Source organism: Puma concolor, chromosome A1, assembly GCF_028749965.1.
Source record: "Puma concolor isolate L17-30 chromosome A1, mPumCon1.1.hap2, whole genome shotgun sequence".
Taxonomy (NCBI): Eukaryota; Metazoa; Chordata; class Mammalia; order Carnivora; family Felidae; genus Puma; species Puma concolor.
In genome coordinates this window covers 13,188,803-13,332,981 of record NC_141667.1, presented here as the reverse complement: position 1 = coordinate 13,332,981, position 144,179 = coordinate 13,188,803, and the positions used below count along the sequence as shown (strand labels likewise).

Genomic DNA, 144,179 nt, shown 5'->3' with positions numbered 1-144,179 from the left:
TGCGTGCGGAAAACGTATTTCTCTCTGGCTTTTTTTCTCAGCAAAATCCGTCTCCTGCAAATTTGTCTTCAGAACTAGGTTTCATCAAATCTTTTGAATCCGGTCCCCGAGTAAAATTCCTTCCCTAGGAGGAGAAGGCCTGAGACGTGGCTCAGGGACGAAGAGAAACGAGACAGAAAGTCAGCGATTCCTCATCCGCGAAGCCCGCCTTCCTTCCAGACGCTTCTTTCTGGTTTCTTATTTGCTCCTTGTCCTGATTTGCCCTTCAACCGCAGGCCCAGTGGACAAAATCTGTCCCCGCCTTCGTGTTCTCAAAAGCACTCTATAAATTACAAAGGCACCTGTTTTGTTGTAGTTTCCCTATGTTATCTGAATTGCTTCCCTTACGCAGACTTTTCCACAATGATAAATACCCATGCTGTCCTGATTCAACATCCAGTTTCAGTGAGGGACACAGAGTTGATGATAATGCAGGGGTTCGGAGCACAGAGCACAAAGCCGAAGATATGGATCAAAATGTAGTAGTTATGCATCCCCACTCTGCACTTGAAATTGAAATTTAGGCCATATTTTATCAGGGTACCTCCATTTTATATGTAAAGAAAGGGGGGAAAAGGCAAGGTGAGAGTTGTGTTGGGCTCTAAAATAAAAATAGATGTTAGCAGAATCAGGTAAGATAAGGCACACAGATTCACTCTGTAAAACATATGTGTATACAAGTATAAAGTCATAATGTATTATACAGACAGTTGGGTTTTTTTTTTTTTTTCACTTTCAGACTATGTGAGTGTTTTAAGCTTTCAGAAATTTTTTGAATTGCTTACCAGATGGAAGAGGGCAGAAGGTATAAAGAGTAACTTAGTTTTCTCCTCTTTCTGATTCTGCTCAAAGGTTTTTGTAGGTTGCTAAAGAAAATGGGTGGAGAATTTACTTATTTTCATATGTTCTTTAAAAAAAATTTTTTTTTTCTAAGTAGGCTTCATGCCCAGCATGGAGCCCAACGTGGGGCTTGAACTCATAACCCTGAGATCAAGACCTGAGTGGAGATCAAGAGTCAGACGCTTAGCCCACTGAACCACCCAGGCACCCCTTTCATATGTTCTGAATATTATTTTATTATCTTGATTTCCTCAAGTTATGAAGGAGCCAGTCACGATGATATAGGTCCAGTCTATGTCCTGTTCCCAGAAAAGAAAGGAAATGTGTTATTAATAATCACTGTTATTGGGGCGCCTGGGTGGCGCAGTCGGTTAAGCGTCCGACTTCAGCCAGGTCACGATCTCGCGGTCCGTGAGTTCGAGCCCCGCGTCAGGCTCTGGGCTGATGGCTCAGAGCCTGGAGCCTGTTTCCGATTCTGTGTCTCCCTCTCTCTCTGCCCCTCCCCCGTTCTGTCTCTCTCTGTCCCAAAAATAAATAAACGTTGAAAAAAAAAATTAAAAAAAAATAATCACTGTTATTAACTGAAATGATTAGAACTGATTTACATCATCAGAGGGTACTTAATATTTGAGTAGTTTAGCATCTTTGTGGTCTTTATCCTGGTTAAAGCTCGACATCTCTGAGAAGAGAGAAAAGCAGAAGTGTTATACCCACTTTAGGGATGGGCAGACTGAGGGCCAGAGAAATTTACACCTAGGATTATAATCAGTTGTGTGCTGTCAATCGACTGTCCTGGGGAGGGAACCCCCAAACCCTGATTTGTAGCATTTGCTGGTTCTTGGGGTGTAAATACTCCCACGTGGCTGGCTTCAGGCTGCCTATGTGAAGCCAGTCAACACGTAGTTGGAAGAGATCCAAATGGTGGCTGATGTGTGATGCCGAGAAGATTGAGGTGCGAGACGCACGGGCAAAGCCAGGTCACATAAGTCCAGAAACGAAAGGTTTTGGAAATGGAAAGCACAATATACCTCTGAAAGCAGGGTTTGCCTGGGGCTGAGGACAGAGATTGTCCACAAGTGTTGACAAGTTACCCCCCCCGGGTCCCCTTGCTTTTTCCATTTTAATCCTGATTCCAGCTCTCCTTACCTGGCAGGAGATGAGAGAATTATCCTATAGGGAAGCTGAAGCAGCCAAAATCCAGGTTCCTGCTTCTCCAGACAGGTTGCCCCGAGCCCTTGTGCTGCACCCGGCCTCCCGCTCTGCTCCCACCCCCAGAACTGCTGCACGGGGGGGGCTGAATTCTGTGGCGTCCCCAGAGGTTGCCCGCCCCCCAGCAGGGTCTGGTGCAGGTGTGGGGCGGGCCAGGGTCAGCGGGGGGCCCCGGGCTACCAGTGCCAAGGCTATTTGGTGGGGGACTCTGCACAATCTCTCCCCTGGTCCCTATTCAGGAACCAGCACAAAAGTGCAGTCACCTGGGGGGGCAGGGGGGAAGGTGAGGGTGCAGACCGTGCCTTATTTTCTTATTCGTTTGGTTATTCCTGTCTATGATTTTATCTTTCTTCGAGAACTGTGAAAAACATCTGAAATCTGAGATAAAGGTGGGTTTCTCCAGGCAAATTTAGCTGTGCTTTTTCAAGGCACTGTGGGTACCGCCCATCTAACTACTTTAAATCGGTCTTTCTCTTAACAGAAGACCATGGGGGAGGGGGAGGAAAAATAAAAGTTAGAGACAGAGGGAGCCAAGCCATAAGAGACTCTTCAAAAACTGAGAATAAACCGAGGGTTGATGGGGGGTGGGGGAGAGGGGAAAGTGGGTGATGGGCATTGAGGAGGGCACCTGTTGGGGTGAGCCCTGGGTGTTGCCTTTGCCAAGAAATTTCATATTAAAAATAAATAAATAGTGTAAATCGGTGTTTCTCAAGGAGTGTGTTATTAGCATCTGGGGTGGGGCATTTCTTGATGATGGAAGTTCCGTGCCTCTGCTTCTACCTGAAAAAAAAATGCCCAGGGTGCTCCCAGGAATAATGAGAACTCAAGAAAATCCCCAGCCTCTCCCAAATGTCTCTTCTGTCAAGTGCTATCCTCACTGGATGAAAACCCAGGTTCTCAGTGATATTTTCGGCTTGAGGCTTTTGGGATCTCGCAGGTAGTTTGAAATACGGTTTCCATTCTCCCAGGGACCAACTGGTAGCTCCAAATTCTCACGGCTTTTTTCTACTATAATCTGTTCTGAGACAAGGGTTGAGACATTTGCTGTTCCCTGTAGTAGCTTGAATCAGAAGGTACGGTCTTGCTTTCTCCTTTTCTCCCATGCTCACGTGTAACCCTTTGGAATCTCATCTTCATCTAGACCATCACTTATTGGGACCCCCACCTGGGGCCCACCTTGGACTTCATATTCTGCCCCGTAACTGCTGAGGTCATAAAAACTAAAACTCTAGGGCATCGGTTTAGGCAAAGGACCTGAGCACCAAAGTTGGATTGAGTGCTCTTCTGGCCTCCCCTCCTGGTCTGATAATTGATATCTTGTTTTTCTGTTTGTCTTCTTTTCTTTTTGTTTTTGTTTTTTTAAATTTTACCCAAGATTTCTAGTCCTTTTCAGAAGCTGGAGTGGTTTAGCTATCATAACGGAAATCTTGGCAAGGCATCAGTAGTTACAAATTTCATAGCTTGATTAGGAAAAAAAAAAAGTATTATAAAAATGAGCACTTTTATGAGAAAGGCAAAACCACGGGATTCAGGAATAACACGAATCACGTGATATAAGGAGAATCCAGAGTGTGGGAACCAGAGAGTTTTGGGTCTGAATCCCTGCTGTACCACATCCTATCTGTGTGGCTTGGGGTAAGTTCTTAAATATCTTTAAAGCTCAGTTTCCTCCTCTGTACATTGAGGGAAAAAAAAAATCACACCTCTCAGGGCAGTTGAGATGATTGAGGAGATCGTATATTTTTGGCCCTGTCCCTTCCCCTTTATTTCAGCTCTGGGGACTTTCAAATCTTATTCACGTTCCTTTACTTTAAAACAAAACAAAACAGGGGTGCCTGGGTGGCTCAGTTGGTTAAGCGTCTGACTTCAGCTCAGGTCATGATCTCACAGTCTGTGAGTTCGAGCCCCGCATCGGGCTCTGGGCTGACAGCTCAGAGCCTGGAGCCTGCTTCGGATTCTGTGTCTCCCTCTCTCTCTGCCCCTCCCCTGCTCATGCTCTGTCTCTCTCTGTCTCAAAAATAAATTAAAAAAAAAATCAAAATAATTAAAAAAATTATAAAAAATAAAAAATAAAAAAAATAAAACAAAACAAAACAAAACTCTTGCCATTCTCTTGTCTTTGCAGTGGGCCTCGCAAAGGGAACTGGACACACCTGGGTGCCAGATGAAGTTTTAATTAAATCTCTAGAAGCTCAGGGAGCAAATTCAAGTATATCCTCAGATATAGAACTTAGAATCTCTCTCTCTTTTTTTTAAAGTTTATTTATTTATTTATTTATTTATTTATTTATTTATTTATCTCTTTTGAGAGAGAGAGAGAGAGCATGCCTGTGAGCAGGGGAGGGGCAGAGAGGGAGAGAGAGAATCCCAAGCAGGCTGTGCACTGTCGACACAGGGCCAGATGTGGCACTTGATCTCACGGACTGTGAGATCATGACCTGAGCTGAAATCAAGAGTCGGATGCTTAACCGACCGGGTCACCCAGGCACACCAAACTTAGAATCCCTTAAAAGAGGCCCAGTTGTAAATGAACAGACCACTTCCCATCCCCAAATACCTGACATATTCCTCAGATGTGTACTACAGTGGATGCCATTAGCTGTTTGAGAAAATGGACAGTGTCATGAAAATACAACCCCAGGTAATGCCACTGAGACTGTCTTTTATGTTCATTAAACACTGGAAGAAATAGGGGCGCCTGGGTGGCGCAGTCGGTTGAGCGTCTGACTTCAGCCAGGTCACGATCTCGCTGTCCGTGAGTTCGAGCCCCGCGTCGGGCTCTGGGCTGATGGCTCAGAGCCTGGAGCCTGTTTCCGATTCTGTGTCTCCCTCTCTCTCTGCCCCTCCCCCGTTCATGCTCTGTCTCTCTCTGTCCCAAAAATAAATAAACGTTGAAAAAAAAATTAAAAAAAAAAAAAAAAAACTGGAAGAAATAGACAAATCCAGTTTGTTCTTATGTGACCAGAGTACAGGGAGCTCAGAACTCTAGGTCAGAAATCACACTTGTGATGATCAGAAATGGGAAACCATTGGAAGAGGGAGTGAGTAGACAGGTAAGCTCTTGGTTACAGTTGAGTTTTTAATAAGCTACTGAGAACAGTTATGAAAACTTCCAACGTAGACACAGAATACGTGCATATAACTTCTATGAATTATCTCAGAGAGAGAGAGAGAGAGAGAAGGAGACAGAGAGGAGGGGGGAAGGAAGAAGAAAGAGGAGGAGGAGGGAGGGGGGAGGGAAAGAGAAGGAGGAAGAGCGGGGGAGAGGGAGCGGGGGAGAGAGAGAGAAACATTGCGATGATTCTGCTCGCTATTTCATCAAAGACCATGTACCTTCAATGAGAATGAAATGGAAGCCAAATCTGTTGTTGGTCCTGGGGGACCTGGTTGCAGAATATCTCATACCACTGAAAATGATTCTCATTTTGCATATATATTTTATCCACAGAAAATGGCTTTTACATGTATGCAAGCCAGTAACTTCATCTGATATGGAACTGATGAAAAAGCCATCTGTGGTAATGTGAGATTACATTATGTGTAAATGTGAGAGAGATTTGGCGGCCTTGGATTTGAGAGAAAAGGAATGTCTACCTTCGTTTGGGTGATTGTCAGGGGTAATTTTTTTACACGTGATTTTTGCCAAATAGGCCGACTTTAGAATCTAACCCAGTACGGTGTAACTCTACCGTGATTGGAATTTATATTCTCTACACGATAATCAATAAGCTATATTAGCACTTGGATTGGTGAGAGCGAATCTGTTTTTATATACCTTCAAAAGTGTAAAAAAATTCAACCTAATTCGGATGAAATCAACCACCAGTGGAAGCAATCTACCCTCAAAAGCATACAAAAACCCTCTTTTCTTTCCAAACCTTGATCTAAGTGCAAGGGTGTTTATCAAATACGTAAGAACTGAAGTTATAGCCACCCCGAGATAAATGTTGACGCATTTAATTCTGGTAGATTAGGGGTAACGTTCTAAAAGATGTGAAATCTCGCAGAAAGAGATTCAGAGTCAGAATTTTTCAGGAATAAGTAAACGCTGTCCAGGAGGCGGGCCAGGAAATTTTCTACTTTCTGTATGCCAACAAATAAATAATGCATACGCTTGGTGAGCATACACTGGCAGCGAACGGAGTTTAATCATTCTGCAGCCTATTTTATCCAGGTTGTGGTAGATTGGACGCTCCAGCTATAGAAAATTATCCTTCTAGGAGGTCCTGATTGAAGATAATGGGTACCTCAGCACAAAATCCCAACAGACACACGGCAGACTATTAAGTATGGACTAGATGCCAAAAGTTCCACAGCAACTTGGTGTTTGAAAGAATGCGTTTCATATAATTATCAAAGTTGCAACTAACCATCTGTTTCAATATCATGGCATCGTGCTGTTGGTCAGCATTGTAAAAATGAGCATCTTGTTGTTTTTGATGAGCACCATTTAGGTTTATCTGAGCATATGAAACACTAATGGTAATTTAATTCAACATTCATTGTGTGTAGACATGGTTTGCACACCTACTCCATGCCTGGTACTGTGCCTAAACCTGCGGACACAGACTCACGAGACACAGTCTTTGCTCTCAAGGAGGTGACAGTAAGGTTGCAGAGGGCAGCAGGAAGAGACACGGCCATGGAAAGTCACGTATACTGTTCTTCGTGCTATGATAGAGAAAACCGGAGGGTATGTTGAGTCACAAGGGAAGAAGGTCCTATACCGTCCTCCTTTGGGGGCATCGGGGAAGGCTACTCAAAGACCCCTAGGCTGAATGTTTAAGATCGAGCACTTATTGGCTGTTTCACCCAGCACATGCGCACTGACCCCCACCCTCTTCTGCACGCTGCGCGAGACAGAGGGGCCCTACAGCAGCAACACGATGAGGCTCCCTGGGTGCACGGAGCATATTTTTCTAGTGGGAGGAAAGAGGGAATAGTGAGTAGATGATGAAACTAGTATCAGCTGCTAAACTCGCTCTGAAACCTTAGGTTATGTGGGGACAAAAATAATAACTATATGTTAACGCTGAATCTTCTTAATCAGAAAACACGGTACTTAAATTCTATTTTCATTGCTTCGCTGGATTGGAAACACATCTCCTAAAGACAGCAATCATCTGTTAATAGTTAAGCAATCTCACTAATTTAATTATAGCCAACCGAGGAAGGGGTAAGATGGGAGAAGAACATACCAGAAAGGAAAACAATGGTAGGGAAAAATACCGCGTTGGCAAGTCATAGACACAAGAGAGGATGATGTCCTCGTACACCTGTAAACGTATTTAGTGTGGCCAAGGCGTACGGGATGTTGCAGCAAGAGGGAAAAGTAAGCAGTAAGTAGATCATAAAGCCCTGTCTGCCCGACTGAGGAACTTGGACGTTATTAACAAGGGAGATTTTCATCCTGTCATCCAGATGATCAAATGTTTATATTAGAAAGATGAATCTGGCAGCAGAGTGGGGAATGGTTAGGAGGGGGGGCAAAGTTGGAGATGGGGGTTAATCACAAGGCTGCTGCAATTGTCCAGAGGAGAAGTGATGCGGGTCTGAGCTAAGGCAGAGTCAGTGTTGACGGGACGTGAGCTAAATTAAGGAAGGCAGAATCCTTGGGGGTCTAGTAATTAACAGGGTATGGAGCCTCTGTCAGATGCTCCAGTGAGAGGGGCGCTCGTTTTCAAGATGGAGACCCTAAGGAGGAACATATTTAAAAAGCCAAATTAACCAAGACCAAATTAGGGTGTTTTAGATATGTGAGGGACAAATAAATGGGTGTCTTCAGGAGGCAGCTGCATCTATGAGTTTAGAGCTCAGCAGAGTTGGGGACTGGGAATCACTGAATCCAGGGCCATCTGGGTGACTGAGGAAGCTATGGGAGTATCTGAGGAGAGAACTGAGGAGAGAAGCAGGAACCGATGAGAAGAGAAGAGAATATTCACACTGAGGTGCAGCCAGAGAAGAGCCCCCTCAAAAAAAAAAAGACCAAGAAGGAGTTGCAGGGATAAAGGGAGAGCAGGGTTCTGGAAAGCTAGGGGATTTGTAAGCAGAAGGAAGTGGGCAACTGTCATTCACAACAAGAGTTTGTGATATGGAGCCTGAAAATTGTCTGCTGTTCAGCAACGGCAAAGCCTGTGGCCACCTTCCGCAGAGAACTTTTAGAATGTGTGTGGCACGGGGCTGAGGATGGGGGCTGTATACAGGGATGAGGAGACAGGACATTATAAAAGGTTAAAGAAAAGGTGAGGGATTAAAGAGTGGAGACAACGTTTGGAGAGAACATTCAAGAACGTTGACTCTGAAAATAAGGAAAGTGAATAGAATTCGGGATGGAATCAAGAAAGCACCCTCTCCTTTGCCAGTGGGAGAGGCTTCAGGTGATTATTTTAAGCTGACGCTAATGGCGAGGGTGGAGGAGGGGGGGTGGGGAATATTTCAGAGAAAAAGGGACTCTGGCTCCCAGAGGCAGGGGGAGATACAGGTCCAGAGCAGAGAGGGAGTGGCTTTCAACTGAAGGCAAACGACTTTTTCGATTAAAATGGAGCGAAGAAGGTGTGATGTTTAATATTATGTGTCAGCTTCAGTGGGCTAAAGGGTGTCCAGGTAACTGGCCAAACATTGCTTTGGGGTGTGCCCATGGGAATGTCTCTAGGAGAGATTAGCATTTGAGTCAGTAGGCTGAGTAAATGAGACTGCCTTCACTAATGTGGGGTGGCAGGTGGCTGTGGGGGGGGGGGATACATCATCCAGCCCATTGAGGGCCTGCCTACAACAAAAAGGCAGAGGAAGTTTGAATCACTCTCTTTTTTGCTGGAACCGAGACACCTATCCTTTGCCCTTGGACATTGGTACCTCTGGTTCTCAGGTTTTAGGACATACACTGGGACTTACACCATCAGCCTGATTCTCAGGCCGTCAGACTCGGAATTTACCACTGGCTTCGCTGGTTCTTCTCGCAGAGGGCAAACTGTAGAACTTCTCAGCCTCCATAACTATGTGAGCCAACCCCTCTAATAAATCTCCTCCTCTCTCTAATGTAGATATACAGATCTATAGCTATAGCTGTATCTGTCTCCTGTTGGTTCTGTTTCTCTGGAGAACCCCCACCGATACAGGAGGTGTGGCTGTGTTTGTGGGCTGGGAAAGCTAGAAGCCAGGGGAACTCAATGCTCGTGGGTTCTGTTTTCACTCTGAAGTAGGAGGAAGGGTCAAATGCCAAGTAAGGATGATAGTATGTGTTATTTGGGATGGGAGGAGAGGAGGAAAATGTGAAGGGCCAAAAAAGAGATGGATATAATTTTGACTAATGTGTAGGACAAGGTTTTGTGGAGGAGGTAGATTTGGCCCCACTGTGGACAAGATGGAGGAAGATGGTGAAGGAAGAGGAAGTTCTGGGAAGGCGACTACAATGAGAAGAAGAAAGAAACTGAAGAGTGAAGGTCATTTCAAGATCACCCATTCACAGAACTGAGAATGTTGGTTAGATAGCAGGATGCATGAAGGCAATTATACAGATATAATAATGACAAATGTTATGTTTATTTATGCATCTATAGAATCCAACCTGGCTCCTGGCACAAACATGGGTCCTCAATACGTGTGTGTTAAGTGAATGAGAGCAACTTCATTTGCTGTACCATAAACTAGAAAAATTAAAAGGAGTGTCCAAGGGCAGCCAATGGATGCTAATTTCCTTTTTCTTAATAGCAAAATATTGGGGCACCTGGGTAGCTCAGTTGGTTAAGCGTCTAACTCTTGAGCTCAGGTCAGGATCTCAGGATTCCTGAGGTCAAGCCCCACATCAGGCTCCACACTGTCAGCATGGACTCTCTCTCTCCCCCCCCCCCTCTCTCTCTGCCCCTCCCCATTTGCATGCACTCTGTCTCTCTCAAAATAAATAAATAAACTTAAAAATAAATAAAATAGAAAAATATCATTACATTTCGTTTTCCATCTATGGAGATATTCTAGTCACTATTGCTATACAACAAACTATCCCAAAACTTAGTGGGTTAAAACAGCAACCTTTCAAAAGGTGAAGGTCACTGATTCTGTAGGCAAGGAATTCGCACATGGCTCAGCTGGGTAATCCTTCTGCTTCTGGTGACTTTGAGATTACTTAGTGGTACTCAGTTAGCAGATGGGCTAGTCTGAGGGTCCACAATGCTAAACATCCTATGATGCATGGGACACCCCCCACCCACTCTTCCTCACAAATGATTTTTCAGCCCAAAATGTCAACAGTGCAAATGTTGAGAAATTCTGCCGTAGATCCTGGGACCCAAGAGAAACAGACAGCGGCTGCAAAACCTTCTGAAGTCATGCAGAGGGTCACTTCTCCTCCACTGTATTAGTTACAGGATGTTCACAAAGCCAGTCTAGGGAAAGGGACCAGACTCTACCTCTTGATGGGGGGGTGGGGGGGGTGGGGATTAGCAAGGCTTCGTTGTGCTACAGCATGTGGACAGCACAATTTTGGTAAATGCAGTTTACTAGGACAGAGATGGAAGCACAAAACAGATAAGGAGGCAGTATTTAATGCCAGAGAAGTTGGAGTCCAGAATATATGTAGAATGCGGACGGGAAATGGAATGGACCCAATGTGCTTCACAGAAAAAGTGTGCTTCCAATAGGAAAGCTGAGAGAGAAAACTGCCTCTCCCCCATCTGGAATTGTCCAGTTGACAAGCGACAAATCAGTGGTGGGTGGGCCTATCAGGAAAAATTGGGCTTCCCCTTCTGCTAGTCCCTTGGGACATCACAGTCTAGGGTCTTTACTAATGCTGAGGTCACTGAGGTTAAGCCATGAATACTTTCACCAGGGATACTCACTCTCTGAGCTCTTGGTACCCGTGGAGATTATTGAGAACAGTTCTTTGGTTTGTGTTCATTCTTGTTACCCTCCCCTTAGGGCCAGATCACCCGTGAGGCCGAACGTCTGAACCTCTACTCTGCCTTCCGTCAACATGAATTCTTTTGTAAAAGGCTCCTTGGGCCTTTATGTAAAGTCACCAACCTGTCAAATTGGATTTTCAGTTGTATTTTGCTTATTAAAAACATTTTTTTTTGTACTGAATCTTTAAAACACTTAAACAAGTTGTCAGTATCTCAAAATTAGAAATTTTGCATAGAATAGAAGAACTGTTTTTGCTACTTTTGCAAGCCTGGAAGATCCAGATACATTGGACCCACAATTTTGACAGCAACAATTGCTGGAATCAGGTAGCAACTGCCTTGGAGATACTTTGTGGTGGAAAAAGTCTGTGAAGTACAAGCGAGAGTCCTCATCTTAGGGATTCCCAATGCATGGTGGCATATTAACCCCTCTGGTGAGCCCCGAATCATGCCGATAGTAATGATAATGATAATAATCACTGTGTAATTTTGTTTAATGGAGCATTTTCCAATGGGCAAGAAAAATTTTCTTTTAAAAAAAATGACTTTGAGACAGGTAGAAGCAAAATGTAAGCAGGCCCTCGTGAAAGCCTATGCTTTGGACTTCATGAAAATATCTGAATCTGGGATCTTTGGTACATGGTATATATATATATATATATATGTACACGCCCTAGTGACTTGTTTGGCTAATAGGGGAATAACAAATATGACACATGCATAGACTTAAAATTCCTATGTATTAGGTCTTGCCCTTACTTCCTTAGAATTCTGAGACCACCATTTGAATAACCTGAGCTAGCCTGCCAGAGAGGCCAGGGGGTGGAGAACTGAGGTGTCCCAGCCTACAAACCAAGCCAACTGGTAGGCTCATGTACGAGCTCTCTGGGACCAGCCACTCTACAGACACTTTTCCAAATAACCACAAATACATACACAAACCCAGCTGACACCACCTGGAACAGCTAAATCTTCCCAGCTGAGCCCTGCCCGAATTGCCAACACGCAGCATCATGAGCAATTAAGTGGTCGCCATTTCAGGTTGCAACTTTTGGGTTTGAACAGCAATGGAAGACAGACACGTCTCACCATCTGAAATTATGTAGGATGATTGGCTTAGTCACTGCCCTCCCTCCTAGGATTTAGCCTAGCGAAGGCAGGAACGTAGCCTCATTTACACTGTGGTTGGCAAGCTTAGAGCACAGTCCAGAAGCCACCTATGGAAACCCTCAGGAAATATTAGTTGAATGAATGAAAATCGCCTGAGAATCTCTCATGAAGCAGCCTCATGTGTGCTCCTCCTCCTGGAGAAAGGGAAGAGAAGGAGGTGCCCTCAGGAGAAGTGAGGGGATTAAAGTCTGGGTGATTTGGAGTAAACAGTGCTTGACATTTTTTTTTTTAAGAGTGGAAAATTTCAATCTGCACAAGAGTAGAGAGACTGGTTTTAATACACTCCTCCTGAACTTAAACTCCTTCTTCAACAATCATACATTTATGACCAATATTATTTCATTTATTCTCAGTGAAAACATTTCTGGAATATCTGAATATGGCCACCCCATCTGATACAAGGTGTGTGTGTCTGTTTTTTTTAATTCAGTTGATTCTTAAGTCTATTAGAAAGAAAAATGACTTGAAGTCCTTTTAATTTTTTCCTGAATACAATATTACAAATGAGGCAGCCAGGCTTACTCATTAAACTCCAATCCTCTCAAAAATCTTGGCATACTATTTTAAAGACTGCTATATATTAGCTGCACATTATGAACTCAGTCCAGCAGTCTGAATAAAGACAAAACTCCTATTTGGATGAGAAAAAAAAAGCAATTAAATGTAACTGGTAAAGAGGAAGAAATGGGAAAAAAATGTGAGATTAAGACCAAGATTATTTTTTTTAATGTGAAATCATCAACACAGGTGAAATTATTTCAAAGATCAAAGGACTGACATTTTGTAAGGAAGCCAAAGAATGTACTATATTTGCTCTGTGGGTCTACACATATGGAGTCCTGGGCTTTTCTCCCCTCGACTGGACAGGCTGTTTTAATGTAATCAGTTCAAGTTCTGAATCAAGTTTAATTTCAAAGGACGAGCAGTAGAGCACCAGTCCTTTATTATGCAAAACTATTTTACTATCTAATGAATTTACTGTCAAGATATCTCTGCAGACAATGTTGCTTCCCCCTTTTTTTTTAAAGTCTTTTTTTCAGTTTATAAAATTGCATGAGAATCTCAGGAACAGAACCTCTGAGATCGTAAAAGCCATATTATTCCTGCCTCAATTTTTACTATTAAAATAGACAAACAAAAGAGTTGAGACAAAACTTGGGCATAAAATATAGGTAATTGTATCATGCACCCTCATTAAGACTTTAATTATTGTAATTTTTTTTTTAATTTTTTTTTTCAACGTTTATTTATTTTTGGGACAGAGAGAGACAGAGCATGAACGGGGGAGGGGCAGAGAGAGAGGGAGACACAGAATCGGAAACAGGCTCCAGGCTCTGAGCCATCAGCCCAGAGCCTGATGCGGGGCTCGAACTCACGGACCGCGAGATCGTGACCTGGCTGAAGTCGGACGCTTAACCGACTGCGCCACCCAGGCGCCCCAAATTATTGTAATTTTGAAATTATGCATATGATCAAATACCAAATGTTACGAAGAACGTATAGTAAAAAGTAGCCCTATATGCCACCTTTGCCCACCTGTCCCAGAGTGCCTTTTCCAAGAGTCAACGATCCAAGTTGTTTCTTGCACCTTTGTAGAGATATTCAGTGCACACACAACCATTGAGTAAGTGCCTCTGTTTTACCTTCCTCACTCAGATAATAACACAGTATAAACACTCTCCAACACTGTTTTCTATTCCCACCGTATCCAGCACATCTTGGCAATCATCCCATGTTAGAATGACTGGTGCTTCCTCACGGTTTTCAACGTTGCATAGGATTCCATTATATGATGTATTATAATTTATATTATCATTCCTCTATTGATGGATATTTAAGCCGTTTTACTCTTTAGCTGCTGTAGAAAGTGCCACAATTAATAGTCTACTACTCTGTCTTTAAGTTTCTGTGTAAGTATATCTGTAGGATAAAAGCCCTCAGGGGCACCTGGGTGGCTCAGTCGGTTGAGCGTCCCACCTCAGCTCAGGTCATGATCTCACGGTTTGTGAGTTCGAGCCCCGCATCGGGCTCTGTACTGACAGCTCAGAGCTTGGAGCCTGCTTCAGATTCTGTGTCTCCCTCTCTCTCTCCCCCTCACCTACTCATGCTCTGTCTCTCTCTGTCTCAAAAATAAATAAAAACATTAAAAAAATTTTTTTAAAAAGCCCTCCAATGGAACTGCTGAGACAAAAGGTATACATGTTTTAAATTTTCATACATATTGACAACTTTTAGGGTTATATAAAAATTATACCACCAATAGTAACATACCATGTGCCTATTTCTCCAAAATCTTGCCCACTCAGGGTGCCACATAATTTTGACAATATAAGTAAGAAATGGTATCTTTTAAAAATTTTTTTTGATGTTTACTTATTTTTGAGACAGAAAGAGACAGAGTATGAGTGGGGGAGGGGCAGAGAGAGATGGAGACACAGAATCCGAAACAGGCTCCAGGCTGCGAGCCGTCAGCACAGAGCCCGATGCAGGGCTCGAACTCACGGACTGTGAGATCGCGACCAGAGCCAAAGTCTGACGCTTAACCGAGTGAGCCACCCAGGCGCCCCAGAACTGGTATCTTATTATAGTTTTCATTTGCAATCTCTTATTTTGAGGTGACTTTCTTTTCATAAGCATGAAAAAGTTTATATCTCCTTTCTGAGAATTACCTACTCATGACCTTTGCCTGTGTGCATAAGATTATTGATTTCTTACTTCTTAATAATTTGTAATAAATCAGTAGTATTTATAGTAACCATTAAATATATTTATATAATTAGAGACATTATCTTCTATGTGAATATTGCCAATATTTTTTGCAGTTTGCTATTTGTTGCTTGACTTTGATCATGTTGTGGTGGAATTTTTTTATATGATTATTTTATAAGCAACCTATTCTATCTTTGAAGGTCTCTGTCTGGGAGTCAACACTATAAAGAATATATCATATTTGTTCTGAGAATTCAGATTTAACCTAAATTTTTAAAAACTGTTTGCTAGGGGCCATGCATGCCAACATGCTTTCTAGGTGAAACGGGAGAAGATTCTAGCAGCAACCAGTGGACAGTGAGCACACTCAAGTAGAATCTGACCACAAGAGAGTTGATCTTTGAAAAGGTTCTACATCTTAAATGACAGGGAACGTAGCATTTAAGATACAGGATAAGAGTCTCCATTTAAAAATATTTACTCTGAGGGGCTCCTGGGTGGCTCAGTCAGTTGAGCACCCAACTCTTGATTTTGGCTGATGATCCCAGGATCATGGGATTGAGCCCCGTGTCTGCCTCTGTGCTGAGCATAGAGCCTGTTTAAGATTCTCTCTCTCCCTCTGCCTCTCTCTCCCACTCACACATGCTCTCTCTCTCTCTCTCTCTCTCTCTCTCTCTCTAAAATAAAAACAAATAAATAGATAAACATTTAAAAATATTTACTATGAAAAACAGAGGTTAATTTGGAGACATATTTGCTTCCATGATCAATGAAATGTAAGGATAGATGAATTCCGGGAAATAAGAGACCGATGACAAGATGAAAACCCCTGTCTTGCATGAGTTGGGATATACCTGAGAGGTGGGTGGAGATAAAAGATAACTGGGTGAGACAGAGAGGGTTGAAAACAATGTCAAGACAAAATTATGGAGGTAAACTTGTCATTTGGAAGACTAATTGGTACTGTAGAAAAACAAATCATGAGGTGAAAGAGAACGTAAATATTTCAGAATACACAGGGAAAGGACAAAAAGAGAATAAAAATGAGCCAAAAGAAAATGAAAATAGAGGAGGAAACACAGAAATGGAAAGCCGCTGATGTTGATGAAGACGCTAGAAGAGATGAGATTAACAAGAATGAGGACAGTGTCGCGTTCTGATTTCTTCACTGCAAGCTGAAGAAAACAATTCTGGGTCACTTCACCAGAGAGAGGAATTTACTTACAAGTAGTGGCTAGCTCACGATATCTCTAAGAAGCTTCCAGAAGCAGGCTTGGCGACTGGGTAACCAGGAAGCAGGCACATCGTTAGGCAAAGATGTTGCTGCCTGGACCTCAGAAGTACTGAACGCGGGATCCAGAATGCCCCCACTTCCTGCCGCACCGTGTGCTTGGGTGTAGCTGCTCCCACTGCTTTTTCCCATGAGTGGCTTTTGTTTCAAAGTCTGCAGTGGTACATCTAAGTGGGTAAGTGTAGATCATGTCCCTGTATCCCCGACGCTAGGAAGGCAGTGAATGTGTGGTGACTGCCATTGTCACTTTCTGTGGAGGTGCACAGGCTTTTCCAAACAACGAGAGAAACTTCAAACATGAAAAAAAAAAAAAAAAAGAGCATGCGACCCTTGATCTCAGGGTCCTGAATTTGAGAACCACATTGGGTATGGAGCCTACTTTAAAAGAAGAAGAAGAAGAAGAAGAAGAAGAAGAAGAAGAAGAAGAAGAAGAGGAAGAGGCAGCCGCCGCCGCCTAGATGGATTGGGTTGGATTTAGAGACATGTTTCTAATGAAGAGAATACAATGAAAGTGATGGGATATCCCTTCCAAGATTAGGTTACAAGAGACTGCCTGCCTCCTTGCTGGACTCTCTCTCCCTGGCTCCTGTCACTTATTTGATGACACAAGCTGTGACGTTGAGCTGTTGAACATCCAGTGGAAAAATGGAATCCTGCCAACAGTTACAGGAGTGGGCTTGGAGGCAGATACTTTCCCAGTTGAACCTTGAGATGAGTCCCATCCAAGCTGACACCATGACTGCATCCTGGAAGAGATTCTGAGTCAGAGCCACCCAGCTGAGCCACAGAAATGATGAGATAGGATATGTTGTAGTGTTTTTTTAAAAATATTTGTTCATTTTTGAGAGAGAGACAGAGACAGAGAACGAGTGAGGAGGGGCAGAGAGAGAGAGAGAGGAAGACACAGAAACCGAAGCAGGCTCCAGGCTCTGAGCTACCAGCACGGAGGCTGATGTGGGGCTTGAACTCAAGATCTGTGAGATCATGACCTGAGCTGAAGTCAGATGCTTGACCAACTGAGCCACCCAGGCGCCCCAGTGTAGGTTGTTTTAATCTGCTAGGTTTTATAGAGTTTGTTATCAAGCAATAAAAAACCGGTAAAAACAAAACAAAACCCTAACTACTTCTTAATGATTCTTAGATCAAGAGTTAACCAAAACTAAAACTATTGATTCCTCAGGAAAAAAAAGCAGCGATGAAATAAATCACGTATCAAAATAAATAGGTGAGCTTTGACTTCTGACCTCAACGGTAGAGTCTGTGGCTGACCAGTACCTCAGTGAGAACAACCAAAGCTGGTTGCATTAAAAAAAAAAAAAAAGATTCTATCTGAAGGTTCCAGAGACTGCAGACGCAGCCTGGAAGTAAGGGGCCAAGCTCCCAGAGAGAGGCCAACTTATTGGCTTGGATTTCTGCCAAGGCTGGGAACTGAGGGGCTAATATCCTGGACAGAAAGAAGAAGATGGAAGCCGGTAGGTGAAGTATTTCCCTTTCCTTGCCCTCCCCTCCCCCATAAAGACCTTCCAGAGGTGCGGTTGGCCTGAAGCAAGCCCACCTGCAGGGCGCCATTTCTGCAGCCAGGCTCCCAGGGACCCTCCTGACAACGGTGCCTCACCCGCCTTGTGCCTCATTCCTGCTCCTGGGAATGCTAATTCCTAATAAAGTAATAGCTCATAAGCCCCTCCGCCTGAGGCTTTGCTCGGTATTGAAACCAGACTCCAAACAAATGAACAGAAACTAAAACATTTTTAAGACACCAACAACAGCTAATTAGGAAACATAATGGGAAAAGCACCCCGTACGTTTTATTGGGTTGTGTTTTCATTATCAGTTAAACATATTTTCTAATTGCCATCGTGATTGCTCCTTCAGAACCATAAATTGATACACGTGAAGTGCTAAAAGGTACATAGTACACCCTGTATAAGTGCTGGCTTTTATTCTTGAAAAGCATAAAGATAACATATCCATAACGGTACATTTACATACATATTAACATACAGTATTACAAGTAAAAGGAAACTTACAGTGTATATGACAAACAAAATAATAAAACAGATATTAATGTAGTGCCCTCTATGTCTTATAGGACAATACCATGTACTTTTATCCACACTTTATAAATGAGGAAACGGAGGCACAGTCATTTGTCCAGGTCATACAACTGGTAAGTGACAGAGCCTAAATTTGAACATAGGCAAATCTGACCATTGATAAGGGTCCAGTTTAGATAATGAGAGGCATAATAAAGACTTTTTTTTTTCAAACCCTATTAAAATATAATAAGAAATCTCTAAGTAAATCCGTAAGAGACTGGAAAGCCAGTGGGGGTGCTAATGGCATAATAAAACAGGAAATTCTGGAACATAGAAAGCAACTGGTAATTGAGTGATAGATATGCTAACAGAGCTGAGAACCTACAACCTGAGGACGCTGTAACTTGAGCTCAAAAAAAAAAAAAAAAAAAAAAGCGGGAATGGGAGAAAGCATGGGCTGAGGAGGTGAGCCTTCTAAGCAAGGTTCCTCAGGAACCCAAGTTTCCAAGAACCCCCAAGGGATGTGGAGATCTCACATCACAAGTACGGACAGTACGTCTAGCTCTGTGTCTGTGGGTCTGTCTGTCCTCGTGCCTCCCTTCTCCATGTTCTCCTGTCTCCCTTCCTCCTGCCCTCACCCATCCCCACACCCCACTCAGCACCAAATGCTGTGTCGAACAGAAAACATAAACGAAACAAAGGTCATTCCAGGGGTGCCTGGCCGGCTCAGTTGGAAGAGTATGTGACTCTTGATCTTGGGGTCATGGGTTTGAGCCTCACTTTGGGTGTAGAGATTACTTGAATAAATAAAGATTAAGGAAGAAGAAAAAGGTCATTCCAAATTACTATAGGCTAAATAATTATTTTAATTACATTATATATTATGTAGAATATATAGTTCTTATATAAACACTACACATATATTAAAAGATACAAACTTTACACATAAAAGTGTATATTATATAAATATAATAGTAAATAAGCTTAATAATAATAATAAGAATGTTTAAAGAGTTTCAATATAAAGCTAAATGAACACAAATCCAACAGACTCATTGAGTGATTTTCACACTCTTAAAAATCGGCACATCAAGGAGAGAAAAGCCCATTTCCAATGTACATATGACTTTGCCCGAAACAAAATAAGAATATGAAGTCTTTTCAAGCGCTTATGAAAAAAAAATGACAAATGTTCACCACAAGCACTAGGTTGCAAAGGAAATCTTACATATTCCAAAGCAGAGAAATCATGCTGGCCCCATCCTCAGTCCACAATGATGTAAAAGCAAAAATCAGTGATAAAAAGCATGCCCTTCTCTTAAATATATTGTCCTTGAAAGTTTTTAAGTCATTAAAGAACACCATTTGAGAGAAAAAAAATTAAAATAGAAATGACATTCTATTTAGAATTGAATGAAAACGCTCAATGGGTTGCTGCCAAGACACTGCTTCCAACAATTGTTTCTAGTTTTCGAAATAGAGCAATGACAGCAAAAAGAAAGCACAATTAAATTAATTAAATCAAGGGGCGCCTGGGTGGCGCAGTCGGTTAAGCGTCCGACTTCAGCCAGGTCACGATCTCGCGGTCCGTGAGTTCGAGCCCCGCATCAGGCTCTGGGCTGATGGCTCAGAGCCTGGAGCCTGTTTCCGATTCTGTGTCTCCCTCTCTCTCTGCCCCTCCCCCGTTCATGCTCTGTCTCTCTCTGTCCCAAAAATAAATAAACGTTGAAAAAAAAAATTAATTAATTAAATCAAAACTTTAATTTTTGGAAAGTAGCAAATGAGATAGTACAAATAAAACATTAGGTTGGAGGACATAATTATAAACATTTTTTTAAATAAAATATGAATCGTTGTCTTTGAAAGTCTACATGAGGGGCGCCTGGGTGGCGCAGTCAGTTAAGCGTCTGACTTCAGCCAGGTCACGATCTCGCGGTCCGTGAGTTCGAGCCCCGCGTCGGGCTCTGGGCTGACAGCTCAGAGCCTGGAGCCTGTTTCCGATTCTGTGTCTCCCTCTCTCTCTGCCCCTCCCCTGTTCATGCTCTGTCTCTCTGTGTCTCAAAAATAAATAAACGTTAAAAAAATTAAAAAAAAAAAGAAAGTCTACATGAAAAGGGTAATTTTCTAAGGAAATACAAGACAGGGGAAGAAACCTCAAATAAGAGGGGTTAACAATGTAAGGACAAAAACCTCACAAAGAGAGAGAGCAAAAAAGTATTTGCTATGCATGTAGCATTAGGGATTAATACCCAACCTATATAAAGTATTCTTATAAGACACTTAAAAGAAAACTCAAAATTAAAACACACACACACACACACACACACACACACACACATTCAAGAGATGGGGTGGGGGACACCTCAGTCACTTAAGCATCTGACTTCAGCTGAGGCCACGATCTCTTGGTTCCTGAGTTCAAGCCGCCCCACATCCAGCTCTGTGCTGACAGCTCGGAGCTTGGAGCCTGTTTCAGACTTTGTGTCTCCCCTTCTTTTTGCCCCTCCCCTGCTCATGCTCTGCCTCTCTCTCACTCCCCAAAATAAATAAACATTAAAAAAAATTTTGAAAGTAAACAAAAAAAAGATAGGGGCGCCCAGCTGGCTCAGTCGGTAGAGCATGTGATTTTTGATCTTGGGGTTATGAGGTTGAACCCCACGTTAGGTGTAGAGATTACTAAAAAAATGAATAAAAACTAAAAAAAATCTTAAAAAATAAAAATAAATATAAATTTAAAAATATTCACAAGATATAAATATGCTATTCACAGAAAAGGAGATAATGAACGATAAACTGATAGAAAATAACACAACCTCACTGGTCATCAGGAATATGCAGATTAAAACCAGAAGACTACTTATGTGCTCTTTCTCACCACATTATAATTTAAAATGTTCAAATGATGGCTCATATCCTGTTCTTTTGGATGTGAAGGGAAACATATAGGTGGAAGATAAATTGATAAACCAGTTTGCAATGTATGTGGGCAGCATCTATCAAAATTCAAACTCTGCCATCTATCTTTTATTGTAGATTTCTACTTCTAGAGACTTCCTGTTTGGAAATATTCAAACAAAATGTATTAGTAGAAACATCCTATAAGAAACAATGGACAACTTACGTTGTTACACAGAGTAAAGCACATTCAAAAATATGAGCAGCCCTACAGCTTTAAAAAGAATGATATCCAAAGTATTATGGAAAGAGACATTTAACGTCATTCTATTTATTTACATATTATTTTATGAAAAAAACATTTACTGCAATTTTAAATCTCTTTTTAAAGCTCCATTTGGCAATGGTATCAAAAGTCTGTAAAACTTTCATCTTCTTCCTGCTGTCATCGTGGATCTCCCAACGTGCCCTGTTAAGCCACAGACACCGTTCCTGCCACGCAGCCGCAGTTGCACGGTCCTAGGCTGGGACAGGGTCGGAACAGAACCTGATAGATTCGAATCCATATAGGAGCTGCAGGAACAGGATTCCACACAGGCAAGCCCCACTGGCAACAATGCCTGAAAGAGATGGTCCAGTCAGTAAAAGCAAAGCAAAGGAAGTCTTGGGAGGCCATGTCCACACCAAGTCCTCAACAGGCTACAGAAGTTACTGGAGTAGCCTCCCAAATTCTTAGAATTCTTAGAATGTGCCCTTTGTCATCACAAGGCCACATGTCTATACGAGCCCAGCCTCAGACACCTACATAATTTTAGGGGAAGAAGCCAAGGTCAAGGGTCTGTCTCAGCAAGCATAGCTAGCAGCTGCTGAGAAATACAAAATTCAAGTGAGGCTGTTTAGAACCTTCCAGAAAAAGAGAGACTCCAAGTGCCTAAGAGGAGAGTGAATGGAAGGAAGTTAATGAAACAGATGTGAACATTCAGGCCCTGGAACTGATCATGTCATAAGCAAATGTGTCGAGCGCAAAGGCAGTTGGCGCCCTGCAGAACAGCAGTAATGACACTGTGAGTGTTATTATGGAATTAACAATGAGGCCATCCAAATAGAAGGGCTCTTCCTTCTTTCGGTGTTTCAAAAGAGCGACTTAGCTTGGTTTTACATCTGTGCCGTTTCCACCATTTATACAAGTACAGTTTCTGTTCCAAACTGTTTGGCCTGTTCCTTCTAATGCTGTGATTCTTCTTTAGGAAATGATCATAAAACACAAAGAAAAAAAATTCTATACTTAACGCGTATACACATATTATTAAAATATAAAAAAAAAACCAAACAGTGACAAACACAGAGAAAAAGAAAAGCGAGCAATACTCTAACTGTCCCAGGAGAAAATAAACAGGATCTCCATAGAATGCGGTGTGATCTCGATGTGAGGTCTTCGAGTGCAATGGTCAAGAAAGAATTCTTCAGACGGTTGACAGTGCAAAAAAGTGCTTTTGTTATAGCGTGGGGACAGGACCCCTGGGCAGAAATGGCTGCACTGGGGTTGTGGGGAGTGACTGCTCATATAGGGTTTTTTATCCTGTGGAGGAGAAAATGATGTTAGGGCTCCAGGGCATTGACTGTACAGGTTCCTGGAGGTCTGTTACTCAGATTGTGCTTTTCTTGTAAAGCGTTAAGACCATGACAAACTCTGATCGAGTTTCTGTCCTGCATGACTGCAAATCTTTATCAGTTGACCATTTGTTGCTCCCCTGCCTTTGTTCTTGGGCAGACCTGAGGGACGTCACAGGTAGCCCACCTTTGGTGTGTGTGTGTGGGGGGTGGTATGTGGGTGTCAGTTTGCCTTTTGCCCTTTCTTCAATCTCACCATTAAAAAGTCTATTTTAGGAGCAGCTGGGTGGCTCAGTTGGTTGAGCATTCGACTTCGGCTCAGGTCATGATCTCACGGTTTGTGAGTTTGAGCCCCGCGTCGGGCTCCGTGCTGCCAGCTCAGAGGCTGGAGCCTGCTTCAGATTCTGTGTCTCCTTCTGTCTCTACCCCTCCCCTGTTTGTGCTCTGTCTCTCTCTGTCTCTCAAAAATAAAATGTCAAAAAAAATTTTTTTAAAGTCTATTTTAGAAGGATATGAGAAAATGATCAAAATATACTGTCTGTAGAGTAGACTTCCATTAGCTGAGCCATATCTTTGGGAGGACTACAGGGCTTAGTTAATTCACTAAATTAGGAAAACTTTCTGATAAGTCTGAATTCGTAAAGACTAGCCTGTGGAGATTTCTTATTACGTTAAGGGTGTTCTTATTATGATAAAGGTGTTCTTAGTCCTTGTGTCCCCTCCTCTAGGCTTCAGTCAGTCTCTGGTTCACTCCCCAACTCTGTACTCTCACCTAAACCCCTCTTCTTTGTCTTTCTGAAGAGGATTGGGGGAAGGGCTCAGATGCTTCTGGCCCTTCAGGGAGAAGCATTTATAACAGAAAGAGAAAGCATTTATTTGTCTACCCTAACTTCTGGCTCAGTAGCAGAGACACCCCTTTGACTCCTTGTCTGTCACATTGTTATCCCAATGGAGACTGTGGCTCTTTTCCTGCTCTTTCCAAAGATCCCTCCTAGGTAGGCATTTCTGGAGTGGAGACAAAAGCTCCTATACTATGTACTTATGTTTGGGTAATAGAATCAGTAGTCATTGTTTTATTCTTTTCACTTGTTTTCTGTATTTTTCAACATTTCAACAGATAACATATGTAGGGAAGGAAAGGTAATTTTTTCCTCTACTCTTCTAGGTTCTTGGTGGAGAAGGCCCCGGGATAGAAGATTAACAAGAGAAAAACAAACAGAAGTTTACTCTGGTATACATGGAGGGACCCAGGAAAACATCATCTTAAGGCTTAAGACAGAAGGATGCTGGGGGGAGGTGACCAGGAAAAGCTCAGGAAACAAGGTGAGGCTTGTTACATAGGTCTAAACTGAAGCGTTCCCCATGGCCAAGATTCTTAGGATTTAGAGTTGGCCTTGTGTTACCAGAGGGAAACATCCTTACACATGCAGATTTCCCTTGTAAATGGAAATGCCCCTTAAGAGAGGGTAGCCTCTTGGTTTTCAGAGCTTTTGCTGTGGCTGCAGTTTCTTCAAAAATAAAAGTTGAGGGGCGCCTGGGTGGCGCAGTCCGTTAAGCACCCGACTTCAGCCAGGTCACGATCTCGCGGTCCGTGAGTTCGAGCCCCACGTCGGGCTCTGGGCTGATGGCTCGGCGGAGCCTGGAGCCTGTTTCCGATTCTGTGTCTCCCTCTCTCTCTGTCCCTCCCCCGTTCATGCTCTGTCTCTCTCTGTCCCAAAAATAAAATAAACGTTGGAAAAAAAAATTAAAAAAAAATAAATAAAAGTTAAGGGGCGCCTGGGTGAGCATCCGACTTGGGCTCACGTCATGATCTCACAGCTCCTGAGTTGGAGCCCTGTGTTGGGCTCTGTGCTGACAACTCAGAGCCTGGAGCCTGCTTCAGATTCTGTCTCCCTCTCTCTCTGCCCCTAACCCACTCGCATTCCGTCTCTGTCTCTCTCAAAAATAAATAAACAAAAAAAAATTTTTTTTTGAATAAGAAAAGTTAAAAAATCAGTTCCAGATCATCTTTATGCCAAAGAGGCATATTTTGGGGTGGAACGTTTGGCTCCCCTTCTTATAAAAAAATCTGCAAAAAAAAAAATCAGTCATTACAATTTTTTTCTTTTTGTCTTAAGAGTTACTAACATGATATTGGATGATAAGGGATTTCTTCTGAGCGTTTGTATTTATGTATTTATGTACTTATTTATTTATTTTTGAGACACCCCAACATATCTCTGTGATATCTCTCCTGATAGGATGAGAGCCCCCAAACGTGGGGTGGCCCGACTGGGTGGAAGCTGGTGGGATGGGAGGTGAAAGGATTCACCCAGGGCAGAGCAAAGGAAAGAGAAGTTTATTGAATGCATCACTATGGAGCTGCAGGCCAGACAGCAAAGCAGAGAGGATCTGCCACAAGGCAGTGAGTGAGGGTTGTATTTAAAGGGAGAAGGTGAGGCTGTATGGGGACTTATGGGATACTCCTTTTCTGGGCCTGTGCCTGGTTGTAAGTAGCCCATTGGTAATTGGCCTGTGGATATTTTGGGTGGGTCACCTGATGGGCCTGTCTGTATTCAGCTGGAGAGGAGCTGGTTACTGTGGGCCCTTTCGCCATTGCTCAAGCCTCTTCCCGAAAAGTGGCTTCTACCATCTCCAGACATGGACAAGTAATCCTAGGGTTGGAAGATACAAGTGGGCAAAGTCGCTCCCTATTGAGAACCGCAGGATTAGGGCCAATTTTAGGTGCGTGTTACCATTTTTTCCATTATGATTTATAAAGGAATTATTCTCTGAAATATGAAAGTGAATATGCCTTTTACACCTGGATTTTTTTTTAAGACTACACAGATAAGAGCATAGGAAGTACCATACTCACTCGACTCGATGACCCTTCATTTCTGTTATTTTCTTTCCTCTAGTGACATCCAAACACGATTTTGAAAGAGTGTGACCATAATACTTGAAGCTATCAATCTCAAACGGTCAGGCACGTCTCAGCCCCACCTCCCCAGTGCCCCATCCTAACACTCCCTGCTACTCAGGAGCAGAAGTGAAAATGCAGATGAAAGTCACGTTTACCTCTGTTGAAAACAAGACATCAGGCCCCAAGTGGAGTCTCTTATGCTAAACCTCACATTGCCAATCCAAAACTTAATTATGGTTCCTGTCTTCCCAGAAATGGAATCTTAAGCCTGTCAGTCAGGAATCTCCTGGTCAGCACCAGACGGGTCACCTGCCTGATGGACCCCTGCTAGCCCCTAACAGAAAGTGACTTTGCAATAACCAGCCCACTTTTTGTTGCCCCGGATAACTTTCTTGCTCCTACCCCTTCTGCCTGTCAGTCTTTCATTTTGCATAGCTTCTCAGAGCTCCTTTCTATCTGCTGGATTGGGTGCTACCAGATTGATTTTTGCTCACACTCAATATTTTTTACACGCCTCTGTTTATTTCCCATGCTCACTGCCTCATTATTAACAATAGCCAAGATATATAAATGGATGCAGAAAGTGTATTCTATATATGCAACAGAATATCATTTGGCCTTAAAAAAGAAAAAAATGCTACCATTTGCAACAACATGGATAGACCTTGAGGATATTATGCTAAGTGAAATAAGTTAGGGAAAGACAAACCCTGTATGATCTCACTTGTATATGGAATCCAAAAATGTCCAGCTCACTTGTATATGGAATCCAAAAATGTCCACTCGTAGAAGAGTGGTTACAAACTGAAGACTTTTGTTTTTTAAGTGGTGAAACTACACTGATGATCTTAGCTGTCTCAAGCCACACAGGTTTCTTTTTGGTCTGCTATGAGTTAGATGACACGGGAGGCGTGTAGCAGTGTGGGTAAGGGGATGGACTTGGGCATCACATTTCCCGGGGTGAAGAAGGCAGCCTCTGCTGCTTACTAGCTGCCCGCATGGGCACAAGTCCTTTTCTCCGGTCCTACTTTCCCATCAGTAGAATGAGCATACTTGCACCTGCTTCATGGCACTGTGACAAAGATTAAATAAATTAACGCATGTTCAGCGCTTGGAATGGTGCCTGACCCAGGAAACGGTCAATCCATTTCAGTTATCATTGGTTAAGTGCAAGAGAATTGTTCATGTAGTTAAAGGTTCATTCATTTTTAACATCAATCTTCTTTCAAAGTGTTACAGTCACGTCATTTCTCTGGTTCATGAGCTCAAACATTTTTGGCTCCCCATGACATACCAATGCATTTGTACTTAGCACTGGGAGCAAACCATAAATTTCGTATGTATATAAATGATCTGGCTTCAACCCCTTGTGATCTGCTGGCCGAGAAAGAAGCAACGAGAGTAAGAGGGGGGAGCTTGTGTGATCCCCGCCCCACTTGGAGTTGGGGGAGGGGGAACTAAGGGGGCCTCCATGCCCAGCCCGGAGCCTGATACAAGTCTCCATCTTAGGACCCTGGGATCGTGAGCTGAGCGGAAATCAAGAGTCTATGCTCTCAACCAACTGAGCCACCCAGGCACTCCTCTGAGAAAAAATTTTTAATCTGGTTACATTAAGTGGTAAAAAGTTGTAATTTACCATATTGGAAGGGAGTCTTCTGAACGTGTGCCTCATCAGTCTTTACAGATTGCCCAGGCCATTAACTTTTCTTGGGGACTCAAGCTCTTCATGGTGATTAACAGTGATTGTGCAAGACTATAAGACAAACACCCCCCCACCCGTGGCTTCATAAACTGTGTGCAGAGCTGTTTGCTCTTAAATGAACGCTTACTGCTAAGATTTTTATTTTTATTTATTATTTTTTATAATACTCTATTTTTTAAGTCATTTATTTATTATTTTTAGTAATCTTTACATGCAACCTGGGGCTGGAACTCATGGCCCCGAAATTAAGCGTAGCATGCTCTTTTGAATGAGCCAGCCAGGCGCCCTACGGCCAAGGTTTTTAAATTATTGGGTTATATTGCTAGATTGGTTATTTGTAATTTGCTGTGGATAGGGAGATCAAGCATAGTAATGAGGATTATAGTTAAAATCAAATACAACATCTAGCGGTTTCACTTGATAGTTAATGTGATTCTGTGGGGCGGGCTGTGGTGCTTTTCTGGAGGCTGATTTATTTCCTGGTTCTCAGGTGGTTCTAGGTCACGTTTGATGCAAGAGTGACTTCTTAGGAATTACATGGTCCAAACCCTTCTACAGTGATGTTTTTTCCAACAGAAGGAGTGCTCCTCTTCTAGCATTTCAGGAGCTGATAGGTTATCCTGCTTATCACTGTCTTCATTTTTTATGAACTTGAATCATTTCCTCAATCACCCTCCCTCGTCTCTCTGGTCTTCGTGCTTGAGTCTGATGCCGACAGCAGGTTCTGTGTCCTCTTGATTTTGTTAGTTGCTGAGATGGGCGTGTACCTGGCACACTCCTACCTAGCCTTCAAAGCCCAGTCCAAATGACCCACCCTGAGAAACTTTTTCTCAGGATAACCATCTTTCTCCCGCAGAACTGTTGCTATCTGTACCTCCTGCATGCTTTTAATCTCCCTACTATAACTCTTAATCTGTGTAACATGTTTATGTCTATGTGCTTATCTTTTTAGTTGGACTATGGCTGTTTTGTGGTTAGGTCCATCCATCTCTCAAAGTCCCTTACCCAAAAAGTTGTCCCTTGGCAATTGCTGATTTTACAAAAAGATGGCGTTTTATGGTCTGTAGTCAATCCCTTTTTGACAATGCCCATGATTGTGGAATCTTCCACCCACCCATCCACTTATCCCCCCCCCCCCCCGCCCCGTGCCGCCCCGCCCCACCCAGTATATTGAGCTCATGCTTATAGCATCAAATATTGTTATTTTTTTAATGTTTATTTTTCAGAGAGAGTGTAAGCTGGAGGAGGGGGAGGGGGGGATGGGGATCTGCGCCGATAACAGGAGACTGACATGGGGCTTAACCTCACCAACTTTGAGATCATGACCTGTGCTGAAGTTGAAGTCTGATGTATAACCGACTGAGCCACCCAGGTGCCCCAAAATAACACTTTTTAACTGTATTAACTTATGCCCCATTATTCAAATTTTCCTGCATTTAAGAAGCCTTGTGTATAGCTGCAGTTTATAACTCTTGGTTTTGCATTTCAGTATCTTTCAGAGTACAATTTCATATTGTTGGCCTAGCTGGGAAGGGCTACGTTTGGGAGTTCCAATGGACAGGAGGAAGGGGCTGACAAGTACTGCAAATCTAATGGGCTAAAAGTCAAATTCCAAGATGCAGGGAGGGTTGTATCTGTTCATGTCTGTCAGTCACGTTCAGTCATTTCCCTGGAAATAACATTTCTCTTCCTTTGAGGAGTTGCTGTTTGACCGTAACAGCCGCGTTGTTGCGTTGAAGGTTAACTTCAGTGGTTGATCAGCAGCCCCTGATGCAGACTGCGTCTATCATGGTCATTTCATGAAATTGTTAAAGTCTGGAGAAGGGGTGGGTTGGGGTAGAATTGGAAGTGGGATGTGGAATTTGTGACCTGGTGTAAACATGGAACTGTCTCCACCTCTTGTCTGAACAGGGGCCCTCTAAAGGGAATGGGAGCAGACTAGTACCCCTCATGGAGGCGGGAGCCCTGGAGAAGAAAGAGGGAGCCTAGGATTTTATGGGAAAGCAATCAGGGTTCAGGTCAGTACCTGGTTGAAGCCAAGCTCCAGCAGGGCATCCTTGTAGGTTTCTGGCTTCATAGCTCCACTTTGCTCAAAACGGTGGGGCAACTGCCCAGCTGCCCAGGTGGTAAGAGAAATATCCTGAGGGAGGGTGGGCAGGGATAGGGAGAAGAAAAAAGAAACGTGGGTGTTTCACTGTACTTGACTTTAATTTTTAAGAAGATTTTATTTGTAAGTAATCTCTACACCCAGTGTGGGGCTTGAACGTACAACCTCGAGATAAAGAGCTGTATGCTCTACAGACAGAGCCAGCCAGGTGTCCTTCACTGTACTTATTAATCTTGGATTGTTCCTTAGGGACTCTAATAAAGGGACGTGTGAAGAGTTTGTCTGTCTAGCAAACTAATTTTCTGCTCTCCATCCGAACATCATGGAAGCATGGCTATCTTTAAGTCATTTATGGAACTCTATCAAAAACTTTAAAAGTGTAAATAATAGTTCTTTTGAAATAAGATTTCAGTTAATATTTACTTATTTAATCCACATTTATTGAGTTCCATTAATATCAGCCATCATAGTGCATGCTTCAGAGAAAAGGTCCATTTAAACAGATCCACTTGAATTCCAAGTAGCTTACAATGTAGCACAAGAGCGGGGGTGGGGGGGGAACCCAGATAAATGCATACCTAACCACAATGCAAGGCATAATGTGATAAAGGTCCTAAGAAAACCATCTAATTTAACGTGTGAGGTTATTATAAAAATAAATGATTTTCAGCTGAGGGAAATCAGTGCTGACTTTCTTCCAGGTCCTTCTAAAGCCTGGAGTCTCTATCAGGTCATGCTGATGTGATTGCATTCCGGATCTCAGTCAGGTTTAGGATATACAGTGTACACAATAAATCAACATATTTTTAAAATGTTTATTTATTTGTTTTGAGAGAATGAGAGCACGAGTAGAGGACAGGCAGAGAGAGAGAGGGAGAGAGAGAATCCCAAGCAGGCTCTGTGCTGTCAACACAGAGCCCAACATGGGGCTCAGTCCCATCAACTGTGAGATTATGACCTGAGCCAAAATCAAGTTGGGTGCTCAACTGACTGAGCCACCCAGGAGCCTCTAATTCAACATATTTCTATATCTTCAGCTTGTCTGCTAAAATACCTTCTGCATTTCCAAGTTTCAAGGAAGTGAGACCAAGAGAGAAAATAATGTGTTGCTGTTTTTTGTTTTTGTAATTTTTAAATTGAATATGATGTTGTACAATCAAACATGCCCTTAATATATTATTTTATTGTTTTGAAGTTCTCAGAGTATTGGTGGGGGCGGGGGGAGACATAGGAAGTGTTTTTGGTAGAAATTAGGAAGCTCATTATCTCATAACTTTGATGATTTTGCATGCAAAGTTTAGATATCCCTGAGTGTTCAGAGAAGAGAGCGGGTTCTGGGAGAGATCAAAGGAGCTTAGTGAGGATCAAGGCACCTAGGAAGGGTAGAGGGAGGACTGGCTGGTTGGCTTAGATTTAGAAGCCTTTAGGAGTGGAAATCCAGCAGGAACAGAGAACAATGGAAAGATGGAAGAGGCAAAGATAGACTTGAAGGAGACTATGGTACCAAACTTATGGATAAGACTGATAAAGGCTAGAATGCAGTGTTGTGCAAAATCATACGGGATGCACCATGAGTGATCAATCTGATTGGTCAGATATGGAGACCATCCATCCATATTCCTTCACTTTCCTTTAAAACCAAAGGCATGCATTTTCAAATTTCTGACATCTTCATTGAATGTCAAATCAAGGTATAGGGGAGACAGTATTTCACCTTCCTCCCTTCTAGGTTCTTTTGGCTGGTCTACTAATTAAAGTAACATGAGACAGATGAATAGGAGAAAAACAAATCACGGAGGTATGGGAGCCCCATGAAATATGAGACCCAAAGGCAAGTGAGGCGGTTGTGGCTTACATGCCACCCTGAGCTTTGGAACAGGATAGAGACCTGGGGCTTGAAGAAGGGAAGAGGGCGATTCACAGGATAATGTGAAGAGCAGATTTCTGTAATTAGATGTTTGCTTTGCCATCTAACTTTTAGATAAAAGTTATCTCTGGTAATAGTTCTCTTTCTGGGCCATGCCCCCTATCTAATTCTATATGTAGTTACAGGAGAAGTCAATGTTTTTCTTGAATCTGCTGGGTCTTGAAAGCCTTCAATCTGAAATAAGGTACCTGCCAAAATGATATATTTTGGGATCGTGTATTCTGCTGCTCGTCAAAGGTCAGTCGAGACTTTGATATTACTTCTACATGGTAGCAAATGACTAGGCAGCAACTACAAATTGGTAAGAGAATAATTTTAGTTAATTTGGTTAAGCAATGGAAAAAAAAAAAACGTATTCACATGACATGGAGCGTGCCAAAATGCTGTAACTACATCCTTCATTGTCCTACAGATTGTGGTCTCACTTGGGAAGTATGGTTTAACCAAATGTACAATGCTTTATAGACAGAGACTGATTGGTTATTACCTGCTTGACTGGACAGAGTTATTCATATACAGTAAAACCTTCGATTGCGAGTAACTTGTTCTGGGAGTGTTTTGCAAGACAAGCAAACATTTCTTCTTTTTTCTTAATGTTTATTTATTTTTGACAGATTGAGAGAGAGAGAGAGAGAGAGAGAGAGAGAGAGAGAGAGATCCTGAGATCCTGAGCGGGGAGGGGCAGAGAGAGGTGTAGACACAGAATCTGAAGCAGGCTCCAGGCTTTGAGCTGTCAGCACAGAGTCCCATGCAGGGCTCAAACTCCCAAGCTGTGAGATCATGATTGAGCCCAAGTCCAACACTTAACCAAATGAGCCAATAGTTCTTGAAATTCACTTTGATATATGAGTGCTTTGGATTACAAGCTTTGATATATGAGTGCTTTGGCATGAACTTTGCTCGCAAACCAAGGTTTTACAGTATTTGTTCAATAAGTATTGGCTGAACACTACTCTGACCAGGCACAGTGGACAGAAGTCTCCAATGGAGCAAATGCCTCAATAGAAGATGTTAGATAAGAAGCAAACAGGGGTGCCTGGCTGGCTCGGTTGGCAGAGTGTGCGACTCTTGATCTTGGGGTTGTGTGTTTGAGCCCCACGTTGGGTACAGAGATTACTTAAAAATAGGATCTTAAAAAAAAAAAAAAAAGAAGCCAACAGAATACACACAATATGTAAATGCAGGCATACCTCATAGATATGTGGCTTTGCTTCCAGATCACCATAATAAAGCAAATATCACAATACAGTGAGCCTACTGTGTTTTTGGTTTCCCAGTGCATATAATAGATATGTCCACACTACACTGTGGTCTATTAAGCATACAATAGCATGATGTCTAAACAAAAAGTGCATACCTTAATTAAAAAATTCTTCGCTGCTCAAAAATGGTAACCATCCTCCGAGCTTTCAGTGAATTGCAATCCCTGATCACCATAACAAATATAATGATTTAAAAAAATTCAAGGGGCGCCTGGGTGGCTCAGCCAGTTGAGTGTCCGACTTCAGCTCAGCTCACGATCTTGCGGTCTGTGAGTTTGATCACCGCGTCGGGCTCTGTGCTGATGGCTCAGAGCCCGGAGCCTGCTTCGGATTCTGTGTGTGTGTGTGTGTGTGTGTGTGTGTGTGTGTGTGTGTCTCTGCCCCTCTTCCACTCACACTCTGTCTCTCTCTCCTTCAAAAATAAACACTAAAATTTTTTTTTAAATTCAAAATATTGTGAGGATTACCAGAATGTGACACAGAAATGCTAGTGCTGTTGGGCAAATGGGGCTGACGGACCTGCTCGAAGCAGAGCTACCGCAACCCTTCTATTGGTACAAAACACAGTATCCGTGAAGCCAATGACGGGTGATGAAACGGTGTGCCTGCATGTAATACTGAGTAGTGACATGAGAAAGAATAAAACCGGGATAGGGTCAGAGTTAAAATAGGGCTGGAGGATTCTATTTCTGATAGGAAGGTTAAGGAAGGTCTTTTGGATGAGGTGCCTCAGAGCAGAGATCTGAGTGAAGTGAGGGAAAGAGTCATAAGGAGCCGAAAGAAGGTTGAAGAGGGAGTGTACTTGGCAAGGTCAATGTGGTAGGAGCGAACAACAGGGAAGAGGAACGGGGGTGGGGAGGAAAGCTATGGTCATGTCTTCAGAGAGGTAGCCAGAAGGTAGATAGAAGACTTGAAGGGCATGCTCACAGTTTTGATAGTGCACAACGTATGACGGGAAGCCATTGGTGGGTACTGAGCAGGAGCACGCGTGATTAGACACATTTGAATTGGATCATCCTGGCCGCTACTGGGGATGGATTCAAGAGTAAGAAGCAGGGTGACAAGAGGCTATTTTTTTTAAATAACATTTATTTATTTTTGAGAGAGAGAGAGAGTGCAGTGGGGTAGGAGCAGAGAGAGGGAGGGGGAGAGAGAGACAGAGACAGAGACAGAGATCCCAAGCAGGCTCCACGCTGTCAGTGCAGAGCCAGATGCGGGACTCAAACTCACCGACTGCGAGACCGTGACCTGAGCCAAAGTCAGACGCTTAACCAACTGAGCCACTCAGGGGCCCCAACAAGAGGCTATATGATAGTCCTGGAGCACTGTGATGGTAGTTTGAATTGGGATGTCGGGGTGGTGAAAAGTAGTAGTAAATTTGGAGTATATTTTGAAAGTACACCTGAAAGAACTTTCTGATACACTGAATGTATGATGTGAAAACTCAGTCAAGGATGCCTCCAAGGATTTTGGCTTCAGTAACTGGATGAATGAACAGCTAGCTTACTGGCATAACGAAGGTTGGGAAGCGAGCAGGTTTGGGATGTTGTTTGCTTTTGGACTAGGTTGGTTTGAAATGGCCCTTCGGCATCTAAGTAGGGCAGTCAAGGAGACACGGTGACACGTGAGACTGAAGTTCAGGGGACAGGTGAGAGTAGGAGATATAAATTGTGGACTGGGCTGCACATAGCACTGTTCTATGATGCTGACACCGTTTTAGCTCTGACGTACAACAAAGCTGTGCTCTGCATTGAATATTTACAATACGCAGATTGCACTTCACTATCCTCTCTAAACACTCACACTCCCACCCATACAACATAATCTAATTGCTCTATAGCACAGAGTTCTTTTCTCTTAGATATTTGAAGGCAACTGAGGATTCTGTGTATTGTACTTAGCGACCACAGAGACAAATGAGTGCACCCCAGCCAAGTAAATGTTCTCTAGAACACTTTTCAAAAAGATGTAACCATTACCATGCGTCCCTGCTGGTTTATCCATCTTTTAATCACTAAATTATTCAATATGTATAATGAATATTTGCTATGAATTTATATTTACAAATATGGTATAGTATATAGCTTAAAGAACATTTTTCATCGGTTTGGGAAAGAGAAAAATGTCTCATTAAATAGTTTTGTGAAAATACAAGACTACCTTAAAACTAAATGTCTGGATTTGTGGTGTAAATCCAGAAATACAGAAGGAATTTGAAGGAAAGAAAAGCTAAAACAAAAACAAAACAAATTAGTGCGCTCCAAAGGTGCCAACTATACAATTTTGGAACATCTCTAAGAGTTTAACTGGAAAGAATCAAAAAGCAATTCTGAAGAGCTCTCCAGGCTAATTTTCCTGTTGTTAACCCTCCTATTGAAGGGCATATCAAGGTCGTCACACATAATCTAGCTTCAAGATCATTTTGAAACCATTCTGACCTAGTGTAGCCTGGATTGTTTTCTATTTAAAATCCCTAATGTGACCCCAGAGGATGGATTCAGGACAGAGCAACATGGGAAATTCAAGGAGGATTCCTAGAGATATCCATGAATATCACCAAGTAATTTTTTGGGACATACTTGCTTGGGCCCCTCCTAGCTCTCCTTCATTCTTGGATTCAGCTCAAGAAACTTCTGGTATCTAAAGGTTTACAAGTTCATAGTGAAAGGACTGTTTTGGTGAAGGGTACATTTCACTCAGCCTATGCGTGAAGGGAGGTGGGTGGGTGGGGGTTAAGATATGACTTTTCTGGCATGTGTTATATTATTCATATCTTTCTTCTCCTTTACATAGGTTGAAGCAGATTGGATGTGCCTTTCAGCATTTTGGTAGATGCATGTTGGCTATTGGATGCCTGTCAGTGGCCTGCTGGTGCCCTGATGTTCTTTATCAGATGTCTGTGTCTCTATCATCTCTTTTGCTTGGATGCCAGCAGCTAGAGTGGTTCATCTTTACTGTGCTCCCCGACGTTCTATATTCTTACAGCAGACGATGCATTCAAAGTCACAAAGGTGTTTTTCCTTGATCCATTTAAGATTCACTGAGTTAAATGAAGATCATGAACACATGTCCCTTTTTCAGGGAAGGGTCAGCTTTGGAGGTCATAGAAGCTGGGAAATAATGTTTTTATGTGGTTACTCACCGTATTGATAAAAGTTAATTTTCTCTTCCTAGCATCGTTTTTCAGAAACAATCAACTAAGAGGACACATCCAGCACTGTGGCTCTTTCCTCTTTTATCCATGATACTCTGCTGTCTGAATCATTCCGCATCTTTTATACAGAATCCACGGCTTGTATGCTGTCCTTCAAATATTAATGTACTTTGTCTTGCCTGGTAGAAATTTACTAGTTGTTAATTGAATTATTTACGGGATTTTTAAAGACAATTTAGACAGCTTTTAACTCAATAACTGAGGATCAAGGCTTATGACTATCTTAAGCCTGTGGCGGTATACAAACGGTGTGCAATGTCATTTTGACAGGTGCAAACATATGAAAACAGATCTACAACCACATTTCTTCAGTGTGGTAAGTTCCGAGAGCATTCAGGGATTATTATTTTAAAAATATGCTTGCTGCCTGCCACTCTGCTACCAAAAATAAGCAAGTCTGAGGGGCGCTAAGTGTTAGAGGACATTCCCGGGAACTATTTCATTCAGGACCACGTGTGACAAAGCATTTCTGAACTTTTTTGTTCACGACCTTCTTTCTCCGCTTTGCAATCAAACCAATTTATGTCTAAAGACCTGGGACTTTTTTTTTTTTTTAACCACGTATACTTTTTACTTCCAAAACTTAGAAAAAATAATCTCAGCTGTTAGTTTATCTCAGTCCTTTCAGAGCATCTATTAGTAGGACGCGGTGCCACCAGACACACCATTTTAGGAGGCTTTATAAAGGATTGGGGAAAAAAAATCATTGGGTATTTGAGCTGGAAGATCTGGAGTCAGGGAACTCAAAAGTTTTGTCAGTAGTCCTATGACCTTGAAGAAGTTACTTAGCCTATCTCAACCTGGGTCTTCAGCTATGAAATGCAGCCCAAAATGACTGCCCAGAGAGAGTCGACTGTGCCAACTGTTAGAAGAGCGAACATCACCATTGACTCGGATAGGCACATTGCACTACGTAAATCCGATGCTTTATGAGTTTACACTGAACGGATTTGGAAACGACTGCATGTGCGGGCTTTTCCGCCCCGTTCCCTGCAGGTATGGTAGTTTATTTCCAGAAAGGAACTGAGAAGAAAGTTGCCCTGCCTATAGAAAAGTCCCAGAAAGGTTTCCCAGAGTGCGAGTGCAGAGAACTGGCCTTGGGCTGCTGGAAACCAAGACCCGAGGACACAGCCACTTCTCAGGGAGGAGAGGTATCATTTGAGTCCTTTATAAAAGGGCGAGGATGAAAGTGACCACCCGCCACACACCGTGGCACCGCAGTTCAGCTGGGAGGAGCCGGTCCAGGAAATGACCCAAGATAGTTACAATGTCACCAAGATATTTACCAATAAACCAGGATACTCACTGCAGGAGGGAGGGGGCGAGGAGGACGCAGGGAAGATTCTGGGGCGAGACGGACAGAGGGAGGATATAGGTTCCAGAGGCTTCGGTTTTTAGGGCTCTGGTGGATCCCTGAGAGCGCCCTTGAGGGAGAAGGCTCTGAGAGGGCCCGGAGCAATCCCCGTGCAGCAGCGGTTACCGTCCCCCGGGCGCGCGCGCCCCTTCCCGGGCCCCTGCTCCGCCGGCTCCCGCGAGCCAGGACATCAGCCTCGCGCCCCTCAACTCCCACGCGGGTCTCGGGTTCGACCACCCCGGCCCCACCCAGCCCAGGGCTGCCGCAGCCCACTTGCCTTCCCAGTAACGGTTTCTGGACCCGTGGCCTCCGACCCCTCCCCCTCTCCCGGCTCCCGGAGCCGCAGTGCCGCGCCGTTAGGAGAGGGGTAATCCGCCCCGGAACCGACGTGAGCGGCCCCGGGGCGGGGTCGGTGGAGGCGGCTCGGGGATCTCCCCTCCCTGAATTCCAGCCCGAGGTCTCCGCACCCCACACGGGGCTCGCACCCGCCTCCTCAGGCCCCCCTCCTCCGGAGCGCCCCCTCCGCTCCTCCACGTCGGCCCCGCGCCGGCTCCCTCCACCTCCTTCCCCCGCCCACCCCCCCGCGGGGCGGCTCCGGTCCCCCTCCCCCCCCACCCCCCCGGCGCGGCTCTCACGCGCAGCCGAATTCGGCGCCGCCTCCACCAGAGCCGAGCCGGCGGCTCCGCGGAGCAGCAGCCTGTGCCGCCGCCGCCGGGCCCTCCGCGTCCCCTCCCCGTCCCGCCCCCTAGCCCCTGGCGCCCGGGCCCCCCTCCCCACCCTCCTCCCTCCCTCCCTCCACTCCTCTCTCTCTCTCTCCTCCCACCCCCTCCGTTCTCCCCTCGGCTGCAGCCCGAGCCCGGCCCGCCAGCTGGGCTGGCAGGAGGGCGGCGGCGGCACCACCATGAGCTTTGAGGGTGGCCACAGCGGCAGTCGGCGCCGCGGGGCGGAGAGCGGGGACACCGAGCCGCCCCCGTCGCCGGCCCCGCCGCCGCCGCCGCCGCCGCCGCCGGGAGAGCCGGCCTCGGTCCCCGCGCCCCCACGCTACCTGCCACCTCCGCCCGCGCCGCCCGCGTCCCCCGAGCGCGCCGCGGGACCAGACGAGCCGCCGACGGAGGTGGTCCCGCGGCGCCGGGGCTCGGACGAGCTGCCGCCGCCTCCCGCGCCCCTGCCGCCCGCCGGCCAGGAGGTGTCGTCGGCTGGCGACTCCGGGGAAGGTCCGAGGCGCCTTCCCGAGGCGGCGGTCCCCGAGGCGGCGGCGGGGAAGGGCGTCCCCGGGGAGGCTGAGGCCGGCGCGGGCGGGGAGGGCGAGCGGCGGGGCGCCAGCGACCAGCCCGAGACGCGCTCGGTGTGTAGCAGCCGCAGCAGCAGCAGCGGCGGTGGCGACCAGCGCGCCGGGCACCAGCACCAGCACCACCAGCCCATCTGCAAGATCTGCTTCCAGGGCGCCGAGCAGGTAAGGAAGGCCCTGCGGGACCCCGGAGGTGCCGGCGGGGGGCTCCGGTCCGAGCTGGACCGGCGCCTGCCCAGGACGGTCGACCTTTCAGCACCACGGACAGCGCTCGCCTCCCGGCTCCTCTCCAGCCCGGCTGGTCCAGTCCAGCCAACTCAGCGGCAGCTACCTGGGTTCCCTTTTCCCTTTCTGTCAAGGCAAACGAGAATGTCCCGGTGGCGAACGCAGGGTTTAATTGGGTCTGCACTTAATTTTTCCTACCTGGTTTTACAGTTACACATTCCTCAGGTGCTTTAATGATAATGTCATAAGTATCTCCTTTGTGAATTGCTACATGGATTTTGGTTTATAGATAGAAACAAATCCTTTTTGCACACATGCCTACAGAGGCAGAGAGTCTTAGAATACAAACTGGGGGTGAGTCACGTCAAAACCAAAAAGGGCAGGGGCTTTACATATTGCAAATTATGTTGACTCACTGATGTGAAAAGCATGTCACAGTGTTTACAAGAGAAATAGGAATGTACTTTGACCTTGCGAAAGAAAGAGTATTTAGCTAATAACTTCTTTTTTATTTTGTTAGAAACATAATTCTAACATTATAAACTCCGTTAGAGGTACATGCAAACTTCTGTGAGAGTGATCTTGGAGGCAGCAGGATAATATACCTCTTACAAAATGTGTGGTCTGAGAAAACATTAGGTTTAGTATTTTTAAAAGTAAGGAAATTGCGTAAGAATATGCAGGCTTTCAGGAATATAGTGCCCTAAGTCAATATTTATGATGCTACATTTAGAAAAAATAAAAGCATAACGCTATTGCAAGCTACTTTCAGGGATGCCATGCATTTCTTCTTTAGCAATGATTAAGAATAACTGCAGAGGAAATGCATCTGACCATCCACTTAAAAGTTATTAAAGAGGTTTAATAGTACAGCTTTCCCCCAAGGGTATTGGGAGCTATATCTTGCAGACATTTTGTGTGTTGGTAGAACATTTATGTCATAACATCAAGCAATATCTTTGAAATAGTTTTAAGACTGTAGTTTCATTCCCATCAGAAGTATAAAAATTTAATTTTCTCATGCAGATTGATGCTTGTATCCATCTGGGTAAATGGCTTTGAAAGAAAAGAAAGCAAGTGTTAGTTTTTTTTGTTTTGTTTTGTTTTGTTTTTTTAAACAGAGACACAAGTACAGATATTCACCTGAGGTGTTATCTTTTCAGGGGGAGTTGTTAAATCCCTGCCGATGTGACGGATCCGTTCGGTACACACATCAGCTGTGCCTGCTGAAATGGATCAGTGAGAGGGGTTCCTGGACCTGTGAGCTCTGCTGTTACAGATACCATGTCATAGCCATTAAAATGAAACAGCCTTGCCAGGTAAACATCGGTGACATTTCTTTTTCCTGAAATGATCTTGCTAAACATGTGTGCACTTGAGTTTAGTTACTATGAAGGATACCGACATAATGCTACTCAAAAACATTTTATGCAAATCAAAATAAAACCAAGATGAAGAATTTGTTGAGTTGTGCTTTGAAAAATCTGTGACACTTTTTAATCTGAGGAACTCAAGAGACATTTTATTCAAATGGTTTCCATTATTAATTTGTTGCTCTTCGATAAAATGATACCCATCTTTGCTTCTAAAAGGACAGGTTGGTAAACTGTGAAATACTTCAGTTAAATTGATTTTATTAACTGGACATGTTACACTATTTTTATCATATTTTGTTAATTGAAGCTTTGAAGCCATGAATGGGCTGCATTGATGGAAAACACATGCATGTAAAGTAAAACTTTACTAGTCTGGAAACTTCAGTTGAGTCTTTTAGTTTTAATCTGAAAACTAGGCTCTTCACTTAACTAGGTTCTTTTTTGTATGATGTTACATTTAGAAGCTTTGGCTACTTTAATCATTTGTTGTGTTCAAGTACATAGTGGATTCAGAGGTATTCCCAACAGTTACTCTCAATAATACCACTGAAATTGTGTATATTCTTAAACTTTTTGTGTATAATCACATAAAACACAATTGCCATAACCCTACAAATGCCCTTGGAAAAATAGGCTTTCTCATTTTTTTATGGTGGGGCTGATTCAGGTTCTTTGAATCGATCGGTGGGATGTAAAATTGAAAATATTAAAAATGATGTATTAAATTAATGCAGAATAGTGTGTGACTGATGGGATCTGGTAGTAACCTGGAACTGAAGTTAGGCAGACATAAAAGTGGAGATTCAAGACAGGGACAAAGGAAGGAAGACAAATGGAAGGAAGAGGGTAAAGGAAAAGTTAGGAGGGGAAGAAAGTCATAAAATCTCTCTATTTCTGCTTACATCAACAAATGCAGCTTGCATTGAATAATATACAATAAGTGAGACTGTTAGTGATTGCAGGGGGACCTGGAAGCTGATATACAACTGCTTTCATAATTTAAATTTCATAGATTTTAATTTGTGCATCCTTCGTATGGTTTGCAATTAATTTGCATCTCTGATAGTCACCATTTAAAGCATGATTAGCAGGCATGAAATGAAAATATGAATATTTTCAAGTTGACCTAAGGCTTATAAATAATTTGGAAAGAAGAGTAACTAATGTGGAGGAGTGATGTTATCGTGCTGAAGATAGGCACAAACCTAACACATTTTCCCAGAACCTCTAATTGATTGAACTACTTGGGTATCAATTTATGGATATATCGTAGCTGTCTTGAAAAACACATGGAACCGTGTCCAGATACAAGGATAAGAGTCGTATAATTGGATCTACAATAATTCTATGACTAGAAACATGGGGGAGATGGGAAAGGGGCAGCTTTGGGCCTCCAGTGAAAAAGTCCCATGAGAAGTACCATGGCCAGATGTTCAAGAGTTCAAACAGAATGCTAAGTATTTAAAGAACTTATGGCTACTATATCTTAATTCACGTGGGATGATTAATTTTGAAGTAAATAGAAATAGGTCCTTGATGTAATTTTAAAATACAGAAGAGACAAAGGGCTAGGACAAAAAAATACTGTTTACTAATTCTATAGCAAAATGAAGTGATTGCTACTATGTTTTGTTTCATTCATAAAAGGAATCATTCAGTGTCATTTTGACAAAAGCAGTTCCTCAAAATGTGTATATGATATGAAATCAAAACAACAACAACAAAACCAATGAAAACCCCAAACCAAAATGAACCCAGTGTTACTAATACACTAGAACTAATTTTATTACGACACATGTGGATACTGCCGTGCTCTGCAACCTGACCTGTTTGGTAGAGTTAACGACCAAATAATATTTAGAAACAAAGTTGATATAAGTCTGATAATGATAGCGCAGAACATGCCTGAGAAATAGCCCTCCAGAACTATGTCATATGCATATAAAGCTCAGTGCCTTAATGAGTGGAAATCAGTTATAAAGTTCCTAAAGTGTGGATTCTTCTACCTAGGAGCAGGTTATTCTCAGATAAAGTTTTATTAATCGTCTGACATTTCTGTTACGGATGACCTACAAACTGAGCATTTACTCTGATATTTGATTTTCTCCCTTGCTGGTGTGAGGCCGATCAGATTTAGCATTTATCACATTCATGCTTTTATGACCTGGCAGAAATCCATTTCTTCATGGTGTAGGATCAAACAGGAAGTATGCTGTGGCACTCCTCTTCTTTCCACATCCGTCTAAGTACGGAAGGTTACGTATGTCTTAAGTATAGAGCCCTCTGTAGCTGTGAGTGGGTGGTTCCTTGGATGTAGAACAGAAGAGAGAATAAATAATAATATTAATAGAGAACATTTGCTGAACACTTACTCTGTGCCAGGCACTGTTCTAAGTGCTTTACATATGCTGATACTGATATTTAATCTTCCTACGAGGTAGGGAAAAGTATTATCTCTGTTTTACACAAATGGAAACTGAGACACGGAAAAGTTATATAACTTCTACTAGGTACATATCTAATCAAAGGCCAGGATTCAGATTTAGTCAGGCTGGCTCTAAGGTCCATGGTCTTAGTCACCACGTCGCATATTGGAAAGTGTTCTCAATTCCATCATGGCCATTTCTGGGCCTATCATGGCTTATCCTGTGTTATGCTGAGTCAATCAGGAACTGGTTTTTAGCCTGGGTCTCTAACATGGTGTAGAAAGGCTTTGACATATTTGTTGTTGCTTAACAAAGCACCCCAAATACTTAATAGTTTAAACAACAATCACTTATTATCTCTTCAGAGTCTGGGTTGATCGAAGTCAGCTCGTAGGTTCTTCTCCATATGTGGTGTCAGTCTGGAGCTGTAGTCATCCAGAGGTTTGACTAGAGTGGAACATCCAAGGTGGCTCACTTATGTGACTTGTTCTTGGTGCTGGCTGTTGGCTGGCATTAGGGCATTAGGGGCTGGCTGTTGGCTGGCATTAGGGGCTGTCACCTGGCACCTCGGTTCTCTTTCCACGTGACTTGGATTTTTCACAGTAGGGTGTTGAGTTCCAAGCGCATGAAAGCAGAAGTTACAGATCGCTTAAGTACAGTTTCATGTATGTTGTATTCTCTTGATTAAAGCAAGTCACAGGACCAACCCACATTCAGAGGAGGGAAAATAGACTCCGCCTTTGGAGTCTGTCCTTCTTTTAAAGAAGGTGGCTATCTTTAATCCACAATAAAAGATAGTTTCTAAAATGGCTCTAACTACCCTGGTCTCTGTATTAAGTACTCACTAGGCCCAGATAGGTCCACAGGCACCATCATAACTCCCCTCCCAGGGCTCAGAAATAAAAAACAAGCTTGAAAAAATGTATAGGAGGTTGACTCATCAGTGGTGCTCGATGCAGACCCCCAAGCACTTCCAGAAGTGATTATGACCATGAGGTACCTCCTGGTGCTCAGAGGAATATGGGGACCAAGAAGGGAAAAGAATAGCTAACCAGAAGCAGGTGTATGTGCGAGGGAAACATGTTGCAGTGAGTCTAGAACTTTAGTTTTATTTGTTTTTCTCATTGAGATTAGAATTCTTTGAGAATTTGGGTCTAAAACTCTCCATTCCATTGGGTTTTAGCGATTCTCAGCAACATGACCCAGTAGAAAACGGATGTATCCTCTAAACATATTTAAGCCTTAATTGCTGTATCATTAGCAGTGGAGTTAATTAAGACATTCCAAGTAATTAACATGCATTTACCCTCCTACCTACTTGCAGAATCTATTTTATTGATTAGCATATTCAAGATGACGCATTAATAATATTTTAAGAGTAAAAGCTAATTGTTTTGAATCTCATACTATGGTATAAAATTAGTGGAATCTAAGGACATATAAGATCGATTTTATCTTGAGATGCTGGTGACATTAACTAATTAAGCTATATTCAAGGTTCTGAATTCTTTCAGTGCTTTTTGCAAGGAATATAGATGGTTGAAGAGATAACATTTATTTGGTAACATATTGTAGGAGAATCTTAAGACTTGTTATAAAAGACCTCACTCCTTAAACATAGGAAAATACACTAGAAATGGAAGGTACCTTGGACAAATTACTTAACTCTTTGTGCCTCAGTTAACTCATTTTTTTAAACGTCATCTCTGTACCCAATGTGGGCTAGAACGCACAACCCTGAGATCAAGAGTCATAGGCTTTATGACTGAGCCAGCTAGGTGCCCTCAGTTAAGTCATCTTTAATAGATCATAATGGCATCTATTTTATCCATTATTTGGAAGACCAAATACATAAATATATGTAAAGTGCAAAGAATAGTGCCCAGTACATAGTAGGTACCATTTTAATGTTAGCTTTGATTATTATGACTTGTTCATTCAGCTAACAGATGGGGACCTTCAGTCACTCACAGGTCCCTGTTGTTTGCTTCAATCTCTTGTCACCAAAATAAAGTTAATGACTTCTCTTTCCATATCACTCTTTATCCCTGGATGTTGACATCCCACTTTTTCTTCGAGAGCACATCTCAGTGTCTGAACAAATTTATTTTTGTACACAATGAATAAACAGCATTTTAAGAATCAGGTGTTATGCTATATAACAATCTCAGCACACAAGGGCGTATGTGCTCCAGAGATAATATCCCTCCCCGTGGGTCCTATTGGAGTCTACTCATAATCGGGAGTTATGAGATGCTTCCACAGGTGGCCAGGCACAGACTAGTGTGATTCAGTTTCTCATTTGTTTACACTTTGGAAATGCCCCTACTGAGTGGGGTGTGCCTGTGAGCAAGAGGAGGTTGGAGAAGCCCCAGAGATCCCCGGGGGGCAATCACAAAGAGGCACAGGCAGTTGGCTGAGCGTCAGTCAGAGTGAATGGTGGTACCCATCAGCTTTCCTTCTCCCCCCTTACTTCAAGTACCAAAGGAAAGGGCGAGGAAGGAACCTGCCTCGGACAGTGTTGAGAGTTGCATGGGGGCCATATACCTTTGTGAATATTAGGCCCCTGGACATTTTTACTAGCCTGTAACATTTTTTCTCAGCATTCCCCTTACTGCTTTGCCTTTCAACACTCAGTGTGCTGTCAGCAACAGGTCTTCTCATAGCAGTAAGAATGACTCAAAGTCTCCTAGGAGGGAGAACGACTTGAGAGCGGTTTTCATTTCTACCCATACCCTCGAAACCCCGGGGCTCATCATGACAGTTTTGAATTAGAGAGGAAGTTGGCCCCAGGTGGGTCCCTCTTGGCTAATGTTCCGGACCTTATTTGTACAGCGTTTATAGAACCTTAACTTCTCGAGGACTCTGTGGTCATTATTTTCCCGAGTGGGGCTGTGTCACGGAAGGGGTGGTCTACCTTCAGAAGTGATGCAGTCATTCTCGTGATGCAACTGATACACAGCAGGAGAAGTTGACAAGTTATTATAGAAAATCAAGTGTGATTTTGAACATGTAGTAAGAAGACATCAGAGCATGAACTGTATCGCTTTTTCATGCTGTCATTTAAAATACTTCAAAATACTTCAAAATACTTCAAGGCATTTTCCTTTTATGGGTTAAAAATGTCTGCATACATACCACCTGGCTGACATGGTGAACCGCCCTTTCTCTGGTTTTCTCTAACCCCTGCTCTCTTACTAACATTCGCTGCGGGCTTAATAGCAAATGGCAAGCTGAGGAGAAGCTTTTCGTTACCATGCCTGAACAACTGAGAAACAACATTAAAATGTAATATTTAAATGTATATGTTGGCATATTTTATAGGTAATTAAAAATGTCAAAATAAACAAAGAACACATCATGAGGCAATTTGCTCGCCTTTGAAATTATTTTTGTTTCATTTGCTTACTAATTCTCAAAACACATGAATCTTCATTTTACTCACTGGAACAGATTAATGATTCTCTGCTGAATAAAATATGTAAATTATACTTTGTGTACTACTTATAAGCCATCTTATTTATTGTATAGGCCACGTGTACAGTGATGTTACAATTTGTCTCAAGGCCGGATGGTTCTGAGATGGCAGTCAAACAGATGGAGTCCACTGAGGCATCTTGTGCTGGTGTTGACCTTTACCCTTTACCAAAAGGGGACTGGGATGATGTTGCCCGGATGGTGGTACTTTCCAGAACTGTCTTCTATACCCATTTGCTTTTCTACACTTCCTAGCTCTGGTTAAGTGTATTTCTATTTTGACACCTCTCTCTTCTTCACTTTCTTGGCCCCTCCCCAGTTGCCCTTGGAAGAGGAACCCCCCCCCCCCACCGCCGCTGCCAACCTGGGGTGGAACTGGGCAGACTTTTTGGTTAAAGCAACTTACGGTGGCAAGAAAATTGGGTAGTGGTTGGGTAGAGGAACCTTGCAATGGCTCCAGAATGTCTTCACTTGATAACATTAATCTTGGTATGTAAACCAGAGGTCAGCAAATCTGTTCCGTAAAGGTCCAGACAGTAAACTTTAGGCTCTGAGGGCCTAAAATATTATGGTTACTGTCCTAGCACGAAAGCAGTCATAACCATCGCGTAAAGGAACGAGCGTGTCTGTGTCCCAGTGAATCTTCACTTGTAGACCTTGGAAGTTGAATTTCATATAATCTTAACATGTCAGGAAATAAGATCCTTCTTTTGTCTCCCCCACCCCACCCCACACCGCAGCGATTTCAAACGTAAACACTTGTGGGCACCACAGAAAGAGGTGGATTGCCAGCTGGATTGAGCCCACATGGGTTTGACAGTAGTTTGCCAACCCCCAGTTTAAACAAATTAAGTATCAACATGGACTTCGGTATTTTCTGACCTCTTAGAAAATGAGATGGGTGAAGTGTCCCCAGATTTTTATATGTTTCTTTGTAATTTTGAGTGAAATCATCATACACTTATATCATTCAGAAAATGGTGGGACTGTATCTCCATAACAAAATGCTATCAACTTTACACTAAATATTAAAACCATTGTTTCTTCCGAACAGTTTCTTGGTTGTATTGAACTCAAAGCCTCCATTTCCAGGAGCTGCTTCAGTTAAGTTAGAAGCAGAAGGCGGAGACATCCCAGAAGAAGCCCTCAGTGTCCCTGGAGTAGGCCACCTTCTTGTCCCTTTGAGTTGTAGAATGCATTTTGGAGAGTGTTCGCAGATCCATCCCTAAAGCAGGTCCTCCCAGGCTATCTGCAGCCCAACAGGTATGCTTAGAACACCCACTTTTGAATGTTTGAAAATGTTGTTGAGTTTGATTGGGGTTTCCAAGCCTGCCTTCTGGGAGGACAAGCTTATCAGTGAGTGGGAGGGGTTTGGGAACAAATTCTGTAACACAGCTCAACAGAGTTTGGGAAAGCTTCTCTTTCTTGGTCGCTCTGTGGTCATTCAGTGGCTATTTGTAGTACGAATGAGTGAATGAATGAATGAACGAGTGTCTTAGTAGGATGAACAGAACCAGGGGGCCATGTTCATATTTGTGCAGTGAGAATACATCTCAAGGAAAATGATCGAACGTGCGTTCGATGCTGGCACGTCAGCCATCTATTGGCTGTGAGTTTTCAGCTTGTTCTTAAGTTGCTTTTCTAATAATTCTCTTCTGAAGCTGTTTGGGCAAGTATGTTCAGTTCTTCAGACCACAGGAAAAAGCCTTGAGAGTAATACAGAGATCTATTTTTAAAAGCCTAAAATTGAAAGGAAAAAAAAAAACCCACAAAAGGTTCCAGAGAGACATGTCTGCTCTTTGCACAAAATATAATGTCATGAAAAAAGACTCTGTAAATGTGAAATTACCCATGTGTGACACACTTGCTTTCTTGAGGTTGTCACTGGTTGAAGGATTTCATCTAGCATTTGTTCAGAGAATCTGAATAATCTGCCGGAAATTTTGCTGTATGATCATGGGTATAGATGAGCTGCTAAGAACGTCTACGTGGTACAACTCTTTTGGCGTGGAATCTGTCACCTGGCTAAAAACAAGGTGAATTTTTCTTTTTTTTTTGACAAACGGTTTGTACAGTTGTGATGTAACTCCAAAAGTGCTTTTCTACTGGTGAGAACAATACTCCAACACAGAGAGACACGGAGGAAGAGAACAGACTCTTTTCTCCTTGCTCATTTCCTGCTTGGCACGTGGCTTTACTGTGATGTGACCAACTAGGTTCCCTTCTATTTTCGGACCCTGTAAGAGTAGAATGGTGCGACTGAGGAAGGGGGAGTGTGCTTCTGACCGTTCGTAGCAGCAGGGAGTGGCCCGGCAGGAGATAATCGCCTATAATTACACGTAAATGGATGGTAGTCCCTGGGGTCTCTCCAGGAAAAACTGCGCTATGGCTTGTGCTTTCTGTATCCTTGGATATTTGACCACATGGTCCCTGCCAGAGCGTAACTTATAATTCAACAGCTGTTCTACATGACTTAGCCCGATGAGGTCCCGTGTAAGTAGAGGTGGATGGCGCCTCAGCACGAAGCAGCTCACGTAGGAAGACGTGGCCCAAACCGGAAGCATTTCTATACAGGCAAAGCCCAGAAGAGAATTTACTGAGGATTTCTGTCCTTGCTCTTAGGTGTGGTATGCTCTGGGGACTAGCGTCTGAAAACCTGCTTTCTCTCCAGTGTTTATCTCTTCTATCAGTTCTCTTTGCTAAAACTTGGGCAGTGTGTTCTTATCCTAATAATAGAGTTTCACTGCCTTCGTGTGCCCTTTGGTTTCCTTTCTCATTTTGGTATGCTAATTATGTGCAAGTGGCCAAAGCTTAACTTGGGCACAGGAGGCCCTCCCATATGCATCTAGCTCTTATTACAGGAACCCTCTGGGCGCTCCTTTGTTATATATGGACTTGATCTTGTGCCATGATACTCATTTGTGTCGTGACTCTGAGTTACAATATAGTTCAAATAAACAAGGAACTATTTCTTCAAGAAATTTATACAGGCTCTCCTTGGTTTGTTCAGCCTGTTAAAAAAAAGATTTTGTTTTTATTATTTTTTTAATATGTATTTATTTGGAGAGAGAGAGAGAGAGAGAGACAGAGTGCAAGTGGGGGAGGGGCAGAGAGAGAGGGGAGACACAGAATCCGAAGCAGGCTCCAGGCTCTGAGCCATCAGCACAGAGCCCGACTCAAGGCTCGAATTCAGGAGTTGTGAGATCATGACCTGAGCCAAAGTCGGACGCTCAACAGACTGAACCACCCAGGCGCCTCCAAAAAAGATTTTTAAGAATGATAACCTCTCTCACAAGTATCAGGGAATTTTACTTATATTCTTGTTGAAAGAATATTCTAGAAGCCACAGGGGAGTACTTTTTTCTTTTTTCTCCCCCCCCCCCACTCACTCCCCAGTATTAACTTCTTTTCTATGTTACATTTGCAATTTTTTTACATAAATATGTATGTAAGGAATCTCTTATTAATTTAAAGAAAAAATAAAGAACATAAAATATTTATAGTAGAATAGAAAAAGAGCACAGGATTTACTAGGAATACATGGAACATTCAGTAAATATTTGTTTCATGCTCTTTCCATCTTTTTCTTATTTTCTTGACAACATTATCCCCTTACTTTTTTAGCGGAAGCTCCAGTCCTTTGGAGAGGAAGGGTTATCTATTCTTACCCACGTTGTATCCCCTAGGATCAAGCATTCCCAAGCTCAAATCTGGAAGTTGAAAGAAAATCCTTTTTTTTTAAATTTAAATTAATTTAATTTAATTTAATTTAATTTAATTTAATTTAATTTTATCTACAGAAAGAGCACATGACAGCAGGGGAGGGCAGAGGGAGAGAGAGAAAATCTTAATCAGGCTCCACGCTCAGCACGGAGCCCAACATGGGACTCGATCCCATGGCCCTGGGATCATGACCTGAGCCAAAATCAAGAGTCAGACACTCAACCGACTGAACCACACAGGCGCTCATGGAAGTTGAAAGGAAATCTTGGATGTAAAACCACCTTTTCATCCTTCTGAAACTGCTTTCTTGTACCCTTCATGAGGGCCTCTCAGTCCTGCTGCTAAGGCTTCTATTAAAGTCATTTTCAAATCTAGATAAGACTTCTCAGCAATTTAAGTAGTATAAAGAAATGAAAAAAAATGCTAAGCCAACAAGATTACAACTAATTGTGTCAAGATTTGTTGGGTACATTTGGATGACACGTGGTTCTTAGAATATGGTGGGAAAGATTCTTGGATACTGAAACTTGTTTGACTAATTTGGTGAAACACATAACAATGGGTGACTAATCTCCCTACCTCCTGCCCACCTCTTCTCTCTGACCTGCACCCTACTGAGACTGAAGGTAGTGTCTGTTACAGATAAGGGCATTTGAGATAGAAACATGCTACTTTCATTTTGCACATGATTAAGCTCTACTATAGTAAACGTTAGGAGGAGAAAACTAACCATTTCTTGAGTTGCTTGTAGGGAAAATTTCAATGCTAAGTGATGATGAATGTGTGGAGATTATTGATATAACAGGGCATAGCAATGGATTAATATGTGCATTTTTGGTCTAGAAGATGACTTCACTTGTGTCAAGGGGTAGCCTCAAAATATTTCATCTCTGTTATTTCTTACTAAGAATTATATAATTAATACTTTCCTGTCAATTATTTTTTCATGTGTTCAACATATTAACCTCTATCATATAGCAGGCACTGTTTTAGGCCCAGGAGCAAGGTAAAACAGGCAAACCTCTGCTTCTTATTTTAAATTCTTGATGGTGAGGGACAGACCATAAACAAATAAGCAAATAAATTTTAAGAACTAGGTAATTATAGATTATGTGAATACTTCTAATGGAAATAAAGTGAGTGACTAAAACAGGGCAAACTAGACTCAGCCATGTGGTGCTGGATTAGAGTTGGAGACGTCAGTACAAATTCATGTTTTGCTTAAGATAGATACAACTATTTATAGCTATGTGCTTATGCATGGGTTAGTATACGCCTATCCATTGCCTAGCTCTGTCTGTTGAGAAGGCCTAATAGTAGTGACACTCCAGCAATAACAAACTCACCTAGCGCCAGATCTTAGCTTCCAGTACCATTTTCCAATAAAAGGAATGGGTCACATACAAAATGCTTATTCTTACACAAGGTGGGTCTGGAGTGGCTTGTGCTGGAAAGTCAAGAAGTGCCCAGAAACCAAAGGGTGGAGGCACAGCAGAGGGACACAAGGGCCAACGTGAAAGAGCCCCCAGTGGCAAAATCTGGAACAATTTGAGGAATGAAATAAATGACATAGTATAAGATTATAACTCAAACTACAATATGAACAGCCATGAATGCATACTGATATAAATAAGTGATAAATAAGTGAATGGGGGGAAAGAGACAAATCTCCCTAACTGAAGAATGCCGAATAATTTATTTGCTTACTGTCCCCTCCGGGAGGTGAGGTGCATCTCTGTGCACCCCTTGAGTGTGGGCTGTATTTAGTGACTTGTTTCCCAAGAGTAGATTGGTTATAGGGTGGGAGGAGCCAATGGAGTAGCCTTCCAGTGGAGAAGCCTGGCAAATTCTGCCTTATCTAGGTTTATGTTAAACTTATGCATGATAAGTCATATTCATAACATATGCCCTTGTTATGTTGTGATGAGACTACTTGACCTCTTATGGTTTTCCTCTTAAAAACCTCTAACCTAGGGGCGCCTGGGTGGCGCAGTCGGTTAAGCGTCCGACTTCAACCAGGTCACGATCTCGCGGTCCGGGAGTTCGAGCCCCGCGTCAGGCTCTGGGCTGATGGCTCAGAGCCTGGAGCCTGTTTCCGATTCTGTGTCTCCCTCTCTCTCTCTGCCCCTCCCCCGTTCATGCTCTGTCTCTCACTGTCCCAAAAATAAATAAACGTTGAAAAAAAAAAAAAAATTTAAAAAAAAAAAAAAAACAAAAAAAAAAAAACCTCTAACCTAGTCTAATAATGACAAAACCATCAGCGCAAACCAAACTGGGGGATAGTCTACAAATGCCCCTTCCACATTGCGAAGGAAAAACAAGGAAAACCCGAGAAACTGTCACAGACCAGAGGGAGCTAAAGAGATGTAAGGACTGAATGTAAGGCGGTGGTGTCCTGGATGGGATGCTGGAACAGAAAAAGGCGGACATCGGGGAAGAATTAGTGAAATCCTAGTGAAGTGTGGAGCTTAGTTAATAAGTGATATACTACTGTTAGCCTATTAATTGTGACCAATGTGTCAGGGTAATGTAAGATGTTAACAGTGAGGGAAACTGTGTGCAGGGTACAAAGGAACGCTTTACACTATCTTTGCAACTGTTCTGTAAATCTAAAACTGCTCCCAAATTCAGTTTATTAAAAAAAATTATGGGGAAGCCTAAGTCCAACTAGATAGAAGGGATAGGGAAAGTCTTCCTGAGGAAATGACATCTGAGCTTAGACATAAAGGTTGATGATAATCCCACCTTTGAAAAACTCTAAAGAGCATGTTGAAAGGGAGAGCAGCTAAACCATAGACTGTGAGTAGGAAAGAGCTGGTATGTTCGAGGGAGTAAAAAAAGGACCATGACTGAGGAGGAGCAAATGATGTCTTCAGGGAAGCAGGGGTGCACTTCACCATACAGGCCATTTGCATTTCATTCATGCATTTCCTCATTCATGAGGAATTTGCATTTCATTCTAAGGGCAGGCAGAAGGCTCTGGAAAGTCTCAGTCAGTGGAGTGATGTCTTTTGTTGCTTTGTGGAGACTGGGTTGGAGAGAGGCTGGGCTGAGGCAAGAATGCTGTTAGAAGGCTCCCTTGGTGAATGGGTGGAAGGACAGAGCAGTAGGTCATGATGGCAGCAAACGTGAAAAAAAGTGGATCCACTTGAAAAATGTTTGAAAGTAGAAGCAGCAGGTGTTTAAATTTTATTTTCATTTTTGTAATTCATTTGATGATAGAACATCTGAATTGACCTGAAGCTATTGATAGTTGTTATTGATCAGTTAAGGTCAATATCCATGTGTTTTGCTGTAGAGATACTGTGATTAGAAAATAGGATGTCGGGGGCGCCTGGGTGGTGCAGTCGGTTAAGCGTCCGACTTCAGCCAGGTCACGATCTCGCGGTCCGGGAGTTCGAGCCCCGCGTCGGGCTCTGGGCTGATGGCTCAGAGCCTGGAGCCTGTTTCCGATTCTGTGTCTCCCTCTCTCTCTGCCCCTCCCCTATTCATGCTCTGTCTCTCTCTGTCCCAAAAATAAATAAAACGTTGAAAAAAAAAATTTAGAAAATAGGATGTTGACCTAGATAGACCCTGCTGAGGATGTGGAATGTTCCATTTATGTTGAAAATGCGCCGTATCATATTTTAAAAATCTGGACAATTTCAAATTTGAAACATATATGGCCTAAGGTATTTTGGGTAAGGGATTTTGGCCTAACATATGGTTTGTCCCAGAGACTGTTGCATGCATTTCTGAGAAGCACGTGTATTCTGCTGTTGTGGCATGGTGGGTTCTATAAATGTCTGCTTGGTGTAGTTGATTGATAGTGTTGTTCAAGGCTTCTATTTTCTGTTGATATTCTCTCTAGTTCGAAGTGGGGTATTGAAATCTCCAACTATTATGGGGCGCCTGGGTGGCGCAGTCGGTTAAGCGTCCGACTTCAGCCAGGTCACGATCTCGCGGTCCGTGAGTTCGAGCCCCGCGTCAGGCTCTGGGCTGATGGCTCAGAGCCTGGAGCCTGCTTCCGATTCTGTGTCTCCCTCTCTCTCTGCCCCTCCCCCGTTCATGCTCTGTCTCTCTCTGTCTCAAAAATAAATAAACGTTAAAAAAAAAAAATTTAAAAAAAAAAAAAAAAAAAAAAAAGAAATCTCCAACTATTATTGAACTGTCTGTTTCCCTCTTCAATTCTGTCAGTTTTTGCTTTTTGTATTTTGGGGCTCTGTTATTAGAAGCAAATATGTTTATGAGTGTTATACCTTCTTGAGAGACTGACCATTTTATCATGACAAAATGTCCTTCATCTGTAGTAGTAGTTTTCATCTTAAAGTCTGTTTTTGTTTGATATCGTGGTAACAATCACTGGCATAGCCACTCCAGCTCTCTTTTGATTACTGTTTGGATATATATATATATATATATATATATATATATATCTATCTCATTTTCATCCTTTTACTTTCAAGCTATTTGGTCTTTGAATCCGAAGTGTATCCTTGCAGACAGCATAGGGTAGGATTGTTGGCTAAGGGAGCTTGAACCTGCATATGGTTATTCCTGAAACAGAGCCTCATGAAAAGTCAGTAAGAGTCGGTGAGCTAGCTTTCTTTGTGAAGTTATCAGCTTAGGAGATTCTATGATTCTGCAATCATGGTGATTACGTACTGCATGAGATTAAGTGTTTCAGATCCCTAATCAAATAGTCCCTTAATCTGTGTGTTGGTGCAGTTGTCCTCTCCCGTCATTCATGAAGGAACTATGTGACTTTTCATCATCTTCTTTTTCCCTGATCACCTGAGACTTGGTGTGAGTAATTGAGGAGTTTTGGGACTCTATGCTTTTCAAGTATCAAGGAGATACTTACTGCCATTCATAAATATCCAACTGCTTCCTCCAGGTCTCCAGAGCATCCTGGGTATGAGTATGTTGACACAATTAGCCTTTGTAACTTAAGCCCATCCTTTAAAATATTTGCTACACATCTTCTAGAGGGGTTGAGGTTATATGAGGGTCAGTATAATACAATAGAAAAAGCATGGACTTTAGCAATGTGCAGACCAGGGTCCAAATTTTAGCTCAGCCTCTAACAAAAGCTGTGTGACCAGCAGTGACATTATATGTATTAATTCCGTCATATTGTTGGGGAAAGTTAAATCAAGTAGCATTCTCAAAGTTGTTGGCATTTGATTGTGCTTCATTAATTCCTGACTTCTAACCTTATTAGAACAAGTGTTGTAACAAATACAATTCTGCCAGATTTTGTGTTTGTTGTTTATTCATTCTTTAAATAATCCAACAAATACTTAATTACTAATTGATGGGCACTGTTCTAGGGGCAGGGGATGAACAAAAAAGTAAATGAAAGAAATAAAATCTCTGCCTTCAGAGGGCTTACAACCCAGAGAGGGAGACAGATGCTATACAAGTATAAATTGCAAGTCAAATAATTAGCAAACTAATTAGGAGCAAGTGCTAAGGAAAAAAATATCGGGCAGAGAAGGAGACCTATAAAATCTTGGGAAGAGGTGGTTAAATTTTTAGGTACATTGGTGAGAGAAGGCTATCAATCCCCGATCTTTGACTTTGATTGACAGAATTTTCAAATTTATGGCTTTCTAGAAATAGGGTATGCTAGTGAATGATTACTTTTCCTACTGAAACACATTTCATTCTGGGTTTCAGTTTTCTAGGAACTGGAAAGGTCAATACTTATAGCTTATAGTTTTATAATTTGCATCAATATGTTAAAAGCCTTTATAGTGGCCAATTCCCTCAATCCACTGTACTATCCAGGATATTATGGTGAAGATTCAATACATTGGTTTTAGGAGCAAGGACAAAGAGTGCAATCAGATGGATGTAAAGACAAGAAGAGTAGTAAAGATGTATTTTAGAATCACAAATGATCAATTTGCTCTTCCTGAGTCATTCACTGTTTGATCTACAGAATTTTCAAGGGGTAGGATTTTATTTTTTTTATTTATTTATTTTTTTAAATTTTTTTTTTTTCAACGTTTATTTATTTTGGGGACAGAGAGAGACAGAGCATGAACGGGGGAGGGGCAGAGAGAGAGGGAGACACAGAATCAGAAACAGGCTCCAGGCTCTGAGCCATCAGCCCAGAGCCTGACGGGGGGCTCGAACTCACGGACCGCGAGATCGTGACCTGGCTGAAGTCGGACGCTTAACCGACTGCGCCACCCAGGCGCCCCATCAAGGGGTAGGATTTTAAATAAATGCCATGATATATGAGAAATTCAGCCTACTTTGGATTATTGTAATTTTTAAAGTAATCTCTATGCCCAACATGGGGCTCAAACTCATGACCCTGAGATCAAGAGTAGCACACTCCACCAACTGAGCCAGCCAGGTTCCCTTGGATCATCATCATAATTATTATTTTTAATGTTTACTCGTTTTTGAGAAAGAGAGCACGAATGGGGAAGGGGAAGAGAGGGAGCGGGACAGAGGATCTGAAGCAGGCTCCACACTGACAGCAGAGAGCCGGATGTGGAGCTCGAACTCACAAACCGTGAGATCATGACCTGAGCCAAAGTTGGACGCTTAACCGACTGAGTCACCCAGGTGCCCCATGGATTATGATTATTTTTAATAATGATTTTTATAAATATAGTGATAATAAAACAAGTAAAAAACTAATATTGGGCTTATTTTATCCTGATGTTGAAAAACATACAATTTCTAAGGTGGATTGTTTTGAAGAGAAGCTCCATCATCTAACTGAATGTCATCTAGGAAACTTGGCTATTTGGAGAATGGATGTTTGAGGCTGTAATTTTCAAGATAATATAATTAAGAGATACTGAACATGACTTGGCCACTATGAAAATCATGCATTGACCAAAAGAGGGTAAATGACTTTTTATGTTGCTTTTGGAGCTACAGAAACTGACATCTGGGCTTCCAAAATCCATTTGGAATAAATGGCTTCCATTAATCAGTGAACTGGATGCTGGGCAGCCCATCTATTTGAATCTCTGCCATTGACAGAGAATATGAATATAAAGGAGTTTTGAAGGGTAAACACTCCTTCCTTCTCTTCAGAAAACTTTTAATAATATGGAGACACTCTGTTTGAGCTTATGGTACTTAGTCAACCAAAATGGAATAATCGGTTCCCTAAATTTGATGGGAAATGTCATCCATAACTCACAACCCATGGCTTTCAAAGGCCATAAGCAAAGTGGGTTATTAAGAATCTTTTATTCAGAAGAAAAGTGATGGTCATTTCATGGAGAGTAAGATTCATATTTATAAACATATGCAGGAGGGAAGACAGATCATTCTGAGAATAAGCATTCTCCATGGAGCCCTTATCTGGGTTTTCTGTATTTGCTTGAATGCCTTTGTAATAGATAAGTTTAGGTCATCAATTAAAAGTTCAGTGCTTTTCAAAACAAGTCAGAAGTGGCAGGTCTTGAGGATTTATAGGAGCAAGCATCTGACTATTGGTATCCGTTTCCCCAATTAGATGTCAGAAGAGCTTCACTATGCAACTACGCCCTCTAGTGTTTCCTGTTAACTCCACTTGTGTTCTTGAAACGGATCTCATAGTGCACAGAATTCCCTTGACCTTAGACATGTTTCTCTACATTTTCATCTTGTTTGGAAATAAATTTGGGCCAGTTTCCATTTACTTAAAAGGCTTTGGCACCTGGTGTTGTTCACCTAACTTGTTTCGAAAAAGGTGCTCCTTTCTCTGTTCGACCTTGATCAAATCAACCATTTCTACATTTCTGTTTTCTTTCTTTTTTTTTTTTCCTTGACACGTTTCAATTTGGGGGAGTTAATCTTTACTCTGTTCAGAGATTTTGGAATAGCTACTTCTTGAACAGTTGAAGACTGTGAAGTATGTGAACCCAAGCAGAATGTGAAATCCATTTAAAGTTATTTTAGGGGGTGCCTCACATTTTGATTGCCCATTGACTATCTGGGCACAACAACTTTAAATGGAAGATAATTATAGCACTTAGTGGTCCCTGCCAGAATATTTGCACTATATCCACAATCAAGTATTTTCGATATTTTTGTCAATAAGACAAAAACCCTCTTTTTTGGATTCATCCGTATTTGGAGCAGTTTTGTTATTTAAAAACCAGTCATTGCATTTTGGCTTGTTGTTGCTGCTGTTGTTTGGCTTTAGTTTTTGTTTGTTTGTTTGTTTGTTTGTTTGTTTCAAGGGCCTTTTACTTTTCTCTGGGCAGCATTTTAAAAGAGAATTAGACAAGAAGCAATTTTCTTGATGTAAAACTTATGAACTATATTTGAAAATGAGGTTTTTAATTACTACTGATTGTTTTACTAATGGCAAGCAATCTTGCTTGAGGGAGAAAATTTTTCCAAGCAGCTTGAGTTCTTAGTTAACAACCAGAGGAACTGTAATTAAGCAGTAACTAGGCACCGGGCATCTCCTGAGGTTCGTCATGGCGGGGAGGGGATGTGGAGGATGATTCTCTCTGGCTGGTTGTGAATCCCCAGGAAAGGCTCTGTTACCCTGGAAATAACAAAGAAATAGAGCAAGGAAAAAGGAGAGATAAGTAGAATTTTTCTCTTTCTAAATGGGAAATATATTTTTGCTTTAGAGGTACAGGCATTTCAAGAACACTAATAGTGTGCATTAGAACAAATAGTATTTGTCTGAACTCACATGCATACCCTTTCCAGATCAAGGAGGCCACAGTTACTCTTGTCTCGATGCAGAGAAAATATGACCTATTTGTTACTGAAAATAAACAGTGTATAAATACTCAAAGAACTTGGTTTGTAACACTTCCCCTGCCTTCTGTATTGAGTAACTCATTTATCAAATAGTACATGAGAATATGGCAAGAGGTACAAAGAATGTTATGTTCTGTCAGAGAAAACCATTTAAACTGTGGTTTCCAAGAGCCGTAGGTGGGGCCGGGGCCTGTAGGAATATGAAGCTTCTGTTAGATGATGATTGGGGCCATAACATTCATTAAATATATTTTACATAGGGTTACAGTGTGTGTGTGTGTGGGGGGGTTAAGTGAATAAATAAATACATAAATAAAAACAATATCTTTTACATAAAAATGTACATGTAGTACTTCTGCCTTACCAAAACCTGAAATGTATTTCTAGGCCAAAATAAGTTTCAGAGAATATTTAAAAAGCTAAGCACAATAATAATTGCATACATTAGCATGGTTAATTCATAGCCGGATATCTTGGTAGCTAGTGTGTATTTTAGTTTGGCCACCTAGAAAAATATTCTTCATCAGATTTTGGGACAGTAAGAAAAATGATTTATATTATTTATTAAGTGCCTTTTTTTTTCCTCTCTCAGCTGCAAACGATAGGGTACTAAATGACAAACACAGTAAATTAAAATTGTCTTGTGTGGTCAATAACATGTTTTCAGCAGCTAAACCTTGAGCAAATGCTGAGCATGTTAATTTTTATGGCAATGTTCCGGCAAAGGGTTGGTACAAAACTGGGACAGTTTTCAATAACATAGCATAAAGTTTCATTGCGAGTAAGGAGAGAAATATTTACACTGATAATGTATCTGCATTGCATGTTCTGTATTAAAACCATTGCCTAGCAGCTCCACACTCACATAAGACTGCTATTCCCATAAAGGACTGAGAGAATACTAGCCATTGTTGAAGGCGGTTTTCGTTTGTAATTTGAAGACAAGACCCCTACTACAGAGAAGGTGCTAACTATACATGGGTGACAGTTGTATGACATGAAAAGTAATACAAAGCTCCTTGTCAAGTATGGGTCTGAATTTGTCTAGCACTTTAGATGTGAGAGAGCTCACTTCTCAGATGCTATCAGAGTCTGATAATGGAATTTCTTCTAGATGTCTGATCAGAACCGAACAGTGCCTGCAAAGTGACGATGCCATCATCAAATTATACAATTATTATCTTTTAACTGTATATATATACAGTGAATCCATTCAGAGCTCAGCACAACAGATAGATGGCTTTATTCACTTCCAGATACTTATGGATTAAAGCTAACTTGATTGCAAAGCAAACAGCTATGGAAAGTGATGTGGATTAGACAAGTGTTTACTTAAGCGAATCCCAACATGTCATTTCCAGGACTGAAAATATCTTAAGTATGGTTGTTGAGAGCGATCTGGAGTAGGAGGTTAAGAGTTATGTTTGGGCACCTCCCTGTGTACACACTTTCTCAGGCTGACCATGGCTGATGAGAAAACATGGTTTGGGAAACAAGCATTTGTTGTCGCACTACAATCCCTATTTCTAGAGACCCTTCCTGATAATAGCCACCATTTATGGAGCACTTGTGCAGCAAGCAGTTTGCAAAGTGCTTAAGAGGCATTGCCCCGTTTCGTTCTCAAGCTGCTGTACCAACGAGTAGTCTAGAAAAATGTGTCTTGCTCTGAGGTGCTTCAGTTTAAGTTGTGCCAAGATTTACAGGATTAAATTTGAATCAGTTTGGGAAAATGGAAAGAACGCTTCCTGATAGGGAGCCTGATCCTAGTTCATGAGCCACCACAAATCACTATGGGATTTGGGTTAAGTCTAATAATTTACTAAACTGTTTTGAACTGCACAAGTAACTCAGGAAAATGTAATGGAGTTAAAATGTATGTTAAAATGTAAATGATTCAGGTAGTATAGAAACCAGTGGAATAAAAATGGATAATCTCTCCTTTTGTTTACCTCCCAAGCCCCACCCCCAACCATGACCCCAATCCAAGTGTTCACCGATAAGACTGTCACCTTCTTTTTTTTTTTTTTAATTTTTTTTTCAACGTTTTTTATTTATTTTTGGGACAGAGAGAGACAGAGCATGAACGGGGGAGGGGCAGAGAGAGACAGAGCATGAACGGGGGAGGGGCAGAGAGAGAGGGAGACACAGAATCGGAAACAGGCTCCAGGCTCTGAGCCATCAGCCCAGAGCCTGACGCGGGGCTCGAACTCACGGACCACGAGATCGTGACCTGGCTGAAGTCGGACGCTTAACCGACTGCGCCACCCAGGCGCCCCAAGACTGTCACCTTCTAAGACTTTCCGAATGATGGATTATTTTCATATGTACAAATTCTGTGTATTTATAGTATTTCTCTTTCCTGCTACCTGCCTTGTTCTGCAGTTTCTTTCATTTGACAGCGTTTTGACCCTGTATTATTTTTTTAACTGATGTATATATTCTTCAGAATGGATCTAACAATTTATTTAACAGTTTTCCTGTTGAGGGGCAGTTAGTTAGTTTATAAATTTTCGCTGTTGTAAAATGGCGGCAGTGAACTCTATACACTCACGTTGGGTGTATTACTGTAAGGTTGTGTCAGATGTAGAAACGTTGGATTATGGAGTGTCCACCATTAGATTTTTGATAGATATTTCCAAATTGCCCACAATCAGCACTGAATGAATATGATTCTCCATTAGCATTGTAGGACAGCGGTCATTTCCCCTATTCTGACCAACGTAGGAAATTACCAATTATTAATTATGAATAAATTAATTATTAATGTTGCAGGAAAACGATACTTTGTTATTTTGATTTGCATGTCCCTGATTACTAGTGAGATTGAACATCGCTTTCTATGTTTACTGATCGTTGGTATTTCTCTGTGCTTGTGAATTATATGTTCATATCCTTTGTCTTTATTGACGTTAAGCTTATTAATTTAAAAAAATTATATTTACATCACTACATTTTTTCCCTTTTTTTTTTTTTTTTTGGCCAGCTCAATCCGTCAGTTTCTGTAACATAGCTTACAATCTAACTGGCAGATAGACATTAACAAATCATCATGCAATTAATTTTTCAACTTTTTATGAGGATTACCTTTGTGTTTCTGATTTCTTGCTTAATTGCCTTGTGATTAGAAAACATAGTGGGTAAGAACTCATTCTTTCAGTGTTTGCTGAGACTTGAGTTTTGGCCAAGTATGTGTCCCGTGTGCTGGAAAAGGATGCGTTTTGTCCAGTTGTTGGATGCAGTTCCTCGGGTTTAATTGGATTGTCCAGTAGGGCTTTGCTCCACCCTTTCCAGAATTCTTGGACTTCTTACCTAGGGTGAAACCCACAGACTTTTTGGACAAGGAGCTACAGAAAGCCCCTTGCATTACTTCCTAACCATGTCAGATAAGATCTGCTGTAGGTGCCCATGGTGGCTGTGATGCCAGTGGTGGCTATCTAAAATATCTGCAACTCAGAAGAGACAGGCATTTCTTTTTTCATAAAAGTGTCAAGTGAGATGCTCCTGGGCTATGAAGGTCATGCATCAGAGTCCAGGTTCTTCTCCTCTCATTGTCCTGACATATGCGACCTCCATTTCCAAGTTCATCTTCTTGCCCAGAGCGGCTGTTTCACCTCCAGACGTTGCATCCATGTGCCAACTGGGAGCCAGGAAAAAGAAAGCTAAGCACATCCCTCTAGAAATGTCTTAAAGTGTCTAGAAGCCATCTCCCAGAAGTCGTGCACAGCACGTCAGACTACGCTTCGTGCCTACGGGACGGGTGGGCCATATGACTAAATATGATCATATTTAACTTCAAGACAAGCTAGGAAACGTGTGGAGTTCATTCTGGACAGCCTGTGACCAAGCGAATTTTGGGAATTCTTAAACAAGAAAGCGATGCATGGGTACTGAGCAACAGTTGCCAGTCTCTGACATAACTAGTTCTTTCAACTATATATCCGTCCATTAATAGCCAACATATTGAATACAAGCGTCTTGAAGTGTAAAGAATATCACACTTAATGTTGGGTGCAGTCTTTGCTCAAACACTTAGACTTTCCCCTTTCTGCGTCCTAAAACACAACTCTGAGCGTGCTTCTTGGGAGCCCTTCCAGGGGCTCCTGGTTGCCTACAGAGTGCCGTGCATGCTCCCAGCATGGTGGTCAGGTCTTATTCAAGCTAGCGACATCTAAGCTACCAAATGTACGCCTCCTTCAGTGCTTCCGATAACCCGTGATCCTGCCAAAGAGCTATCCTTGTTTTTCTAGCACAACCCACAAGTCCGGTCTTAGTTCCTGAGCTGAAAGCACTCCATTCCCATCTAGAAATGCCCTTTCTCTCTTTTCTACATGGAGAAGTTCCCTCTGGCTTTCCAAGTCTAATCTAAAAGCCACTTGTCGACCAAGACATCTTTGAACACTGCAGCATGTGTGTGATCTTCTCTTCCTTGCAACTGCCATGGTACTTTATCTTTTCTGCGCTTCTGTCATCGCGCACACATTTTTATCTTGGCGCTCAAGGGGAGGACTGGTCCCTGACTTAGTATTCCACCCGCCACAGTGCCCAGCCATGTGTATAACATTGGACAATGCATCGAGAAAGGAAATTAAGTGGATGATCGACTGCTTGTAAAATGTGTGCATTTAGTGTCATAGTATTTATTTTATACGATCTGAATGATCGTGCTATGTTAACGTAACTTATGCTCTGTGTGGTCCAAATGACACGGTTGCTGCGTTATCATTGTAATAAACTGAGAGATGCATTTAGTGTGAATATAGCATAACCAGCTGCAGGTGGCGAGAGAAAACACGATACCACTTACTGGCATATCTTAATATTTTAACAGACCCGTTCTTAGCCAAATAGAGGAAGCAGAATTTAGAAACGGTGCCAATTCCTGCAATTGAATCCACCAGGGGACACTTTATTTCATCAACTTTGGGAGGGTGTGATGAAACTTCCTGGGTTCCGTTTGTGTCTCTGATTGAGGGGAAGAAACGGATCTCTGATTTTGCTGTGAGAGCTGTTTGTAGGCAGTCTCTTCTCCTGTGGCTTTATACCTATCTCTTCTCGATCGGGATTTCTTTGTATTGGACTGGGTCCTGCCAGAGTTTGGCTTGGTTTCTTTAAGATGAATTAACAAACAGGGCTTGATACGGTTTGTGACACGGCTCTTGATAACACTTACTGTTCTTGTGTTATAGCTATACTTGGAAGGTGCGTTTGACCTATAGCTCTCCACGTTGGGCCAGAAGCTTGGAAAAAATCTCATGTTTGGACAAAAACTGAAAAATTTCTTCGTGATACAGAAGGAGGGGGGCAGGTAGACACTGTGTGGTTTGCATCACAGCCATTACAAGCCTATTTGTCTCCGTGTATTCATCTTAATAGATGCACAAAAATGCACTTGGTGAAAGTCATTTATTTAGAACCGTAAGCAAAATATAAACAAAAATATAAAGCTCAACTAAAACCCTTTTCATGCTTAATGAGTGAGATACTGGAAATACAGTTGTCACGCGTTATCTGAGGTTGTTCTGGAAGTACTTAACTACCGCAGTTACCTCTTCCTCCCACTGACCATCAGCAAAACAACTACACTTTGCCTTCACCCAAAAATGATGACAGTGAAAAAATCCCCAAAAAGCCATTATTATTTTGTTTACATTCCTTTGGCTAATGGGGAGATTAGGTATCTCTTCATGTGTTTTATTGGCAACGTTAGGAGCGAGATATGAAGTGTTTACTTGTGGCGGTAACTGGAGACCTGGAAGAAAGAATGCTATTTGATATTGGCTTTCAAGAGCTCCCATCTCTTTCCTCCCCTCCCCAACACATAGGCTCCCGAGGTGAAGATGCCAGAATGTCAGCTGCCAGGCTTTTGTCCTTCTAGGAAACACAATAATGAATCAGTCTCAAAGAGTGGGATATGGTGGGGGAGTGGTTCTGGGAAAAGGATTTGGGGCCTATAAACTGATACTCTGTTTCCAGAGAGTGGTCTAGACATGTTTCTCTGAATATAAAATAAAATGTGTTCAACTCTTTGCCTTGGCAATCCTACCTTAAGAGGTTTACCGTAAGGATATAATTATAGGAGTCTGAGATGATGGATGTATGAGGATATTGGTTTCAGCCTGGTTTGTGATAGAGAAATATTGAAAAAGATTTAGGTCTTAGCATTTAGTGCTGCTCCACAAGGCCTGATGCACGGTTATGTAAATGATGCCACCCCAATGCAGTGGAGTGCTAGGAAGCCAATGAAATGTGTTGACTTGGAAAAATTTTCCACCACCTGTTAATGAGGACAAAGGGCAGGTAACAGAACATGGGTGTGTTCTAATTCCACTTAGTAGCTGAATAGGTAGATAGACCTCTATCTATATATCTGAACATATCTTTGAATGTATAATTATACCTAGAAAAAATTACTAAAATATGGACACTGGTAATTAAAATCCAGCTGGGAAGACACATGTAAAAGAGAAGCTCTTGGGGACTAACTTGGGGAAGATACTTACAATGACTGAAGGTCACAGGGTTTCAGAGAAGGGAAAGGTCAGCGGCGCAAGAGAGACCAAAGAGGGTCTTACTCGGTGGGAAGCACTTGGGTTGGTTCGTTCGCCAGAGTCAGGGGTTGATTGGGTGGAGAGGCAGGAGCAGGATTACGGGCAAGAGGGACAGCATTCACCCTATGATATTTGTGCACAGCAGCGAGGCAGACCCTAGGAATCACATGTAAGTTATAGCTCCCAGACTAGAGGGGCGTACAGCCCACTGGGGGATAAAAACACATAAATTACAACCCAGTGTGGATTGTCCTGTCTGCACTGTGAGAGTACTAAAAAATGGTACCTGCTTAAGCCTTGAATGTGGTGAACAGGGGTAGACGATGAGGGGACTGCCTGAGGGAAGCTTCTAGAAGAAGTGAGGGTGAGTTGAAAGTCAGCAGGCGTTAACTCTGTGGAGAGTAAATACTGGAGGCAAACATGAATGCTTACCTCAAATACAAATGCTTACCTCAGACTTGACCGTTAACGCTGTACAAAAGGCCATCCGCAGCTCAGTAACAGGTAATGTGTTGAACCTGTTTGGGAATAGCGCTCCTTTTTCACTCACAGAGCCCGTGTGGGTTTCTCTGGCTTGTCCACTGGGGCCATTTTGCCTGGATGCTGAGCACCACATATGGAGCTGCTTAGGTGGATTGATTTCTGGGTCTGGGGAGGGGAGGAACATCTGTCTCCCCATTTCATCTCCACTCCAGCTCTGTGACAGGCACGGGCACAGGGCAGGGTGAAGAATTTGGGCCACATGCGGCAGGAGGCCCTGGGTCATGGGGCATGTGTCTATATAGCTTTCGTGGAGACTACCAAAAAGCTTCCAAGGACTCGTACCAACTGATACTCCCACCAGGAGTAGAAGAGAGTGCTTCCATATCTTCACTGGGAAGCATAAGGGCAGAGGACTGTTTCCTCTTCTCAGCTTTCCATCGCCTTTTGTCTTCATTTCATTTGGACCCTAGGTCTTTAAAACAAGAGGTACTAGTGACGTTCTGGAAAAACTTCCCTTAAATTTCAGAAGAAAGCCTTGGACATTGAGGTCAGCCGGGGCTTGGGGGAGGAGTGGAGCTGGGTGGGCAGCACAGAGCAGTGCTGGGGGGAGGGTGGGAGACTGGGAGGGTGCGGGGTGGTGGCGGTGGTGGTAAGGAGGGCTCTGGGTGAAGAGATGAGAGGGGCTGCTAGCAGGGTGCCTGGGTGATGGCTGGGGAAGAATCGGTAGGTGGAGGTGGGGAACAGGTCCTGGAAGGATGGGGTGCTTATTCCCACTTCCCCAGACTCACCATTGCTCACATGCTTTTGGACAAGGGTCAGTACTGATTAGAGTTGGACGTTGGTGCCAGGGGTAGGGAAAGAGTGTCAAATATTAGTGAGTATGTGTACCAGTGAGGACTAAAGGAAAGAGAGGAAAATCCCACGTAGACACTGAATTTGGTGAATTTCTGGGTAGCCATTCTTTTGTAAGGAGAATGGAATCATCTATCTGTGTGTGTGTGTGTGTGTGTGTGTGTGTGTGTATAAACTTAACATGTATGTATGTGTGTGTATATATACAAATTTAATACCACAACGACACAAAAACTAAATTCATGTCCTCTGTTTCCTAACAGTGCTCTTACTTCATACTCTGATTATTAGATCTGCTGTTGATTGCACCTCTCCTCCAATTTTTCCTCAATATTCCCTAAAGTGTACAATATAAACCAGGAGCAGAAGATGAAGAAAAACTCACTTTATAGACATTTCCTCATGGGCGAGGGTGCACTGCGTGGCCTTGCAGGTGGTGTAGACATTTCCTGGAATATACAGTTGTATAAACCATATAACCTGGGCCCTGCAGCTTATTCAGTGTATTCCTGGGTGCTCGTTGAATGCGTATCGTGTTCCAGACACAGACAACGAGCCCCCCCCCATACCTGCAAACCAGTGTGCAGCGTGATCGGAATGGTTATGTGTGCCACACCATGTTTACTTAGCAAAGACGGGTCCAGTAGCCTCTATGTTCTCCTCTGAGATAATTGGGGACTGATTCATGGTCGTTCAACATACACATTAAAGACCTTCTAGATCAGCCCTCTTTTCTAAAAGGAGAGAGGGGGTAGCCAAGCTCCTCGAGACAATTAGTGACTGAGCCCTGTCTAGAAACAGGGCCCCCTCCTTCTGCCAAGAAGCTTTGTGGGCAGGAGCACGGTTTACTAAGCCCATAGGTCAGGTTTTGAGTCTCCGCATTTACTGGCCTTGTAATGTTGGGCCTGCTTTTTAACCTCTCAGTGCCCCAGTTTTCTCAACTGTCAAAAGGGGATAATAATAGTAGTAACTGTGTCACAGGGTTTCGGAGGATCAAATGAGAACATGCACGCAATACACTTGGCCGAATGACACATGGAGTAAACGCTCCATAAATATCAGCTGTCATTAGCGGTGTTTTTAAATGAAGGGTTTTATAGTTGAAGGCAGAGAAACACTAAGTACCGATTCAAGGTGTTCTTGAAAGTCCATAGACTGGCCAGTGAAAACCTGTTCTTTTGTGACTGCCCTACTTTAAACGCAGGCCCCTCAAACAAGGCATCTACCATGACATCAGATGAAAGGGAGTTCTTTGAAACATTACTTTCTTTGGGAAAACTGATCAAAGGACTACTGAGATACTTCAGGATTTCCACTTAGGTACACTTGAACACAGTTAGCAGATTCTGCCTCTGTTTTAGTGTCTGTCTGCCTCCCTCTCAATGTTTTTCAGATTTTTAGCACAGAATAGCTAAGCTAGAATTTCCAGTTATCCTGTCTCCTACAGAGTACTATAATGGAAGGCAAGAGTGGTACTGCTTAGAAAATGTGGCAGCTACAGCCTGTATTTCTGCACTAGCTGGCTTGTTTTAAAATTGTTACAGCAGAGGGGCGCCTGGGTGGTTCCGTTGGCTCAGGTCATGATCTCACGGTTCTTCATGGGGTCGGGCCCCGCATCAGGCTTGCTGTTGTCAGCACAGAGCCCATTTCAGATCCTTTGTCCCCCAAATCTCTCGCCACCCCCCCCTTTACAAATATAAATTAAAAAAAATTTTTTAATTGCTATAGCAGAAAGCTACATTGAAATTATTGATTATCCTCCTGTTTAGCTCTTGTGCCACAAACTTAAAACCTTGCAAACAGCCGACCCCAAAGAATTTCTCCTGCTTCTCACAATCCTTCAAATCAGAACTTTGGATTCCTTTTAGATTTTTAGCTGTTTAAGCTGTAGGTACCCTAGTCATCACATACTCCAAACCCCCATGACCATAAAGCTGGCGGAGTGAGCCTCAAAATCCTGGTTCCTGGGGTCCAGGGGTCACTTTACCCTTCTCCAAGTGGTGGTAAACCAGAGAGAGTTCTCTAGTTCTGAGCTGACTTCTTTTTGTCTCAACGAGAATACTCTTTTTGAAACTTTCAACTCTCAAAGCTAACGAGACAAAATAGAATGCTGTTAGCAAATGAAAGGTTTTGCTTAACTATACCTTGTTTTTTCTTATTTGTGATCTTAACTGATGAATAGCAGGCCTCAACTTCCAGGAGTTGGAATGATTTGGTAAATATAAAGAAAGCCACTGTGAGAGGTCCCCAGGAACACTGCCTAGCCCTTTGTTTTGAAAAGATAGAAATAAATTGAGTCTTGACATTTTGACAGTGAGATTAACAATGTCATCACCTGCTTATGATTAGGGAGGTTGACCTTATGTTCCAATTCTTTTGGTTATTTACAAACTGAAGAAATTTTCTGCTGTTCTTAAAAGAGAGCCCCATTTATGAAATTGGGGGGAATGTTAATTGAATTTAGATATAAGAGATTTGAAATGCTTCCACACAGAACCCTCTTAAAATCCCAGGGCAGGGGCGCCTGGGTGGCTCAGTCGGTTAAGCGTCCGGCTTCGGCTCAGGTCACGATCTCACGGTCCGTGAGTTCGAGCCCCGCGTCGGGCTCTGGGCTGACGGCTCAGAGCCTGGAGCCTGTTTCGGATTCTGTGTCTCCTTCTCTCTCTGACCCTCCCCCGTTCATGCTCTGTCTCTCTCTGCCTCAAAAATAAATAAACATTAAAAAAAAAATCCCAGGGCATAATAAAGGTAAAATTGTATATATACTATTATTTCCCTTGGACAAATATGGATAAATCTTATCTAGAAACGGAAGGGCATTCATTACTAGGTCACGCATCCAGGGGTCATGTACTGCATGAATATTAAAATCTGGAGATAGTGATTTGGTGAAAAGCAGCACCAGTGACATTCATGAGGAAGAAAAAAAGCATCTTTCTGCATTTATTTGGTTGACAGCTTGTTCTGGAATGGGGAAAAATGGATATGGTTATATTTTTTCCCAAATGCATTTCTCTCAGTATTGACAAACTGGTCTTTTCAACACATGAATCATTTTATATAGCATAATAGTGTTTGGTTCTGTATTCTAAAAGTACTTTTTCTTTCACAAAGAACTGTATTGGTCAGTTTGAGCTGCTGTAATCAAACACACAGATCAGGTGGCTTAAGCAACAGAAATTTGTATCTTACAGCTCTAGAGCCTGGGAAGTACAGATCAAGGTGCCAACTGATTCAGTTCCTGGTGGGGCTCTCTTCCTGGCTTGCAGAGGTCCGCCTTCTTTCTGTGCTCTCCACTGAAGACTACCTTCTTATAAGGCCACGTTCCTCTTGGATCAGGGCCCTGTCCTTATGACCTTTAATCTTAATGCCTCGTAAAGATCTTATTTCCAAGTACAAGTCTCATTGGCGATTAGGGCTTGAACCATGAATTTTGTGTGGGACACAGTTCAGTCCACAGCAAGAACTTTGTGCTGGATTGAAATGGATACCTACAAAACAAAAGCATTTTAGTTGGCAATTTCGTTGAAAGCCTGGCAAGGGTACGAAGATTCAGTTTATATACTCCATCCAGGTGTCTTGGTGAAGAGTGAGCTGTCTAACATTCCTTGGGCATGATGAAAAAAATCCAGGAAATTTTGCTTTGCCCTTGATTTATGGGCCTTTCCCAACTGAGTTCACTTCTTCGTCCTTAAACATTATTCCAGGTAGCATTGCAGGTTACTTCAGCACTGTTGATACATTAACATCATTGGATGGGTGGGTCAGCTCTTGCCAGAAAAGAGAGAGTGGAGGTCGAGGGTGGGAGTCAGGAAAGAGACCTCGTTTAGGGTCCTGTGAGGTAGAGCTGGCCAGATAGTGATGGAGTCCTGTCCTTGGCTGTCTGGTGGCAGCAAAAACAGATACCACCAGGGCACAAAGGAGGGCAAGAAGATGAAAGTGAGGCCCAATCTGGAATTTAAGGATATAGAAACAAAAACCACACCACCACATAACTTACCAGTTATTTATTCCAGCCGTACAAAATGCTTGCAATGAACGCAATTAGTTTAGTTTTGGGGGTGCATGCCTGGGTAGAGCATGTGACTCTCATTCTTGGGGTTGTAAGTTCGAGCTTCACGTTGGGTGTAGAGGTTGCTTAAGCTTAACTCTACACGTTGGGTGTAGAGTTAGTTCAGGTTTTCCAGTTGTGCTCTTTGACATTTTGATAAACTTTTAATTTTAGAATGGATTTTTTTAAGTGTATTTAGTTGTTTTGAGAGAGAGAGCACAAGTGGGAGAGGGGCAGAGAGAGAGAGAGAGAGAGAGAGAAGAGAGAATGAGAGAGAGAATCTCGAGCAAGCTCCACGCTGTCAGCACAGAGCCCGACATGAGACTCGAACTCACGCGACATGAGACTCGAACTCACGCACCATGAGATCATGACCTGAGCTGAAATCGAGAGTTGGAAGCTTAACCAACTGAGCCACCCAGGCGCTCCTAATTTTAGAATAGTTTTATGTTTACTGAAGAGACACAGAGTTAGTACAGAGAGTTCTTGCACACCCCACACCCAGCTTTCCTTGTTAAACATCTTATATGGCTCTGGTACACCTGTCACAACTAAGAAAGAAATGCTGGCACGTTATTATTGACGAAGCTTCACATTTTACCAAAATCCCAATAGTTTTCTCTTAACAGTCTTTTTCTGTTCCAAGGTCCTCTCTGGGACACCAAATTGTGTCTAGTTGCTGTCTCCCCTCTTGGCTGTGACCGTTTCCAGACTTTGCCTATTTCTGATGACCTTGACAAATTATGGATTCTTTATTAGGTGACTCCTCGTATGCCTCTTCACTTAAGTTTGCCTGACTTTCTTCTCTTAGGTAGACCAAGATTGTGGGGTTTTTTTTGTTTTTGTTTTTGTTTTTTGTGGGGAAGACCCCATAGGCGAAGTGGCATGGTCATTGCCTCGTATGAGGGCACGTGCTGTCAGCACGACTTATCACGGTTGATGGTGACCTCGCTTGCTTGGCTCGAGGTCACGTTTGTCACGTTTCTCCACGGTAAAGTTACTCTCTCCTCTCTCCCCACTCCATGATAAACTGTTCGAAAACAAGTCAGTAGGTACAGCCCACACTCAAAGAGTGGACGATCTTGAACTTTTTAAACTGAACATATTTAACTTTCTTCTGTTGACCTGCAACACTTAAGTGCATCTCAGTTCTAACACTTAACTCTAACGGGAAGGTTTTGTCTAGGCATTTGCTCACAAGCTCCACGGACTATCTTTTTTTTTTTCCCCCCTCATTTCTGTCAGCTGTCACTCTTAATTGTGCAGGTTTTCTGCTGTGCGCACATGACATTTAAAATCTAGATTAAGGCTGAAAAAGTTAGTCAGCTATCCCCACGTTCTCACTTAATGTAAATGTTTCCCTAATAGGCTAAAAATTCAAATAACGAACTAAAAAGCATTTCTTAATCACACTGCTTGGCATTGCTAAGTGATATACTGACTCTGGCACCATGAATGCCTCACTATGCTATTAAGCAAGGATGTAATTTCACTGGCTGTGGAGCCATGTGACTCATTTGAGCATTCCTCTGTGTGCTCGATAAACAGATTGCAATATGTTGCTTTGATTAAGAATCAAAACTCGTGCTTTAACTAAAAGCTAAAACTCCCAAGTCAATCAAGCAGGCCGATGGAAAAACAAGAGGTAGGATTATGGGATAAAGAGGAGAGAGGGTCAGTGAGCATACATTTAACAGTCAGTAGTGGAGAACGAAGGCAGAAGACAAGGAGTGTGTGGGTGATGCTGTTGGAAAGCATCCTGTGATGGGGAGACGGTGAGCACCCACTGGTGGTTGTCCATTGAGGTGGATGGGACGCTGGGAGAGGTTATATGATCTGGGCATCATGCAGCAAGTTGATAAAATTCCATTTCAAAGAGCACGGATGGTCACTTCAACGAATATCCAGAGAGAATTCGAGAACATATTCTCAACTTCTGCATTTACCAACCTCACTGGTTGAAAAATAATAATGAGAAATAATAATGAACATCTGCGTCTCGTTTCTCCGTGTATAAAGTGCTTTCGCACGCATTAGTTCATTAATCCCTTATGAAGAATCCGAGGTGTTAATTTTGTCATCATCCCATTTTGCACATGGGTCCGTTGCGACTTGAGGAGGTCTCACTTGTTCAGGGATAAAGAACCAGGAATTTCACTTTGTTTCAGTTCAAGTTTCAGTTACAAGAGAGGGAGCCCCCTTCCCTGCTGAGCCTGGGGGAGTCATGCAAATGTGAATCTACCACCGTCCATTTAAATAAAACTGCCTCTGGAAGCCTGTCAGTATTTTGAAGAGATTTTGCTATCAGGATGTTTAAAGAGTGTCTCTTATTTTGGCGGAGGGGGTGCTAACTTAAACAGAGGCCTGAGGATTATGACCACACCTTGAACTCATTGCCCCGGATTGGGACAAAACTCCCAAATGCTTGCCTCTTTCTTTGGCCTTGCTCTATTTTGTAATCAGTCTCTCTGGTTTAGGTAAAAAGACTACATTATAGTTGAGGAGAAATGCCGCGTTCCTTGGAACGCTAACCGGGGCCTGGCTCTTGGGTGGGACAGTTTTCTTCCACGGGCACATTCTTTTAGATTAGCTACTTGAGAGGTCAACCGAACCTTAAGAGGAATAGGGCAGAGCAAGTTCATTTCAGAGGGGCGATCGTCAACATTCAGTGGCACGGTGAGCCAGCTCCTGGAAGGTGACGAGGTGGCACAGAGCAGCCGAATTGCCATAATCTAGGGTGTTGTTGGAGAGACGGGGAATGCCTGGGAAATAGAAGCAGAGGGCAGGGCAAGACGTGTCTTCCCATCAGCTGTCCTCTGCCACCCAGGTCCCGCCTCCTTGTCTGATTCCATATCCATGGTGTCCTGTCACCCTTCTCTTCCCTCTGCTGTCTTAGGAGTCCGAAACAGAGAAAGAACAAAGGGGCAAGCTAGATGAGCTTTGAATAGGATGAAGGTCCAAGGACAGAGAGGGCAGCTACACAACACAGAAAGGAGAAAGGAGGACACAGGGGCATAGGGTGTTTAGCCCCTGTTAAGGTCTGACGCTATTTGCCTGTACACGTTAGCAGGTAACCTGCACAAAGTGCTTCCTTTTGAATGGCGTTGCCAGTGGAGAGGAAGTCAGGGTCATGGGAGCAGCGATGGCTGTAGGCAGTGTGAATCCTCAGGGCCCGACCAGGCTGCACTCTTGGACACTACAGTGTATTTTGTCATGTGGTCACCTTTTGAGCCATCTACTTGGCTTAACGCACCGTTGAGGCCAGAAGAGGGATTTTTGAGATCTGTCCCAAAGGTCCTAGAGTGGAATTACTTTTAATGTCCTTAAAAGTGACAAGTCAAGTGAGCTCGAGGGGAGGAGATGACGACGTAGATGCTTACTTAGGTTGAGCCGGAAACCATGCTAGGATTTGTATGTTCTTGGATGCCTTTGACTCTTAAAATCTCACCTTCGAACTGGCTTGTCTTTGTAAAATATAGTCCAACTTAATAATTTCCCCCCAATTTTAGCCACTTGTTGATAACTATTTTGGTTTTGGAAATAGTGATGCCAACTCCTTCCAGCGAGGTTTTTAGTCATTTTGGCCTGAGTTGATACTGTGTGACTAAGATAGAATCTGCTGTTTTTCCTCTTAAAAAGGAAGGCTGTCTTCTAACTTTTTGGCAGGGACTCGTGTGGAAAACACAGGGTGGCTCTGTTTTGCCTTTTAAAATCTTTGTATTAAAGTGATTTTCCAGGAAGACGGAAAAGAAAATCTCCCTAAAAATTAGGCAACATCCTGGTTGCTGAACGCCTTGTAGGGGTCCTTGTGCCGCGAGGTAAGGAATGTGAATATTTGGACACTAGAAAGTACTTTATGCAATATAGACTTTTAAGAGGCAATGCTGCTTTTTGTTGCTCAAGGTCAGAGTATATTGTTCTCATGTGTTTCTTGGCTCTTGAGTTTCAGTTCACAGTTTCAAGATGAATGGAAAATAGATGTTATGGTTTTTAAAAACATGTCATTTTTTTTTCAAAATATTAAAGTGAACGTGCTGTGTAGACAAGTGTATCTCAAGCTCCCTGGCCTTGAAAGGATGTGATTCGCTTACATTTTTATTTGATGACTTTCCAAGGACGTCCTTCTTTCATTTTGCCAATAGAACACGGTGGAGGGTATTTGCAGTTCATTGGCTTCCAGACAGCCTTCACGTCTTTGTGGACACTCTAGGCTCCTTAGGAAAGGGCCATGTTTCGTTTTTATTTTATTCAGCGCCTGAGATCTGGGGAGTGTTTTAAAGAAGGTTTATGCTGCTACATTCTTTCTGCCTTTAGATTTAGGACCAGAAAGTGAGCTGGGTGAGGATCATTTATCAGTACTGGTATATCTTTAACACCTAGAACAGCATCTGGTACCCAGCAGGCACTCAATAAGTGCACGCCGAATGACTGTGTCTGCCATCTGATGTGTTACACAGCAGTTAGTAGATAAAAGCAGAGTGTTTTATATATAGTCTCTAAGATGTACTCTCAACAGGGTTGAAAGAATTCTGGGAGGTGGAGCTTAGATGTTACTTCTTCTGCTGGTTTGGCAACTAGATGATTCCTTCAGCTTTCAGAATAAATCCAGAGTCCTACAGTGTTGGCTCTGTCCGCTGTCCCCTTCATCCCCCCTGCCATTGCCTTATTTAGCCATTACTTTAGAAAAAGGGAGAAAAGAACAATTTTGAATGGGTGCACATCCACTCATAGCAGCACCAGGCATATAATATGCACTTTATAAATGCCCATTATGTTACTCATTATTATGATCTTGGTGATGTGTCCATATTTTTCTATGTGATTAAGTCTAAAAAATAAAAAAAAATGGAGAAATTTTAAATTTTATGAAATTTTGTCCCATTCTTCCTTAGCATTAATGGAGAACCTCCAACTTCTCTCTTTTTACTTACTGATATGAAGAATTATATTGACACGTTTTCTAATGATAAACATTCTTTGCACGCCTGTTAGAAGCCCCATTGTATTGCATAATTCAGCTTGTGTCTATTTACTTTGAGATTTTTGCGTTGAGAACATAAGTGAAATTTGTCTGTAATTTCTCTTTGTGTGGATGTGTTGTCTCAGGTATTGATGTGGATGTTATGCTGGTGTTTTTAGAATCAAAACCTTCCCTTCGTCTTCTATGTGTATTGTAAATGGATTTGAAATGATCCGTCCCTTTAAGGTTTTGTAGAAGTCTCAGTTGTGAAATTGATTAAGTCTGGTGTATTTTGGGAGGGGTTATTCTTTGAAACACTGCAGTTTCATTTGTGGTAATTGGTTATGTATGACATCATCCATTCGTTTAGGGCTTTACGTTTATTATAATATTTTGGAGGCCAGTAGTTTTTATGATTCACATATTCCATGAAAAATTTATGGTTATTTCTGCATTCTCAATTTTTTTCTTCTTTATTTTGGTGAGTTAACGGCTTAATCTCATATATTGGCCTTAGATTTCTTGACTTGAAAAAAAAAAAGGCTCGGTTTCTTATTGATGCATATAAGTAGTTTAGTCTGTGAATTTTCCTCTGAGCACATCACAGCTGTATGCGAGTTTCTGATATAGAGCATCCCATTGTTACTATTTTCTGTATATTCCATATTCTTGGTTTTAATTTTATTTTTGACACCAAGTTTATTTTGGAGGCTTAAATGTTTTGCAGATGGTAGGGTTCCTTGATTTTCTGGTTTTGTTACAGATTTTAATTTTTATTGCATTATGGGCAGAATTTTTTTTATTTCACTGCTTTTTTTTTAATGTTTATTTATTTATTTTGAGAGAGAGAGAGAGAGTGCATGGGAAGGGCAGAGAGAGTATGAGGGAGAGAGAATCCTAAGTAGGCTCTATGCAGTCAGCACAGAGCCTGATGCAGGGCTCGAACTCACAAACCATGAAATCATGACCTGAGCAGAAATCAAGAGTCAGGATGCTTAGCCAACTGAGCCACCCAGGCGCCCCTATTTTGTTTCTGTTTTGATAACTGATTGAAACTTTTATTTTTGGTCTAATTAAGTGTCAAGATATTCCATGGAGATTTATAAAGAAGCCCCATTCTCTGTTTTAAGACACGGAATTCTATTTATATATCAGAACAGCCTTGTGATTTTATTCTTATTTTTTGTTCGTGTGATCATTCATCTGCAGAAAGAGATAAATTTCAATACATCTGTATTTCTTACACTTGTACCTCATATGGGTTTTGCTGTATAAACGAAGATGCCATATTTATAACTGTTGGATGCTCATTGTGGCTTGCAATCACTACAATTTTAAATATATTTTTTTTAAGATTTTATTTTTAAGTAATTTCTCCACCCGGTGTGGGGCTCGAACCCAACCCTGAGATCAAGAGTCACCTGCTTCACCGACACAGCCAAGCAGGCGCCCCAGCAGCCTCGACAATTTCAAAGTAGCTATTTCTTATTGCAAGTAGCTACTTGCTTTGAAGCCAATGTATCTGAAATTTCCATCAGAATTCCCAAGTTTGTGTTGGTACTCACCTGGCATGTCTTTGCCCAGCCGTTTATTTTCAACTTTTCTTCGTCACTTTCATTTTACGTGTTTCTTCAATAGAGCCTATCATCTATTTTTCCCCCCCTTGGGAAGCAGTCTGGAGGTTTTTTGTTTTGATTTCTTAATACAGTGCCAATACGTATATTTATAAAATAGATGTGTTTCGTCTTAATTCTGTAATCATTTTATGTTTTTCTTTCTTTTATTAACTTTTATTATATGGTCTTAGTTTAATTGTATGTTTTTTCCTCTTATTTGGAAAGTTCCTATCTGTTATGGCGTAACTCTTTTAGGAACAACCGTTATAACTGTACCTTCATAGATATATTTAGTTAATTATATTTCTTTAGACAGTATCTATTTATGCTCCCTCCCAGGGCTCGTGAAGAAATAAGTATAATTCCACTTATTTCTACTTTCTATTCCTTCCTTCTACCGCATAATTTTAGTTGATTATACTATATATTTTTAGCTATTCTCTATTTACCTTTATATTTTTAATGTACTTAAATTTCTTCTCCTCTTCCTTCACCAGATTGAAGTCTGGCATTTTTAGCCTGGCTGTAAGAGTTGAGGCCGTTGGTACACTTTGCCTCCTCTATTTCTACGTGGTCGCGGTGCATGCCATTTCCATTGTGTTCTAGAGCTGATGCTCACGGTGGCTTTAACTTTCGTTCCTTGCTTACATGCAGCCAAGGATCACTACTAGTCATTTTGCTAAGGGTTTTTATTTGTCTCTTGACTTTGTTTGCCTGAGGACTTTGGAGACCTTCTGCCATGTCTCAATATTGAATGTTGCTGGGGAGAAGCCCAAGGTTAGCTGATGTTTTTCCCTTCGAGATAAATTTATCTCTTTCTCCTAGCTGGTTGCCCAGAGGATTGTTCTTTATCACTGAAGTCTACGAACCTCATGTCTGTTGTTATATATCAAATTTATTTCTGGCATCCAATGTATACTTTCAATCTGTTTCTTTATTTCTCAAAACATTTCCTTGAATTACATCTTCCTCCTTCCCTCCCTCTCTCTCTCCCTACTTTCTTTCTTTCTTTGTCCTATTTGCTCTCACTTTTTTTTTTTTTTGAGCCACCGTTTGTACAAATATACTATCTGCTACCACTTTCCCCTTGAATTTTTTAAGAGCATATTAGTTAATTTATAGATGAGAAACTGAGGCACGGTAAGAGACATGGCTGGCTAGGATTGACAACCATGTCTGCTTTCCCTGTGTCTTTTCAGATGAGCACCTTTCTTCCTATTTCGGATCTTTCCAAGTTTCTCCTTCCTCCCTCCCTGCTCCTCCCTCCTTCCTTCCCCCCTTTCCTTTCTTTATCCCTCCTTTCCCCCTTCTTTCCTTCTTCCCTCCCTTCCTTCCTTCCATCCTTCCTTCTCTTCCTCCTTCCCTCTCTTTCTTTTCTTCACTCCCCCAACCTCTCTCTCTTCCTCCCTCTCTGCTTTCACTCTCCCTCCATTCCTTCATTCTTATTGCCTTTGATATCTTTTCCCACATCTTTGCACTGGGGAACCTATTCGATATAATGTGATTACCTGGGGTTTGGAGGATGGTGCTGGTTTGAGGGAGGGAGATGACGTGATCATTACATAATTTAATCATACTTTCTAAGGAACATTTTATGCTCCCTATGTAGACGTGGAGACCACTGGCCATTGCCAGCTGTGTAATAATTACTTTTCATCTGTCCCAAGATTTGAATCTTTCCAACAGTATTTTTGAGGGTGGGGGGTGGGAGGGGTGCTACATGATCTCATTTCTGAAGAAATACTGTTATTTATAATGTTTTCCTTTGAATCTTTCTTCTTAAATTGTGAATCCAAAAACTGTAGATGATATTCATAAAATACTATATGTGACCAGTGGGGTGGGGAGGAATTAATCTCATGTTTTACTTGTCATTTTAGGTTTCAATAATGTACTTGATTCTATACACAGGTTTCTAATTCATGTTCAGTTTCTGGTCTGCTGACTCCTAGATCCGTTTCAGACACACCTACACTTGTTATCTATTACATTGTGTAATTAACTTATCCTTGTTAATGACCCAACAGAGGTCCCTCTTACATCTTGTCTTTTTATTTCTGGTTACCTCAGCATTTAACAATGTCATTCTGAATTCATAAAGTCTCCTGGTTTGGTAAAGGGCCCAAAGCTGTTACATTTATATACTGTCCAATGTGTAGTCACTGATGAAAAGATTATAAAATGCACCAGGTCGAGAACTGACCTCTAAATTCACCCAAAGCTGTAACCAATCATTAAAAAAGTGAATTTATTGGTTGTACTTATTTTTTTCAAAAAATTTTTAATGTTTGTTTATTTTCAGAGAGACCGAATACAAGTGGGGGAGGGGCAGAGAGGGAGGAAGACACAGAATCTGAAGCAGGCTCCAGGCTCTGAGCTGTCAGCACAGAGCCCCATGGGGCTCAAAATCATGAACACCGAGATCATGACCCGAGTCAAAGTCAGACATTTAACCCACTGAGCCACCCAGGCACCCCCCCTTTTTTTTCCAAAAAAATTTTTTTAATGTTTTATTCGTTGTACTGATAAAATGAATGTATGCTTACTATAAGGAATTTGAAAATTCTGTGTGTGTGTGTGATAGATCACCCAAAATCCTAATCCTGGAGGTACAAAGATTACTTAGCATGGCTTTGTATTTGCTTTTAGTCTTAAATATACATACACACACATATAATTTTATTAAATTGCAGTCATGCTGTAAACACCTAAAAGTTGGTATCGAGTTTTTCTCTCTATGTTGCTATGTTATCTCATTTTCTTAAATATTCTTCACATGTGTTTTTTGTAATGATCCACAAATTTTAAATAAGGCTATTTTAAGGCTATACCCAAATTTATGTAGTCACTCTCTCATGGTTGAAATTCTTGTGTTATTAAATTTTGTACATATGCATAAATATTTCATTGAGATAAAGTCCAAGAAGTACAGTTAATAGATAGATGAGCATGAAGACTTTTTTGGTGCCAGGTTTTTGGTTTGTTTAAGTGATTTTTTTTATTTTTATTTTTTTAATGTTTATTTATTTTTGAGAGAGAGAAAGAGAGAGAGAGAGAGAGAGAGAGAGAGAGAGAGAGAGAGAGTGTTAAAGGGAGAGGGGCAGAGAGAGAGGGAGACACAGAATCTGAAGCAGGCTCCAGGCTCTGAGCTGTCAGCACAGAGCCCGACACGGGGCTCAAACTCCCAAACTGTGAGATCATGACCTGAGCTGAATTCGACGCTTAACCAACTGAGCCACCCAGTTGCCCTGTTTTTTAAGTGTTTTGTTTTGAAAAACTGGGGGTACAAAAATATAACACGAGTGTGAGCATTTCGAGGCTCAAGACTTGATGTGAGCCTGATGAGGATGGCTGGGCCGTAGTCCCTTTTCACAAGGAGTGTGTTTGAGTGGCCGCCTGCCTGTGCCAGCCTTAACATTTATATGAGTCTTGAATTGTGTTGTCAATTTAACGTAGTAAAAACGACATTTCTTTGCCTTCATTTGTTTATCGCGTATCAGTAGAGTTGAGTAGATTGTGGATGTTTGTTAGCCGTATGAATTTTTTTTCTGTGAATTGTCTAAGGAGATCTTTGCCAAATTATCTGTTGGAGTGTTAGAATTTTGCTTATTTCCTTTAAGCATTTTAAATATTTCAACATTCTTCTATCTCGCAGATGCGTGTGTGTGCATGAGCACGTTACAATTTTTTGTTCCAATTTAGGTAGATTAGTTAGCTCGTGCTGTGTAACAAAACCCGCCAAAACTCAGTGGCTTACAACGATAGTCCTTTCTTATTGTTTGTTAGTCTTTGGGTAGTCTATGTGTTCTTCTGGCCTTGGCTGGATTCTCTCATGCCTCTGTGGTCCACTGTGGGGTAGAGAGACTCTTCTGCTGATTTTCGCCGAGATCTCTTACATTTAAGGCACCGGCAGGCTGGCTGAGCTCTGGTGACCTGGACGAGGATAGCTGGGCTCTCTCTCCGTCTCTAGGCTAGCTTGATGTGTTCAAACGGCAGGGTTCCAAGAAAGGCTTGGAACTGGTACACAGCTATTTCTGACATTCTTAGTGGCAAAAGTAAGTCACAGAACCAGGCCCGATTCAAGGGATGGTGAAATGGACTCTTACCTCTTGATGGAGAGGACCGCAAAAAATACGTTGCAAAAGGCAATGGCAGGAGTGCTTAACCTGTGGCTATTCTTCTGGTTGTCCACAGTAGGTGCATAGTTTCTTGGTGGTGGTGGGTTTTGTTTTTATTTTTTTTACTGGATATTTTTAGGATATTTCTTCATCCTTTTGTTTCAAAATGATGTATTCAAGAGACAGTCAACAAATAATTTTGCTTTTTTCAAGCACAGGGAAGCTTTTTTTTTTCCAGGAGGCTTTTGATGATTGCATCAATTCCTGTTGTTCCTCATAATGCCAACAGTTTCCTGCACTGTGGGTTTTGATTGGCCTGTTATGTCTTCTAATTTCCTTGCAGTTATTTATCTTCATCCCTGTCCTAGCTGGTTGTTTCTGTCTGTTCCTACTGACTTTTCATCTGAGGACTGCCTCTCATTATTTTCTAATTCCAGTTTTTGTAGGGCATACCTTCTTTCATATTTCTGAAGCTTCTAAGAAGTCTCCTAAAATGTTCTTTGGGTTCCCTTCATAAGACATCAGCTGTCCTACTCTCAATCTCCAGGCTAGCACACCACACTGTATTATCCTGACACTTTGAATTTTAATCAACCACATCCAAAGGCAGCCCCTTATTTGCCTGTTACTCAATTTTTTTCCATATCCTAGCACTTTGCTTGTAAGAAAGCATTCCTAATACAACCAGGTTTCCATGTTCAAGCTTTCCAACACTCACTCATCTTTTTCTGGCAACCCAGACACTGGAGGAAGGTTATGAGCGTCACTTTAAGGAGGAAGAAGTCAAAGATAGATGCAAAACGGAATCTCCTAGACCAGCAAGAAATGGAGCCCCCAAAGAGGCACTAAGTTGGACTAGTAAGACACACATAACTGGCCTGAAGATTGATCATATCAGCCATCCAGATGACTGCTCATCACAATTCGTCCCTTCTCCTTCTCAGCTCATTATTTCCTCTCATTCTCTTTGCTCTTGGGCCACGTAAACACCTTGAGAATAACTATTTTCTACTTGGTTCCGAACATGGCGGCTAATCTGCTCTGTAGGCGAGGGGAGGAGCTGCCCCTGCTGTATTCTCCCATATCCCCTGGGTAGCGTCCCCAGCCACAGTTGGGGTGCTCTGAGCTCCTGCCGTGGGGCTCTGGATCAGGGGTGAAAGGAATCGTCTGTATCTGGCTTGGACTGTACTCGAGGAAGCAGTCAGTGGCTTCACATCTGCTTTTCTTATCGGATCTTTCGATGTCAGTGAATTTTACCCTACCTTCCGCCATCCCTGGCTTAATTACTGTAGCTCTCTTTTAACTGGTGCCGCATCACCGCTATTTAATACCTCACATCAGAAGTTGGCAGAAATTAGAACTGAGTAGGAATTGTAGGGGGGAAAAAGGACATATATTCCAATTCTTAAGCGCAAAGTAAAATGAGCTTTCTCTTTAGGTTGTCCTTTGTGAAATGGCAACATTCCCAGAATATTTGAACTGACAAGGATCTGATAGATCATCAAGTTGAAGCGGAGGAACCTGGGCCCCAAGAAGGTTGGGACTGATTCATTCATGATTCCAGGGTGGGGAACTGAAAAACAGGATTTACACCAAGATCCCCTTAATCTGTTGCCTTTTATTGTTTGCCTACCCTCCCAGGTCTTCACGTTGCTCTGCTGATAATATTACGTTTTGTTTTAGATTATATTTTTCCTTCCTTTGCTATTCCCACAGTACAATTTTTTCACCGTTTTCCTGGGTATAATTATACATTTGTCCATTTATTATATTTCAAAGTTTAAAATATTTCCAGAATCTCTTTCTTGTTGTCTAGAAATCCATCCATAACAAACTGTCATTGGCTATTTTCTGCTTCCCTTTCTCCGTACAAGGTAATTCTGATGGAGATTATGTTACTACTTACTGAACCAAATACTATGTGTTCCATGATGGTTGTTCGCTTTCTTCCTTACAAATTAATTAGGAATTATCTCCATTAGGATTAGAATTTTGAACTTTTTTAAGATTTTATTTTTAAGTAATCTCTATACCCAACATGGGGCTTGAACTCACAACCTTGAGATCAGGGGTCACACAGTCTACTGGTTGAACCAGCTTGGTGCCCTAGAATTTTGAACTTTTTATTTTATTTTATTTTATTTTATTTTGTTTTATTTTATTAAGTTTATTTATTTTGAGAGACAGAAGAGCATAAGCAGGGGAGGGACAGAGAGAAGAACAGAGAGAGAATCCCAAGCAGGCTCCCCACTGTCATTGCAGAGCCTGATGTGGGGCTTGAACTCACAAACCGTGAGATCATGACTTGAGCCCTAATCAGGATGCTTAACTGACTGGGCCATCCAGATGCCCCTTGAACTTTTTAAAAAGAATTACTTTTGACCGTTGAGGCACTTGCCTTAATATTACATGTGGATTCATGTTAATTTTCCCCTCCCTTCTATTTACCTCTTCATGCTATCCTTGTTAAGTGGAATAATGAAGGTACTGCTGGCTCTAAAATGCATTTTTAAAGGCATGTGTAAATATTCATCGTTATTTCATCTATTTCAAATGAAGGATCCAGCAGATCATATTTGCATGGTAAATTAACATGAGCCTTCAGGCATATGGATTAAAATAAATTTTGCCAGATAGGAAAGGATTCAGGAAGTGAATTTCAATGAGCAGGGAAAATGTGGTGTCTCTTAAACATATCTGGAGATAGGCTGTCGTCAGCTTCTGGTTCCAACTCTGGAAGTGATACTGGGTCGATTTGTGAGTGGTGACGATTGTCTTCTACCCTAATAACTACAAGTTAGGAGCATATGGTCAGCATCTCTGATGTCCTTTAATAGTGCTTTCTTGATTGTTTCCATCTATGATAATGTTACTGCCTTTTGCCCTTTTATGTCTGTTTCTTTCATGAATATCATCATCAGGAATATATATATATATATATATATATATATATATATATATATATATATACATTTATCTATATCTATATCTATATCTATATCTATCTATCTATCTAACCAGAACCAAGGAGGTTTTCTTTTCCAAAGAGTGATTTGTCCTCTGTCCAGTAGCATCCCTGCATTGACTGTATTCCCTAACAGCCCACGGGTCTGTATAAACCTTCAAAACAACAAAACCACTTCTAATGCCTAAGTATCACAGGCACGACATTTTGTACCACAATATTCTAATTTGTGAGCATATTTAGCATAGCAGAAGTATTCAAGTTCAAGGTCTGTGCACATTCAATCTCACTGAAGAGCTTATGATCGTCCTTGGCTAGAAACAGGGGCTAATGGTTAATAAATATTTAATAAAAATATGAACACACTATTATATGTGTGTGTCGATCTCCTAGAATTTATGGTATTTTCATCTGTACCACAGTTAATATGAATTGTTAGCTGAAAGGTAGATCACATTTCTGAAACTGAAGCTACATATAATCATTGAATTTATTAACATGTGATTTTACCTGTATTTACATAATGCAGTTAGACAAAATCTTGGGAACAATAAATAGTTACCTCTCATTTGCTCTGTAACTGATGAAATATTATGTCTATTATTTGCAAAGGAAATGTATCTTAAAATGCTAAAAATGAGGAGGCATGGAAATTTTAGCCATTAGCCATATTGGATTTCATAGCACAAATTTGACTGCATGCTCTTTTTTTATTTTGATTTATTTTTCTTTTGGTCCTTATCTCACTGATAGGCATTCCTCATTCTGTAACATATCCACAGTGCCATGTAAAGATAAAAGTAGGTGGGGACAGGTGTCATAAAATCACCTTAAGACGAATTATGTAGCTCAGTGGAATGAATGTCCATTGGAAATCACTCATTCTCTATTGAAATACCTGGAATAAAAAAACCCTCAAGCAGAGCAATGCAAATATCTTATTCAATTCTACATTTAACTTTTATAAAACCTTTTTTGGAATTGCTGAGACTTAATGTAAAAATAAAATATTGCTGAACCAGCGAGTTGTTTGAAAAATAATTTACTGAAGACATAATGTGAATGTAAAATGACCCTAAGATAAATATTTTAAATATCTTTATTGGGCCATCTTTATATTAAGTAAAATTAAATTTGACGTAGCTATTTCAATATAAAACACTTGACTGAAAAACTAAATTTTCCCCTTGTAAACGGTGACTTTAAAAATTGTTTATTCTAATACATTGCTTTATAGAAAAAAAAAAATGAAGGGCCCAAAGTATGTGCTAGAAAAAGCTTTCCTGAGCCATATCATGAAAATATAACCAAAGAAACATTGGTAGTAGTGTGAAAATAATAGAAAACATTCCTAGCTATTCCACAACTTTAAATACCTATACATGTCTTTGGGCAGTGTGACATATACGATTATATGAGCAAGACATCTGACTCCAGAAATGAGAAAAAGTAGTGTGCCAACATAAGCAGTGGGGAACCAGCTCATGTCAATCTCATGCCAAGTGCATGAACTGTGGCGAACAGTTTATAAGTTCTGCATTGCCACATAAAGGACTGCATGATGATATTAAAGTTCGTCTTCTCGGGGCGCCTGGGTGGCTCAGTTGGTTGAGTGCCTGACTCTTGATTTCGGCTCCGGTCGTGATCCCAGGGTCATAGGATCTAGCCCCCAGTTGGACTGCATACTGAGGGTGGGGCCTGCTTGGGATTCTCTCTCTCTCTCTTTCTATCTCTGTCTCTCCCTCTGCCCCTCTCCCACTCATGCTGTCTCTCTCTATAAAATAATTTTTAAAAGAGCTTATTTTCTAATCAATGCCTGCCAGTCAAGGGTTAATGGGACTTCTTTGTGTAAAGACATAAACGTGGAGAGGGGAGGGGTTTTACATACAAAATAAAAGAGACTATTTTGTAAATGAAAACAACAAGGCACAAAAATGAATATCTGAGGCTTAGATATCCATCTGGAATTGATGTTTTATGAATCACTTGTATGAACAGATGGCCAAGCTTGCTCACATTTTTTTCAAAATGTTTGAATATTGGATCAGTTTTTTTATGAGCTCTGAAATACGCATTGGAAAGTGGTGTTTTTACACACACACACGCACACACACACACACACGCACACACACACAGTTTGGCATATAACCAGTGAACTCTAGTTCATTGCAAGGAGGTTATTTCTTTTGTTAGGGCACATTCTTTGTTCAGAGACTTTCCCTACACCACCTTCTCTAGGAAAGATTACCTTCTCAGGCCACATCAGCTTAGAATTACATAGGTGGTGACTGAAATCAAGAGCATTTGATTCTGTTTTTCTGGCTCTCATCCCTCCTTCCTATAATGGGACCCCAAGTGGCTTCATACTCTTTCCTGTATATTTCTGGGTATCCCCAGGGACTGTCACTGGGCCTGAGTGTGCCTTGGCAGTTAATAGCTGTTCAGCAGTTTGAAAAGCTGTGCAGAAGTACCCAGATATAGCCTCTTGTGCCCACATTTGGACTGCCTGCAGATAGGCGCTGTTTCCGGCGTCCCTTCACCCCCCCAGAGGTATGAGTACTGCCCAGTCATCCATTAGAGATCAGATGCACCGGGCGGGCTGTTTCTGTTGGCCTGCACATTAGTCAAGCTGCGTTGTGCCTGGAGTCTGACTAAGAGGAAATCCTTACTTTCTCTGCTTGGCAAGCATTGCCCGATAGTACTGCCTTGTGTCGGGTCTTATTGAAATTTCAATAAAGATATTAGCCTTTGAAATTACACGTAGCCTGCATCAGCCCTGGTAGGAAACAGGTGGATAACTCAGTGGGTTTTGTGGGTGGGATGGACAGGGTCAGGAGAACCAAAAAGAGGTAGGAGGTGGAGAATTCCCAGAGTGCTTTCGGAGCTGTGGCTGTTGCAGAGATGAGCTCAGGATAGCAGAATAGAGCCACTGCCATGTTTCTGTTGTCCTACAAATTTTCACCATGTCCTGTGAAATGTTTAACCAGTTTACTCTAGATATGCTACTTTAATGATCTAATTTTAAATATTATGCACTTTAATTTTTACATTATTCATTATTTGGAAGAACCAGGGGAGATTTTTTTTTTTTTTTTTTTTTTTTTTACTGAGTTGAGATAATGTAAGTATATAGGTTTATGTTGTTTTTCTTTTTTAATGTTTATTTATTTTTGAGAGAGAGAGAGAGAGTGAGCATGGGAGGGGCAGAAAGAAAGAGGGAGATACAGAATCTGAAGCAGGCTCCAGGCTCTGAGCTGGGAGCACAGAGCCTGATGCGGGGCTCGAACTCACAGAACCGTTAGATCATGACCTGAGCCGAAATTGGACACTTAACCGACTGAGCCACCCAGGCACCCCGATAGGTTTATGTTATTAAAGATTTATGGTCCTTTAAAAATATCCCTCCCAAATATTAATTAAAGGAAATATTAATGTTTTAATCAAGTTTTTAATTTGACTCGTTGTAAAATGTTCATGCCTGTTACAAGCAGATGCTAGCCAAAGCAGGACCTTTGCAAGATGCCATTTCTTATGGTTGGAACAAACAATGAAGGGTATTATGGGGAACAGGTAATATGACAAATTGATTTAATGTCAGTACTTTCAGAATCTCAGCTCTGTAACTAGAATCTCAACTCCACATTTCTCCTACAAGAGAAATTCTGAATATTTGAAACCAAATATTTAGGACCAAAGAGAAGTCCAGAGGGAGAATATATAATTTCGCTTTCCTTGCCGTAGGAAATATACCATATAATGCTATTTTTTTCCCATTCTTTTTTTTTAAATTTTTAGTGTTTTATTTATTTTTGAAAGAGAGAGAAACAGAGTGTGAGTCGGGGGAGGGGCAGAGAAAGAAGGAGACACAGAATCCGAAGCAGCCTCCAGATTCTGAGCTGTCCGCACAGAGCCTGACAGGGGGCTCAAACTTGTGAAGCACGAGATGATGGCCTGAACCAGAGTCGGATGCTTAACCGACTGAGCCACCCAGGTGCCTCGATTTCCCCCCATTCTTATAAGTAATTAGTTCTTATTTGTAAAATGTCTACGCAAGGCACTGAAAAAAGTAGCTGTTTTAATAAGGAGAATGCTCTCAAATCGGGGCTTTGCAACTAAAAACTTAAATCCAAATGCAAAGTATTATAATTTGAAATAAATTACAAAATAATTCATGTGTTAAAAATTAGTCTATCTGCCAACATTTTCTTGTAAACGATTTGGTTGTTAATTAGCGGTGTTTATATGGTACATTCTTGGCATGTGAATTCATGGAATTGGTGAGCACAGTACAAATGAGAAAATAATTTGTCTTAATTTCTGATTCTCCTTTTATTAGATGTCAAAGATCTCTGCGTGTCCCTTCCATCCAACACCCCCCAACTTAAAACCATGCATGGTTTCACGTTACATTATTCCCTCATTAGCAATTTCTCCTTGAAGCACCAGGTTACGATCAATACCTAACGTGCATAGTAACTATTAGTTGGGGTGATGTGTATTTAAGAAACCCAAAGTAACAACTGTAAAGTTAAAGGATTTCTCTGAATCTTTCACCACGAACACTCATAATGCTTATTTTCTCAAGATTTGCAAGCAAGGCATTATGTTCACAAATCAGAGCGAGGAAATTCTCATCACGTTGACTTGGTATCTACGGATTTCAGGGGCATCAGGTCTCTGCTGTGACTTTCTTCTCATGGAGAAAAGTAAAAATGTGGGTTACCTCAGGCCTACTGGTGTTTATCAATTGAACCTGAAAGCGATTTGTATTAAATTTCTGCTGACTTACTTGTGTGGCTTTTCTCTCTCTCATCGAGCAGGTGTAGTTAGAGTTCTTCATAATCAGGCCACATATGCTGGGTCTCTTGACATGGGTCCCTTTGGTGTTGTAATGAAGCCGTGGTGAGCGTGAACTATGGACAGCCAGGGTTCACAGCTGAGAGGTAGCCATGGATATCCAGTTCCTATAAACTCCATCCCTGGATGCCAGACTCGGGACTAGAGTCTTCATGGCAGCCCAAGCATTGCCAGAGAGTGATTCCATGCTTTAAAAATTACGTGGCAGAGGGCCATTCTGGGGACTCTTTACAGCACTGAGGGCTCCAAGAAAATGTTAATATCTTAGGGTTTATTGAACTTGAACCGCATGCCGTCCCCGTTCTAAAGAGTTGCATATATGATCCCCAGTGCACAACAGCAGCTTTACCAGTGTTTAATACACAGTTGGTGTCTGTGCCAGTGCCCAATTCCAACATGAGATGATCAGGAAGGTACCCTCAGCAGTGTTCCAGAAAACGAGTTCTCGGCACCCCCTCACACCCCACACGTATTGCGTTTCAGGGTCATGTGACATATCGCTGCTATCAGGACCCTGAGGAGCTGATATTGCAGATTACAATACATGCTTTCAACTCCACTTCACCCATCACATAACTGGCAAGAGACTGAAAAATATTCCTGCCAAGAAACTTTGGGTTGAAGGAAATTATAATAATGGAGACCTAATCAGACAATAAGAACATGGCCAAGCTGGCATTCCTAGTACCAGTTCAGTCATAGTTCCAGAAAAAAAAAAAAAAAAAAGAAAGAACAAATCTAATCATATCTGACAAAAAGCCGAGGACCTAGCGAGTGAGTGAGAGAGTTTTAGAAACGTGGATTTGTATCTTCCATCGTTAATTAAGAATCTTGCCCCTAAGTGCATTGTGAACTAGATAAAAACTAATAATTCTATAAACTCCTGGCTCGGAAACTTACTTCCTGTGACTTCCGAGGGGCACCACCAGGTACTGTTAAAATGTCAAGGAAAATACAACGCCACCTGTCGGGCACTGGGTGAATTACTATTCGAAGTAGCTTCCGGTTTCAGGTTTCAACATTAGATCTTGCACATTCCGTTTGATGATGTCATACATTGTGAAGCTAGATTTTCCGCATTTGCTGTGATAAAATGTAAGTGCTTCTCGACAGCCCAGGTGGAACAGGGAACGGAAGTGACAGCGTCTTATTTCAGTCTAAAGTTTGAGACGTACAGTACCGAGCAGCAGGGTCACGTGTCTGTAACAAGTATCTATAGTCATTTAATAATGACACTTACCTGTATTATTTTTTTTTCAAATGGCTACTAAGTTAGGGAATAAATACTTATTAGTTGTCTGGATCCAGCTATTTAATAAGCGGGACTATAAGCAATTTCTTTTCGACTAGGAGCTTCGTGAGAAAGTTTACCGTCTTACTAAGGGCTCCTTGAGCCTAGGAAATATGGCAACCTCGGATTTAACCCGTGATAATTACCAAGACCTTTTCAAAGGGTAATATACATAATACGGAGACAAGTCTCTTACACTGTTTCTACAAAGATAGTTTCAAATCACGTTTGAATAGGGCAGACCAGTTTCATTTATGTGCTCGGAACCTGTCTGAAGGTCTTATAAACCTTATAGTTCTCACCATGCTTACAAATTTGCATTAGGCCATCTAGGTTCTCTTGAGACTTCGGTTGCCCTGAATTGGTGACTGCATTTCCAAGAATCATGGCTGCCTTATATTTTAATTTGACTATGCAACTAAGACCAAACAGGCTGGGGACAAGCCCCACACACCAAAGTGCCTGTTCTTACTTACCCTAAAGTGCCTAGCTGTGAGGTTCCTCGGGGCAGCGTCTTTCATCATTCCCTGTGGGAGGTAGAAATCTTTACTAATAGAGCATGTAGAGTAGCAGGCTGTGCCTCTGGTTTTGGCTTCACTTCTAGAAAACATACTCTTATATTCCCTGCATGTCTCCCATCATCCATTATGCTCAGCTCCGATTCAACTCTCTGTCTCATGTCAAACGTCATTGACAGTTGTTGGCCCCCAGACTCACGGTTCTGCCCTCTCCTGGATTCATAAGGAAGAGGGGTAATTTTTAAAAAATGTTGATTTATTTTTGAGACAGAGAGCACAGGTGGAGGAAGGGAAGAGAGAGAGAGAGAGAGAGAGGGAGAAAGAGAATCCCAAGCAGACTCCGTGCTGTCAGCACAAAGCCTGGGCTGTGGGGGGGGGGGGGGGTTGGTCTCACGAAACATGAGGTCATGACCTGAGCTGAAACCAGGAGTCGGCCACTCAGACTGAGCCATTCAGGCACCCTGAGAAGTGATTTTTGTTCAGACTACTGAGACAACTTGGGGTGAGCTTTGTGTGAACTAGCCTTCCATTTCTGTAGCCGAAATAAATTCCAGAAGTGTCTCCATCAACGGTGGCCATCCAATGCCCTATCCTTTCTTTCCCTCCCTGCCTTTGCTGGCTTCTCTCATGCTGAGGCCCCAGTCACTACGTACCAGGTCCTCATTTTCTTTTTCTACTTCCTTCACCTCACAACTTATCAGTGATTCTTTTCACCATTCCCAGACCCCTCATCCTGAGTCATTCCATGCTCAGAGGCACACAAAGTTAGCTGCTAACTTGTTGGCAGTTTGACTGAGCTCAGCTAGGCAGTTCTAATGTCGGTCTTGACTAGGCTCACTTATGTGTCTCTGGCAGCTGCCAGGAAGCTGGTACTGACCGGAAACCTCAGGTGAGATGCCTTGTGTCCGATCCACATCTGGATGCTTGCTCACATGGCCAAGTCATTTTGGCCACATTCTATTGGTTGAAACAGGTCTGAGAGCCAATCCCAAATGCAGAGTGGGGAATTGGCTCCACCCCTTGATGGGAAGAATTGCAAAGCATCATAGCCGTTTCTGGAATCTACACACAAGGCCAGAGAGTGGTGCAGCCTTGTCCGTTGTAAATGTGAGTTTAGATTTCATTCATAATGTAAGTTGGAGAGCCATCTGAGAGTCTGGAGCAGAGCTTTAACATGATCTGACTTAGTAATTGCAAAGTCTCTCTCGGGGCTCCTGGATAGGAGCTCAGGTCATGATTCTAGGGTCATGAGATCGAGCCCTTCCTCGGCCGCGTGCTAAGCATGGAGACTGCTTAAGATTCTCTTTCTCCCTCTCTCTCTGCCCCTCTCCCCACTTGCACATGCACTTTCTTTCTCCGTCTCCCTCTGTTTCTCTTCCTCTCTCTTAAAAATTAAAAAAAGAAAAGGAAAGCCCCTCTGTAGCTGCTCTGAGGAGAAGAGACCATAGAGGGACCAGGAAGCTGAATGACCAGCTAAGAGGCTATTGTAATAATCTTAAGTCAGATTTGGTGGCAGCTTGAACTGGGGGGAGGATAGCAGTGAAGGTGGTGAGAAACAACCACATTCTATGTATACATTGAGTGGCTTCCCCTGCTTATTCTTTCTTTTTGTCACCTCATGAAAGCTCTTTGTGGGTAAGGAATGCTTTATTTTCCACAGCGTTCCCAGCACCTAGGACCATGCGTGGCACATAGCAGATGGTCAATACATATTTGTTGAATGAATGAATGAGTAAATGAATCTATTGGACTTTCTATTTCCGAGGTGAACTTACAGAAGCTAATAGACATTCTCAGAAACTCTTTGGGACCCCAGTGGCTCTGGGTGGATCATGGCATGCAGTGCTGATACAGGCCTCTGCTTGCTGTCCTTGGACCAGGCTGCTGGGATGGGAGTGTCCTTGAGTTGAGCACTTAGCGGCATACGCATGGACATAAAGCCGAGGGGAATCCATTTGTGAAGGGTTATTTAGTAATGCATTTTAAGCTAGTTCATTTCGCTTCATTGCATTCTGTGTGTTTATTTGAATCTGTGGGTTGAGTTTTTATTACTATAAATAGAAGTAATAAAACACAGAGCCTTGGGTTTTTTGCCTTAGAGGAATAATTGGTGGGATAAACTCAGAATCTGAGCGTTCTTAAATGGTATTGTCAGCAAGTCAGGAAACATAATTGCTTTGTTGGCTGATAGGACTTTAGTATCTCAAAACATAATCATGTTCATGGCTAGGCATCCTTTAACATTTTTAAATGGCTTCCAATATTCATGGCTCTAGGAATTCGGAAAAATTAAAATCAATTTTTTTTTCCAAGTCTTGTGGAGGAAGAGCGTCAGGGTGATGCTTTCCACATGCTCTCTGCACCTGATACCAGAGGAAATAGCTGCCTCTTCAGGACCCATCCTTCTATTCCCGCTCCAGAGCTCAGTCCCTCAACAACTCAGGGCTTTTGCTCCTCAATTGTTTTTCACCTCTTCCCTGACTCTTCAGTTGTGTCCTCCCAAGATTATTCCAAGAGTAGTTATACAGAGTTCTGTAGTCCCCTAGCCTCATTCTAAGAAACGGAACAGAAAAACCAAGATGACAAATACACCTTCCTTTGACCCACTCAGCCACGGCTCTCCTTTTCTTCCCTGGCCCCGGCACTCAGCGGCACCGCCCCCTTCACTGCCTCTGCCTCTTTCCTTCCCTGTCCTTCTTCAACCCACTCGGAGCTGGCTTCTGCCTCCATTACTTTCCTGAAACCGTTCTTGCGGAAGCCAGTCAGGACCTGAAAGAGGAGTCTTCAGACATTTCAGAGCAAGACGCAGTGGGCGATGCCCTCCTTTCCTCGCTTGCCCGGATCCCTCTTTCTTCCTTCCCCTCGTGTCACCCACTGCTCAGTTTTGTTTTGGTTTTTGTCTTGGTTCTCCTTCCTCTATCAAATACGGTCATTCTTTCGTGCTCGTAAATCCAACTACCTACTCCCTGTCGTCGCTTGAATACTTAATGGGGATTTCAAACTAAATGTCTCTAACAGAACTCACGGTCTTTCCCCTCAAAGTTTGTCCTCTCCCGTCTCAATGTGCTGTACCTCCATGCATCTGCTCTCTGAAGCTACCATCTGGCCCCAATCACGGCTGCTTCTTCTTTGGACCAATCGAATGGCCTTCTGAATGGCTTTTCTGTTTCTTCCCTGCTCAGATCTATTCTGTACGAGGCAATGAAGGAAACATCATCTTCTGCCTTAAAACACTTCAGTGGTTGTTTCCCCAGTGACCTTGGGAGAAAGCCTCAGCCCTTGGAAGGGCCCCCAGCCTCTGTCTGGCCCATACCATGGCTGAGTCTGTGAGCTCCTTTCACATCACGGTATCTGCAGGTGGGCGTGTGCCTCCAGATCGCCACAGGTGCTTCAGGGCTCTTCCCTCTGCCAGGCACACCTTTCCCTCTACCCTTCTCCTAATGAATTCCTCTTACCTGTCTCTCAGTAGGATAAAGTGCCTTTTGATCAAACAGGCTTCCCTGAACACCCAAATCCAAAAGAGTTCTGTTCGCCTTCCTCCTTCAGAGCAGCCCGTGTCTCTTCTCATGGCCCTTGTCACAATGCGTAGTTACACGCTGACTTTCTTTGTGCCACTTTGGTCTAATGTCTGCAATCTTCTGCTCTGCTGTACTTATCACACGAGCAGGAACTTGCCTGACTTGTCACCAACATATGCCCAGCATCAGGCACATAGTAAGCACTAAGGTAGGATGAACGAGTGAATTTTACTTCCTAGGTTGTTTTGGAAGACAACCGAGTCTAAAGAAGGCAGTCGTCAGTTTCATCACCGAAGGCCTATGTGGCCTTCCTGTGGGACCAGTCCAAATGGCCACATGACTGTGCTCTGCTGCTCTGTGTAGGGCACTTCCTAAACGTATGATCTCCTTTATGGATGCATACACAAAAATCTTTCAGGAGAGCAAAGAAGCTAGTCCCGAGGCATGCCTACCCAAATAAATCAGTTTCAGAAAAGTTTGCGCCATTTTGTGAGATGGCTTTAAAAGGTTAGTGAATAAACATGCCGAGTGGGTACAGTCAGGAATAAATAATTCACAGCATCCCAAATGAGCCATATTATAGCAGAGCCGATCTAGTCATATTTTATTTATCTCTGTATTGAAGAAAATCAATTTGAGAAAATTTCCAGAGCGGTCCTGGTGCTTCGCCGATCCCCCTCCTCCATGTGTGAAGTTAGGTGATTCTTTTCAGCCAGAACAGCTGCAAATCCCATCCTTTCTCTCGCTCTTCCTATCTCTGGTAAGATCCCCACTGCAGTTACCACTGGAGTATTTAACACATTTGTCCTTTTCAGCGTGTTTCTGACTCGTCATTGATAATTGCTCTGCGTTGCTAATCGCCAGCTTGACATTGCGTTAGAGTTTAGTTCTCCTCCACCGTTGCTGTCCTCCTCAAAAGTCCTAGCTGGGCAACCTCGACACGCTCTCACCCCTGCACGAGGTGATGGGACTACTTCTAGAAAACCACTTCTTGCTGTGAAGGTGTTCTTTGGGTCTTTCACCCAAATCCAATTTCTGAAGCATTTGTCCACAGGTTTAGATATCTTTGTGCAGTTGTTCATCGTTGAATGAGGGTATACCTTTGAATTACTTCCAAATATTCCAAAAATGTTTTTCATCATACGCAATAGGATAGCAGGTTTTACTAATGATTCCAGGAGCCTTAAGATTAATTTTGCTAACCTTGTTTATAGGATCTATTTACTCTATCAAAGTCAGCAAAGTGTAATCAATAGCTCAGCATGGCTTTTTTTTTTCTTTTTTTCTTTTTCCCGAAGTTCATATGGTAGCAGAGACCTGTTTCCTGTATCACCTGTACTAACAGTTCTCTGTAATTTGGGGGAAGAATGAAGCCATTTGAGATAGTTAGAGTTATTTGAGGAAATCATAAGCATGGAAAATCAGGCAATCTTAGTCGCCTGTTAGATGTGGAACCTGTTGTGACGGTAGTATATCTTGTGCAGTATATTTCCTGGTGAGAGTGAATCCCAGGACCTGGGCACTGAAGTACAGTCAATTGGATTTCACAGAGCTAGATTCAATTTGGTGGTTGCAAAGAGTCAGAAGGCATCGCGTGGTCAAAATGCTTCATTTCAGGACACTAACTTCAAGAAGACCATTCACTGACTTGATATGCTCAAACACAAAGAGGATGATTTTCTTTTGTTCTGACAGTCATTAGTAAGTACATGCATGTTCCAGAGGCTAGAATCATGCCACACTCAACTTTCCCCCTCCTTCCCCCAATGATGTGCAACCTCACAAAACGCATTTTAACCTGTGCTTATAAGAGCATTTAGTTCTCAGAGACGCACATGCAAAACCAGTGTCAGCAAAATTGCTCATATTGAAATTGTCCTAGGAAAAAAAAAATTTCCCGAAGTCAATAAGTCCCAGGTTTCAATTTCAACGTTCTCAAATTGTTATTTAGATCTTTTTATTCCTTTCTGCTTACCCAACGTACGAAACTCCTAGACCACGGGTAATGTACATGCCTCCAGAAGATACTTGTTTAGCAAAAAGTATTCTCCTTTCATGCTATTGCTTCTGTCCTGTCTTCTACGTTACAGGGCTCTTGATTCAGATTTACTGATGAGTTCATTCTTTTCTCGTAAACCGATGAGGCCGTGACATCAAGCTGCACTTGACGGTGCTCCCTGCTGAGGAGAGAGCCAGGCGCGCACAAAATGCCACTCGGGGACGCGAAGGAAGAGAATCTAAGTGCCTACTGGGTGCCAGTGTTATGACAAAAGTGGACGCGTTAGGGAAGGAGAGGGCACTCGTTACAAAATAATGGTTTAAATTAGACTCCCAAATTTCATCTTAATAAGTAGATTGGCTAAATATTTCATTTTAAGTTATTCTTACTGCAAAATGCCCTTTGCAAAGTTCCACCCCGGCCTTCGTTAAAAATGCTACTGCAAAGTCAAGACTCATAATCCTATTCATGAACCTCACTGGTGACAGGAATTTATTCAGCGCAAAAGGCTGAATGTCGCAACAGCGTGAGCCATGGTGTGCAGTTAAATGCTACCGATGAATAGTAGCAACTCGAAAAGCTTGGTTGCTGGGTTTGGATTCCACAGCACAGGAATTCGTTTTGTTGTTGTTGTTGTTGTTTTTATTGTTGTCTTATGCTTAAAACAACAATCCAAATAACCAAAGTAAATAGAATCTCAGGGAAGATATGGGAAATCATATTGTTATTTCATGTTCATATTAATAATTCAGGCAGCCATTTCTTCTTGTTTATAAACGAAAGAATTGCAGGAGAGCCAGCCCCAGTATACCTGCCCGTAGGTTCTCTGCCTCTACGGGTTGGGCAAAGCGGCAGTTCTGGACGAAAAGGGGAGATTACAACTCCATCAAGAGCAAGGATGCTTTCCTGGGTGGTAAACAAGCTGGGAGTAAGAAAAAAAGGACATGTTGAAAAGAATGCACAAACACGATCAGGGCCAAAATGAAACCCCAAAAAAACCTTTTTCAGATTTTAGACTCTTTCTATACCTTTTTCTTTAGTTGTATAATCTCGGTTTTCATCTTAATTTTTTTTTAACGTTTTTTATTTATTTTTGAGACAGAAAGAGACAGAGCATGAACGGGGGAGGGGCAGAGAGAGAGGGAGACACAGAATCGGAAGCAGGCTCCAGGCTCTGAGCCATCCGCCCAGAGCCCCATGCGGGGCTCGAACTCGCGGACCGCGAGATCGTGACCTGAGCTGAAGTCGGCCGCCTAACCGACTGAGCCACCCAGGTGCCCCTCGGTTTTCATCTTAAAACCAAGGTTTCTGTTACTCTGTGAAAGAGTAAGACAGTGACCTTCCTTTGAAAATAAAAAAATACTCCCTTGATGTAAAATATTGGAATTAGGAAAATGGATTGTATTGTTAACCATTTCTCAGAGACAGCGTGGTGTTGAGATTCTAATAAGGTCATTCCTTAATTATGCCCCTTTTTATCCTCACTCAAATACCTGTATATTTTTTTAGTTGGAGAAGGTAGACTATGATCTAAAAAATGATATTTTATTTTATTTTATTTTATTTTATTTTATTTTATTTTATTTTATTTTATTTTATTTTATTTTATTTTATTTTATTTTAGAGAGAAAGAGAGAGAGCTGGGCCTGCACATTCAATTGGGGAGAGGCAGAGAGAGAGAGGGAGGGAGAGAATCGTAAGCAGGCCCCACACTGAGTGGAGCTGACATGGGCTCAATCTCATGACCATGAGATCATGACCTGAACTGAAATCAAGAGTCAGATGCTTAACTGAACGAGCCACCTAGGTGCCCCCATTTTTCTAAAATTCTATCTTTTGGGGGAGCCTGGCGGGTTCAGCGGGTAGAGCATGCGACTCTTGATCTCAAGTTTGTAAGTTTGAGCCCTGTGTTGGATGTAGAGATTACTTAAATATCAAATCTTTAAAAAAAAAATAAAATAAATCAAACTATATTTTTAAAAATGGGGCACTAACAGCAGTGTATTTCTTTAGTATGCCTGGAAATATTCCAAATTTTAGTCATACTTTTCATTTGACTGCTGGTTAACATTAAACACAGTTGTTTCAGTGAAATGGTAAACTGGGGGAGCCTTGGTGGCTCAGTCCATTAAGTGTCCAACTCTTGGTTTGGGCTCAGGTCACGACCTCACAGCTTCATGGGTTCAAACCCCGTGTCAGGCTGTGCCGTGGCAGTGAGGAACCTGCTTGGGATTCTCTCTCTCTGTCCCCTTCACTGACTTTCTCTGTCTCTGTCTCTCTCAAAATAAATACACTCAAAAAAAAAAAAAAAAGAAAGAAAGAAAAAAGAAATGGTAAACTGTACGTTAGATATAACTTACTTCTTTTGGAATGGAGGTCTCAACTCCCCATCACCAAAAGAATAAAACAACATAGGATACCTTGAATATTGCCAATCCAATATACAAAGAGCTTTCTATAAATTATGTTAGGCTACTAATAATTTTAAGGAAAAAGAATATGTCTGCCAAAGATTTATTTTAAATATATCACATATTGCCAAGACTTTAGTTTACTAGGGGTGTCGGCCATGTCTGAGCAATTGCCTATCATGGATACCCTACCCATCATGCTTTCTGGTTATATCACTCTTTAATTCCTCAGCTTTTGATATGGAACCCATTATCTTCCTGTCAGACCTCAAGGAATACAGTAACTATTACTGCCTGGGCTGGAAATTAGAAATATAAAATCACACCATTTTCTGAGTCTGCTATTATTAATTATAATAATAAATAAGGTCTGTACTAATAACAAAACAGATCTATAACTTTTGTTATGTTGGCCATTAACTAGCTGTGTGATCTTGGGTAGGTCACTTTACCTTTGGTCCCAGTTTATGTAAAATGGGAATTTGGACTAGATGGTTTCTATGTACTTTTTTCAAAACTCTAATATTCTCTAGTCCAAATACATATCCACTTTATATTATGCGGTTCTATTAAATTGTATTATGGCCGTGCACTTCATATACGAAGACGCGGTTCTTCACCTACGACTACAAGCCTGCATGTCAGTGAATTTTGAAAAATTCAAAAGTAGATGGGATGGATGGTCTTCTTCATTACGTCTGGTCCCCTTTGAGACCAGTGACACGATTGAATGATTCGTTTGTGCAAAACGATCTTACATATACTGAAACTGAACTATGTGATCTTGGGCTCAGTGTCCCAACCTAAAATTATCATTTTTGTCCTTTAAAGGAGGCCTTTAAAATTACAAATATTCTAAATTTTTCTAAACCAGTAACAAAATATATAAATAGAATATGCTCAGGTTTTCTAGAGAACCAAAAAGAAAATATATTCCCCAAATGGGACTTCACTGATAAGTGACTCTAGTGATCCTGGAAAAAGAGTAGTAGTTGCTGTGTTTGATCATTTGAGAAACCATTTCTGGGCTTGCTTTCTCTCAGAGCTCAGCTGGTGAGTTTCTGGGAGGTCTTCCCTCTTAACAGTTAATAGCTAGATGTCGTTCATTGAGTGCTTATGTTCCAAGGATACCGCTAAGTGTTTGTGTAAAACTTATCTCTTGTGCTGCTCACAGCATTCCTACAGGTTGGTGTTTTGCGTTTGAGGAAACTGAGGCTCTGAAACAGCAAGCAGATTTCCCAGGTGCTGCAGAAAATACAGTTAGGACTCTTTTTTAAAAAAACTGTTTATTGATTTTTGAGAGAGCACAGGCCGGGGAGGCGCAAAGACAGGGGGACAGAGGGTCTGGAGCGGGCTTCTCCCTGACAGCAGTGAGCCCCTGATGCGGGGCTTGAACTCACGAACCATGAGCTCATCGTGACCTGAGCCGAAGTCAGAAGACACTCCACGGACTGAGCCACTCAGGTGCCCCAGCGGTTAGGACTCTAACTGAGGTCCATTGAGCTACACTGAGGCTGCGCTGAGGCTTCTGACATTGACCGTCGGCAACGGCAGTCTGTGGACACAGGCGCACCGCCATGAACGCACACGTGTACTCACGCACACACACACGACACAGAGGCTGTCTCGGGCAGGCTGTTCCCCCAGACCCCCACTTCTGCGGCTGCGGGAGAGACACAGCCCAGAGCACGCTTTTCTCACGTGCCTCAGCTACCTGGAAGCACAGTGGCCTTGTTTTGTGTTGCCCGTTGTACTGGCTTTTTCATGTCAGCGAGAGCTTTTTAGTGTCAGACGTCACCGCCACCACGACGGCCACCTTGGTTGTGGACGTCTGTGCCGTGCTCGCTCGGGATCTCTTGCTTCGCGGCTCCTTCCTTCCCTTCCTTCTTTCCCCTCCTCCCTGTCCCAGGCTGCTGGGGCTTCTGCGAGGGAACAGGTCTGACCTTGCGTGCTCCTTTTCTCCACCTGGAGCCTGTCCTTTCCTGGGAACAGTTCGGCCACCTGTAGGTCCCCTTCCTCCACCCTGGCCGATGTTAAGAAAGGACCTTCCCGGTTCTGTACCCATCACTACAACCCTGTGCCTGCCCGCCCTCTCCTATTCTGTGCCCTAAAATGCCCAGATATAGGTTTTATTTCTTTTAGTGTGTGTTGGTGGGGGAGGGGGGGCCCTTTTAATGTTGCTGCAGCTATTTCATAATGTATTAATTATTTGGGGGTACAAGTTGCCTTATTTCGCTGTTTGCAAAGTGTGTGCTCATCTCTGGGTGTGCACTCCTCCTTTCACTTGCAAAACTTGTCAAAGAAGTTTCGTGAAGAATAAATTATCCTTCACTAGGGACATAACCTCGGAAAAAGCAACGATATGGTAATATGATTTCCAAAAATATCAATAGTGCTTCCCTCAAGCCCTCTTATCTTCAAACCACTTCTTTCTTTTTTTTTTTTTTTCCCCACTCTAAATCTCTTTCTGGGGAGGGAAAACTCTAGAAAATTTGCTTTCGCATCTTCTATCAGATCAATCTTGCTCATCAGCAAAGCTGCTTAAAAGCCAGTTGAGCTGTCGTGAGGATAATTTCATCGTCATTCCTTCGGTGACACTCCTCATTCAGGAATGTTTTCCAGATGGAGTACAGGTGCGGTTCTGTATCACACCTCACCTGCGGCCAGGGCCCTGGCCGCGGTCGAGGGTCCTGGGGCAGGAGGCTTCTGCCGCCGTCATAAGGAACGGGCTGACCGTCCTGCAGCGGCAGGACCAGACTAAGAGTGACTGAGACCAAGCGCCAACATGGAATGGGCGGATAGCCCATCTGGAAAGGGTGAGGTTGCAGGGTAAATCCCGAGTCCCCACAGCTGAGCTCCAGGAGCCCTGGACCGATTCTGGGGCCCATGTCCCATCAGCCAGCTCGGCAGCCTTGCCCCAGAGCCTTCTCGGCTTGTTCCACTCTTGGCTCGTCCTTAAAATGAAGGGCCTCTGAGGAGCTGTCTGCCTCCTTCCAAATGTGCTTTTATGAGGACAGGTTCTAAATTGTGTATGTTCGGATCCGGCACAGGCTGAATTTGGCCCTCAATGGACGCATTTTTCTTCTGTGCTGACCATTCGTCTCAGAACTAGAGCTTTCCCCTCTACAACACAGTGATTTATTTTGTCAGGCAGTTTCCTCTACCTAAAGGTGACCTGATCCAGAATATTGGTGCCACCCTAATCTTTGTGGATGGCTTTCTTCCACTTCTCTTTAACTTTTTTTAAGCCTTATTTATTTATTTTTTTTTCAACGTTTATTTATTTTTGGGACAGAGAGAGACAGAGCATGAACAGGGGAGGGGCAGAGAGAGAGGGAGACACAGAATCGGAAACAGGCTCCAGGCTCTGAGCCATCAGCCCAGAGCCCGACGCGGGGCTCGAACTCACAGACCGCGAGATGGTGACCTGGCTGAAGTCAGACGCTTAACCGACTGCGCCACCCAGGCGCCCAAGCCTTATTTATTTTTGAGAGACAGAGAGAGGGCGAATGGGGGAGGGCTGGAGAGAGAGGGAGACAAGGAATCTAAAGCAGGCTCCAGGCTCTGAGCTGTCAGCACAGAGCCTGATGTGGGGCTCAAACTCACAAACCGTGAGATCATGACCTGAGCCAAAGTCAGAAGCTTAGCTGACTGAGCCACCCAGGTGCCCCTCCCAATTCTTAATCAAAACCAGAAAAGGCCAACTGTTTCCACTAACCTGGGGGGTTACAGTGTATGGAGACACAATGCGGGATGGCTCTACAGCATTATGGATGTTATAGTGACCTTGGCAGTGGCCTTGGGTGAGAGTAGTTCAGTCTGTTTCTTTGTCCACCAATCCATCGACCACTGACTCATCCAACCTCCCTCCCTCCCTTCTCTCCCCTTCTTCCTCCCTCCCTTCCTCCCTCCCTTCCTTCCTTCCTTCTTTCTTTCCTTCCTTCCCTATCTATCTCTCCCATGTATAGAGAAATCTTTCCTTAAGCAGCATGTCTTGCCCTCCTTCATCAGTGCTTTATTGAATCATCTCTCATTCACTTTAAAAGTAGCATGTAATGCTAATATATACATGTAGCTTCTTTCATGCAGAATCACAAAGACTTTGAACTTGTTTTTAACTAAGGCACCTCGGACACATCAGCACATTAGTCACCATCTGACAACATCCTCTCTGCACCGTTCCTCACACATTTTCTGGACGCAGCAACCATGTAATGGAGTTTGCTGGCTGATGAGATGACCCGTGGCATACCTTGGATGTCTCTGCTGTTAAGTTTCCCGGGAAACTAAGTGCAATTATCTTGAAAAGAACCCGGCTCTTTCCCCCTCATTTCTTTTCACATGCTTTCTGTTCAGAAGAGAATACAACTAGAACCCCAACAATCCAAACACGGCATCTATTTTCATCTTTTTTTTTTAAAGTTGATTTATTTTTGAGAGAGATAGAGAGAGCGCACGCGCACGGGGCAGAGAGAGAGAGACAGAGAATCCCAAGCAAGCCCCATGCTGTCAGCACAGAGGCTGACACCAGGCTTGAACTCACGAACTGTGAGATCAGATCATGACCTAAGCCAAGATCAAGAGTTGAACGCTCACTCAGGCGCCCCAACATCTATTTTGATCTTAAGTGTGATAGACTAGAATAGGGTTTCACGAACTTGGCACTGTCAACATTTTGGGCCAGACACGTTTTTTGTTGGGGCGGCTGGCTTGCAGCCCGTAGGATGTTGAGCAGCGTCTCTGATCTCTGTCCCCTAGACACGAGTAGGGCCAGTAATGAGAAGCTGAAATGTCTCCAGACATTGTCAGATGACCCGTGCGGAGTGAGTGGGGGCAAAATCAGACCTGACTGAGAACCACCAGGCTGGAATCAGAAAGCTAAAATGGTTTTTGGGTCCTTTCATGCTGTCCAAACAGGTCAGTCACGTGAAGAGACAAAGCAAAAGCAAACCTCAGTTCTTGACCCAATTTCCTTGAGTTCTACCAACAGGCCACCATGCGGCCAAGAGACAAAGACTCAGACATCAGTAAGGTCCATCCTTGCCTGCAGAGAGCTCACAGAGAGGTTGGTTGGGGAAGAGACGTGTAAACAGGTCGTCATATACAACAGGACCACATGGGGAGAACACTGGTCGTGTCGCTGGATGTTATGTAGCCAAATCTCACTGACTACACTTTTCACTTTTCAGATAGCTTCTCCTGCATCCTAGACTCCCAGTCCCTTGATTTATTTATTTATTTATTTATTTATTTATTTATTTAAAGTTTTATTTCTTTATTTGAGACAGAGAGAGCAAGCATGAGTGGGGGAGGGGCAGAAAAGATGCAGAGAGAGGATCCCAAGTAGGTTCTGCACTCTCAGCATAGAGCCCAACACGAGGCTGGACCGCCGAGCGGAAATCAAGAGTTGGACACCTAATGGACTGAGCCACCCAAGCGCCCTCCGGGCTCTTTTCTTTTAAACCACAAGAGCGTCTCTTGCTCATTCTCCCTCCTTGGAGCCTTGCTGGAGTGGCTCCTTCTGGAAGGTTTTAGCTCAAACTTTCACATCTCTGAATTCCCCCTGCCGTTCACAGGCCAGCCTGTCTCTTCCGGGAAGCTGTTCTAGACTGTGTTGATGTCTGTCTGTCAGACTCCTCCTATGAAACCCAGAGTCTCTTCTGCAGAACTTGTGGGCTCAAATACATGCTGTAAAGACAGCATGTACTGTATGTCCTCCCCGCCCCCTGCTTGCCAGGCATCGGTCTAATCACTCAAGAGGTTGTGGGCTACTTGAAGGTGGAGATCAGATGTTATACTGGATTATTCACATTAATGGCAAAGGAAGTCACCACTGGACTGCCGTTGGCTCGCAAAACTCGGTGTGGGAGGAGAACTCAAAACCATGAGGAAAGGCCAGTGAAGGAGAAGATGAAATTAACGCAGACCTAAAGCTAGAGAATGACAGGCATTTGGTCTTCTGTCTGGCACCTTCTTTTCCACCTAGTGACTTCTGCTGATGCTTTAAAACCCCAGAGCGCACACTACCTTCTCCTCTATGCTTGCTGTGGCTTCTGATTATGAAGTGTATCTCTGCTATGCATTTTGATAGCGTCGTTGCAAAGATGCGATTGCTGGGGTGTCTCCTATAGTCGCTTGTCGTGAGTCCGAATTCCTCACCCGGCAGTCAAGTGTTCAGGGCAGGGGCGAGCGCATCTCGTGGCAGTGTCCTGTCCAGCACTCTGCCTGGCCCACCACACGGTGGCTTCTCAATCGCAATGTAAATGAATGGCCTAAAGTTTACGCAGAGGGAAGATAGCTCTTGAGTGAGGGAAAGCTTCTTCTTTATTATTCCTATAAAACCCTTATTAGTGAGAAAACTATGGGTCAGTGAGGAATTCCTGGAGCTGGTGGGAAGGCCTTTGTTTTATTAAAGTATTGCTCAAAGTAAAGAATAAATATGAGAAGACATCATAGCTCTTCCTTCCCCCCTTTCCCCCCTTAATGAGTTGCCAAATCTCACGTAAGAGAGTTCTTGTTTGTGGAAAGGATTTCTTTGTGCTCAAGCAAAGTGACGTGCTCACCATGGCAGGATGTCGGGAAATGGGACATGGTTAGGGTGAAACTGGGAGCGGGACAGGGCAGCCTTGTTCAGACACACTGCTGACCATTCTTCCGTCAGACTTCTTCTAGAAGCATCTAGAAGCAGATGGCTCAGGGATTTCCCTTTCTCAGAGAAGTTGTCAATTAGGGCTCTTTTGTCTTTGGAATGATAATTATAGCTGAAGGAGTACTGGTTATGTGCCCCATGTATACAGTGTGTGTGTGTATATGTTATGTAGTGCATGTATGTGTGTGTATGTTGTGTGTGTATGTGTGTATTATCATTTAATCCTCACCACAACCTTTGAGATAGTTACCAGGATCTCAATTTAAATGAGGAAGGGGCGCCTGGGTGGCGCAGTCGGTTAAGCGTCCGACTTCAGCCGGGTCACGATCTCGCGGTCCGTGAGTTCGAGCCCCGCGTCGCGCTCTGGGCTGATGGCTCGGAGCCTGGAGCCTGTTTCCGATTCTGTGTCTCCCTCTCTCTCTGCCCTTCCCCCGTTCATGCTCTGTCTCTCTCTGTCCCAAAAATAAATAAACGTTGAAAAAAAAAAATTTAAATGAGGAAAAAAAGGTTCTTGTCCAAAGTCCCACAGCAAAGAAGTGGAAATGTCGGAGCCGGTGTTCGAATCTGACCTCAGAGTCCAAACTCTTTATCTGGTGTGCACCTTTCTAGGAATTGAAAAGCTGAGAAGAGTGAATTCAGGTAAATGGCCTTCTTAGGGGTCCCCTCTCTGTGGGGTTGCACTAGAAATTATATTTAATTAAAAAATTAAACACATTTCAAGGATAAAACATTTGTAAACAATAGCACACACCAACCAAGCAAGTAATTGCTGAAAAGATTTCACTCAGTTTGCTATTTTAAGGATTTCTTGAGGGCTTAAAAAATAGTTTTATTGAGAGGCATAGCTTACATACCATAAAAATCATCCACTTTTTTGGTGTACAATTCAATAATTTTTAGTAAGTATATTGGCTTGTGCAACCATCACCACATGCCAATTTTAGATCATTTCCATTACCCCCCAAATATTTCTCACGTTTTTTTTTAAAGTTTTTTTTTTTTTTTTTTTTTTTTTTTTTAACGTTTATTTATTTTTTGGGACAGAGAGAGACAGAGCATGAACGGGCGAGGGGCAGAGAGAGAGGGAGACACAGAATCGGAAACAGGCTCCAGGCTCTGAGCCATCAGCCCAGAGCCCGATGCGGGGCTCGAACTCACGGACCGCGAGATCGTGACCTGGCTGAAGTCGGACGCTTAACCGACTGCGCCACCCAGGCGTCCCATTTCTCACGTTTTTAAGGACAAGAACCCTAAGTGCATATGGAGAGAAGATGGAGGGGTAAGAAAAATGGTGCGAACGCAAGTTATATAATAAAAGGCATATTTGAGGGAATTGTAGAGCAGAAGTAAGACTTACAGGTGATCTAATTGAAATTTCATTTTAAAAATGAGGATGAGAAGGGTCGAGAGTTGGGGAGCCGGAGTGAGGGGGCGAAACACCAAGAGTCTGGTTTTCTAATTCTCATCCCACAGTTACCGCAATGCAAAGAATGATCCGTGAATGGATGGGTTCCACTTTGTCTCTTGCTATCGAAAAAAGCTATCCCAGTACTTCGTGGTTCTTTTGCTCATGATTTTGTAGTTGGAAAGGGTTCAGCTGGGTGATTCGTCTGTGATCCCTGTGGTGTCCGCTGAGGTCCTGGGGCCTGGAGATCTCAGGTCACATCTCAGATCACCTGTCATTCACGTGCCTAATGCCCCTGTACTCCTTGGGCTTTTCCTCATGGCTTGAGATTCTTACGGCAAGGCGGTCTTGGGGGAGCCACACTTTTTCAGAAAAAAGCTGCGAAGACAGTTAAAATCTGTGCGTGGAATTGACATAGGGTCACTTCTGCCATATTCTGTTGGCTAAAGCATCCATTACTCGAAGGAGTGGAGAAATTGATGCTCCTTCTTGATAAGGATTGGCAAGGCCGCATGGCAGGAGAGCGTGTGGGATGGGATGTATCATGTCCCTCTTTGGGAAACACCAGAAGCAAGAGCAGAAGTAGGCAGATAAACCTCTCTGAGCGATCTTATCACAAGACGTGCTCTTTCTTGTGATTACCTAATAGCCATTGCCTTATAGGATAAAGTTCAGACTGCATCGCCAATTCTGGAAGCCCCTTCCAAGCTGGCTCCCACACCACTTGCCCACATGGGTTCTGCTCTTCAGCAACAATAAAACCCCCACTATTTGCCAGCTCCTCTGCGCATGCTTCTTCTTGTCTGCCTGTCCCGTCTCTCCCCACGTCTTCAGCATACTCTCCACTGAGCAGACTCTTCTTACCCGTGTGTTCACACTCAGCTCACCTTTTGCCCTTTGTGCTTCTTTTTACTGCTTAGATAGTGTTTCTCATAGCAAGAGGATTTTTCCTCAGTCTACTAACTCCTGTAAGGTCTGCCATGTACCAGGCATCTGGTAAGTGTATGTTGAAGGCTTCCATTTATACACATCAGAAATTTAAAGAGGGTGCAGTTCTGTGTGCACCTTTATGTCTGACTACCAGAATATACAGTGTTTGGGTGACATGAGCTCAATTATTTAAAATGGAAAGATGGTTGCTTTCCGTGAAAATTCTGCTTCAGCATCAAGGTTGAACACAGCAACAATCCACTGAAAGTTTAAATAAGCTTTAGCAAAGGTAGCTCTCAACTCTTTGTGGAGATAACACGTAAATATGGTCATGACCACCTACTAATTACTTAGATACAAATATCCTCGGGAACCTGTATTTAAACATAATTAATATCAAATATTGAGAAGAGTAATGAACTGAAAATGCATTATATACAGACACACTGTTAATTCGTGTGGGAGCAAAATCTAGTTACTAAGACTAACTCTTTTAGAAAGTTGGCACTTGGAACAGATTTCCCTGATCTGGAGTAATGGATAGCACCAGCTTTTGGTACAGAAAGAATTAATACAGAGAGGGGGAAGGCAGTATAATTTCTCGAACCCTGAAGAGCTAGAGTGTATTTTTATCTTAACTTTCGGACTGTTAAGTGTGGATTCACAAGACTTTTGGCAATTATGAAAATCTATAGCTGACAAAACAACTGAACAAGAGGTAACACTGAGAGATGAGATAGGGAATAGTTCTGGAAGAATTAAGGGGGGGGGGAAGGGAGAATCAATATGCTTTTTCTTAAGTGAGATCTAGAATCTGGCATTTCTCATGTGGACTCCGTGCCCTATGGTTGCTCAATTAATGCTTGTTAGTTCAAAAATTGTTCCTTCTGTTAACAGTCATTGGAGAGATTTTTCTCAGACTACACCTTCCAAATAAGGATACTCAGCTCCTATACGAAAACTTTTTACACCTTCTAGTCCTTTGATCTACCATCGTCCTGTGACTCTAGAAACAGCCAGGTAGGCTATTCTTCGGGACTTCGTGTCCTATCCCAAGATTTGGCATCGAGATAAAGGACAGCTTTTATTACCAAGGTTTTTCTGGACACACATTTCTTTAGAAGGCTCACCTCACTCATGTAGTTAGTATCCTGGTCCCTGGACATTCACAGATGTTCCTCCCATGCAGCGTCCCTCCCCACTCCACATCTTTGGGCTCTGCTAATTCTGCTTCTCACTTAGTAACCAAACTTTTACTTTAGATTAATTTCCTTCCCCCCCCTAGAACTAAGTTTTCAAACTTGGCAGGTGCTCTGGTCACTTTGGCCTACCTCTGGATCTGTGGTCCCTTTTAATTCATATGGGAGCAAAATCTAGCTACTAAGACCAACTCTTTTAGACAGTTGGTACTTGGCCTTGGACTAGGTTCACCTCGTCCCAATTCATCCAGGACTTGATTCTCCTGGCCCTGAAGTCAAAGCTCAGCCTCCCCTATTCATATGTCTAGCACAACTGAGCCCAATTGCTGTGAGGAAAGCTGAGAAGAATCTCCTTACCAGAGTCAAGTCTTAAAGGCCACCTTCTCCCAGGGGCTTTCTTCTGGGGGACGAAAATTTCTCTCCTTCTTCATTTCATCTTAGGACACAGACAGAGTCCTTGACAGTCCATTCCGGGAACCCCCAATGTGGCCCTCACCTTGAGATTCTCAGTTTCTTCTCCCTGAGCTTCAAACCATATCGAGTACATCTCTGTAGTCCTGGTACATGGCTTGTCAAACCTCTTGGGGTTTCCAGGTTTCTGGAAGAAAAAACTTTCATTGGTGGTCTGAGCCCTATACCAATAGCACGAAGCCCTCACAACATGCCCTGGTACACATGGGGACCTGCCCACCCACTTCTCGGCTTTCCTGTTGGTCACATGATCTACTTCGAAGCATTTTAATTAAACCAAATGATGCTCTGTGGTCAAGACACAGCACCCTGCAGAATATGCATTACCACCAGCTCTGGGAGTGGCAGTCAAGACTATTCCCTACAAGAAAGTGAGTCCAGAGAGTTTTCTGCCAAATTCTTGTGGAAACTGCAACCCATGATTTGGAGATTTGTTTTTCTTTTTTAATCACTGTGAGTTAAAAGTAGATTGATAATATCAACGGATTGATGTTCATTTTAAATTCTAGAGCAGCGGCCTTTTTTTTTGAAAATGTAAACAATAACAAGAAACCTTTGTGCTTTGGATACTATTTTTCTTCCCCTTTAACTGTAGAACCTAAATTTAGGGAGAACAATTACCTGAACAATAGTGAGTCTTCATGAAAGCCATTTCTTTAAGTCCTCTTTATTTCAGCAGTGACTTGCAGATTATCTTTTAAACATTTTAGTCTTAACTAATTTATGATTTATGGTATTTTTAATGTAGCACTGTTTTTTGTAATTTTATTTTCCAACTTTTTGTGGGGGTATTTAATACGATTGATCTTTGTTTATTGACCTTGTATTTTGAGGCTTCGCGAAATTAACTTCCTAATTCTGTTAGGTTTTCTTGTGGATTTTCTGGGATTTTCTACATAGATCATCATATCATCTACAAATAGAAACCTTTTTTTTTTTTTCTTGACTTATTCCATTGACGAGGATGTCTATCTAGTTCACTAGTGCATAGGAGTAATAAGGGTGGACATCTCTGCCCAGTTCCTGATCTTAGGGGGGGAAAGCATTCTTTCTTTTCCTCCACCATTAAGTATGATCCTAGCTTTAAGTCTTGTACATGCCCTTTACAGGTTAAGTTTTCTTTCTTTCCTAGTTTTCATCATGAATGGGTGTTTGTCATGTAACTTTATGCATCTTTTGGTAAGATCTGTTTCTTTTTTCTTTGCTTTTTTGTTTGTTAGTATTGTTAATTACATTGATTGACATTTTGTTCTATCAATCCTTCATCCCTAGGATAAACCCCACTCACTCATGATGCATTATTCTTTTTTTTTTTTATTTTTCAATATATGAAATTTATTGTCAAATTGGTTTCCATACAACACCCAGTGCTCATCCCAAAAGGTGCCTTCCTCAATACCCATCACCCACCCTCCCCTCCCTCCCACCCCCCATCAACCCTCAGTTTGTTCTCAGTTTTTAAGAGTCTCTTATGCTTTGGCTCTCTCCCACTCTAACCTCTTTTTTTTTTTTTTTTTTCCTTCCCCTCCCCCATGGGTTTCTGTTAAGTTTCTCAGGATCCACATAAGAGTGAAAACATATGGTATCTGTCTTTCTCTGTCTGGCTTATTTCACTTAGCATCACACCCTCCAGTTCCATCCACGTTGCTACAAAGGGCCATATTTCATTCTTTCTCATTGCCACATAGTACTCCATTGTGTATATAAACCACAATTTCTTTATCCATTCATCAGTTGATGGACATTTAGGCTCTTTCCATAATTTGGCTATTGTTGAGAGTGCTGCTATAAACATTGGGGTACAAGTGCCCTTATGCATCAGTACTCCTGTATCCCTTGGGTAAATTCCTAGCAGTGCTATTGCTGGGTCATAGGGTAGGTCTATTTTTAATTTTCTGAGGAACCTCCACACTGCTTTCCAGAGGGGCCGCACCAATTTGCATTCCCACCAACAGTGCAAGAGGGTTCCCGTTTCTCCACATCCTCTCCAGCTGCATTATTCTTTTTATATACTACTGGATTTGCTAGTATTTTGTAGAGGATTATGTTTTCGTTTATGCTCATAGGGAATATTAGTCTGGAATTTTTTTATATACATATTTTTCTTTTTGGGGTTTTGGTATCGGGGTCTTGCACGACCTCATAAAATATCTTGGGAAATGTTCTGTCTTCTTTTGTCGTCTGATAGAGTATATGTAACTTTGATATTATTTTTTTCTAAATGTCTGATAAAATTTCCCAGTAAAACCATCTGGTCCAGGAGGTGTTTGTTCATTTGTGGAAGTCTTTTAATTATAAGTACAATTATTTTGTACAAGGTTATTCATACCTTCTATTTCTTCTTGAGTCAATTTTGATAAGTTATGTTTTGCAAATAACTCATCTATTTCATCTCTATTATTGAATTAATTGGCATAAGACTGTTTATGATATGTTCTTATTACTCTTTTTATCTGTAGGATCAGTCATGTTATGTTCCCAATTTTATTTCTTAATTAGCCTTGCTAGAGTTCTATCAGTTTTTGTTAACTATTTTAAAGAAGGAGTTCCGTGTTTTCCTATTTATTTTCTCTAAGTTGTTTAGATTTCGCTTCTCTCAAAGAACAATTTTTCACCTTTCTCAGGCAAAGCAAATTCTCTTTTGTCTGATTATCATTTCAGCTCTGATAAGTTTATGAGGATGCTTTTCTAGCAGAGAAGACCCACACCGAAGCATGAAATCATGTTTAATATGCAGCTTATAAATACAACTCTACAAAGAAGGGGCATATAACTAACTGAATGTTGTATCCGCATGTCAGGTTGATTACACATAGAGATGTTTTCTACCAGCATTTCAAATCCCAACTTACAGTGGCTCAATTTAAATACCATCTAAAGATGATTGAAAATAGGTTTTAGCTAAATTCACTTTTCTGAAGAGGACATTTCTTAAGAACAGGTTCTCCCTCCTGTGACACTGGTAAGTGATCCCACCTGTCATACTGCATGCTATAAATCATCATACTACAAATCTATTAGCTTATGATTCATATCTGGCCTGCCTTTTAAAAACAAAGGTGAAACAGTTTTAGAATGAAGGATTTAATGCACACTCAATGAACCTACTTTCCTTGAGTTCAATTTCATTCCCTCTGAGCATATGTTATTTTCGGGGAGGAAATTGGGTTCTAAATTGAGAAGGTGCATTAACTATTTCAGACAACGGAATGACAGGTACATCTTTCTAAATAGCTTCCTGGAGGCCTGATGGAGCGTATGCCTTTCTCCAGTTCTTATCTTACTGGCTGGAAGTGACTGATACCAGGAGACGACTTGCTCTTACCTTGGCTTGGGCTCCCGTCACTTCTTTAAAGAAAATTCCCAGCTTTTTCTTTCATCCTTTTTTCTCTGAAGGAAGTTATAAATCTGTGCTAATCAGTTAGATTTCATTGGGAAAGGCAACCATTTTGCCATGGTTTCACAGCAGTCTGTGGTAATTAGTGGGGTAGTTATTTAATTTTCCGGGAAGAATGCCACACAGACATGGACCCTCACACATAACGATACCCAGTTCCGGGCCATGTACGTTGTCTGTGTCTTTTTAGGACTGGTGGACCTTTCTTGGTGCATCTCTGAACAGCCGTGTATAATGAGAATATTAAATAATTTCCAATGTGTATTTATTTATTTCCTTTCAAACTTCATTAAAATAAAAGCGATACATCTCCTTGAGGTTGTCTTCTTTATGTTAGTATTCAGTTAACAAACTGCAAATTTCAGACTCAAGAAGTATTGAATGCCATTTAGAAAGTGATCGGTGATAATTTCGTTGGGACTCTGCCGTGCTGAACTGCTTTTCGCATATGTTGACTTTTCCCTAACTGTAGAGGTATAATTTTTATGGAGGTATAGTTATGCCCAGTTTGTTTTCACTTTCAAATATAGGATGTGTCAGTTGATGCAGGTGGTGAGAAGGGCATTTTAGAAAGAACTTGGGCTTTGGAAACAGATCACAGTTTAAATTCTCACTTCTCTACTCATTGGTGGCTTGGCCAGAGCTGGAACTTTATCTTGGAGCAAGACTAGAATGGAGGTGCAGAGAATATCATTGTGACAGTCAGATAGATGATGGAAACTGAAGTCAGGACACCATGTAGTGAAGCATTTCCTGGGTCTGTACAGCTGTTTGGTGAGTATCAGGGGGATGAGGCTGAGCCTCTGCCTTCATGAAACTTGCAGTCTGTGGACAACAGGGAGATAATCACCTGGGATCCAAGAGAGAAATTCACACCACACAGAAGTAGAAACAGTGGATTATGGGGTCCAGATGGGGGAATCTGCACGAGGAGAGGCGGGGACGGCTTTTTAGAAGAGGTGGCATTAAAGCCAGTTAAGGATGGGTGAGAGATTTCAGCCCGTGAGGAAGGGGAGACGGGCATGGCATGCTGAAAAAGGAACATGCTCAAAGGAGAGAGAGACCAAAATAAAAAGTAAGTACATGCATTTGGGACAATACAGGCAGGCAGATTAAGCAGAATTAAGGAACGTACACATCCCTCCCTCTTTCTTCTTTCCTTCCTTCTTTCTTCCATTTTTCCCTTCCCCCTTCCCTCCTTCCCTTCCTTCCTCCTCATTTCCTTATTTCCCCCTTCCTTCCCTCTCTTCCTCATCATATCCCTCTATCCCTTTCTTTCATCCTTCCTGCAACAGTTATATGCCAAGGACTCGGAATATGTGCTGAGCCATATGTGTAGCCTTCCTTCCTGGGACTCCTTTCATTAGGAATGTAGACTTGGGGCTGCCACGGGGGATCAAGGCATGACTCACGGCTAGCAGTCCAGCTGGAGAGCTATTTCAGGAGACCATAGAAGACAGACTTGAAGCTGTTACCAGGAAAATTGTGGTGTCACTGCAAAAACAGGGTGTGAGCCGTTAACTGTCATTAGAGCGTAGTAGAATTATCGTATGGTACAGGTGACCCTTAGACAACACAGCTTGGAACGGCGTGAGTCCACTTATACACAGATTTTTTTTTTTTTAATAAATGCAGTACCCTACTGCAAATATGTTATTTTCTCTTCCTTATGATTTTCTTAACATTTTTTTCCCTCTAACTCACTTTGTTACAAGAACGCAGCATGTAACTCACAAAGTATGAGTCAGTCGACTGTTTATGTCATTGCTAAGGTTTCCTATCAACAGTGGGCCATTTGTAGTTAAGTTTGGGGGGATTCAGAAGTTATACATGGGTTTCCTGCTGGAGAGGGGGTTGGTTCCCCTAACCCCCGTGTTGTTCATGGGTCAGGTCTATAAGAGAGTGAACCCAGGAGCCAGACTGCCTGGGTTTATATGGCAGCCTTAGTCCTTAGTAGGTGTACCACCTTGGGCGAATTGTTTGACTTCTCTCTGCCTCAGGTTCCTCATCTTTAAAATGGAGATCGTAATAGTACGTTCCTCACAGAGTTGTTGTGGGAATTAAGTGAGTTAATATGCATAACCTCCTAGAAAAGTGCCTGGGACATACTGGCCCTATATAACCATAGAGTATGTTTATTAAATTACTTCTAGTACCTTGCATGAGGATGAACTTACAAAAGAGGAACCACTCGGTCCCACTTTTGCTAGAAACAGTACATCCAATAGTTTGTGTAGAAGTGAGCATCTTTTCAGGAAGATAAAAGCCAAACATATTCCAATATTATGGAAAGAAATAAATCATAGCAATTCTGTAGAGTCAATCTGCTCATTGTTATAGTACTTACCTTTCCAAACTTGGGAAGAAATGTAAATAAACACGCATATTACATATGCTTACATATTAAGTTTTAGAGGTGAAAAGTATGTTCAGCAGTTGACAAATTCTGTTCAAATATCAGAAATGTCTTACAGACTGAAATCCAAGCCTTGGATACCATTGGGATAGCCTCGAGAGACTCATCCTCTATTTTTATTGTCTAAGCTAATGGTCCATTAACACAGCTTCTTGAGGCTAAGCCCGTCAGATAATGTGTGCCTTCTAGGGCAAAGACGCCAGGTGGGTGTTTCCTAGTGGTGGAAAGCAACATTATTTTTCCTAGGGGAAGAATGTGAACAATCCCACTTTTTTGCATAATGGTAACAATAATAAGAACATTATATAACGGGCAAAGAAATTGCCAAAATGACATCAGCGTTCAAAGGGAAAATCCCCATGTTCATAATCAGTTTAATGATTTTGGTTTCAATACTGTCTTGCCCTCATTCGCTATTCAGATAAATGGTGCTAATTTTAAGGATCATCAATATATGAAGAACATCGACGCCCTTTCAGACTCATTGGCATATTTGCATTAGCGGACTGATATAAAACCAAAAATTTCAGGAAGCTTTTTATAGCATTTGAGCAGTGTTTCCTTCTTTAGAAATAAACTTCCAAAGTCTCAACATTATTTCTGACCTTATTTCTTATCTCCACAACACAAAATAATTTCTATGATAATAATAAATAAGCATCTCAGGGTATGAGAACTGAGAGTTATGCTCTTTTTTTTCCCCGGCTTTCTGGACGTAATTTTAAACACCCTAATTTCAAACTGCCAGGTATTTGAATTTTAAGCCATTTTCAATTTGGTGTCACCAAACAAGTGTGCAACATCAATGGTTCTTATTCCTGATAAGCCTGTCCATTCACTCATTCTCCTTCCCTGCCAGGAAATAGTTAAGCTTCATGTGTCAGAAGATTCCCAACACAGGGCTCCTGGGTGGCTCATTCAGTTAGGTGTCGGACTATTGATCTCAGCTCAGGTCTTGTTCTTGGGGTCATGGGTTCAAGCTCTGCATTGGGCTCTGGGCTGGGTGTGAAGTCTACTTAAAAAAAAAAAAAAAAAGCTGGGGCGCCTGGGTGGCGCAGTCGGTTGAGCGTCCGACTTCAGCCGGGTCACGATCTCGCGGTCCGTGAGTTCGAGCCCCGCGTCGGGCTCTGGGCTGATGGCTCGGAGCCTGGAGCCTGTTTCCGATTCTGTGTCTCCCTCTCTCTCTGCCCCTCCCCCGTTCATGCTCTGTCTCTGTCTGTCCCAAAAAATAAATAAACGTTGAAAAAAAAAATTTAAAAAAAAAGAAAATCACACACACGTGCACACACACACACATACACACACACACACACACACACACACACACACACCACTTGTGTTCCTTTGCCTCGTGGATTTAAAAGCATGCTTTGTTCTCATCTATCTGACATGATGAATAAATTGATAGAACACCATAATGCATAGAGATGTGATAGCAGCCATCTGGGATGGATGTTGGTTGGAAGTTATTTTCTACTTAGCTTCCCGTGTTGTGGTATTTAAGGCAAAACTTTAACGAGCACCAAAACTAAACTCAGACAACTAATACTTCACACCTGTTTGGTGACGCCAAATTAAAAAAAAAAAAATTCAGTGTTTATGTATTTATTTTTGAAAGAGAGAGAGCACGAGATGGAGAGAGGCAAAGAGAGAAGGAGAGAGAATCCCAAGTAGCCTCTGCATTGTTAGCACAGAGCCCGATATGAGGCTGTAATCCATGAACTGTGAGATCGTGACCTGAGCTGAAACTAAGAGTCAGACGCTCAATGGACTAGGCCGCCCAGGTGCTGCTAAAATGGCTTTAAATTCAATTGCCTGGCAGTTTAAAATTATGTCAGGAAGCCAGAAAAAAACAAAACAAAACAATAGCTTCAAGTACATGCTTGAAGTAAATTGATTCATTTGTAATGATAAAATCATATTGACTAATTTAATTATTATTCATCCAGAGTTGTAAACCAAAAGCCAGTTTTCGATAATCGAATCTGCATCTTAAAATCATTAGAAATACGTTTCTTATGGAATTCCACAGAATGGTCATTTGGTTATAAAATTTTTAAAGGAAGGGGCGCCTGGGTGGCTCAGTCGGTTAAGCGTCCGACTTCGGCTCAGGTCATGATCTCATGGTTCGTGAGTTCAAGCCCCATGTCAGGCTCTGTGCTGACAGCTCAGAGCCTGGAGCCTGCTTCGGATTCTGTGTCTCCCTCTCTCTCTGCTCTTCCCCTGCTCACATGCTGTCTCTATCTTAAAAATAAATAAAGATTAAAATAAAATAAATAAAAGAAAATAAAATATTTAAAAGAAAAATAAATGACCCTAGAGAATTAAATGTTTCATATGCATTTTTGTATTTAATCTTTAATAAATGTAGAGTTTAATATTATCTATGAATATGCAAGGTAAAAATGCATATTTGAATATAATATATAAATTATTTATGATGAGAGACAGAAGCAATGAGGGAGAAGAGGGAGTCATGGGTAGTGACAGACTTACCATTTGGGATCCACATATTCAGACTTAAGGTAAGTAAAGAGTTTAAGGAAATATCGGATTCACACAGTGGATGCTGGTTGTTCAAGCTCATTTGTTTTTAAAGCTTATTTAAACTGTTTAGGAATTCTTCTGACAAGCCATATGTTGCAACAGCCAGAGCCCTTTCACACAGAATAAAATTGTGCAGGTTGTTTTGAGTTTCATTGTTTACTGACAAACCATAATAGCAATCCTAGTCTTGTTTCTGTCTCAATTATGCAAAAGGGAGAACATGACTAATTAATCCTTTCAAGTTGATAACACTCTTGAAAGACTTTTGATCATTTGGACTGTAAAATCCTCACAAATACTGATACTTAGGATACCAAATTATTCTCCCCATTGACTAGTGTGGTACTTACACGGTTTGTGAATTTCAAAGATATTCCATTTGTTTACCAATTCGAAATCTTGACAAAAATGGCTTCACAGATCACTCACTAGATAATTAAAATTCAGTAATATCTGAGTATATGAAATGTACCAGTAACAGATAATGTACAATATTATAGTTCTTTTAGAATTCTAGTGTATTACTTTAATGACTTTTGCATTGATGTTCTTATGTAACTTATGTATTTGTTTCTTACATTTTTTTTTTGCAAAAGCAAGAGACAGTTCCCCTTTTTTGCAGTAGCCAAATGTGCTAAAAAGCAAAATAAGTTTCCAAATAGAGGAGACTTCAACGCATATCTTCGGAGTATATTTAATTTTGTGCATGCATGAAAGATAATAATGTGATCCCAGGTACTAAATATTCCTCAGCCATTCGCTCGCAGTACTGCTATCTGGAATAAAACTAGATTAAATGTGCAGAGCGGTGAATTACTGAAAATAATGAAGCTAAGGCAATTCATTAATCTTTATCTGCTTGTCTATTTTTTATAGCCGGGATGAAATGGAAAAATTCATTTGGGGGCCGATCAGATCGAAAAGCGTCTAACATTATGAAGAGAAACATGGGGCTGAAAATGTTTTTTTTTTTTTTTCCTTTTTGAATTGAACACAGCACCTTTTTCTTACATGCCTCTGTTTTTCTTTTAGTGGCAAAGCATTTCTATAACACTGGTTGAGAAAGTTCAGATGATTGCTGTAATCCTAGGATCCCTGTTCTTAATAGCAAGTATGACCTGGCTCCTCTGGTCTGCCTTCAGCCCCTATGCAGTGTGGCAGAGGAAGGACATCCTTTTTCAAATCTGCTATGGAATGTATGGTTTTATGGATCTAGTGTGCATAGGTAAGACCATGCCGTTGAACATTAACAAACTGTCAGTAATCCATTTCTTTCAGCTGTTTTACTTTCGCCAGTGGGATCTGGGGTAGAACGTTGTGGTTCACGGGATCTCGGTTCTCCAGGTACTTAACTGTCTGGGGTGTCACAATCGGGCCGCTTTCCTCAAAAAGCATAGCGTCTATATACCCAAGTTGTTGCAAAAAATTTAACAGAGTAATGCCCATTTGAAGTGACTTGTTTTGCAAGGTAAAGGAAGGAAGAGTGGAAGAAATTATTGGGGGGGGGGGCAAAATAAGGTCATTTATTTCTATGGCATGAGAGCAAATCAGCCCCCTTTCACCAAGCTGGGAAGGCATTGACTGGTGACGGTGGTGGTCTGTGCATTTGGGGAGAGGAGGGACAGACCCCTGGTGGTCCTACCTCGTGGTCAAGTGACTCAGGTGCCTCGAGGGCACAAAGTACTCCTTGGCGGGATGGGGGCTGGGGGTCAGTTTCTCCTATCACCTGTGCCTCTTTGTTTTGCTTAATACATTCAGTGGCTTAGAAGAGAAAAAGGAGCAAACATTTTGGCTTAAACAGATCCCTACGAAAAAAAAAAAGGTTATTTGCACGTTCCTCTTGACTGATCTGCTGTTTCCCCAATACCAAGAGAAAGTGGAAGCCAATCCATGCAGCAGTTATGTGGCGTGTAATTACGCAGTTATCACACTGGCACTGTGATGGTGTCTGGTTGGCAGTGGGGGGCAGGCACATAGAGGGGCCACGCGGTCTCGAGGGGACTGTCCCTGCTCTGATGTGGTTGCAGCTCGGTGGGGCGTCAAAAGAGCTGAGAGAGGCAGCCGTGGTTTAGAGCAATGGTCCTACCGCTGCTTCTTAAGAAGTGCACATTCTCAGGCTCCACCTCATCTGCCAAATCAGAAATTTCAGGATTGGGGCCCCCCGGCCGCCTGTGCATCACAAGTCCCCTGGGATTCTGAGGCATGCCGAAGCTTGGGGGATGCTGGTTGCAGGGAATGGTGCAATTTGGGATCCAGTGACTCGGTTTCCAATCCTGGGCTCCGCGGGGACTAATCAACTCTCTCTCTCCGTGTCCTGGATGGAAATAATAATCCCTAGCACACAGGCCCAAATCAAGGAAATCATGATTAGAACCAATTATGTTATTAACTGGAAGTTACAGATTAAAGGTATTTGAATAAGTCACAAACATTAAAGCAACTCAAATCATTCACACTAATGCCTGTGCTCACTAGAGCCTTAATTTCACTAGCAGTTTAAATATCTTCAGTCACTTTTTCTAAAAGAACCCTATACATTTTAAAATAGGATTAGCCAGAATTTCCTCTCTTCCTCCTTCCTCCCTTGTCACTAGCACAAGACTAATAGGAAAGAAAATGATCAAATTGCAGGCCAGGAAGGGAAAAAGGAGGTGTGGGGGGGAAATGTCATGAATAATATGTAAACTGAGCAGATGTTGCCTGAATAATGGAGCTAATGATGTGTATGAACAATTTGCATTAAATGTGATAATGCACTTGTAAGCATTTGGAAATGCTAAATCTCTATACAAATATAATCTCTAGGGTATTGCTCTAAATAAAGAAGAGTCACAAAACTGTTCTACAAATTCCTTAATAAATTCAGAGATAGATAGTATTTATTTTTTTTCACCATAAATGTTATAAAATGTGGTATTCCGTTGATACGAAAAGGAGAGATGAAAAACAAAGAAACCATTAGGCTTCCAGTCGAACGTGGAGGGAAAAAGTCCCATTGGCTTTGATATCATTACAGCACTAAAAAACGAACGTATATTTATACATCCTGGTTAGGAAATCATTATCCTGGCTTTCCTTTCTTCTTTTTTTTAATGTTTATTTACTTTTGCGAGACAGAGAGAGAGAGGGCATAAGCTGGGGAGAGGCAAGAGAGACAGACAGACAGACAGAATCTGAAGCAGGCTTCAAGCTCTGAGCTGTCAGCACAGAGTCCAATGCGGGGCTGGACCCCACGAACCATATGAGATCATGTTCTGAGCCGAAGTAGGATGCTTAACCGACAGAATCATGCACCCCCATTATTCTGGTTTTCAAAGCTTGCATTTAGTACCAAGTTACCTTATCTTAAATTTTGATTGTTAATGCCAGTTTCTTAATAAAAATTATTAAATTTTGGTTTTAAACGCATAGGCCTATGGACTAATGATTTTTGGCAGAATATGGACATATTTGGGCTTCCCTTTTGAAATCTGGGTATTTGCCCATTTTATGAAGTCAAGTTTCTTAGGAACACAAACCAATCAACATTTTCCTGGCTTACACTTTGGAGAGTGCATTTTTATTGACGTTTTAAATAATGACAATAACCTTTCATTGCATTCTAACTCATTAAATCCAAATCTCACCCTTGCAGGATTTATTTGTTTTTTTTTTTTAATTATCTTTAACGTTTATTTATTTTTGAGACAGAGAGAGACAGAGCATGAACGGGGGAGGGGCAGAGAGAGGGCGACACAGAATCGGAAACAGGCTCCAGGCTCCAAGCTGTCAGCACAGAGCCCGACGCGGGGCTCGAACTCACGGACCGCGAGATCATGACCTGAGCCGAAGTCGGCTGCTTAACCGACTGAGCCACCCAGGCGCCCCAGGATTTATTTGTATTTTTTGAAAAATGTCAAAGAATTCAGGTTGAACAACCTTGTTCGTTTTCAGAGAGTATCTTATTTTTTTCCTCAAGAAATTGGGAAACAACTATAGCCAAGTTAGCAAATACACATGCAGGTTGTCAATAGCCAACTGGATCATAGCCAATAATAGCTCCGGCAAATTAATTCAAGGGTCTGTTAATTGCATGTAGATGGTAACAAAGTAGGTTACATTGATTACGCCTCCAATCCCCCTGACTGCAGGAGTCTGAGGGTGAAAGCAGGTTACCCTCTGAGCCCAGTTTGCTCAGGTCAATAAATATTTATTGAGAACCTTCTTTGTGTCAGACACAGTGCTAGGTGCTGGGAATACAAATCAGAGTGGGTCATTTTCCCACCCCCACGGAGCTCTCAGCCACACAAGAGGACAGGCATGTCAGTAGGTAATTAGAATCTGGTGGAATGTGCACAGTTCTGGAAGCAGGCACAGGAGGTGGGCAAAGCAGGGAGACATGACTGCTGGGATGTCGTATGCAAGGAGGGGGTGGTTCCAGGCAGGTTTCACGGGGAGGTGACAGCCAAGCAGGCTGATGGATGAGTACATGCATGGCAAGTGGGGAGATGGCCCCTTGTCACTGGTGGAGGAGGTAAGATTGGCTCCCCTTTCGGAGGGCGTTAAAGTACTTGGGAACATTCCCACATTCCTGTTTGCCCAAGCTTTTCAAACTTGTTTATACCTCAGTGAGAAGGAACAGGCTGGCAGCTTCATAAATCTTCTGTTTAAAAAAAAAAATTCAAAAAATCCGTAGATTATTCCTGAATCAACAAATGTTATAATCCAGCCAGTGTTTGTAATGCTTAGGAAGAGGTTGTTGTTGGGTTGTTCAATAGAAATGTAAAGATTTGTAGAAAATGTATTTACTCAGGAAATTCGTTAACTTCTTTCTACAAATAGGGGGTTTGGTTTTTGCTTTTATTCATGATTAATTGATACATTTTCTGCTTTTCCGAGATTCAGTTTTTTCTTGCTATTAAAGTTTTGAATTCTCCCTGGGTTCTAGGTGCCATTGTCATTGAAATGCCTGGATTAGGGCTGTTCAGTAGAATTTACTGCAGTGTATCTGTTGTCCAGGACCACCAACCCTAGCTACGTTTGGCTCTTGAACGCTTGAAATGTGGTTCGTGAGAAAGAGAAACAGAATTTTAAAGTCAATTTTATTTAAATTGACTTAAATTTAAATAAATAGCCACATGTGGCTGGTGGCTATTATATTGGACAGTACCGATCCTAGATGATGATTCAACTTGAATGTGTAAGGGTTCGATGAACACAATCCCCATCGCCTATATAACCAGGTTGTATTTACTAAATCACAAAGTGGCCGTGTGCCAAGAGAGATGGAGAAAGTAAGAATGAGTTGAAGATCGTTAAGAGGAGATATTAAAGGTCAGAGGGTGGTGGTCGAGAGGTCAAGGGAGAACCATAAAAGGGAAACGTGTCTTAAGGAAATCGAAGTACAAAACGGTAACTTTATATCATACAGGGGGAGCTCTTTTAAGTATTTAACTATTTGACATTCCAACTATAATTGTGTACCAGGAAAACTAATATAAAGGATTTAAATCACTGAGATGTTTTAGCCTGGGACAGTAAGTTAGGGACAATAGTCAAAGCAAGCTCGTTTGTGTTGGCTCCCCCCTAAGAAGATTTGCACGGTGGGCAAAGGAAGGTTATGAAACCCAGAAATGAAAAGCAAATGCATGATGGAAGGCTTTGGGCTCAGGATTTGGTTCTTAAGTCCATACTCTGCACATTGAGAAATTAAAAGGCTATGGCTTCCATTGACTGATTCATAGGAAGCTTGTTCCATAAGAGGAATGCATTCAGTAGTGACCCAGAGTCAGCCATGAGGAAAGGGAGTCATTTGATGAACTTGCATCCAAAAAGTGAGGGCAGTAGTTACCACGTCATTTGAGTGTCTGGTAGAACCTGATGAGGTGAGTTCAATTTTCTGTCAAAGCAATAAAATGAAACTAGAACCCAATTAGTGGGATTCCTGAACTCGGGATAGCAGTGCTTATGCTTAATTTCATTAACACTCTAAATTAGTGCCGAATCCATGTCTGGAATATGTTTTGAGCTTCCTTGAGATACCAACGGAAGGGGCTGGTTATGGCCACAAAATTTAAGCGGCGCCTGGGTGGCTCAGTCGGTCAAGCATCCGACTCTGGCTCAGGTCATGACCTCGCGGTTCTTGGGTTCAAGCCCTGTGTCAGACTCTGTGCTGACAGCTTGGAGCCTGCTTCAAATTCTGTGTCTCCCCCTCTCTCTCTGCCCCTCCCCTGCTCGCACCCTGTCTCCCTCTCTCTCTTCTATGGATAATAAAACATTTAAAAAAATTTAAGAACGTGGATCACTTTGTTATTTTAAAAAAATCTCTTAATTGTCCACATAGTATAAACATATACATATTCAAATAAACCCATTTTATGAATATATAAAGTTTAAAAAAAAGACTTCACTCCCACTGCTCTGTTATGTCATTCCCTTTGCAGAAAGGTCCCCCTCCCCCAACATTTTGGTGTATATCCACCAGATCTTTTTCTTTTTTTTTTTTTTTCTTTTTTTTATTTTTGGGACAGAGAGAGACAGAGCATGAACGGGGGAGGGGCAGAGAGAGAGGGAGACACAGAATCGGAAACAGGCTCCAGGCTCCGAGCCATCAGCCCAGAGCCTGACGCGGGGCTCGAACTCACGGACCGCGAGATCGTGACCTGGCTGAAGGCGGACGTTTAACCGACTGCGCCACCCAGGCGCCCCCACCAGATCTTTTTCATTAGGTTAACATGTCTATGGGTACATAGACACATAGGTGTTTTAATATAAGTGGGATCATACTATTCGTATTATTCAAAACATAGTCATTTTCATGCAGCACCATGACCTAGAGATTTTCCCATTAGAATGGATGTACAGCCGTTTACTTAACTTCTACTGACGGATATTCAAGTTGTTACCAATTTTTGTCATTAGACACAGTGCTGCCTAGCGGTATTTCTGTAGGCAGGATTCCAAGAAGTGCAAAGTCTGGGTTGAGTAGTAAGCACATGCCCCGTTTCGGCTCTCTAATTTTGGCTCTCTAAATTTGACTTATATTGCACTCACCCCAGATATATGAGAATTCCCATCTTCCCACGCCTTGCCAAAAATGGATATCCATTTTTTGACATTTTCATTGGTAGTTTGAGCTATATTTAATACCATTAGAGTGCTTTCCTTAAAGTCTCTTGTAACTATTTAGGTTTGTGGGGCGGTTTTACCTAAGAAAATAAGAATGGCCACACGGACCGTGCTCTTAATGCAGCCTGTCCTGCGTGGCGTCTTTTGGGATGCGGTGGGCAGGAACATAGACTAGCTCTGCCCTGTGATTACTCCCACCTCGTCTTTCTGAAAATGAAATCAGAAGATGGGATCGAGGTCAAAGATCGCTGCCTCTCGAGAACAGTTCTATCGATGATACCATTAACACTCAAGGAGTTTCACTTCTCAGTCTGTCTCTTTTTTTCATGCAGAAAGTGCTCCCAGAAATTGCTTTAAGGAAAATTGCCTCCCTCTATCACTTGGGTCTGTGGCTAAAGTACTGACTCTGTTATTGCTTGTTTTCCATATTACTCTATTAAATAAACAAATTAAAGCACAGACATCCAGAGTGGAGGAAACACACATGTACCCACCAGGAACTAAAAATCCCTCTCAGAGCTCTTTGAAATAATGATATAAAGTATAGTACGGTAGTTTTTCTTGTCCTGCTTTTGAAAACTGCAGAGATTAGGGCATTTTTAAAAATAACCTGCTATACACTTGAACGAGGATCAGATCAAAATATCTTCTCCTTAATCTACCAATTATATAGTCAGTGCTGAAAAATGCTCCTTCTGCAGAAATTTCATATCCTCCAATGTGAGGTTTTATTTCACTCTGTTTGAAACCTAATTATTTTTTTTTAAATACATATGAATTCTTGTAGTTATTATTATAGCCCTTTTAAAAAATTTGTTTTTCACAGTTGATGATCTGTCTAGTTAAAGGTTCTTGGGCACACACAAGAAAACGATATAGAGTTAGCAGTTGGTAATGTATTCACATTTCATTATAGAACTTCAAACAAGTAAATACCACATGTTCTTACGGTCCTTGATTATATCGGAGACATGAGACACGTGTTTACATTTTTAAAAGCTAAGGTAACATTTCTGTCTTTCCATACTGCTTCACTGTGCTATTTTTTTTCCCCCGGCAGAGCAGCTAAAAGTAACACATCGTTGAACCTTTCATTGACATGAAACTTAAAACGTACATTTTCTAATTCTGTGATATTGTATGAGGAAAAGTGAAGACTTTTAACCAAGAATTTCAGGATAATCAAACTCTTGGTTACCACAAATGAGTTCTCCCCATTGAGGATGGCCAGTCGTCTATTTCAAATTTTTTTTAATATTTATTTCTGAGAGAGAGAGACAGAGCACCATTGGGGGGGGGGGCAGAGAGAGAGAGAGAGAGAGAGAGGTAGGCAAAGAATCCAAAGCAGTCTCCAGGCTCCCAGCTATCAGCACAGAGCAGGGCACAAACTCCCGGACTGCGAGATCATGACCTGAGCTGAAGTCGGACACTTAACTGAGCCACCCAGGTGCCCCGCCAGTTGTGTATTTCATGCCAGGGTTGTTTCTTTCTAAAATGAGGCTTTTAGATTTTCTTTCTTCCTGTGGCTTGTTTTCAACAAATATAAACCAATTAGCATAAGCAAAGCGTAATTAAGAAAGTAAATCAACTAAGGAAGAAAAATTCGAATGCATTCCAAGCAAAATATAAATGACTATTGGACGATCTCTTGTTTAAAATTTCCCATGCTCTCTGGCACTTCACAGCATGATTCAGAAGTTCCTAAAGCATTTTGGGTGAAAAACATATATTTACTTAAAGCGTTTGAAAGAAATTAGCATTGGAAGGTGGAATATGCCATGATGTGGAGCAGAAAAAAAAATGAGTTTGCAGGAGACAACAGGGGAGCCTTCAATTCTTAGATTGTCACACAGGGTCATCAACCGTATAGATGAGTGAGTTTGAAAAAGAAATTTGGGCAAAGTTTGTAAAATGTGCAGCCCTTGGCTCACTGCAGAGAGACAAAATATTTATGGGTAAATATAAAATCTATCAAATAGTTTCGAGTGAGAAACGTAAAATTGCCAAGAGGACAGTCTCGTTCACCAGCGTTCTTCAGGGCCTGTGTCGGTTCTGTCCTGCGCAGAGGGGTGAAGGATGCCCGATAGAGTAGGAGACCCAGGATCGCAGAACCCAGTGTGGTTCTGGGGGCCTCTTCTATGAGAAATGGGGGAGAATAGCTGTCAGCCACCCACAGGCCCCACACCTCTTCTCAGGGCCACACCAGCAGGGCAGCTCCACCCCATTCAAAATTGTCAGTAAGTTTGATCCTGAGACTCCAAATATATGTTGATTTTTTTTTTCAACGTTTATTTATTTTTGGGACAGAGAGAGACAGAGCATGAACGGGGGAGGGGCAGAGAGAGAGGGAGACACAGAATCGGAAACAGGCTCCAGGCTCCGAGCCATCAGCCCAGAGCCTGACGCGGGGCTTGAACTCACGGACCGCGAGATCGTGACCTGGCTGAAGTCGGACGCTTAACCGACTGCGCCACCCAGGCGCCCCCTTTTTTTTTTTAAATCACAAAACACCGGGAGCCCACATCCAGCCGTTCATGGCACTACACCCCTGTCACCACCACCACCACCACCACCACGGAGTCTGGGATCTGAGCCACCAGAATCATTCCAGAGAACAGAGCTTTGAACGTCAGTAGGTCCTCAGCACGAAGTGGGCCCGCAGAGGCTGTTTCAGAGCTACGGGCAGAGCTTTGGGCTGCGGAAGGCAGAGTGTAGGAGGGCGGCACCACTCTCCTCTCCCAGAGTTTCCTAGGAAGCACCAATGTGGAAGCATCTGCGTGAATCATAAGGCATGTGAAAAAAAGCAGCTCAACTTAAACACTGTTTGGCAGAATGACTAGGAAAGTTGACTAGCCCGGTACTTCCTTTTTTAATCTTCCTATCACAATGTTCAATTTTCCCTCCAAGACAGGAAAGGACTATCAGCCACCTCTGCTCTCAAGACATGCTTCCATTCCCTGATCTGTGATCTGACTGGGGATCGGTACCCCTCTGGTGCCACAATTTGGCTACTAACGAAACTTGGCCCAGCTGCTGATGCAGGGAGGACAGAAGCCTCCTTCTGCTCTTGCCCGGAGCCCCTCTGGGTTTCCCTTCAAACTTCCTCCCAGGCAGAGGGCTGGGTTCTGAGGTCGGCTGCTGCAGCCAGGACCACTACCAGATTTGCACGAGCTGCTAGCTTGATGGGAATCATTTCTTAAACAGAGTAGAATCTTTTACAAGTATTGATGTTATTTCCCGAATACAGAATGTCTTAGGCATCATGCGCTAGGAAATGCCGCAACTTTGTCGCGAAAGAGTCTCGAACAGGAGTGCATCGTCCCACACCAGTCCCAGCCTCCTATCTGATCCTTCGCTTTCTGACCTCTGAGGCCAGGCCCCTCAGAGAGGCAGAGTGGTGCTTTGTAATTCAAAATTGTTAGAGGAAAACCAAATCTTTATCATTTATATGCTTTGAAAAGTATGCCATTATTAGCATTTTACTCTGGAGGTACAAATTAAAGGCTTTTCTATGCCTTAATCATACTAATGTTTACCAATTTCTCTAAAGATTATTATCGTAGTTGGTTATCAGAGATATTGCGGCCTTTAAAACCCCAGGAAATAAAATAGAAGGGAACTTGTTTTTTGGCACTTGCCCTTCAATGCTGCGCTTGCAATGGACTCTCAAAGCGAATTAACTCTTTAGGCTTCCTCAGGGAGAGAAGACACAACCCCTTGCCTTCCTGTCCTTTGCCCTTGTAAAGTTCAAGCTCTCTGGGGCAAACATTGACATAGTTAGCAAAGCAACAGACCAAATATGCTGATCTTGTTGACTTCTGTTTCCTCCAGAGAAAATGTGACGCTCTTAGCCATCTCTCTCATCTGGAGGCCATTTAGCCAAATGGGTCCCCGTCATCTATTGAGCCAACATTTGCTAAGTGTTGACTGTGTCGTTGTAAGCCTGGAGTGCAGGATAGCGATATTAATAGCATGGGTCTGCTGCCTGTTTTTGAACAGCCCATGATCTAACAATGGGCTTTACCTTTTGAAATGATTTAAAAAATATTTAGAGGAGGTTATTATTTTGTGGCATATGAAAATTACATCAAATATAAATTTCAGTGCCCGTAAGTAAAGCTTTATTGGAATACAGACATACCCATTCATTTATGTGCCATCGATGAGTAGTTACAACTTCGTCATTGAGAGACCATAATGTTCACATAGCCTAAAGTATTCACTGTCTGGCCCTTTCCAGAAGAGCTTTATGCAGCCTGACACGCTCCCTGCTCTCCAGCTGCTGGAGAGGGCCAGGGAGCTAAGCAATTAAAATGCAACACGAAAAGTGTCAGGAGACAAATACATGTGAGAGTAGGTGGGAGAATGTCGGTTAACCGTACTTAGAGGCAGCAAAGTCTGTGGGGAGGAAGAAATCTTGAGTTCAAGTCTAAAGAAGAGCACGAAGGGGGCCAGAGAGAGGCAGCTGCCTGAACCTGTCAATACATGAAAACATGTATTTTGGAGGACTCCTGTGTAATTTGGTGTGACAAGAGCAAAAGACGCTTGCTGGGGAGTAGCAGTGAGGAAATAAGGTGTGATCATCGAGCAGGACCCTGTGGCTGGAGCATGGATTTGGGACGGAACCGTGAAAGCTCAGGGAGCCCCTGGAGGGTGGTCTGCCACCTGTGACTGGTCAGCTTGACAGTGAAGAAAGAGCCTTGGTAGCAGGGGACATTAAAGGGGTCAGGGGAGTGTGGTGGGCATGCTGGGAAGGCAAGAAGATAATAATCCAGGCAAAGGATTAGGCCGACATCAGGGCTGATAGGCAGCTGCCGGAACTCAAAGAGGTTAATCTCCAGATAACGGGGATCAGATCAGTGGAGGCAGGGGTGGAGGTCAGGGGTAAGGGAGAGGGACCATCAAGTGTGATTCACAGAGGCTGATTGGTAGATGGGAGAGAAAGAGGATAGGTGCTGTTTGAACATTTTCTTTTTGCAGAATTTCTGAGGAATCGAGTGGATAGGGCCAGGCAGTGGCTGCGTATAGCGGTCTGGAGCTCAGGATAGAAATTTGAGCTGGGGATTTGTATCTGGTACTTGAAGCCACTGGCTGCAGGAGAAGGTGATCTGGGCGAGAAGAGCAGCAGTTTGAGGAACACAGAGACATGCAAATCAGGCAGAGGGATATGAGACAATCTGCTGAGACAGAGAAGAGGCAGCATGGGGAAGGGTCTGAGGGGAGCTTTAGAAATGAAGTTCGGCGGTGGAGGGCTTTGGAGCATTAAGGACCACTGGGTATGATGGAGCACCTCCCCCCCCAGAGGCTGGAGCAAGGTGCCCCCAGACTGCACAGCCATGTGGCTCTGTATTTTTACCCAGTAAGGATGAGGAGCAGGTGCAGAGAGGTGAACTATGAGGCTGGGCTCAGAGGGGGTTTGTAATGCAGAGTTGCAGAGAGAGGAAGCAGCAATGTCGACCTTACCTTTTCACTGCCCTCCCCCCTCTTCCCCCCCCCCCGCCCCCAGCCCCGTGCTGGGAGAGTGATTATGGGGTGTGCTTTCTCAGTACTGGGGGAGGAAACAAAGCCAGAAAGAAGTAGCAGATCGGTGCGGGGGGGGGTCTTCAGGAGGTAGAAGAGGCTGCATTGAGATGAAGAAAGTGGGTAAGAAGCCCTGGAGGGTGGTTGTCCACACTGGGTGGGAGAGTTTCAAAGCTAGCAGTTGGAACGGTTTCTGGAAGGGAAGGGCCCCAGGCTGGAGTGAAGGAGGGACAGCAGAGGGCAAGGGGCATGTACATTAGGTCAGGTCATCCACATGGGCCTGGAGTCCTGTGTGTTGAGGGGGCTTAGGGAGCCAGGAGCCAGGGGACAGATCATCTGTGATTGTTGAGAGCGGCTGAGGGGCCAGGAGAGGAAATCTCCTGTGGCCGCACCATAGGCTCACGTGGCCATACGTGTGTTTTGTGCAACTTGACTCTTTCTTTTGTGTGACTTTACTGTTCTCCCGAAGAGTAGTTGTGGGACTTTAAATACAACGAGGCTCACGCATGGCTGCAGCAACCGTAGAGAAATCTGAGTGTGTCCCTAGGCCAGTGTGAGATAGGGTCACCTCGGCGTGGGAACAGGAAGTTTTCCTGGGAGGACAGATCAGACTAGACTGCGTGGCAATGGGACCCAGGACACTAAGAGGCAGGTCCTCTAACCTAAAAACCTGGAGATTGTTCTTCAGAACTGACACCCGCCTCTTTAGGGATCTCTTGACTTAGGACTGTTTTGCAGCAAAGAACCTTATTTACTGAAGAGAAATGCGAACATGAAGATTCTTCCAGATGATGTGCACATCACGGCAGGTTGGGGACTATGGGTTTGCTGACAAACTTGGGTCATGAGGAACCACAGAGATGAGCATAGAGACGAAGCCCGTATGTGTTTTCAGGGGCCTCCAAATAGGTAGAAATAAGGTTTTAAAAACCATGATCTCCAATAATAGGTAAGATTATGTTTTCTAATCCAGGTACTTTTCCTCAAATGTCACTCTTAATCCCCACATTGCTCCACTAAGTGTAGGTACTGCCACTATATCATCTCAGAGATGAGAAAACTTAAGGCGCCATTAAGTAGTTCTGCCAAGGTCACCCGGATTGGAAGAGGGACCCGACATTGGAATCCAGACCTTGTCGCTCCCAGAGCCTGTGTAAGAATATTTGTGTGATCCGGTCAATTCTATTTATTATTTAGTCGGTACCCCGTCTTATATGCTGAGCTTGAATAGCTAATTTACAAAATGTTGTTGTTTATTCATGAAGTGAAACCACATTGAGTTGCTGTCTCAAACACCTAAGGCATAACAACAGGAATAAATATTTATTTGAGGTAGGGGGGGACCTGATTTTAGATCAGACATGGAGAAAAATTTTCCCTAAAAGCCCAAAGTAATGTAGCTATTTTGTGAAGTCTTTACTCATTTATTCTAAATTAATGGACCCATACAGAACATACAGAAACAGTGGAGAATGCGAAATATTTAATACAGCATACCAAAAGCGATCTCTTTCTTTTGACTGATCTGAGTGAAACAATTGCCTGATAAGAATTATGTACGTAAAGAATCCCCTCTAACCCTTGGATTTTGTTGCTAGATCACAGAATAGAATATTAAGGAAAGCTAAGGTCTGAGCATTTTTTATATTCAGGTTAAAAATCCCATTAATATTTTCAATTACAAAAATCTTACTGATGTGTGAATGACATCAAAGAATTAGAAAGTTTATTTATGTTTATTTAGGTGGTAGCTTCTGTTTGGAATTTTTACCCACTGCCTGTATGATTTAAGAGATGAAAAACAAAGCCAACAAAGATGAGATAGCCTATGACAAGTCACAACGATAAATGGGGTTGTAACTAGGTATTTCGATTTAGATCTTTTTAAGTCTTATTCTCACCCTGAGAAATAGAACAACCAATATATATATGATCTACTCTAGAGATTAATAAATTTGTGTTCTGTGAGTTTGCGGTAGACAGTTTGTCCATTGGCGAAGAAGGAAAATTAGTTTGTTTCTACTTGCGACCAGGAAAACAATCTCCACCAATAGTCTCCTTCTAAGAAGTGTGTTTTTAAATTTTTCTTAATTTTTAAAATTTTGAGAGAGACAGAGACAGAGACAGAGAGAATCTCAAGCAGGCTCCTTGCTTAGTGCGGAGCCCGACTCGGGGACTCCATCCCACAACCATGGGATCATGACCTGAGCTGGAATCAAGAGTCGGATGCTCAGGGCACCTGGGTGGCTCAGTCGGTTAAGCGTCTGACTTCGGCTCAGGTCATGATCTCGGCGTCCGTGAGTTCGGGCCCCGCGTCGGGCTCTGTGCTGACAGCTCAGAGCCTGGAGCCCGTTTTGGATTCTGTGTCTCCCTCTCTCTCTGCCCCTCCCCCGCTCACGCTCTCTCTCTGTCTCTGAAAAATGAATAAACCTTAAAACAAAACAAAACAAAAGAGTCGGATGCTCAACCAATTGAGCCACCCAGGCGCCCAGAATTGTTTTTAGTCCATATCTTAGAGTGTGGGAAACAAATGGAAATCTACCAAAGTAGATTTCTAACTCTAAAAGCTTTAACACAGCAAATGGACATTGGTAGGACTTTTTAACACAATACTATTACACTGGGGTTTGTGGAGTTACTTTCATAAATTGTGAAGGTCACTGTAATCCTTCCCAATGCTGTCGTGTGCCCTTTAAGATAAAGACCAGAGGAGAACTTAACCATCCTAGGCTCTGGTGTTATTGAAGAGATTTTGATTCTATCTACTTCATAGTATCATATCCCTTGGGCCAAAGAGGCACCAGTGTGGACTAGCTCTGGCCAAGGATGGTTCCTGGGGTCTGAGTTCTTACAGAGCAAGCACACTGGACCAGCCAACAAAGGTCTGGCTCTGGCTCTGGGCTCCAGCACTAACTAACTGTGGACACTTGGGCAAACCATGTCACTTCTGTGAGACTCAGAGCCCTCATCCCCCAAAGCAAAAGGGCTAGATTAAATCATACCCAGTATTTTCTAATTTTGAAATTCAGTGACTACGTTTGTCCACTGCTGATCCCATGACACATGATGTTACCCGTTTGCTACAAGGTGTTTCATCGGTTCATGATTTGAAGGCAGACTTGAAGTTGTGTTCGGCTGAAATTAAACGAGTTCTAATCCATGCTTCCAGTTATAGGAGGGCTCTAGGATACCTTTGTCATCTATAAGGACATTGGACTAATTCTTTTATTTCTTTTATTGAAATAACCATATTCATTAGGTGACTTTTTTCTCAAGCACTTTTGGGTAGAAGCTTAGATGATATAACAATTCTTCTCTCCAGTGAATTCTTTTAATCCTTTAAAAAAATTAACTTATCGAGGTGCGTGGGTGGCTCAGTCAATTAAGCACCTGACTTGGGCTCAGGTCATGATCTCATGGTTCATGAACTCAATGCAGGCGGTGGGCTCTGTGCTGATGGCTCAGAGTCTGGAGCCTTCCTCAGATTCTTTGTCTCCCTCTCTCTCTGCCCTTCCCCTGCTCACACTCTGTCTGTCTCTCTCTCTCAAAAGTTAATAATCAACGTTAAAAATTAAAAAAAAATAACATATCATGTAGTTTATAACATGTAAGAAAGTTTGCAGCTTTTGAGGAATGTTCTGTGACTATGCCAAAGGTGGATTCGAGAGGCAGGACTAGTAAAGATTGAAAGATCAGGAGTTTCTTATTTACTAAGAAATAAGAGAAATCATTAAGATCATTCGTTGATGGATTGGCTTCTTAGAACAGCAAGTGGTCAGATGAATGGGGAGCATCTCTTTTAGTCTCCCTGTTTCGCCTGGAAATAGCAGAGACAAATGCATGTAAGTCGCTTAGGCTTTCAGCCCGAGCGTGGTCATTTTATGACCAGCTGGGTTCATGATTGTTTGATTCAGGAAGATGTTTGATGACCAGGTCAACAAGACCTTGGGGGAGTTGGCTACAATTTACTTGGACTGAAAATGAGTCCCAGTGAAGAATTTTAGCTCTTCTACCCCCTGCCAGGCCGTGTGAGTGTGTGTGTGTGTGTGTGTGTACCCATACATATGCTCAAGTATGTATGGAACGTGGGCCCCGATTCCTAAACTTTTTTCATCTCTAGTCTTAGAGTGCATGTCTCAGTGTGGTATCTTAAGATATTACTCTGCTATTTTATTTTTAATTTTTTTTTTTTTTGAGAGAGACGGAGACAGCTCGCAAGAGTGGGAGAGGGGCAGAGAGAATGGGAGAGATAGGGAATCCCAAGCAGGCTCCATGCTGTCAGCTCAGAGCCCTACTCAGGGTCTGAACTCATGAAACCCTGAGATCATGACCTGAGCCCTAACCAAGAGTCGGACGCTTAACCGACTGAGCCACCCAGGTGCCCCATTACTCTACCAGTTTAAAGAACACTGTTTTAGTGGCACTTTCATGACTAGACTTAAATTGACCCTTGTTCCCCTTTACATTCTAGGGATGCCTGCTCACCTCTTTCTCATCCCCTCCCATCTCGCAAAGATTTATTGAGTTTCTACTATGTTTCAAGCATTGAAGTGAGAATAAGGTCTCTGTTCTCAGAGATCACACAGCTGATTGAAGTCACACGCATATAAACAAATTATTCCAGTACTAGTAGTAGGTAAAAACAGGGCAGGTATTTCCTGTGTGGAATGGCAGAAGGTAGGAGGGAAGGATTAATTCCGAGTGGGCCAGAGAAGAAATTATGAGAGAATATGGATCAGGAAGCATATTTAATAATAGTTCATTGTGAAAATGTAGGAGCATGATCCTTCTGGAGAATTCTCTGTCTTATGGGTTTATCTCGGATTTGCTAAGAAGATAGAATTAGCAGAATTTAGTGCATAGAGGAGTCTAGGTGATTCCAAGGTTTTAGCTTAATTGACTCAGGGGATGGTCATTAACTGAAATAGAGGTGGTAGGTCAGGAAGCAAATTCAACCTATGTCAAGACCTTTCAGAAAACAGTGTGCTTTACTCCCCACTAGTTAGTAAACTATTATACTCCTTAATGAAATTTGGCTTTGCCATCTTGTTCTGCCACCAGACAGTGATGTCATCGACATCAGTGATGATCCAGGAGCCCCTGAGGATCCAGCCCCACTGTGTTCTTTGCGTGAAGGCTGAGGACTGCAGATTTCATTGAGCAGACGGGAGGACATAGAGAGTAGTGAGCGGGTCATAGGACAGACACTGTGAATTTTCTTTTGTGTGCTCTCAGAGAAGCAATCACGTAGGGTTTTCGCTATTCTAATAATCATTTCTTTATGTGTACTGTTACATACTCTGCTTTGGGGTGGGTCAGATCATCAGTTGGGGTGGGTCAGATCATCAGTATTTGGGAATTAGCCAGCGCCTAGTTGCAAGGGTTTTCATGCTGTGGGAACTTTGTGAGTAATTTTTATTCTTATTACATTTCTTACGCAGAAGATTTTATTACCAACAGTTTGAGTGTTTGGGCTCCTGAACTTTATGCTTTCGTGATTAGCCTGCCATCCTCAACTTGGTTCTCTGAATTTATGTATATATGTATAAGATATACATATTATATATATATACAATGTACATACATATATATGTAATATATATAATTTACAATAGAAAAATTAACTCATTTTTATAGATGTAAATGCATTTCTTGTGGGATATTTCTTTACATTATTTGTTCTGATTTGGGCAACACTGAAAATACACTTTCACAAAAAATCCCCGTATATAATCAAGACATTGTAGTCCCCAGTTGGCTTTTAAGATACCAATTTCTGATGGCTTTGTTGTGTGAGTCTAGTGACTTCAGTGAGGGCATATGTATTGTCTTTCAATTTTCATCTCTAAGTTTCATATTTTTGCATTTTTTTTCTTTAAGTTCCACATATAGTTCAGTTCAACAAAAAGCATTTGTTACGCAAAGAAGTAATCACTCATGTTTATTTCTTCAAGATTCATATTAACAAGATTCAGCAATGGGGGAATGATTTACGTGTTCAAGCGATGACCTCTATACTCATATCTAACTTTCCATTAAATGTTCAGCATTTAAATTTGGGGTAGGTTGGGAAAAATAAGCCAGGAAGATTAATGCATTTTATGACACCCCAGCAAAGATTATGCATCAAAGGGTATCTTGGACCACAGTCTCATTTAGTTGATCTTTCTTATACAACCATGCTCCGGTCCTCAAGTAGTGGCAATTAAGGAGTCAGAAATGGGTCCATTTTGGGGTATCTGGGTGGCTCAGTTGGTTAAGCATCCGACTTCGGCTCATGTCATAATCTCAGTCTATGAGTTCGAGCCCCATGTCAGTCTCTGTGCTGACAGCTCAGAGCCTGGAGCTGCTTCGGATTCTGTGTTTCCCTCTCTTTCTGCCCCTCCCCCCCTCAAAAATAAACATTAAAAAAATGTTTTTAAATGTGTCCATTTTTTGAAACTGGTTCTAAACTGTTCTTAAGTGGGATTAAATGGGACCCAAAGTTCCCACCCAAAGTTTCCATTCTTCTTCTGTTGCCCACTGACTTCTCAGAATGACATAGGTTATATTTTATAGAGTATGTGTAACTTTCACTGAGAGAGATGGGCAGAGAGAAAAAGAGGGAGACAGAGTGAAAGAGATCTTGGCAATGGACACTGGTGAAATTTAGTCTAAAAATCTTGGACATTTTCACAGTCAGGAGACTTTTCTGGCCAAACGTGTGCTGTGCATTGTAAGTTCTTTAGCTTCTCCCAAAGGTTGTTTTGATTGGACAGCACACAGGGCTTTCACCTGTGCTCCTTTGTGGTTTCATCAGAACCTCTCACTTCTTGGGAAACCTCAAGGTGGAGGCAGCTTCCCAGATGAAGCTGTCACCACTTATAGTGTTGTCTTCAACAACTTTCTTCCTGTGGGTGGGAAGAGGAGGAAGGGGCTGTTTCACTGGCGCTTTTAGAGATATAACAGTGTCAGTGACCTACAAGATATTAAAAATGGCAGTTAATGGTATAACTTTGTCCAAATCACAGTCTCCAGGACTTAATTTACTCATATTTTCCATGAGGATGGTGTAGGTCTGCAAGGTCTGGCTTTGTCTGTTCAAGCCTCTATAGCAAAATACCACAGGACATTTATTTCTTAGTTTTGGAGGCCGGAAGTCCAAGGTCAAGGTGCTAGCATATTCAGTGTCTGGTTAGGTCTCTCACTGTGGTTTGCAGATGGCTGTCTTTCTCATGTGTTCTCACATGGCCTTTCCTTGCTGTCTCTTCCAGATTATATAAGGCCATTAATCCAATCATGAGAGTCTCACCCTCATGACTCAAAATAGCCCTTATTACCTTCCCACGGGTCCCACCTCCACATAGGGATTAGGGATTAGGGCTTCAAGGTATGAATTTTGGAAGGATACACTGAGTCCATAGCAAGGGTTCTTTTAGTTGATCTTCATTCTGAGAGACTGCCTTGCATTGGAAATTTAGCATGGATAGGACTATTGTACACAAGGTTTATATGTAGACAAATTTGAGCCCCAGTCTCTGCTCTTATTCTTATGTCTTGATGTTGGACAGTTATTAAATTTAAGTCTCAATTTCCTCAACCATGAAGTTGTTCAATCGTGGTGTCTATTTGTAGAGCTACTGCCAAGATAAAATGAAAACCGTGCGCGTAAAGCACTTAGCACAGTGCTTGGCACAAAATAGATCCTTGATGATAATTTAAGTTCTGAAAATCAACCAAACCTCTTTGAACAAGAGCTGAGACAGGTAACAAAAAATGAAATGATTTGATCAGTAGTTTGTTAATATCAAAATTTGTTTGTATTTGATTATAATTTTTGCAAGTCTCTGTTAATTGCAACATATCATTTGTGTTGCAATAAACATGGACAAGTGGTGTGTGTGTGTGTGTGTGTGTGTGTGTGTGTGCGTGTGCGTGTGTACATGCTTGTGCATGTGAGCATGGGAACATGGGACCTTGATGGTCTTCCCCATGATGTATTTGGGTAATTAATTCATTTTCTGCTACCATAGGAAAAAATTCAACCAACACACCACTTACAAATTTGGGATATATTTTACCCACACATCACCCCTCTGCTTTTATTTTAGTGACACCGGAAACATTTGAACTTTCTCTTTTTGAAGCATATTATTCCCTAACAAAAATGTTCCTCTTCACATCAATAAGGAGATGCTCAAATTAAATGTTACTGGGAGGAAAATGATAAAAAACAAATAAAAAATAAATAAATAAACAAAAAGAAACCACCACCACCACCAACAACAAAAACAACCAACACTTAATACACACACACTTTCTGAACTCTCAAACTCCCAAATTCTCAGGAATCACCCCTTGACATCCATGCTATTAATAGTGTAGCAAGTGTCGGGGCGCCTGGGTGGCTCAGTCGGTTGAGCATCCGACTTCGGCTCAGGTCATGATCTCAGTCTGTGAGTTTGAGCCCCGCGTCGGGCTCTGTGCTGACAGCTCAGAGCCTGGAGCCTGCTTCGGATTCTGTGTCTCCCTCTCTCTCTTTCCCTCCCCTGCTCATGTCTCAAAAATAAGTTAAAACATTTAAAAAAAAATTTAAAAAATAGTGTAGCAACTGTCCTAAAATATTTCATACTTACATTTTATAGAAATTATCATTGCTTTTCCTTTCAGGTCTGGTGACTCTTGAAAAAAATAAATCTAAGCCTGTTCTTACATGACCTGAAATGTCAAGATGACACATTCATTTTAAGGCTTAACTTAAGGTATTACTCAGAGAGTGAAGGTCCTGGGGGAAGTGGATTTCTCAGTTGTGAAACAAGAGGAGACAAGATCATCAGTAAGAAAGTATGGCAACGTGAATTTTACTAGTTGGATTTCCAACATATGGACTAGAGTTGAATGAATCTTTAGTCTTGGATTTTGACAATCTTAGTACCATTATGTTCTCATTACCTTGAGTACAAAAGGCATTTGCTACAAGTCTAGAAGACTTAAGGAAGAAAGGGAAAGATGCATATTAGAGAGGACCTCAAGGGTAGGATAGCCCTCCTCCTATTTCAAGAAAACTTAAGCTTCTAAAGGGCAAGGAGTGATTCCCAACACTTATAGGAAATAAAACAAAATCTAAGCATCGTTCATAACTTGAAGTGCAATGAAGAAGCAGAACATGGAACTGAAAATTCAAGAGGACTGTGTTTTCCTGAAAACTTCAAGTAGCTCCCTCTAAATTCAGAATGTACTAGAAAGGCCTGTGGGATTTATTTCTGCACACTGGGTAGATTTATGTATTTAGAAAAGGGCTACCAGGAGTGCGTTCCCAGAAAGTGACGTTAAGCTCTAGTAAATGATCTGATTTCTGGCCTTTCAAAGGAAATCGATAAAAAAACAGAATAAGATCCTGTGAAATGAGTGATTTCCTGGGGTGAAGCTGTCCCCCATCACTGTACTTCTCCAGAATGAACCTGTTGCAAGCTGCACTGGTTTTGTGATTAGTGTGAATGAATGTTTCTTGTCACGTAGATTCACTATGGACTTTTTAATTAATAATAATGTCTTGTGTCTTTAGAGCCACCATCTCGAGGAAATTTGAGTGCATTATAATTGATGAATTTCAATTTGTCTTCATACTATCCTGCTGAATGTATAGATTAGGTATTGCAATTGTGTTTCGATGAGGAAAAATAGAACCAGAAAAATTAAATCATTGCCCACAGAGATTTCAGAAGGCCGATAATCGAATCATCAATTACTATCTGGTAGTCTTTACTTCTAATTCTGGCTGTTTCCCCAGAATATCTGATCAGTTGTGACAGTTTGTCCTTAGAAAAATAGAGTTGATCAAAACAGTTATTTGCAGTTGCTGTGATTAACAGAAGTTTACATTCCTTCTCATTATTTTGGTGGTGTTACACAATTATTATTTGTTTGTTTTTATTGATTAAACCACATGCACGTTTTAAGTGGCCTATGCCAACATCCTTGGAATTCTCTTAAGTCACGCATGTCAGAAGTTTTTGTCCTGGTAAGAGAGTGGTGTAAAACTTAAATTCGGATATTAGGTAGTTGTGATATTTAAAAATTGGCTATCTCCATCACCTACCTGCCATTGTTTTAGCTGCCAAAAGAAAATGAAGTAATCTCCCCAACAAAACCATGTTCAAAACCCTTACTAGTTGTACGTTTGGAAAGATTGCTATCATCCTTTCAATCACCCATTCCTCTAGGCTTGAAAACATGAGACGCTGATTTTTCCCCTTCTTGTATTACTAGTTCTATCACTGTTTTCCTTTGACAAGTGTATTACTCTGTCCCTTACTGTGCCCACTCTGCTCCTCGCCTGCAATGTGGTGATCTCCCTACTTGTCTCCTGACTTCAGTTCCCTGTGCCTCAATACGTCTTAGATAAATTTTCCTAATAAATTCTTTGTAATTTTAGAAAGTATGGCTTAGGCATAAAAAAGTATACAAAATATGTTGAACATCACCATCACCCAGCTTAAAAAATGGGACCTTAGAGGGGCACCTGAGTGGCTCAGTTGGTTAAGCGTCCGCCTCTTGACTTCAGCTCAGGTCATGATCTCATGGTCATGAGATCGAGCCCTGCGTTGGGCTCCATGCTAACAGAACAGAGCCTGCTTGGGATTCGCTCTCTCCCTCTCCCTCTGCCTCTCCCCCACTCACACTCTCTTTCTCCCTGCTCTCACAAAATAAATAAATAAACGTGAAAAAAAAAAAAAGTGACCTTAGAGATACAGCCAAAAAGCCTATTTGAAACCTCTCCGGGATCTCATTTCTTTTCTTTCCTTTCCACTGTCACGAATTTCATGATTATTTTTTGTGCAACTTTTTATACTTTTTACCTATATATCTGAATCTGTAAAAATGGGTAGTATTTCTCTACCCCAGTAATTTCTTTCTGAAACTTTCATGGTTTTTTTTTTTTCACATGGCTTTAAGAGTGCCTCTCTTTTAAGATTTATACACGTTCGTGTATGCGACTTTGTTCCCTTCAGTTGTGTTGCCGTGGTCCACTGGATCCATACGACACGATTTATCCATTCTTCTCCGCGTGTACTTTGAGGCTGTTTGCTATTTCCCCCCTCAAACACAAACAGTTACACGACAAACATGTTTGTTTTTTGTTTTTGTTTTTTTTTAATTTTTTTTTTTTTTCAACGTTTATTTATTTTTGGGACAGAGAGAGACAGAGCATGAACGGGGGAGGGGCAGAGAGAGAGGGAGACACAGAATCGGAAACAGGCTCCAGGCTCTGAGCCATCAGCCCAGAGCCCGACGCGGGGCTCGAACTCCCGGACCGCGAGATCGTGACCTGGCTGAAGTCGGACGCTTAACCGACTGCGCCACCCAGGCGCCCCACGACAAACATGTTTGAACATGCTTCCTTGTTTACATTTCTGAGAGTTTCTCTAGACTCAAGGTCTAAATCCTGGGAGGTAGGATCTGCTCACTTTCCAATTTTTCGTTCAACAGTGCTTGTGGCCAACTGACATGCTGTAATTATGTGCCCTATTCCACCTAAAAAAAAGACTCTTCATTCATCCCTCCACCGACGTTCAATGGAATTTCATCCTCCTGAAGGAGAAGAGCTCCTTCTCATTTCCCAATCTGACCGGACCTCCCCCAAGGAATTTCTTTTAGTGAGGGGTCACCAGTTCAAAAGCTTTGGGCCACATGCTGAAATGCCAATGTATGAAAAATGCAGGGTGTGGTGGGATCTGAGTAGAGTGGGAGCCATGTATCAGGGCACCATATCCGATCTAGAGACTACGAGTTTATGGTCCCTGAGATTCTTGTATTACCTTGTTTATTTTCCTGAGAGTGTCTCCGAAATGCGTAATCATCCAATATACTGCATAGCAGCAAAGACCTAGGTCTCTGGAGCCAGGCTGCCTGGGTTTGAATCCCTGTGCCACTGCTACTAGTTCTCTGCGTCTGAGCTGGTTCCTTGTTTGCAAAATGGGGGACAGGCTCATACTCGTTTCCTAAGGCTTTGGCGAACACTGGACGAGGTAATATACATGAAACTCTCACGTAGGTGCCTAATGCATTTTTGTGGAGTTGTTGAAGAGAGTGAAAAGAAGAAAAAGTCGTCTCATACCTCCTCGGTGTGAGACAGTGCTTTAGGAACTGGGAAGACGATGTTGACTTTAACATCTGTCTCTTTCCCAAATTAAGGTGTCCGTTGAAACCAAGCCCTCCACACGTTACTTGGCCCCGCAATGAGTCCGCAAATGTATGATGAATGAATCAATAAGCCTAATGATTCTCTTAAGGCAACATGAGTGCCCAAGGTGTGTTCTGAGCCACGATGGAGCAGGTTAATTATACCCGTGATAACTTTACTCTGTGCACGTTAGTGTATTCTTATTCTTTGGCTATTGATTATTCCTGTGTAATATGGACAGTAGCTTGCCGTTAGCCGTGACAGTTGAGTGGTCAGGATACCATCTTTTTTTATGACAACGAGTAACAGAGAACTATTTCTTTAATGCCTTACTTGTATACAAAACCACCGACTTTTGATTATGACGAGAATTTGTCCCCTCCCCGCCTCCATTTTTAGGTCTCATTGTCCACGAAGGAGCTGCAGTTTACAGAGTGTTTAAGCGCTGGCGGGCTGTTAACTTACACTGGGATGTATTGAATTATGATAAAGCCACAGACATCGAAGAAAGTAGCCGGGGAGAGTCTTCCACAAGCAGGACTTTATGGTTGCCACTGACGGCCCTGCGGAACAGGAACTTGGTCCACCCGACGCAGTTAACTTCCCCCAGGTTTCAGTGTGGCTATGTGTTACTGCACCTGTTCAACCGGATGAGGCCCCATGAAGATCTGTCCGAAGATAACAGCTCAGGGGAGGTTGTGATGAGAGTGACTTCTGTGTGACAAAAGCGTAAGGCGGCGTGGTGTAGACCACCCTGCACATCTTGGAATGTAATTGCAATGAATGGCGAAACCACAGCACTTCTAAAAACACACATCTATGAACTTTTTAAAATTTATGCTTTTTATATGAACATTTGAATTGCAAATACATTTTTCTGAAAAAAAAATTAGCTCTCTGGTTCTTTGTTTTCTGATTTCCCACATCTTTTATAAGTTGGTACTTGAAATCATTATACATATAATTTAACCCTACTTGGTTCAAAGAATGACGGAAGCTGTCCTGAAGGCCGAGACTATTTTTTCTTGCTTGTTTTAAATATATTTTTTATCAAACGTTTTGCTCCATGTGTAGTTTTTCAGGCATGCCAAGAACGGGGAAGAGCTTAGAACTCTGTGGGCAGATGCCAAGGTGCCTGTGGGTTCGCAGATCCCAGGTGCTTGGGCGATGCTGTGGACTGGTCCTCTTCGTGCCTCACATCTACTGGGAGATGTAAGCGGGACTCTTTTGCTGGGATGGAATAATCTGTCACCAGGAATGCAAGCTCTAGGAATGTTGGCTTGCTTTCTAGCTTGTGAAACAGTACAGAGAGCTTATAAACAGTTAAAGATGAGTGGGGAAAAAATAGTACGTATAACTTACTGGTATTACATACAAGTGGGCAGGGCCTTCTGTATACTTATAACCGTAAGAGCTCACCAAAACGTCACATCATTGCTTGTGAAGTAATAATCCCACCGCCTCACATTTGCATAACCCTCTTACAGACCTACGGCAGTCATTTGGGTTAATTATTCGTGTCTTGAAGCCTGTGAGCGCTATCTTAATTAGATTTTCTTTCTGTAAAAGCTTATATACCTACTGAATCATTTAAACACGGACCCTATCACTCGCTTTAATGAAGTCCTGGGAAATCTATTCACCTGCAGCGAGAAATGTTTTCTTTCAGTAGATAAGTATTTTTTAAGTGAAAAGAGGAAAAGAAAAATGAGGCTATTGACTCCCTAGGAACGGTTTGCTAACTAGCGGCACCTGGAGATTTTCCACCTTTTAATCCTCCTAATGGAGGG

The 144,179-nt window shown here is 42.3% G+C and overlaps 2 protein-coding genes across 2 annotated transcripts; one reads left to right on the top strand and one right to left on the bottom strand.

Moving 5' to 3' along the window:
- Positions 1–28,747: 28,747 nt before the first annotated feature.
- Positions 28,748–38,068, bottom strand: LOC147584029 (uncharacterized). The gene is made up of 4 exons (XM_086715774.1): positions 37,989–38,068; positions 37,118–37,862; positions 29,328–29,441; positions 28,748–29,084 (listed from the first exon to the last, which is right to left on the bottom strand). The coding sequence occupies exons 1-4, from the start codon at positions 38,066–38,068 to the stop codon at positions 28,959–28,961; spliced, it is 1,065 nt and encodes a 354-aa protein (XP_086571900.1). The 3' UTR covers positions 28,748–28,958.
- MARCHF11 (membrane associated ring-CH-type finger 11) lies at positions 37,959–143,448 on the top strand. Its single transcript, XM_025923749.2, has 4 exons — positions 37,959–38,618; positions 39,842–39,997; positions 118,632–118,824; positions 142,789–143,448. The coding sequence occupies exons 1-4, from the start codon at positions 38,067–38,069 to the stop codon at positions 143,109–143,111; spliced, it is 1,224 nt and encodes a 407-aa protein (XP_025779534.2). The 5' UTR covers positions 37,959–38,066; the 3' UTR covers positions 143,112–143,448.
- Positions 143,449–144,179: the final 731 nt, after the last annotated feature.

Bases quoted from the DNA above. Each gene is read 5' to 3' on its own strand.
- LOC147584029 (XM_086715774.1), bottom strand. From the start codon at position 38,068: ATGGTGGTGCCGCCGCCGCCCTCCTGCCAGCCCAGCTGGCGGGCCGGG. The intron at 37,863-37,988 runs GTGGGAGGAGAG...GCGGCGGCACAG, and splicing joins CCGAGGGGAGAACGGAGGGG to GCTGCTGCTCCGCGGAGCCG. The intron at 29,442-37,117 runs GTGAGTATCCTG...ACCCTCCCTCAG, and splicing joins CTCGCCCCCTCCCTCCTGCA to GATATTTCTCTTACCACCTG.
- MARCHF11 (XM_025923749.2), top strand. From the start codon at position 38,067: ATGAGCTTTGAGGGTGGCCACAGCGGCAGTCGGCGCCGCGGGGCGGAG. The intron at 38,619-39,841 runs GTAAGGAAGGCC...TTATCTTTTCAG, and splicing joins GCTTCCAGGGCGCCGAGCAG to GGGGAGTTGTTAAATCCCTG. The intron at 118,825-142,788 runs GTAAGACCATGC...CTCCATTTTTAG, and splicing joins TATGGATCTAGTGTGCATAG to GTCTCATTGTCCACGAAGGA.